The 120,622-nt window shown below is 42.1% G+C and overlaps 4 protein-coding genes across 4 annotated transcripts; 2 read left to right on the top strand and 2 right to left on the bottom strand.

The window, feature by feature from the left end:
• Positions 1–1,838: 1,838 nt before the first annotated feature.
• MFSD2B (MFSD2 lysolipid transporter B, sphingolipid) lies at positions 1,839–31,784 on the top strand. Its single transcript, XM_088520136.1, has 14 exons — positions 1,839–1,899; positions 5,795–5,920; positions 9,312–9,436; positions 10,933–11,056; positions 13,269–13,347; positions 16,555–16,730; positions 19,250–19,340; positions 19,435–19,556; positions 21,745–21,828; positions 23,310–23,390; positions 27,484–27,593; positions 28,841–28,984; positions 30,703–30,879; positions 31,491–31,784. The coding sequence occupies exons 1-14, from the start codon at positions 1,873–1,875 to the stop codon at positions 31,546–31,548; spliced, it is 1,524 nt and encodes a 507-aa protein (XP_088376262.1). The 5' UTR covers positions 1,839–1,872; the 3' UTR covers positions 31,549–31,784.
• A 6,998-nt stretch (positions 31,785–38,782) lies between these two features.
• Positions 38,783–44,399, bottom strand: LOC104572502 (WD repeat and coiled-coil-containing protein). Its single transcript, XM_010219659.2, has 3 exons — positions 42,493–44,399; positions 40,544–40,661; positions 38,783–39,135 (listed from the first exon to the last, which is right to left on the bottom strand). Exons 1-3 carry the CDS (start codon positions 44,356–44,358, stop codon positions 38,861–38,863), a joined length of 2,259 nt encoding a protein of 752 aa, XP_010217961.2. The 5' UTR covers positions 44,359–44,399; the 3' UTR covers positions 38,783–38,860.
• An 11,091-nt stretch (positions 44,400–55,490) lies between these two features.
• LOC104574591 (WD repeat and coiled-coil-containing protein) lies at positions 55,491–68,642 on the bottom strand. The gene is made up of 3 exons (XM_010221848.2): positions 66,723–68,642; positions 58,461–58,581; positions 55,491–55,657 (listed from the first exon to the last, which is right to left on the bottom strand). The coding sequence occupies exons 1-3, from the start codon at positions 68,640–68,642 to the stop codon at positions 55,491–55,493; spliced, it is 2,208 nt and encodes a 735-aa protein (XP_010220150.2).
• An 11,553-nt stretch (positions 68,643–80,195) lies between these two features.
• On the top strand, positions 80,196–120,361 carry FKBP1B (FKBP prolyl isomerase 1B). The gene is made up of 4 exons (XM_010221849.2): positions 80,196–80,355; positions 82,980–83,027; positions 117,937–118,049; positions 120,233–120,361. The coding sequence occupies exons 1-4, from the start codon at positions 80,319–80,321 to the stop codon at positions 120,359–120,361; spliced, it is 327 nt and encodes a 108-aa protein (XP_010220151.1). The 5' UTR covers positions 80,196–80,318.
• The last annotated feature ends 261 nt before the right edge of the window (positions 120,362–120,622 follow it).

The raw sequence follows: 120,622 nt of genomic DNA, 5'->3' as shown, positions 1-120,622 counted from the left end.
ACTTGATAAGTTCAATGTTCTTATCCAGAAGGTGCATGAAACTTCAAAGTAACAGTAGCATACTACTCCTGCATGTGCAACATAGAAATGTAGTGAAATAGTGTAAAATTAATTGAAACTGGGGGGAGGGAATCAGGTTTTAAAGTAGGTGAAGCAATCTTGCTCTTTATCACAAGATCATCTTTTGGAAAGTAGTAGTTAAGTATTAGCAACACTCATTTGTGTCTGCTATCAGTATTTGAGAGACTGGATAGCTTGATTCTACTTAGCTATATATTATGCTCTACTCAACTGTTCATGGCTGCAACTTTTGTAGACTTGAGTGTGTTTGTGGTCTGAAAGCATCATGTGAGTGGAGTCATCTTAACTGCAATACAAAATGGGATCAATTCTTTAAAAAGTCTAAGTAATATTGACTCCCTAATCCCATGCTAGACTAGAAGGTGCTTTAAAAAAAAAAAGGCGGAGGCAACAAGCCATGCTTAGATAAATTATTTGCTGATTTGGAGAACATGTGGAAGAGCCCTGTACTCTTTTTCAAACAGCTAGCTGGTTTTTGGTCAGTTTGTAGAGGCTGATTAAATACCTGTAGAGTCTGAACAGTCTAATCTCCTGCTCAGTGCTATAGACAGCTGTTGTGCATTGGTCAAACACCATTAAAACCAGCCCGATGAATGCTCAAGTCTGTGGAGCACACAGGTGCTTGGAGTTAATCATCGTTTTCTCACAAGCCATCGCTGTTCTTGCATGTAAGTAAATTCAGTGCCTTAATATAATTTACAGCAAAACTGAAATAGCCTTTTAACAAAAAAAGAAAATATTTTCCCTAGGGTGGAAATATTAAATCTGTTCCTTATTTACATATGTGTATATTGTGTGAAGAAAAGAGAGAAACTTGATCTTGAATTTGGATGTTTCATGTCCTGAAATTAAATGTGTTCAACTTGTTTAGCTTAGTATTTTAGAAGAAGTTATGTTTTGGAACTGCCTGAGCTTCACCTCTCCTTCTAGGATGACCTATCCTTGGCCTTCAGGACCCCATGTAGCCTAAAACCTTCAGCAGGTTTTAAATGAGTCTTGCTAAAGCCGCAAGTTGAGCTTTGCATTGAAAGCACTTAAAAGCTCGCAAAAAACACAGCTACGATGTCGTGCTAGAATGAGAACTGTTTTTCATGCCCCACTGCAAGCTCGTTAGTGTTTTCTGCCCAAAAAAGTCTGCAAAGGGAATGCACACTAATAACAGACCAGCTCAGGGCACTGTGGCCGCGCTAGATAAGGAACCGCAGCACTGGAGCTCTCCCCACCGGCCTCGCCGGGATGCGCTGTGCCAACAGATTAGCCCTCGTGGTCCCGAGGACAAGGAGGGTTTGTCTGAACCCTCTTTGTCCATCTCAATAGTGAAAATTCGTAGTTCAAAAGGCAGGTTTTGGTGGTGTGGGTGGCGGAGAGCGAGTCAGGGTGTTTGAGGGGAGCCGCAGCTCTTTCCACAGTGGGTTCCCCTGATCAACATGGTCTGCAGCAATCTGACGGTCAACTGGCCCTAAACTCCATTTATTATTATCATTATGATGATGTTTGTAGGAGCCTGTCCCCTCGGAAGGTCGCGGCGCGCTGCCCTCCCATCAGGGCGAGGCGGGAAGAGCGGCGGCGCCGGGCGCTGTGGCGCGGCCGCCGCCGCGGGCTTCGACGCTCAGCCCCGAGCGCGGGAGAAGCGCCTGTCCCCGCGGGGCCCGGCACGGGCTGGGCTGCCCCGGCCCGGCCCGGCCCGGCCCGCCCCGCCGAGCCTGGCGGGCAGCGATAGCGCAGGGGGCCGGCGGGGGCGGCCGGCCGCCCTTCCCGCCCCGCGCGCAGGTGGCGGCCGCGGGCGCTGCCATGGCGGGCGCCGAGAGGGACGCGCAGGTAAGGGCTGCCTGGCGGGGAGGGCCGCGGGGAGACACTCGTGCTGTCGCCTGTCGCGACAGCGGCGCGCGCGGACGCGTCCCCTGAGGCGAAGGGGCCGCGGCAGGACGGGGGGAGCTTTCCAAGGTTTTATTAAAAAAATGATGTTGTGGACCTTGTATTCACTTTCTGTTATGTTAGGGGAGACTTCTGAGCAATGAGATGTGTGCTTTTAATTTTTAATTAAAGATAATTTAAAGGATCTACGGCGTGTTAGATGCATGTTTTTTTTTCCTGTAACAGTGTTTAAACTTACTCTTCTATTACATATTTCATAGTATGCTTTATTAGTTTACCCTGGAACAAAATGAACTGTGATATTGAACTGTGTAGCATGTGTAAGTTAAATTCGATTTTATCTGCAAACAGAAAAGAATATGGCTTAACTTCATGTGACTCTTCTTCCTCTCACCTCCTACCCCCATCCTCTTATATTTCTTATACTGTGATGTCGACTTAAATTGCTTCTACAACTTTTAGACAACAGCAACGCTGAGGTCTCAAAACAAAATTTTCATCATAAAGACTTTGAATTTTGTTCTTCATTCAACTACTGTCCACACATTCTGGTCTCCCCTGAGTTTTTAGAGTGCTTTAAGCTTCCTGGCAAGCTTACGCAGGTGAAAGCGACATTGCTGCTGCTGCAGCTGGGCAATTCAGTTTTCAGAGTCACAGCAAAAGTCTTCAGCAGTTGCTTATAGCCTTCCACATCTGCTACTGGTCATGTCACTGTGCATGATAGCAGTTTTATCCCTCTCAGGACAGTTTTTGGTGTTGTGCATGGCAATATTGTGCAGTCTCTGCAGAGTCTGGGGCATCTCATGCTCTAAAGCCTGCAAGGGGTGGCTGTGCCACGCGTCTTATCTAGTTCAGGAGTGAAGCTGGGAAGTTAGAAAGCTTTACGGGTATAGATATCCACTCTCCATACCAATAAAGTGTTTCCTGTCCCCCCTCCTCCAAAAAGGGAAAGGCACATGAGGAAGGAAATGCTGACAGTAGCAATTAGAATGTGACTCCTCTATGGCGAGGCAGAACAGACTGCAAGCGGCTGCTTTCGGAAAGAAGGCACCTGAAAGGATGTAAAGCAGAGTCTGAAAAGTTACCCCTCACAAGCTGTTCTTGGCCTCCCAAATGAAATTACCAGACAGCAGCTTCAAAACACAGTGGAGTTTCCCATCACAGCCCAACCAGGTCTTTCAGGTGTAGAATTTGGATCAGTGCTCTAATACATGATGGCTAAGCGTAAAAACGAGCTCGGAACAGAATTGGGCCGAATAAATGGAGAGTAAATACTCAATACATCAATTAAGATGTAATCCCTGGTTGTGGAAGTTCACGAGCTGCTGATGGTTTGTGCATCTGAGGTTAACTGGAGAGGATGCCTCTGCACTGAGTTCTTGTGCTGGCTCCCTCTGACAGAGTCAGGTGAGTGCTATGGGATGGATATGGATTTTTTTCCAATTGCTTTGCATTTATTTCCTTCCCCCATGTCTGGGTTATGGCTTCACAACTCATCTGTGGGAAAGCCAAGTGAAGATTACTTCACACAGGGGTTTAAACATGCCCACCTCCCTGTAAGTAATATCTATTCCAGTGGACATAAACAGAATCTGATAGCTTATTTTATTCAGGGAATAGTGTTCATAAAAAGCATCAATCTCAGGTAAAACTTATATTAACTACTGCTGTGGCCAAAATATTACCTCTGTTTCAAGGTGATCCAGGAGTGTGATTCAAAAAGTAGCTGAGCAACATCCTAGAAGTGTGGGGGATCTCAATGAGCATTTTTGAGAAAACCTACGGTGCTAAGATTGTAAATTAGCTAATTGTGAAACTGAATTTAAAGACAGGCAAACTGTCTACAGCCTGTAAGTTTAGATTATGGTTTGTGGCCCTACTATAGATGGCCACGAAGGGAAACAAGCAGGAAAGCAGCCTTGCGGAGCTGTAAGTTTTCCTCAGCTTTGAGGGGAAGGAATGGGAGGTGATGTGGGATTTATATGGCAGTGGTTTATGTCACTGTCTTGATTTCAGCCAGAAGTTGTGCCGTTGTCCTCCAAATGCCTGGAGCAGAGAAGGTCTCAAAGGAGAGAAACCTAGATCACATCCTAGACTTCGCTGTTCTTGTGGGGTCTATAGGAAGCTCTCATCTAAGAGAACCACGTGTGAATGATAGTTATTTTGTACAGCAAATATGTATATGGTCTGTTTTGTTTCAAGTCTCTTAACAAGTTTGCTCTGATGAAGTTTCTTGTGACTGTTTCCCGCTGTCCTTTTACCTGGGAGGAAGAGAATTGCCAGGAAGCAAGAAGTACAAGCGAGGTCTGCCTTGATGGTAACATTGAGCAGCCAGTGCCCTGACACTGCTCACTTTGCAAATAGTGGGAGCCACCACTAACGAGCAGGGGGCTGTATTTGTAGGTAGGTCAGTAATAAGAGGGGTAATTAGGCTGAGGCTTTTTGATCCTTCTCTGTTGAAACAGACCCTCCCCATCCTCCTGCTTGCTCACACCCTCTCAGATAAAGCAGTTCAAAGGAGAGTGATCAGATGATGAAAGGTTCTCTCCCAAAATTTATCAAAACTCTGTTATGTAGTAAAGATGATGGTAGTTAATACCTAACTTCTGAAAAAATTAAGAGTATCAGAAAGTTATATTTGCATTGGATCTCGTTACCATATCTCTAATTTAGCCCGATCCAATGTAAGAATTATGGACTTGTGTATTCAGTTCCGAGAGAGGGCAGACCGAGGAATATTGCTGCTCCTTTCCATGTTCTCTGCTTCCTCCTGATAGCAATCTTTAAAAGATTGACTATAAGCATTACACTTCCTGGAAGTCTTAATCTCAGCTGAGTATATTGTCCTTTTGAGAGGAATACAAGATTAATGCAGCGTCATTTTCTTCCTTTTTTATATACTTTATGAAATGAGCTTTGAGCTTTTCAGGTCTTTCTACTGTTCTGGAACTTTTACTATTAGAAAACAGTGTTCCTTACTGGATTGTTTATTAGACTCCACAAGTTTTTGTCTAAGCTATGCTTATCAAGCCCTCTTTCAGGTTTAAGCTTACTCTTATTTAGTAATTCTGCTAAAGAATATTATTGGATGCTTATGGCTCTTTTCTACCACATATCAAAAGGGAATTGAGAAAGGATAAGTTTACCAAATTTTCAAAACACGCCTTTGGTGAGTCCTTCCTACATAGGACTTAGGCTTTAGAATCACTTCCAAAAATTATCTATTAATTTCACTGTCAATTTTCACTGTTTGAAAACTGAAGACATAGAAATTCAAATGACTTTGTCAAAACCACATCATCATTTTGTGGAAAAGTGAGGAAGAATTGGGTCACAAATCTTTGGAGTCTATTTGAACACTTCACTGCAGAAGTTTCTCGCTCTCTGAACGTTGCCTAATTGCAGTGGTATGAGAGGATATGTTGTTATGATCCAAAAGACAAATATAATAAAGTTTTCCAGCATTTTTTCAAATCTGAATTAAACATTCAAAAACAGTGTAAGAGAATGTGCACTTTTTTGCTTCTTCTTAACTCTTTGTAGAGTTGATCACAAAACTGTTCCTTTGTAATAGCAAGTTGATAAAGCTGGAGTCCACTGTAGGAACACTGTGATCTTGTTTTCTAGGAATCAGGTAAGGAACAAAAATTGTGAGACCAAAGCAATGGACACCCAAATTGGCCACTGGTATTGAGGGCATATGAATGCATTAGTGGAAAACTTGATTTTTAACTGAATGTGTTAACTTCATACTTTAACCATAAGACTTTTGTAGCTTTTGGTCTTTTTACCTCAGCTTTCTTTTACCTTGTTTTTCTCTTTACTTGCTCTGTTTCAGCTCGAGGAGGAATACAGGCTCTCCGTTTGCAGCAAGCTCTGCTATGCAATAGGAGGTGCCCCGAATCAAATGGCAGGGAGTGCTGCTTCTTTCTTCTTGCAGATCTACTTGCTAGATATAGCCCATGTAAGTAGCACGAGAAAACTTTATGTCAATTGTGATAGAATCAATAATTCAACTTTCTATAACTGTTAAGGATAAATTAGCTTCTAAAGCTTTTAAACTGTCTTGTTATTATCACCTTTAGCATCCTGAAAGTTGCATAAACATGGCTAGAAAGATTTTTTTTTTCCACTGCTTTTGTTTCTGACTTGAAGTGGCCATCATTTGCTTTTAATTTGGGTTCATCAGCAGAGCTTTTGGAACTCCAGAGCTTACATGCTTGCCAACACAAGAAAATATGGTTCTTGCTTTAAAGAATTGAAAATCTAAGATGTGAGACACATGAAACTGAGCACTAGAAGTTTCAGTAGTAGACGTAGTAGAAACCTGGTCAAAAATCACTTAATTGGGTCCAGTAGGCAACACAATTTCACATCATTTTTATTTGTTTTGGCTTGGATAATTCTTTGCAAAGAAACCTGAGTCATCGTTCCTGAAAGTTCTTCACTTCCAGTCTGTGCCTTTCTGGTACAGAAGCAGACCTGGTAAAACAAAGCAGCAGGAATCATCCCATTCATATGAATTTCAGCTGCTCCAGCTACATTCCAGGGTAGCAGAGAAAGAAAACAAATCCATAAGCAATTTTGGTTGTTTTGGATCATGTTCTGTATCTCTGTGGTAACTAGGTGGGATAGGCAAAGTATTATAGGAGAGAAAAAAGGCAGGGAACAAAAGGGCTTTAGGGAGATGAGGCCAAATTGCAGGGGCTGAGAGAACAGCTGCTGCTGAAGCTCCATGAGTGGATTTCATCACTGACTCCTTTCGTTTGCTCGAAGGAAAAGGAGGTCCAGGAGCAGATACAAATACTTATTTACTGTTTGAAATGTAGAAAGGCAGAATATCATAATTTGTGGGGAGGAAGGAAGGGTCAGGGGAGTGGAGATGTCCACAAATTTGGGTTTACGTGTTTCTTATGGAAAGCCAATATCAGAAGCTGAGGTTTATAACATCAAACCTTGTGAGTCTCTTGATAGATTGTCAAGCTTTGCCACCACAGTATGCTTGGTGTTGAAAGCTGACAAGTTCTTAATGTCTTGCTGAGACCAAAGTCACAGGATTTAGAAAAGGGACCGATTTTAGAGATCAGCTTCAACGATGGCAAAGGGGTGATGTGGAGTGTGCGAGCAGAGGATGGCAGAGGGAGTTCTGGGACGTGCAGCTCTGACCACAGCTGTTTCACACTTACTTCCACGATGGCTGTACAACCCAATGAAGATAATGCAGGATGAACGGGATGAAAAATACATTAATTCCCAATGGTCTTATGAATAGAGGAGTTTCCCAATCTTCTCCCTCTTCACAAACACTGAACATTCTTGAAGCAAAGGACAGTTTATTTCTTTCTGTGGGTTTGTGAAATGTCCAGCAAGGTGGGGTCACATTCTTGCTTCTCTCGGGGTACTGCCTATAGAAATGACAGAGTATTTTGTTTTTTTACCTACTGAAACACCGTAATTTTGCTGGACATTTCTAGTAATATGCTTACTGTTTCATAAGAGGACTTAAGTATTTGTTCATTGATGGTTTAGTTAGTCCCCGACATAATCCTGCATGACAAGATAATTTCAAGGCCTCACCACCAGATCTGAATTCCCAAGGGGTTTTTAACATATTTTTATGAGAGAATATGTTATTTTATAGTCATTACCTGGAATTAATTCTTGTCCTCTGAGAGGGCAAAACTGATTCAGCTGCTCCTTAGAGATTGTGAAACTCAGATGTGAAATCCTTCATACATAATCTATACCCTTTCCAAGAAAAGTATATTGGTATTCATCTTCTGTAGCTTATAATATAATGTTTGGATTCCATTTTTCAAGTAAATTATGAGTATAAACTGAGGACTAGTATAAATTAATGATATAATGCCAAACCTCGCAGAATCCTTGAGTCAAATTACTAGAAAACACAAAAATGTTTCCAATAATAGGCTGCTGTGCTCCGCTCCTTTCAGGAATGACACGTGCAGCGATGGGGTGCCTGGAGAGGCACTGTCACTGAGGCACCATTCCCAACACTTCCCTGTTGGCTTTCTAGGGTAGGGGACGTGTCTCGGAGCTGGCAGTGTCACAGAGATTGGCTGCCCCTGCGATCTCACCTAATTTGAGCTGGAACTTAACAAAGGGGATTACAGAACTGATCGGTATCTGCCTCGAAAAAAGGTCATTCAGGCCATTTTAGAGATTGTCGCTTCTTTCTTTCTCGCTCTGAGGGAGACAAAGTTCTGCAGATAGGGGACTTGCACCACCTGGAAGCAGCGCGATGCTTCCCAGGGGATAATAAACTCCTCAGGAAAGAGGGAATACGAGCTCGAGCTGGGTGTTTTATCAGCTGCATTTACCGGGCTCTCAGCTAGGTTCGAGCCCTGACAGCATGAAACAACATACAGAAAAAGCAGGTTTTGGCTTCTGCCAATGTTTTAAGTCCAATACGCTGCTTCAGCAATCTGCATTTTCTTTATTTTTCTTTTTTCTTCTTTATTTTAAAGAGAATTAATTTGAGGAACATTCATGATTATATAGATTTCAATGGCTCTTCTCAAGCCTTTTCTTTAGTGGCATGGACTTGTCACTGAGAAGAGAACCAACTTTTCTTTTTAGCCACCGTTATGATTTAAATTCCTAAGCCCTCTACAGAGATACATAGAAGTAAATGTATTGCCTAGGATAAATTATATTTCTATTTATGCCCTTACCTTTGGACTTTCCAAGTTAATTTCAAAGTTTTTTTTCTACTTGGCTATTATATTTGTATGTAAATTGGGTGCATTTTGCAAGTGTGATTTGTTGGACTTATGCTGGCAACTTTGATTTGAAGAGCTGTGCGTTATGCAGTTCACTTGCCACAGTTCAGCCCTGGATGGATACAAGTAATCTCTAGACATGGAAAAGATGAAATTCATGGAATTCCATGATGGAATTCATTGAAACATCTACCTCGCTTTTAACTAGTTCTGGGCAAGGTAAAGCTCTGGAAATGGGGCTGTGTGGGGAGTAAAGTGAGGGGAAAGTTTGAGAGGACTGTCTGCTTCTATGACTAAAAAAAACCTATGGTTACCTGGCCTCTATTCGTCTCCTTTTCCCAGTTTTAAATATATCCATAATCTCTTCTTCCTTGCACCTTTCCCCTCCGATCCTTTCTTGCACAATGCCTGTCTTGGTCTCTCATTAATTTGCCATGGGAAGCCAATTGTGTAACCTAAAATAATTTCTCTGACAGCAGCAGATGTGTGTTGCAAATGACCCACTATTACTCTTTAAAACACTGCGATTCTTTCTGGAAAGTTGTTTTTTTGCTGTTTCATGGCGTTGTGAAACAATGGCCCTTGTTTTCAGTGTTGTGTCTGTACTTTCAGATCACTCCGTTTCATGCCTCTCTGGTGCTGTTCATTGGCAAAGCCTCAGGTGCAGTTACTGATCTTGTCGCTGGCTTTTTTATTAGCAAAAGTAGGTGGACAAAAATTGGCCGTCTCATGCCTTGGTAAGCAGAAATATGTGGCTATATTTACATATATGTGTTTGAATCCTTTTTGTGTGAGTGCTGTATTCGTACATTCATTTCATTGAATTAAACTGTACTTTTTTTTTCCCAGACAAGAGTGATCATATTAATTCTACCTATATTAAACTGAAAAGAGAAAATCCTCTGCCAACTCTTTAACTTGTCCTTCTATGAAAACATGTAGGAGATTTTCTGTCACTAGAGAAATAAGTAAATGAAGACACTGGGTTGTTTTGTTAAGCAAACTGGAATCTCAGACCTGGAACCTTCCGGATTTTGTGGATGAGTTTTCATCTCTGTCCAGATTCTTTTTAGTCTGAGATGTATTGGAATTATCCCTTTATTTTTGTCTTCCATTGCTGACCAGCTGTAAATGGAAAATGTAGAGGCAGAGAATTACAGAACCTGGTACTTTCCTACACGTTCAGCTCCCAGGGCTGCTGTCCACCCCCATAGAGCCGTACAGGAAAACCTTTGTTTTACTGAACTACCTACCCACATTTCTCTTTTGTTTTCCACCTTTTTCGTTCACGATTGCAAAATAATCAGCTGAGCCCTGACGTCAGTAGATCTGTTGTGAAGGGATTAATGATTTCTCTTCGACATGATCTTTTTTGTTGGGTCTTGGTCATCCAGTGACATTGTTTTATATATGATTTGCAAGAATACAGCAGAGCTTTGGTGCTGCTGTAGGTCAGGCTGCTGAGGAATGAGTGCCCCTGATCACCTCTTTCATATAATGGGGTTTAAAAAGTGGTGCTTACCTTTAACCATTTTTAGACTAATGTAGATAGAATTGTTGATTCATGGGAAGATGGTGAATTTAAGCTTTTGTGATCCTCTTTTAAGCCACCTTCTTTTTTAGGGGTTCATGGTTTTATGTTTGAAGCAATTAGGAGTTTGGCTGTTGAGTTAAACGGAACAAATATGACCATAGGGTATTATATTCTAGAATAAATGCAGGCTACAGGGATTTTTGAATTGAGTTGTCCCTAACCTTTTATGCTGTTTTCAGCATTTTTGAGTGTATCAACATACTTGCATTTGTTTAAAGTAGCAGCAAAAAGGCTAAGTTGAGAGGAAAATAAAAGGCATTAAAACTGAAAGAGGAAATCCTTGGTAATAAGTAAGGTCATGTGAAAATTAGTAAAGCATCTTGTGGTGTGTTATATACAATATGTGTGCAGGGCAATCTGGTCTGTTCTATCTAGGATACTAATTTAATTAAATATAGCTCTTTTCCTTCAAGAAAAGAGCTATTTTACTGGCTTTTTTTTCCCATTTTAAAGAAGTACTGGTTTATATTTTGTCTTAATTTGTGCATTCAATGGATGCTAAAATTTAATATTTAAACCATGCCATGTGTTTACCAAAACTGCACATAAATGGCGCTGTAGTGGTTATCAGCAGGAAAATGGAATATGCGTTGCTGCCACTGCACTGAGATTGCTCATATGTACTGCTCTCCTTTGCAGGATGCTGGCGTGTACACCCTTCACAGTAGCCTCCTATTTCTTCCTGTGGTACCTGCCTCCTTTTGTAGCAGGAAGGGTTGCCTGGTACCTCACTTTCTATTGCCTTTTCCAAGCACTCACCACAGTAAGTAAATTACAGCTCACAATGCTCTCAGCAGCAACACACTCCTCCTTTCTGTCTATATTACTGTATTCTCCCTTAGTAAATAGAGGTTTACCAGTGCTCACTTTATATTTTAACTTACGGTGAGTTTTAAAGGAAAGGCAAATGTCCCATCAAACTGTCTGCTAGTTGAAGCTGTGGTTTCTGCCCAATGGCTTGCTAATTCCTTGCATTACCTCCACTCACTTTATTTGGCAATTGAGGCTAACACTGATGACTTAGAAGTGTCTGAAAATCCTGCACAAGAAAGGTATTTCAGCTGAAGACCAATGGCACAGATTTGGGGATAGATAGTATAAGAAACCATTTCAGCCTTTTGGAAAATTAACGTGCTGCCCTAGGTATTCAGCTCATTCTTGACTAGATCATCAGAAACATTCACTTAGACATCTAGCTTCTCGCAGCCTCTGTTTTCAGTGGCAGGTTAGAAGGCCAGAGAAGCCTGTGGCTCTTGTTCCAGTATTTTGACTCAGGATGGAAGGCAATGACAGTCAGAGTCCCACATCTGAAGCAGACAGAGTAGACAAGTCCCCCATCAGTGGACAGAGAAGTTGTGTTGCCCCTTTTTGTAACTAAAATCAAGCTGAACCTATCAACGTGTTCAGCTTTTCTCCTGTTTGCATGTGTTTTGAACTTGGAAATTCTGTATTCCAGTGTCTAGCTAGAAGGTTTCCCTAGATCCTTTCATTGCTCTAGACAAAGGTGGCCCAGAACACATTCAAAATGCCTTAAAATTATTTCTCCCCTTTCTCTTCTCAAGGCAAAATGTAGGATTTCCATGACAGAGTTTGGAAAAAGTACACATTTTTCATTCCTAACAGAGGTGAATAGAAATAGATTTTGTATATAAATTAGGATGATAGGTAGAATAGAGTAGGATGTTTTGCTTATTATTTTGCTTGGGCACTGACCTCTCTGGTGGTGGAAACAATCAGTGTGTGTCACTTGTTCAGCTGGGCTCATGTACCATTTCTCAGTGGTCTGTGAACCACAGTTTGGCCTGACTCTGACTGTTTTCCCAAATTACTGTATAAGCTGATCCTCCTTGCTGGAGAACAGGATTTGGAGTAGAAGGATTGTGTTACTTCTTATGGCAATTTAGACAATTGATTTTGAACCTGGGCAGTTAATTAACTTGATTTATTTGTACATCTTTTTGGCATCTTTTATAAAATAAGCCCTTTGTTTACCTACTTTACAAAGAGGATGATGATTTGTAAGTATTTATATGATGATGAAAATCTTACAATTATTTTTGAGAGGATAAATTACTTCGATATGGGATTGTCACTGAAAGAGGTGGAGGTACAGGATGAGAAAGGACAAAAGCACATGATAATTGTGAAAGTTTGACCTGCCTGTTGCTCCAAGACTCTCAAAGTTGTCTTTAGTTTAGCTTAGCACTATGAGGAGGGGGTCCTGCTCATGTCATTATTATCCAAAAGATGAGGCTTTTGAATTTAATAGTTATTTTTCAGTTAAGTACTTCTGGTAAGGTGGGGCTCATCTATAAGCAGTACATGTTACCAGCGCCAAGTGTCCTTAAAAAAAATCACAATAAGGTAAAAATGACATAATAGATATAGTGCTGTAAAAAAAAACACTCTTCCCTGCTACCTTTTTGTCAGTGGCTGGTCATGTGGATATGGGTTTCTACCTATCCTGACTCAGTTGAGGGACTGCATGGCAAAATAGTGCTGAAGACCAAGCGGTTTGTAGTTTTCATAATTATCTCTCTGAATTACATAGTAAGATGTACACTGAGAGCATCTAGGGGTTTTATGCAGTTTTCTGCTTTGAATAAAGTGGTAAATTCTACTGTCTCGGGCTTTGCTTCCTAGTTAGCTCAAGCTGGGACCATGACAGTCTCCCAGTGCAAAGAACACTAGATGGTTTATAGCCTGTTTTTCCCAAGGAAGCTGGAGGAGCACAGCATTAAGGAAAATGCTGTTGCTAAGTGGTTATTTATTATTCGTATTATGAAGGAGACGCCTTTCCTCTTACACTACAAGCTTTACAAGCCAAAATGGAAAGGCAGGACATTGTGCTTAAAGCATCTGCTAAATGAATGGATTCTAATATTGAATCTCACCTTTTTTTTTTCCCCAAGTGCCAAAGGAACCCAACATCTTCCCTGAGATGTTTCCCTAAGTCATGTTCTTTCTTTGTGTAGTTATTCCAAGTCCTGTATTCTGCTCTCACCATGTTTCTCAGCACAGACCAGAAGGAGAGAGATTCTGCAACCGCATACAGTGAGTGTGAGCGGGGCTTTGTCGTGTAGATCGGGGCTGAACTCTGCTTAAGACCACTCTGTTTTTGTTAGAAATGTTAAAAACATTCCTACAACCGGACTCCCACACCAAAATTTTTAATATCTAAGGAAGTGTATTTGATTTGTCTTGTAAATATTTTACTTTTTCTAGTTAAGTAACTGACATTAATATTTTATTATCTCAAGTTTTATTATTCATTTATAGGTGATTTGTAGAGGGGAAAAAATACTGCATAGTGATGATCTCCTTTTACATTAAATGTTTAAAGTATTTTCCTTCTATTTAGCTTAATTTTGGGAGGGGTTATGTGTTCACATCATCAGTTCAGATCCCTAACCTGTGGTCCCTGGCATGTGTGTTAGATCTCACAGAACCAGGCTAGTTAACGTCATCAAAACGGGAGAGCAGTTTTGTGTGCACGTTCACACCACTTAAAATCCCTCTTTATTTCATCTGTGCCTGTTTAATTCTAACTTATGCCAGATATTTCAAGGAAAAACCTTGTTGTAAAATGACCACCACTCTGACTGTATACACTAAAAGAGTGAGGGCTTCCAGACCATGTGTTAGGCTCTTCATCAAGCAAAACTAGACAGAGTTTTACTTCGAAGCAAATCAATCAGACAAAAAGAAGAGCAATGAAAATCTTTTCAGGCTCTCCTGTGTAGATCATAAATAGCATATATGTAAGAACAGTTTCTTCCCTTCCTACTCTCTTCTGCTTTGTCCTCATGCCTTCCTTGCTATGTAACTGCTGTCTCTCATGGCGACCAGCATTAACCAGGTAAAGGAAAAAGACTTCTTAAATGCCACGTAAAAGACTTTTCTGTGTCTTAACTTGGTCTTTGATGTTGCTTTAGGCTAACTTGTTATTTTTTTCTTATATCTGTTTTCTCCTCCTGGTAAGAGCTATTTTGTGTTAGTCCTTTCTCAAAATACTCACTTGAGTTAAGTTGAAAACAAAACCTAGATGTATAGTGTTATAGCCAAAAGCTCTAAAAAATCCTTTCAGAAATTCTAGATATAATATCCCCTAAGCATCCCAATCCCTTCCCAGCCTCAAGGAACATATGTACTTTGCATTATTTCTCACATATCTCAAGAGAAAGCCTGGGCTAGCAGTCAGAGGAAAGGGCTAAAGAGCAAGAGATTCCAGTTGTTGCTACACTCTTTGGCACTGACACTGTATTCTGAGTCATCTGGCCTAAATTCTAACTCAGTCCATGTACCTAGTGTCTTTTATTGTTTCATTTTATGTCTTCAGAGGCTACGATCCAAACAAATGTGCTTTCCTATCTGCTAGCCCCATGTAATGCCTCATGGGCATGTGGAATATGTGGTCGTAAAGGCTGCCGAGCTCCATGGCTAAGAGATGCTCTGCATTTATAGTGTTGTTTTATTGCTCAGCAGAGGGCTTAACTTTTTGAGTGGAGTTATCCTGCTCAGCCAAGTCATGGTTGTGGAGTAATTTTGACTTTTTAAATGTTGTTTTTGTCAATTTTGCCATTATATTTGTTGGGAGCCAACTTTTCCTGGGATGGTGATGGCTATGTGACAATTTTTGTGTGGATTTTTTGTTGTTGTTGCTCTTTTGTTTGCTTTTAACAAGGCCTTTCATAAGCTCTCCTGTCTTGCCTCTCCTTGGGTTTCATAGAGAATTCTTGTCGATAGACTTTCTTGGATGCAATCAGTTGTTCAGGCATTGCTTCAACCGTTTAAAGAAAAACATCTGTGTAATATGAAGTGCTATTTTTTACAAGGGTTGGGATTAGTGGTTTCACTACCCTCTACTGGAGGTAAGTAGAACTGTCGTAATTTTTTGCCCTGCTCCTTACTCTAAATGCATTATAGATATACTGCATTCCAAAGTTGTTTTCATTGCACTTACTTTCTGGGTGAAACAGAACCTGCTTCAAGGTAGGAACTGCTCTCTGAAGGATCCATTTTCTAAATTCAGGTGGAAAGTAACACCTTATAAATACTGAGCACACAGGAACTTTGAAACCTGCCTGATTCTTAGTGAAGAAAATTTTAGAAAATAAAATTTGGTAATAGGTGGGATTCCATTGCCTGCAATGGTGTTCCTGAGCTTTTTGCTCTGTAAGCACTTGGTAAGCTGCAGATGAGGTGTCCCAGATAAGGCTTAGGGAAGAATAATGTTTGCTTGGGTTTGGTTTCTTCTATCTTCCCCTCTTTATGTAACATAAATCTTCCATGTGGAAGCATTACCTATTTGGGAACATGTTAGCAGTTATTAAAATCATCCAAGACTCCTAGGAAGCTGGTCCTTCCTCTTCCTTGTTTCTCTTCCGTGGTGCTTGTGGCCCTTGTTATGCACTGTCTGAACATCTCATCATTTCTGTGTTTTGTCCTCTTGACACAGACAAGGAACAGATCCAAGGTCACCTAGGAAGGTGGCATCAGAGGAGGTGAACCTGAATTTAGGGGCTTTTGAAACATGTCTCACTTCCCAGGAGTGTGTGACAACCACCAGGGCACAGCCTGTCCTGGAAGCACCAGTGAGTTGATGGGTGTCATGGGGCCAGCGAAGGAGAATAAGTAAAAGGAGGTCTGACATTAGGTCAACGGGAAAAGTATTCCCTAAAAAGGCTCCTCTCCCAGATCAAGGTGCCTTGGAGAACTGACTATGGCTCCAAGCGGTTAAGAGCAGCATCTGCTGTTCCAAGAACTTTAGAGCTGTAGTATTTCCAGCCTAAGCCTGAGGTAGGTATCATTTCATTTGACAGCTGGAGAAACAAGAGGTCTGAGCAGATAAGTGGCTTGCAAACTGTTTCACAGAGCTCCTGTCAAATCCAAGAAAAAAGGCCTGATGTGATGGCTCCTCTTTCTGCTTTGGAAAAATGACATTCATCAAAAAAATGTAGCTCAGCTGGGGTCCTCTAGGTGAAATCCCATCTCTCAATCCCAGCCACGTCTACCAGGCAGACTCTCTGCAAGAGGCTCTTCTGAAAGCTGAACAGAGAATAAGTGACTAAATTGTCTTTCTTTGATACTATTCTGTTACTGACCATTCAGTTCTCCTGCTTTCTGTGTTGCTTTTTCTCCTTCTTCTCTATCAAACAAACATTGTTTTAAGCAGTTGTTCTTTAGTGAGATAAATGAGCTTGTGAACAGTGGAGAAATCGAGTTCTCTTCCTCAGCACACATCGGTGCTTCCTCCTGCAGGAATGACCATGGAGGTGCTCGGGACCTTGTTTGGAGCTGCACTCCAGGGCCAGATCGTGGCCAGCGCCCACGTCTCTCATCACTGCACCACGAACGTCTCTGCAAACACGACCAGCCACGGCATCTCCCTGCATGAGCCCAGCTTTCCTGAGCCCCTGGACCCCTTGTCTCATCCAGTAAGTGTCCCTAGGAGCAAATAACATCACTTGGCAAGAGGGGCTTGGGGGCAGCTGGGCCTGCCATAAGCCGGGCTGCTCTTTTCAGTGTCTGCACCACTTGGTAGCTGGTTAAAGTGTTCGTAAAACTACTTGCTAGGTAACTTTTAGTGTGTATTTTAACAAGAGGCAGAATAACATCTATTCTTTGTTTTTAGCTTCTAGTAGGCCTTAGCTCAATGCAGAGAACTAATGTGCTATTACAGCTGGTGGCCTCTGAAGAGGAGTAGCTGGGAGAGGTGCAGAGTTCTTCAGCTCTCTTGTGTTTCAGACCTGAAGAAATGAGAGTATGTCTGAAAGGTTGCCTGCTTTTTTCCAACTGTACGAGTTGGTTTAATTAAAGGTATTACCTTGTCCTACAAATCTCATTCTGGTTTTATCTTTAGAACGTCATTCCTACAACTTCAACACTTAAAGTGCAACTCTGCAAAGTTACTAAATCAATGGTTAAAAAGTAGAGTTTTCTTTGAATCTATTTTTTTTTTCTTGTTATTTTCCTTCTTTGGTGTAAACTCATTTGCTCTGAGGTTTTCCTGTTTATTTGTTGATTTGTGTTTTGCTTTGTTGTTTTCTCCTTCTCCCACTCCTGTGGCAGCCTCTCCTGCTTTGTAGGTGAGTATTAACCCGTGGAGGAAAATGGCCTGGATTATGGTGTCCAACCATAATGGTTGTCCCATGGGTGAGGTTCTCTTTCCTACTTGTTTTCTGCCTCTTTTCCCAAGAAGCCCTGGAGCAGGGGCAGAGATCACAGTGTCAATGAACTGCTCTGCCAACCCCAGTCCCTACCACACCACCCTGTTTTGTGAGGACCACAATTTTTTTTCACTTTAGTGTGACGTGGCACCAGGTTAGTTGTATTACAGGAGCGTGCATGGCCACAGAGCTGCATGGAGAGCTGCCTGACATGGTTTGTAAAAGGGCCAACAAATTTGGTTTAGGGACAGAGAATCCCACTTGGCCTGTCATCGATAGCCTTAATAATTTGAGTGGACAGAGCTCAAATTATCCTTAACCAAGACAAAAAGCATTTAATTCAGTTGCTTTGAGAAGATATTTTGAGCTAAATTAACTAATAGATACAAAATATGTTAATATATACAAAAATTACAATTCACAATAAATCCTTTAATTATCCTTTTTTTTTTTTTCCAAGCTTCTTCTGTGCTGGCTAGGCTGTCTTTGGGGCTGTCATTACTTTGTTTAAGTGAATTCAGGTATCTTCACTACACTGCATAATGTGGTCAGTGAGAGCTGTAATATGTAGTATAAATCCCTCTGATTTAATTTCTAGCTCAGATATTAAAAAACCTTTATCCCAAATAAAGAATAGCCCTGCCTTCCTTTATTTCAGTATGTTCTGTTCTGAAACATAATTCTCTTGCGAAAGTTGCCATCTTGAATATTGTCTAGCTTAAGTAGTTCATATAGCAAATTTTGCCTCTATGCTGTGCTTAGATTTGACAGTACGTCCTTGTAATTGCATGCCTATTTTCCAACTGGTCCTTAAATTTATAATCCTGTCATTTGCAGCGTATTACTGAAAACTCAGAATTAAATTTTCCTATCAAATAATCAGTGTGTCACAAGCCTCTATCTCCAGCACTTACTTATCTTTTGTAGCAGAGTAGAAAATAAATCATTACAGAATACTAATTCAAACTGTAATTTTAAATCTTACCTCGAGAACCAGCGTAATGAGTCTGAAGTAGTAAATGTAATTTGATGGCACAGGAAGTATCCTGTGGAGGACATGTTCCCCGGGCTAATAGAAAAATTTGAGTAAATTGTTAAGCATCTGGAAAAATAAGCAGGTGATGTACCATTCTCTCCTTCTCCCTCTCCTTCTCCTCCTTCTCCTTCTCCCTCTCCCTGTCCCTCTCCTTCTCCCTCTTCTTCTCCCTCTCTCTCGCGCACTTTCTTTCTTTCTTTCTTTCTTTCTTTCTTTCTTTCTTTCTTTCTTTCTTTCTTTCTTTCTGTCTTTCTTTCTGTCTTTCTTTCTGTCTTTCTTTCTGTCTTTCTTTCTGTCTTTCTGTCTGTCTTTCTGTCTGTCTTTCTGTCTGTCTTTCTGTCTGTCTTTCTGTCTGTCTTTCTGTCTGTCTTTCTGTCTTTCTTTCTGTCTTTCTTTCTGTCTTTCTGTCTGTCTTTCTGTCTGTCTTTCTGTCTGTCTTTCTGTCTTTCTGTCTGTCTTTCTGTCTGTCTGTCTTTCTGTCTGTCTGTCTTTCTGTCTGTCTTTCTGTCTGTCTGTCTTTCTGTCTGTCTTTCTTTCACACTTTCTGTCCCTGGGTTTATACTGAAGTAGCTGTTTGTAAATAAATTGCAGAAGTGATTTTTTTTCAGACAGGTAAAAGACAGGCAGCTGGCTGTATGAAGGTGGGCAGCTCTTCAATTGCAGAAGACTTACCAAAAAGAGACTGAAATTTTCCATAATGACTTCTCATTCTCTTGCCATAATTTCAAATATGTCTTTTTTCTTTTCAAAGGCAAAGGTTTATATGATTGCAGCAGGGGTTATAGGAGGTGTTTATCTCCTTGGAATTGTGATTTTTTTCCTTGGAGTAAAGGAAAAAGATGGTAAGATACATTTACATATGCCTAGATTTTATTAATAATTAATTCATATTTAGCTCTGGAAAAATGTTTGTGTTATTCATTCTGCTCCTCTCAGATCCTTACGCCTTAACTTCAGACAGAGCAATCCCTTTTTGGAAGGGCCTTCGCCTCACCATGAAGCACGGTCCCTACGTGAAACTCACAGCTTCCTTCCTCTTCTTCTCCTCGGCGGTTCAGGTAACTCCAGGCTCTCTCAGTCCCTCGCTGGCCTCGTTCCAGGTGGTTCAGGTAACTCCAGGCTCTCTCAGTCCCTCGCTGGCCTCGTTCCAGGTGGTTCAGGTAACTCCAGGCTCTCTCAGTCCCTCGCTGGCCTCGTTCCAGACCCGGCACGGCAGAGCTCGGATGCAGATAACCTTTGGCTTGTGACTGGGGTGGTGATCTCAGGGGCGGGCCCTTCCCCTGTAGATCAGCAGGGAGCCAGGACCCTTCTTTGGTGCCTGGGGCCCTGTGCAGCTGGAGATGGTTCTTTCAGATGAGGAGGAAAACCAAAGTCCTGCCTGTTTAAAGATGGCTTTTTTTTTTTCATAAAAGGTGAGGAAGTAGTGCCAGTGACCCAGATTGGGTCATTATATGCTATCCATCTGCAATCTCCTGTGGTTTCAGTTGCTCAGAGAATGCTTTTTCTCTTCTCTCTGTTCTTCTCTTCTAGTGTGTGCAGCTTTAAACCATTGCCCCTTTCCTTTGCATAGGTGACTGCTCTCTAATAGTGACTGAGCTGGTTCTTACGGAGTATTTTGTGATGGAAGGCATTAGGTCAAAGTAAAAAGATGTTCAGACTCAAGGGCAGGAAGTCTTAACTGTTTCAGAGCTCATTTTCAATTCAGGACCTTGCCCAAATTATGTTGTATGTCATCCCATAGAGAACTGCTGCAGAAAAACTTAAAGCAGCTCAATAGGAAATCCTTAGTCCAGTGATTAAAGCAGGATTTTTTTGTGTGTGTGTGTGTTTGTTTGTTTGTTTTGCTTTTTTTTAAATTATGTTCAGCTCATTAAAAGGTGTTTTTAATGGGAACTTTTCCCTATGCCCCTATCCGTTCAGGCTGGCCTTGCTTAAGAAAGCACATAATAGCCATGTTTTTGTCACCAGACCATTAGCCACATGAACTATTGATCACAACGAGCACCAGGCCAGAGCACAAGCACTGGGCATGTTAGAGACCAGTGCTGTGCCCACCAGCCAGGCTGCTGAATCAGGAATTTGCAAAGAACTGTCCTTCCCTTCCACAAACACAGCTGTGTTATTGCAGTCGCTGCTTAAAAGTCTGTTTGCCAGAGAAGCAGAAGAGTTTCCTATTGGCTTGGGTTTGTGCACAGTTGAGGAGGGCATCAGGACATCCTTTATTGTATGTGTCTGTCCTTGCTGGTAGGCCCAAGAAAGAAAAAAAGTAGCTTTGATCAACAGTAGAGACAGAAGCTGCAAACAGGTCCCTTGTGGTCCAGGCCATTCCAGCGCTCACGTGGTCAATAATGGTAGGACCCACGTATGGTTGGTGGCAGCCAACTACTTCTGACCACACTTAGAGCGAAAGAAACTCTCTCTTTGTTCAAATCTCCTTAGTCGTCGTCTTGTAAAAGGTGAAGGGAAGGTGTGAGGGGAGGTAGAAGCTGGAAATACTGCTGTGGCATGAGTATTAAATCCTCCTCTCATTCCACTTATTCAGGGTTACAGAATTTGAACCAGAATCTGATGCTGAGAATCCCTCTGAGTTCTGCGGCCTGATCTCTTACTAGAAGAGATAAGGGCAGCTCTTCCCATCGACTGAGTACTCAGACTTGTGGAGATTTCTGACCCAAAGCTGTACTCCGGAGCCAAGGTTTTAAACAAAACCAGCATTTAGCTGCTTTCCTACAAGAAGGTGGCACGAGATGCAATTGTAGCTGAAGAGTAACTTGTTTTGGAGTCAGAGCTTCTAGTAAAAGATTTATGGGATTGTTATGGAAAAAAAGAGCAGTTTCTTACAATAGTTTGCAGCTGTGGCCGTGACAATGACACAAGGCAAACTTGCAACATAGGACAGGGAGTCTTGAGGCAGAATCCCCTTAGAAGCCTGTTCCTTTTTCATCATGGTGCCTCAGAAGCATCGTTTTCCTCTTGCCTCCCCAAATTTTACCCGCACATGAGTCCCGTGAGTGCAGGGCAGTTATTGCATCTTTAAATTGTTGCAGATGAGGGAAGACTGGAACTACCAAATACTGCACTTAGTGCATTTAGCAAATCAGTCACCAGATATGTTCAGGGTATATTTTTCTTCTCCCTTCCTTTCCTGTTCCCCTCACCCTCCTTTTTCATTTTATTTTGTTTTTTTTTTTGTTTGTTTGTTTGTTTGTTTATTTATGTGGTCATCAAATGTCATCAATTCACCAGCTGGAGCAGAGCAACTTTGTCCTGTTCTGCACACACGCAACTGATCTCCGCAATCACTGCCAGTATTTAGTGTTTACCATCTTGGTGAGTTGCCTCTTTTCTCTCCCATATTTTTATTCCATGGGTGAATTTTGCTGTGTTTTTTTAGCACAAACTTAGCAGAAGACAGGAAGAATTTTGTGTCTAGACAGTCGCAAGTTGCTACAGCATCTTTTGCAATGTCTGTTTGAAATAAATGTGATGTTCCCTACTGTAACTTTTAAAGAATTAATGCTCTCAAGCTTTTAATTCATTCCTTCTTGCTTTTACCCGTGAGTCACTTTCCACTCCTCTAAAAGGCAAAAGTTGTTGTCAGAAAGGAGGTGTGGAATTTTAGATCCTCTTTTCCTTTCCCCAGTTTGATACGCAAACAATTAAATAACTTTCCTTTGTCTGTTCATTCACATGAGCCTTCTAGGAATAAATATTTAAAATAACCAGAGACCTGAAGATTCCTGCCTTGAGTGCCTGGCAGAATGAAAAAAGACATTTTTGCAAAATCCTTTTTCTTGACACTCCAAGGTGGGATTCTGCTCTACCTAAGCAGTACTTAAAGCTGCTTCTGTAATGCAAGCTTTACTTCACTAGTAGAAAACTGCAGTTTTCAGGCTTCTGACCAAAATCCTGTTATAGCAAGTGGACAGTTCAGTGCTGTGTAGTTACTGGGATGTGTATCTGCTGCACATTTTAGTGGTCTGTAGACACTTTGGCTAACACACAGAATACTACAGCAGTCATTTTTAGGGAGGCTCCTGCCTGATTCCTGACCTCTTTGGTACAGCAACTTTATGGAATCATCTTAGGGGAGCTTCATTTCCACTTTTTGGCCCCCTCCCTGCACCATCTCTACTCTTACTGATTCTTCTTTTCCCATATTGTAAGACAGATGAGGCTCCACAAGTAATGGGCACTAATGAGAGATAGAAGACAGTATAATTAAGGAGAATGCAGAGTGGAAGATAGCTGTAATAATGAGGTGACATTTGAATTTTGGTCAGTTGTAGGACTGTCATTAGTAGCAATTCTCAGGGCACTGTGATGTGTGTAATTGTTGCTCTTACCAGTGCAGTCTATGATATGGTAAATGTCTCCTTCTCTGGCAGTATTCAAAACCTGCTTGGACGTGGCCCTGGGCAACATGTTCTAGGTGTCCCTGCTTGTGCAGAGGGGTTGGACTAGATGATCTCCAAATGTCTCTTCCAACCTCAACCATTCTGTGATTCATTCTGTAATGTCAATTGTAATTGAATATTTCTCTTAGAGGTTTTCTCTGAGAAATATTCATGTAGCATGAGATATTTATGCTACTTAAGAAGTTTTGTCTTGTGCTGCAGCTTTCCTTCTATATATGGGGCCTAACTCAACTATGAGTCAGCTTTCAGATTAAGAGGCAAAAGGCTTCAGCACAAACTATGACTATTTCGAACAGGCTTGGACTTCAGCGACTATGTCATGTAGCTGTAGAATCTTATACATGTATTTAATTTATGTGTATATATATATGCGTAGCCTTTCATCAATTCTAGGCATCAGCAGCTGTGAGCATTCCTTTCTGGCAGAAGATTCTGCAGCGATTTGGCAAGAAATGTGCAGCATGTGGGATTTCGGTAAGCAAACCCGCAGGGGGGAAAAAGCACTTGTGCTCGTGTAATGTGACAGTTGGAGCCTCTTCAGGAGCTGTTTCAAATGCTTGTGACCTCAAGCTGCAAGAAATTTGTTCAGTTTCAGAGTTTGTTTTAAATCATAACACTACATTTCACGCAGAATCTGAGTTTTCAAGAAAACTTGGAGAAATAGCCTGATGCTGAAGGGAGATCCCAGCTTCTGTAAGAAGCTGACCAAGCTCTGCATTTCAGTGCTGTCACAGAGCTGAACCCCAGCAAAATTTTTTAGATTCAGATCAGTGTTCTATCAGGCAGAAGGATTATCTTTTGTATAAGGCTTGTCTGTGGTTCAGCTGGTCACAGAGAGATGTGTGTTCTTTATTCTTCTCTGAAAACTGAGCAAATGTTCCTATCCCTGTGATCAGAGGTGGATGGTTATTAGTGAAGTATAAGAAACAGGTGACCTACTTGAGCAAAGAAGCTTAGTTTAACTCTGGCACAGGTCTACAAAGGCAGCTCAGCAAACCTGCCCTGGTCTCTAATGGATCATGTTAAGTCCCTCATTGCAGAGAGCAGCAATTTTCCATCATCATCTTCAGTGAGTCACTGTGTAGGGCTTCTCCTCCCCATTTTCCCTGCTTACCTTTAATTGCTCATGAAGGAGGAAAGAAGGAAATCGGTGACTTTGTGCACAAACAGCACAAGGACTTGGAAAACCCAGCCTGCAGTTATATGTCAAAATCTGACCAACTCCAAGAAGCTTAGGTCTGGTGGCAACTGATAATTGTAATGGAATAGTTAGTGGAATAGTTAACTTTTGAAACAAAAATGTCTGTTGGAATGCCTTCCACAGAATCAAGAGTGGTTTTAACATGCAATTCCAAATACACTGAACTGTGAGGTGTTCTGAAGTGAGCATCTGGAGCTCGTGTGTAAGGCCCATCCTCCTTTCTTTGAACCACTTGAGCAAAGAGAATTGCCAAAAGCAAAGCTGGACCATTGAGGGAATGCAAATTCCCTCCTCAGGAAATTTCTTCCTCTGCCTACTCAACTAAGAAAAATGCTTTTCTTCAACCAGCTTGGCTCTATAAATGCAGTTTAACATGACTGGAAAGCCTCTCAGCACCTCTGTAAATGTGGTTTAACTTAATTTTGCAGTTCAGTTGCTTCGCTGTATTGTGATCTAAGTGGGGGCGGGATTGAAAAAGCCACCTCTTTTTCTCACCTTGCGCACTTTTCTCAAGGGATGGTGAATGCTTCCTGTGTGCTCAGTGACAGATTTTGTGTCTGGCAATCACAGGGGCTTCCTGTACTACCACCTTGCGTGATCTGTACAGAAAATCTGTCCTCTCCTACTGTGAAATAAAATCACATCGTTCAAAGCTGCTATGTTTGTGTCACTGGAGAATATCCTTCTGGGAGCAAGGGGGATGGGAGAAAACAGAGTTTTCTCCAAAACCTTATTCAGGTTTCAAGGCAAAGATTGAATTTGAAAATTGGAATTTGGAAATTAGTTTTCTGTAAACTGCTCTAAAATCCTTTTCCTTTGCAAAGCAGTTCTGTGTAAAGAAGACCCCTTACTTGTGTAGAGGTCAGAGCAGAGAGACAGTTATAGTCTCAGATTCCTACCACTGGTACTGCTCCTTTTTCACTCATTCCCCTACAAGAGATGACCAGTGGTCTACATACTTGTAAGTGTTTAAACGTCCTAGAAGTTTAGCCTAGACTCCCTGGAAATTCAGACTCATATCCAAGTAGGAACCTTGCCAACGTCCTTCCCATGACTGGGTTTGTCCACAGGGTAAAAACATTTCTGTTCTGCTTTTTTTGTTTTGTTTTTGCTTCTGCTTCCCTATGCTTCTTTGCATGGAGGTGGTCTCCTCTCACCTCGTAAGGCAAAGTTATTTGGTGACTGGAAGTGGATTGCCAAGAGAAATCTTAAGAAGTGGAACAGCTAAGCCCTTTGCCCATCTCTTTTCTAGATGGTTGGCTTGGTTCATAGTTAGGCAAGATGTTTAAAAATGGAAGATCTCTCTCACCTTGTACTTGAGTATTAAAGATTCTTGGAGATAGCTGGTGTGTATCTGTGTTTGACCCCTACAGACCTAAATGTGCTGTTCAAGAGACCTCACACTCCTAATTTCCACCCTAGCCAGTTCGAGCTTTCACCTATGGCTCTGGGAGGGTTTCACACACACACAGGTACCTGCTTGCCCCTGTCAGTGCTGTTCCTCATCAAGACATGCCCTGGGATGAGCACTTTGCCTCTCTCCCATCCCTATCCCTATTTCTGCTACCCATCTTAGCTGCATCTTCTCCCCTCCTGCCCTTCCTCTACCCAGCAGTGTGTGTCACAGGTCAGTGCCACCCTCTGTATCCCCGAGGGTCCCCTGCCATAGGGTTGCCAGTGGATGAAAGACACATGGTCAGTACAGGGTATCATTTTTTATAACTCACAATGCAGCAACCTTTGTCTAGGGAGCAAAGTGCCAATACCAAAGTGTTTTTTGCTTTACAGATAGGAAAGAATGAGATGCATTAGCTGTTTATTGCCCAGGACCACTGCCCCCATGACTGCCCTGCCATTGCATGAGTGAGACTTTAGGGCACTTAGTCCTTCTGCATCTCTTTCAGTTGAAAATTATAATGATTATTATTATTGATCCAGAATTTGGCTTAAGTACGTGGTTTGTGAATGGGTGCCCCATGTGGAGCCTAAGCTGGTCATAAAGTTTCTTACAAGCAACATAAAATCTCGTATTGCTGGAGTGCTCTCTTGTGGTGAAATAATGATTTTGCCACAACACTGGCCTAATGCAAAGATAATCTGTGTGTGCCGGGAGCTTGCAGGCAGGAAAGGTTATTTTCTGCCTTCTTAGGTTAAAAGCAAGTGCCTTAGATGGGGAATGCATTTAAAACATAAACATAATGGATTAGGCTCCATGACTCCCCAAATCAATTCTCTTACAGACCTGTAAATAGCAGCACTTAGAGGAATCACTGTCTGCTCATACCCACAGCTCCCAGGCTGCGAGGACACAGGATTGAAGCACTTCATGTTAAGCTAATCCCACAGCACTAAAACGCCCCGTGGATGAGCCTGCAGGGCTGCGTTCTGCCTGTGGTTCCCAGGGACAGGAGATGGAGCGTGGGTGCAGGACAGCTGCCGTATGCATTTAATCAGCATTTAAAATAGTGGCGTTTTCAATTATGTAAGCCCTTGGCCTCAAGCCGGAGTTAAGGAAATCTGGTGGATTTAAGTACTGCCAGTAAACAAATCCTGAGCTTCCCAAATTAGTAAAGTTTTGGGGATAGCCTGCACGACCCGTGCTCTGTAGTGAGCACGTCTGGTTGTGCAGAGTGGGAGTAACCACCCTATCTTATTACCCAGCTTATCTAGATTGATCTAAAGCAGCCATTGAAAATGAAGGTGTAGCTAAACTCTTCTTCATTCACAGCTTGATTTAACCTGTGAAATAGGATATTTGCAGTTTAAAATGACCATTAAGCCCCTGTCACTTCTCCTGAAATGTGGCTTGCTGACATTTCAAAGCTTGGTCTCTAATAAGAAATTAAATAATGCTATTGGCCTAGACCTGGTAACTGGAACTTGGTCATGTCTGTTGTTAAGTTGTCAGAAAAATCTTAGCACAAGCTGACCTGAATCTCCCAGAAGTATGTGGACACAGTTGGGAGTAGCCTGCGTCAGGGAGGCTTCACAATAGCCGTTTACCTGCTGTTTCTCTTCTTCTGGAGCTTCTGAGAGTTGAGTTGTGTGAATGTGACGGGGATCTGCCAGCTGGCCTCAGGAGTGAGGAGTACATCCCTAGGACTGTTTAATTCACCAGTGCCCTTGTAGACCTGCTGCTGCTAACAGAGAAGGCAGTAATGCTGCTTGACCTCATTTTCTCTGATTCTCCTGGATAGCCAAATCACGTAGGAAATGCCAAAATACCATGTTTCACCAAAATCCATGAGGGGCTGGGCTTTTCTGCCTGTGTACTGTCATTTCACACTGCAGTGCCTTGAAGGGAACCGTCTATATGTTATTAAATGCTGTGTCTGAGTAATATGTGTTGTTTTTCTTTTTCCTCAGTGGATGATTCCTTTTGCAGTCATGCTAGTGACCATTCCAAACCTGATCCTGGCATATTTTGTTGCCTTTGTCTCAGGCCTCAGCATTGCAGCATCCCTGTTGTCGTCATGGTAGGAGAATTTTGCATCTCATGTGGGGAAGGGGCAACTGTCTCACACCTGCATGGTGATCACCAAGGAAGGAGGCAGAATGGGACAAGAGTCACTTCATCCAAGGACTTGCTTCTGCTTTTAGAATGGAGGCTCTTCGTGATGCACTGTGCTTTTTATTTATAATAATTTAGAGGAAACAATGATCTAGGTAGCCAAAGAATTTGTGTTAGCAGTAAATTAGTTGTTTAGGTTTGGTTTGCAACAGGACACTTGGTTTTCTACAGAAAAGGTGAAGTTGGTTATTTCACCCAAATCAATAAATGCTGAGAAACTAAGAATGTAGCAGAGGAAATGTAAAGGCAGCTCCGTATCGCTACTGAGCAGTCCTGTGGTACGGACCAAATGCAGGGCTGCACACAAGGATATGGGTGAAACAAACTGAGAAGTCAAAGTCTGTGGCACTTAATGACAGAAAATGTGGGGGGAAAATCTACTCAAAAAGGAGCAGGTCGGGAGATTTCCTCTCTGTATGAAATAATTACGATTTGGGTCAAAATGACCAGAAAACAAGCCTGTCTTTGAAAGTGCTCTTTTGCATTCCTCATTCATACAATTCTCTGAAAACTGAAACTCCAAGAGATCAGGGAAATACATTTAAGCCAGGCTGTCAGAATACATGAACTTTTCTGCACAGAGGGTCAAAAAGCCCTTTTTTTTCTGACAGTAAGTTGTGGAATACTTTGAAAATAAAATGTCAATTTACAGTTGACTTCTGAGTTACTTCCATTCTGATTCCATATGACCAAAATCAGTCTCTGAAGTAGGGAAAAGTGGACCCCATTGGTTTCTGAAAATTGTTTTGTTAGCTTGTCAAGAGCTATTTCAAAATGAGACTACTTAGAGATTCAGAGTCCCTTGAAAACCGAGAAACATTTTCTTGATTTTTTTTTTAATATCAGAACTTATGCTTGCAGCAAAAGTCACTAAAGTCACTAAGTCTAAAGTTACTTCCCAGCAAGTGTTGGACATTTTTTTTATTTTTAGTTTGTAATGTGTGGCTGTGCATTTCTTAAAGGGATTTTTGTCCTCTTGTCAAGTAGTAGGACTTTTGAATTGGATTCTCTCATATGCATGATTAATTACTTCAATCAAATCTTAAAAAAAAAAAACAGAAAGAAAGAACTAAAAAAAAAAACCTTCCAGTAAGTTTAGACATTGAGAAGGGATTTTGGCCTAAGGTTTACTTTTATCTTGCTCATTCCCAGGTCAATGCTGCCTGATGTTGTTGATCACTTTCGCCTGCAGAATCCTCATGAAAAAGGACATGAAACCATTTTCTATTCTTCTTATGTTTTCTTTACCAAGATGTCAACGGGAATTGGCCTAGGAATTTCTGCAGCGGGTCTGGAGTAAGTAATATTGTGTTCCTGCTTAGTCTTTCTATGCTGAAAGTGCTCTGAGATTCTTCTGTCTTGATCTCTGTGGGCTGAGTTGCCTTTTTCCCTGTAGCTGAATGTGTTGGCAGCTCCAGTTGGCTGAACACTAGGCCGCAGTGACCAGCATTCACTGGCATCATCTAGGTCATCATCTAGGCCACAGTGACGAGCATTAAATCACTTTCCCTGGCATGTTTCAGTTCAGAAAGACCTGAATTCCTGTTAGATTTTTTTTTCCAAATTAATTATGTAAATTTTAGTGGATTATATCAATAAAGAATTGAATATAAAAGCTTAGCAGGGGCCGATACACCTGGTGATACAACTGATTGCTCAGTCCTTGTGGCATCTGGATTGGATTATATCCATGAGCTTATAAATCTTTATACAGGTCGGAGTGTTTTGTGGGGGCCTAGTGACCTGTTTAGCACTAAAAGGATTGCTGATCCCTGCATGAATTTAGGGGACTGGACCCGAGCAGTGACCTAGAGCCTGTCAATCTGGAGGAAACTTTGTTTTTTTTTTTTTGACAAAAGTTTTGACCAACTTTGTAATAAGGTGTAGAGGTTAGAAATTGCTTTACAAATGGATGAAGACAACGATGCTATTGGGCAGCTCTTTTGGATAGATGCTTGAAAAGCTGATCTTCAGCACTGGGAACCTCTAATCTATCCTCTGTGTTTACAAGTAGTTTATAAACTTCCCTTTGTTGAGATTAGTTTCAGATCCCAGACTCTTGCTGTGATTAAACTGCCTGCTGTTACTGCAGAGCTTTGAAACCTGAATAACCAAAATGACAGAAGGAAGGCTGAGTGAGGCCTGCTCCGTGATCCACTCCTGGCTGTTCTTGCAACAAACTGTGATAAAATTTGGAGAAAATGCTAGAATACATTTTCCTTCCCAAACAGAAACAAAACCAAGTTTCCCCATTTTTGCTAACTATTTAGGAAGAGCTTGAAACAAATTGCTTTTCACCAGTTACCTCCATTCCAGCTGGCTCCCAGTATTTTGCCAAAGCAGATGTTTGTGGGAGAAGGTAGAACGCAGAGTGATGCCAAATGAGCTGTAGCTTTCACAGGTTCATCTTCAGAGGGAAACAAACTGATTCCATAAATTGGGGGTGGGAATTCAGGTGTATCAGCAGTTGCAGGGCTTTGTGGAGTCCTTGAATCAACAAAGTGCAATCGTGTACCTTGCTTGAGTAAATTTGTCTTTGTTGAGCAGAGTGCTTAAGTGTGAGTTTAATTCGTAGTTAAGTATTCTGGTAGAAATGGGTCAGATCATTTGCATACTTATAAAACTGAGTCAGAATGCTTTATTGAAAATTAATAGGAATCACATATGAGGACCATCTCCTTAAATGGGATTCCATGCTGCTCTTAACAGGTAAATGCTATACAGAGGTAAGGCAGTTATGTGAAAAAGAGCACACAGATGAGATTGGGATAAATGGACAAAGCCTCCAAGCCCTATTGAAAGGTGTTGGGTTGACATGTTGACATCATTGTGGTTAGGAGGACACCAACGAGATTTGAAACACAGATGAAAAAAGAGATGTTAGAAGAAAGGGGAGAAAAGTCTTTAAATGTTTTGGAGGAAGGGGAGTGGCTTGGGAAGGAGGGGGTCTTTAGAGGAACAAACATCTCTTAGATTTGGACGTATACACACCACTGTTCTTTCTCTTTGTTTAGGTTTACTGGATACAAACCAGGTATATGTAAACAGTCCGATGACGTGGTCCTCACTCTGAAAATCCTCATTGGAGCAGTCCCTGCTGTCCTCATCATTGTAGGTTTATTTATACTTCTCTTCTACCCAATCACAGAAGAAAGTCGGAAAGAAACAAAGCTGGCACTTGAGGTGTTGAGGTAGGTTTGACCTAGCAGCTGACAGCAGCTCATAGACATGTCTTATGAGGAAAGACTTAGCGAGCTGGGCCTGTTTAGTCTGGAGAAGGGAAGACTGAGAAGGGATCTGATCAATATGTGTAAATACCTGAGAGGAGAATGTAGGGAGGATGGGGCCAAACTCTTCTCGGTGGTGGCCAGTGACAGGACAAGGAGTAATGGGTACAAGTTGAAACACAGGAAGTTCCATCTGCATGTGAGGAAGAACTTCTTTCCTGTGAGGGTGACGGAGCCCTGGAACAGGCTGCCCAGAGAGGTTGTGGAGTTTCCTTCTCTGGAGATCTTCCAAACCCACCTGGATGCCACCCTGTGCCACGTGCTCTGGGTGTCCCTGCTGGAGCATGGGGGTTGGACTAGATGATCTCTAGAGGTCCCTTCCAACCTCAGCCATTCTGGGATTCTGTGACAAGCCAAGTGGTCTAACATGGGACTGTCTCTCTCTGCTTAGGCACTGTAGTCACTATCTTGCTGGTGATTCTCAGTTGTCTTTGTTGTTTGAGAGGCCGCAGCCTGTTCAGTTAGCAAGAGAAACTAGAAGTCTGCTCACATGTGATTTGTTCTGCTTTTTACAGAAGAAATCATAAAAGCACAGAAAACCTTGATGAACACAGAGAGGATACCTCGGTGTGAAAGCTCTGCATGCAGAGACTCTGCAAACCCACTCTCACGTCCCACACACGTTCCGTGAGCATCTTCTGGGTCACTTCCCTGCTCCCGTTTTCTCACAGAGGATAAAGGATGATTCTGATACAGTCACTGATGAATTCAGGCGAGGACAGTCACCACCCACCACCATCCATCACTTCTTGCACTGTTCTAAAATAGACATTACAAATGTTCAGGAATAGAATAGAACTGTTGACTTATTTTTTAAATGATGATGCAAAGCCAAGATCTTGTGGCTACAGGAGGTTCTATGGACTTATGGGCTAAGGGAAAATAATGACAATGTGATGTACTGGGCAAACTTTAACTCAGTGGGAGTTAAAGCTCCCCCTCCTGACCTGCACAGACTGTTGCTAGAAAGGTCACTGTTGATCACCTTTTCTAACTCCTGTGTAATATATTTCACCCTGAGAGGTTGGGCTGGTTTTCAAACACAATCTCAACATACCAATTGCACACCAGTATGTTTGGAAAACACTTTGGAATCATGAAATACATAAAGTTAGGATTTAGATTATTTTGCAATGAAACAAACCACAGATGCAGACATGTTTAGAGAATTTTTCTTAGAAGGAGTTATTCTGAAATAGATTGAAGCAATTTAACTGTATTTTATGTGAATCATAAGCTTACATTTCCAGCTTCTACTCATCTGAAGCTGCTTGTTTCTAACACCTTTAAACTGCTCTTTGGCAGAATATAAGTATTTGGCATTTTCAAAAATGACATCTCCAATCAAAGTACCCGAAATCGGTAGTTTATTCCAAAAAAATAGCCTATGCAGTATGCATTTCTTTAACTTTGACCTTAAATAACCATGGTACTCATCCATTTTTCGTGTGGTGTAGGCTCTCTGCCACACAAAACCCCAAAGCATGGCTGGCAATCCGCTCGCCCGCAGTGTTTTGTAATAACCACCACACCTGGCTTGTAAATGGTGATTTTTTTGAGCAAGGGGTTTCATCATGCAGGAGATCCGTTCACTGAAAGCTCATTTCTACTCAAGTGACTGGGCTCTGAATGCAGATACCTACATTTGCAGGGCAGAATGATGAATCCAAGAGTTGGAGGCTCATTAATATGAGGAAATCAGTGTAGCACTGAGACAAGAAGCTTGTGCAGCACACTGGCTTCCCAGCATCAGTACAAGGGGGTGTTTTTATCCTGGAGCACAAGTACAACTTGCTCCTGTTTGGGAGCACTTGCTGGAGGCGGCTCCGGAGGCAGAGTTGGCTCCAGGCCATCTGGGAAGTAACTGATAGTGCTGGACCTGGAAGCTGGTGATCCTTTCACAGAAAGATGTGAAGTAAAATCAGTGCATCCTCCGGGTGTCTCATTAAGTTTGATAAGGAAACCTTTCCAGGCAAGTGTCAGGCCTTAAGAACTGTCCTAATTGAGCAAAGCACCTAAGCCTGAGGAAGCTTTTGAGGCTCCATTTTGGTGCTCCTGCCTGGAGCGTGTGTAGGTAAAAAAAGGTAACTATATTCAAGACTTGTGCTGAACTGATTCCTAAGGCCTTTTTTTTTCTTTCTTTCTTTCTTTTTTTTTTAAGTTTCAATCTTGAAGAAACAAGATTTGTGTGCCTGGAATATCTGTGTTTGCAATAAATGCTGTAAGTCTGTTTACAGTTTTGAACCTGATCAAATTTGAAATAACAGGTATGCTGCATTTTGAAACAAGTAAGCTATGCAGTAATATACCACATAGCTCAAAACTCCACAGCAAACGGATCTTTGGATTGGATTTATTCTGTAACATTTGTGTTTTTTTGAAGAGTCTTCTTTAGAAAGAAAGCAGATGTCCCTGTAATGGCTATTAATATTTTTTAATGGGTTAGATTTTCAGCTGCTGTAAATCTGTAGCTGCCTGACAGTGGATCTGTGTCAGTTTACATAAGCCCAATATGTAGCCTGGTGATAAAAAAAAAAAAAAAAAAAAAGGCTTCTCACAAAACTATCAGCTGTGGCTGATGGGAGACTCGAGCAGGGCCAACTTTGCAGACCCTGAACTTCATTCTTTAGTTCTCAGTGAGAAAATGGTGATATTTAATTAAGAAATGTGCACACTATCCTCATTCTGCGTAAGGCAGGAGTAATGGGAATTGTCAGAGTGAAATAGAAAGTTTCCATGGATTAAATGCACCAGATTATTTTTATATTTTGAAAATGTCACATTTTTTTTTATTTGTTTATCAGAGCTGTTAATAAAATGAATGTATTTTTTAAGGGGGAAAAAAAGGCACTGGAATGGAAGAAGCAGCTGCAGGGTAAGATTTTTGTAACGTTGATTTAAGGGCTCAGTGCTGGTACTCTAAAAGGAATTAACTTTGTATTTTCTTGTCACTTTTTAAAATGATGTATACTTGGTGTATCTGTTCAGATCACGTGGCTGAAAGAAGCAGATTCTTACATTGACAACGATTCACATTAAATATTGATCGAACGTAAATCTCCTGCTTGCACTAATTGGTAACAACAAGGGCCAAGGTTCCTTCCTAGGGGGTCTCATTCAGGTAATACCCAAGTACAATCCTAAGAATAAGGGAGATTGGATTGAGGTGGCTGGGTGTCCAATGCCCTAGATTTCTCCACTTGAACACAAGCTGTTCCAACAAATGGATTTCCACTAATAGAGGGAGAAAAGAATCATGGCCTAGGCCATGGCCTAGGTGCATTAGGTTGCCCTTGCGACGTTCCGCATGGTAATGGGTGAATATTCCACCTTGGACATCTGTCTTCAGGAGTTCGCACATGGTGGGACCTCAGGCTTCGGGTCACCGCTTACAGGAGGGGCCCTGGTGAGTTGAGAACTAATTCCTGTAGGTCCAGACTTCACCTCAGAAGAGGCGCTGCTAGATCCAGTCCTTGCTGCATCCCGAGGTCTCCATTCACCTTCTGCATTTCAGGTAAAATCCTTGAAGTGGACCATGTTTTACAGCCAAACCCTCTCTTTGAGGGCTCATAGTTTGTTGCCAGGTATCACTTCATCTCCTATTCCCACGTGGAGATAGAAAATGCAAGACCCGTCTTGGGAAGGCCAAGCTGAGGCCTGGGTTGAGATGCATGAGCAGAGTGCTGAGTCCTCTGGTTGCAAATTGAGTGTGTGCTTAATGTATGGATGTGGGCAGCTTTCACATCGCTTAGCTCCAAAATGCTGCAATAAATATATTCAAAAGATGAAGAAAAAGCATTTGTCTCCATCCAGGAGGCAGAGGAGGAGTCTCTTTGCTGTGTTGCACCTGAGAACATGCAGTCTCTGAAGACACAAGCTGCACAACACAACTGTACAGAGCGGGCACGGCGCAGACAAGGTTCAGCATCGTTTCTGAGGCTTTGACAGAGCAGCATCTCTAACCTCGACCTGAGAGCAGCAGGGGACTTCACAGGTTGCCTGAGTATGGTAGAACCAGTCTGCCCTGCATGAAGAAGGCGGGTTGATTGGTACGGAAACACGGAGCTTTGTGTGGGAGCAGAAATAAGATTTATTTCCTCTTCCAAATGATGTTAGACGGGACTATGAATTTCAGCTCCTCCCACTTTCTGTCCTCGGTACTGCTGTATTCTGCTGTATATAGTGACGAAGGAGCCACGTGGAGCTGACTGATAGTCGCTTGCTCAGCTTCAGCAGGTAGGAGAAAACCTCTGAGACCATGAACACCTTCCATACCATGACCACCACCAAGACCATGAACACCTCTGAGACCGTGAACACCCTCAAGACCATGAACACCACCAAGACTATGGCTTTGTGTGGAGACCCGCTTCAGGGACAGTAGTACAGGATGCCTTATTAGTAGATAACTAACCTCAAGGACAGCAGTGCAGGTGTTCTATCAGCAAAGGATGAGCAAAAGCAACTGTACGGCTGCTGCGTGACCAAGAAGATGATTGGATAGTCTTAATGTAAGCCTTTAGAATATTGGTTTATTTAGTAACTGTGCCGCTGTGTGTGCAGCAAATAAGGTATTGTATCTGGGACAGTACAGTATATAAGTTTCACCTGATGCTCAATAAGGGGTCTTTGGTTCATTATACCAGTGTCCGTTCCTCCGCAAGGTGCAACAAATGGTGCCCAATGTGGAGCCCGAAGACCAGCTGTCGATCCGCTTGCACCGCCCAGCTGAACTCTGGGATTCACGCTGAAAGGAAGGATAAAGATCCCGTTGAAAGGAAGTGTCATTTGTGCATGCACTAAAAGCTTGAAAGGAAAGAGGTAAGTGGCTGGGAACTATGGGGTCACACCTAATGAAGGAACAAAAAGATATTTTAGAAGTCTTTCTTAAGATCTTAAAACAACAGGGCAAGAAAATAGATGAGGAAGATCTACAAAAGGTCCTTGCCTGGGCATCTAGAAATGACGCTTCCATAGTTAGTAAAAAAGTATTTGACCCTCAGATGTGGGACAAGATTGGGGTGCACTTGTGGGATAAGGCAACCACTCCAAGTCTATACATGCCCAGATCCAGACCTCACAGGACCTGACCCGTCAATTGAGAGTTGATGGTGATTGGAATCTGTTTGGACAGTGGAAGTGGGGTTGGCCATGGCTACAGAAACTTATTAGGGCTATTACTTCTATTTGCGATATTCGTCTGTATTACAACATGCTGTATCCCTTGTGTAATGATGCTGACACGAGGTATGGCTTCGCTACAATAGATTAACCTCTGTAGATCACAGGGTGGCATGTATTGGAGGGGGAAATTTTTATGATCTGTAGAGTCATAAAACTATTATGTGAAACAGAATCCAGACCTTGAGAAAGATGTCTGCCCACCTGGGCTGAGCGATAGGGAACACGGAGGCAGCTGCTCAGCCAGGTTCACAGCCGACCTCCTCCAAAACCAATGGAAAGCAGCTGCTCGACCGGGCTAGTAGCCAACTTAACCGCAGACGTCCTCTAAACTAGTTTGAAGGTCAAATACCCGAGAAGAAGGAAGAAAATGAGGAGGCAGGACCCGGAGATGGAGGGCTGGGACCCCCTACTGGTATGCGTGCCAGCACCCCAAGGAGGGAAGGTTGTGTGACTGAAGGTGGAGCTCGTTCGCCCCCCGGCCTGCCTGCTGGCACCTACTGGCGGTATGGGGCAGGATGCACGGGGCATAAACAGGCAGTGCGGAGAGGGGGCGAGACCCCTAACACTGAGGATTGATGGATTAATCATTTAACCAAATTATGGCTGCTCAACTAAAAACTGCTATGGCCACACAACAGTTAAATAAAGAAGGGGGAGATTTGGGGGCCTGCTTCAAGGACAGTAGTACAGGATGCCTTGTTAGTAGATAACCAGCCTCAAGGACGGCAGTGCAGGGGTTCTTCAGCAAACAAGGAGCAAAAGCAACTGTACGGCTGCTGTGTGACCAAGAAGCTGATTGGATAGTCTTAATGTAAGCCTTTAGATTATTAGTTTATTTAATAACTGTGCTTTGCACGCTTTTAGGCAAATAAGGTATTGTATTCGGGACAGTACAGTATATAAGTTTTGTCTGATGCTCAGTAAAGGGTCTTTGGTTCATTATACTGGAGTCTGTTCCTTCGCAAGGTGCAAGAGCTTTGCCCATCTTTGCTGAAAGCCCTGGCACATTCACACTGCACACAGGTCTACAGGATTTCCTCTGTGCCTGAGTAGTCGCCGTCAAGGACTTTGACCATTACTGAAGGCTATTGTCATCTGTGCAAGGCAAACTCAGGCCACCCCTTTGCATCACCATGATGGTGGAATAGGTTTAGGACAGCTGTCAACTTACTATCTTACCTGCTGTTCACATAAGAGCAGGTCAACGGGAGAAGCAGGAATGTGGCACGAGAGAGGATCGGTGAGTGCAGGAAACACTGCATTTTCCATGTGGCAGAACGAGAGACTCCCCAGGAGTATATATTAGATAATGATAATAAAGTAGCCTAACAGAACAAATCTTGTATGCAGTCCTGAAGGGAAATAATTGAAGCACATAAATAACAGTTCTAGTCAGCATTGTACTCTAGTTACCTTGTTCTTTTGAGAGATGTTGCCTAAAAAAAAGTGTTCATCATCATCTTCGATGTTTTTTGTGTGTTTTTCTTTCCTACGTAATCTTGTCCAAACATTTTGACGAACTGGTTGGAAGCTGCTTAACCAACTAAACCTATTTACAAATAATACTTTCTACACTTGCTGCAGTCTACAGGCTTCACAAAAGCTATTATTTGAAGGATTATTATTAATCTATATTACAGTAAAACTGAAATAAAAAACCTACCTACCCTACCCGTGCTGCCATGACAAGGTAGTAGCAGTCTTAGCCATGGACTCTACTACTTCCATGTCTCTGCTCCACAACTTGTGTTTGTAGCCTCTGAATTTTCTCTCTCTCAATATGAAAGAGCCTATGAAGCATTTTCTTCAGGCAGACTCTGAACTAGAAGCCCTACAGTTGAAACTTCTCTGTTTATGACTTCCATCCTATCAAAGTTAAGAGAGATGTATGGAAGTCAATGTTACTAATAGTGTGGTACTGTTTCAAAGGTAAGAGGGCAAAAGGTCTACATGAGAACAAAAAATGTTTATTAAATCAAAAATATTAACTAGCAACTGCTTACAAGTGTTCAGCTGTAATAAATTTTAATGACATTTTAAGACTATTGGGACTATTGCGACAGCAAATTCCCAAACTGTACCCAAAAGTTAAGCACACAGGGACCAACTGGGCAGGCAAAGGGCCTTGCTCCTACACAGAATATAGGACCTCAACATGATCACACTTTGGCCCAAATTCCATATATATGGTGCTTATGCCCTTAGCCAACATCAGTGCAAAAATACGTGCACTTCTGCAGACAGAGCAGCTGGAGGCTTCTGAATAAGCACAACAAAACATGTCAAGATTTCACAGAGTGAGGAAATGGGAAAAAATAGTGTGTTCAGTGATTTCTTTATTATACAAGCGTGCTATTGTCTACAAACAGCAACGTATTAAAGACCAAGATGGAAACTTTAAGTCTCAAACCTGTAAGAACTTGCATGTTCTATTCAACTCCTACAAAAAGTGGTTGGAAGATACAAAGCCCTGGTCTGTGATGTGTAGCAAGAGGTAGATTTAAAACACTCCTCAGTTCAAATAGAAAAGGCTAGTGGTTCCAAGGGTAACCAAATAAATAATGACAGGATTTACAAACTATGATGGAAATTCAAGAAAGTTTGAGACAGACCATTGTGGAAAAATTCCAATCTATACAGCGCGTTTAAAGCTCTCCTATCAGAAAAGATAGTCATTACATTACAAAATTGCTGTTCAAAATTACATTTTACTGCTTGGCTGTTCCGAAGAGCTGCTGCTGCTGCTTAAGCTCTTGCCAGAAGAGTCTCTGAGGACCTCGAGGGAGCTGGTGATGTCCAGGCTCTCAGAGGAAGAGGGTCTGCGCCCTTCTGTAGAGCTGATGATGTCCAGCGTTTTGGAGGAGCGGACACTATAGCCTTTCGTGCTGCCATCTCTTATGACTATCTCCTGCAGGGATGCAAACGTCAAGGGAATGAAGCCCTCACTGTCTGCCGTGAGAACAATCCAAGAGGGACCTGTGAAAACAAGCAAACATTCTTATTTTTCTCCTGTAATTGGGTATATTTAAGGCATAAAGTATATTTCTTTAAAATTAAATACACCTGTATGGTCAAAGGGTTTTTGTAGCAAAACGTCTGGGGAGACCCAGGATGCAGGATCTCAAACACAAAGGTGTGTGTGGACAAAAATGCAGAGCAGCTGTCAGGGCAGTCTTCCCACAGGAGATGGGGCTGCAGGAAATGTGCATTTCAAACAAGAACAGAAATGAAAGCCTGAGCAGCAGGATTCAGAAGCATCAGACGTGTGTGTCAGGTATTCATGGGCTATTTTACAGCTCTTAAGCTGTGCAGATACTGCACAAAGCAGGCCTTTATTAAAATAAAGGTCAAAAACATATAATAGAAACAAATTAGAAATCGTTTAGAGACAATTTAGCTTATGAGAACTATTCACACAGCTTCTGTTCTTCTTAAGGAAGAAATACTGTGCCATTCTGTACAAGCCCGATCTCTGTGGTTTATTTTCTACCTGATTTTACCTTAGTATTAGCCTTATTTTTACATTTTAACATTGCTTAGAGAATTAGAAGCATCAACATTTACCAATTCATGTAAACCAGAATATTTTCATACTTGCATATTTTAAAGTGGTGAAGTTAAAACAAGCAAACAAACAAAAAGAGCTTGTGGGGGGGCCAGGGAAACGTTCCCAGCTGTTTCATGGTGCTACGTCATGTAACTTCACGTTCCAAGTAAGGTCATGAGAAGACTGTAGTTTAAAAGCACACGACCTTTAATCTTACAGCTTAATATCGTATTTGGACAAAACTTCTAAACCAATATAATTTAGGAATGTAAAAAAATATATTGATGTGCCTACTTATCTCCTAATATTCACATTCATAATTATATTAGAACGCTTTTTAGTTTAAAATGTCACTAGCAAGGCTCTTGCAAAAAACTCCTGCAAGACAGTGCTAAGGACCTTTCCAGGATGAACTTGTGAGTGGTTATACTGCAGTTTCATCTCGGTATTGCAATATTAAACATTTTAATAAACTATTTTCAGAAAAACAACACTTTTATAATTATAAGAAGAACATGCTGAAGTCTGCAACAGTTGCTCAGGAATCTGCCTGTGGGCAGATGGCAAAGCTGCAGTTGCTGGACTGCAGCACAGAGAATATTTGTAGCAGTGGGAGATCATATCCCATACAATCTTGGGATGTGATTTCTATACCTCTTTGTATAGCAGAAACTGTATCACCATAGAGAAGCATGATAAAACAAACGAGCAAATTTTACCAGATACCCTTTAATTATTTGTTCCTTGTTTTGTTCCACATTATGCACATTGCTATTGCAGCCTGAGAATACCATATGCATTTTAAAATGTGTGTATTTTTGGATAGTTACAACCTACCATGCTGCATTTCTATAAGGGAGAGGTTGAATATTTGCTGGACTATGTTCAGACAGAGTTTTCCATCACACAGAATAACAGCTCGCCTTTCATCCGAACCGCTTCTGGAAAGCTGCTTCTGGAAATTCAAGGAAGAAGTATTAGATGGAGGGATGCGTGTTTAAGTAAATATATCAAAATGACATTCATGATAACAGGATCACAATTATGCCTTCAGCTATGTCGTTTACAAAAAATCAAATGCTTCATGGGTACTAATTTTCAAGATTCATACTTGGAAGTCCCAGCTCTCAAAAAGAGATGATTTGTCAACATCTATGAGAAGCACAGAAGAAATCACACAGGGCTGCTGATGGAAATGAGCCACATCCACAGTGTAATCCAGCCTCATCCTCTCCCCTGGCAGGAACATCTCACTGGGGAGCCTGTGGAGCAGGAAATTTCTGTCTTCCCTCCTCTCTGATCCACATATTATGAAGAAGTGAGAACTTTTATCCAAGCTTTTATCCTTGTTCCAAGTTACACGCATGGAACAAGAAGCAGATTAACATATGAGAAGCACTGATCTATCACACCTTTGATCATCACTGCATAAAACTTTCATCTCTAAAGATGCTGTTTCCATTTTCTCTCCCATGTGCCAGAGCAAAGCACTTGAGAAATATGCAGAAAATTAATGGTTATAAAAACTACAAGCTCTTTTTCTGGTGCAGGATAAAATTCACACAATCACGTCTCTTCCCAGAAGAGCCTTAATATATATAAATACATATCATATATAAATATAGCATGGCCGTATATTCAGTGCTGTTTCTGCTTCCGTGCTGTGGATGGACCCGTCCTTGCACAGGAGTCTGGCTGGAGAGGAGCTTGGAGACCCCCACATCAGCCCCCGTCCTCGTGCTGCAGCCCGAGCAGAGAGGCTGCTCATTCAGGGCTTCCTCATTCATTTGTAAAGTACGGCTAATAATTTGGGCACGTTCAGGGTCCAGTTTATTTGAAGTGCACAAGATGAGGATCTTTTTTGCCCATTAATGATTTCCATGTCAAATATACCCAGGCAACGATTAAAAGACGGCATTTCCTGCCGGAATTCCCAACCTCACTCATAATTTGAAAGTATTTTTTTAAAAAAAAAAAAAAAAACACAGATCATTAGTGATCAAAACCCATTTTCAAGGGATGAACGATGGATGAAAATCCAAAGTACATTAAATGGTAGTCTCACTTTCATTTGTGAAACATCCTCATACAATGGGGAACAGCTAAGGCACTGAGGACATATAGCCTAGAACATGAGAGGTCAATGTTATGAACACAGCTATTATTTTTAGCAACAATAAAGCCACAAAATAATTGTTTGTTGAAAAGATAAGGTAAGTCTTTGAATACTGACTAGTGATAAATTAATGTCACCTCTAAAAGAGGCCTGGCACAGTATGTGCCATGCTCGGACAATCAGAAAATTTGCACCTTCTAGCATGAGATTTTGTGGTACCTTCTTTTAGGCAAGGAAAAAAGCTAATTCAAAATTAATGCATTTCATATCAAATATGATTTTTTAGTTATTTTAAAGCTGTGTTAATTGAATTATTTGTTGTGTCCTAAAGGGTCTTTTTCCTGCTCAGATGGTCCTTTCAATATTGATCAGCGAGATTTCTGTTTCTGTTCTGATAACTTTTATGATAACTCTTTTTTTCCTTAAAAATACTCTGATTTCATCACTGCTATAGATAGGTCTGTACAAAGGAAAGCACTGCTACAGCAACCATATGAAGCAACAATAATTTAAAGATTACAAGCATTATCCAAATTATCCTCTCAAAAAAAACCTAATAACACCCAGTTCTAAAAGAACTGTAAATAGGGACTGAGATACAATTATAGGGAGGATATGGAAAATGTCCATCAACAGGTCTTATCATTAAAGCTTCCCATATTAAAATTACCTGATAAGTGATGTAAATAAAAGAGGGTTCCTGAGAAGACGGGTAGACTGGAAGACTTTTCTTCCCAGATTTTAGCAGCTCAGTTAGTTCAGAGAGATGGTGCTGTAACTCTGTGAAGTTACTAGACAGTTTTTCTACGTTTTTCGAAAAATAACTTGCTTCCTTTTCATTTAACAGCAAGTTATTCTTAAAAGAGTTGGGTATTTTGGGAGCTGCATCCGTCTGCCTTTTTGGAGATGTTGGCTTGTTGCAAAATGCCAGGGGGGTGGCAGACAGAGCCACGGAGCGGTTCCCTGGTTCAGCATCCAGAGCCTCAACAGCTGGTGGAAAATCCACTGCAATCTTTTTTTCTTTGAGGTCACTCACATTCAACAGGCTCTGCTCGTACGTGGGGCTCTTAATTTCCTCAATGAGCTTTTTTCTGCTCGGAGGGGACTGCCCAGCAGCACGGCCTGGGATGAGGAGCCCGCAGTTTAGAGGGTGAGGGTCTGCAGAAAGGTCTTGAGATATGTTTGAAAGAAGACTGAAAGCAGAGCTTGCATTAGCTGCTGCAGGCGTTGAAGGACACGCTTCAAACATGAGTTCCTTAACTATCAGGCGGATCATGTACTTGTCTGATCTTGAAGATGGAAGAAATGCAGGGTCGGAGAATTTTTGTCTTCCCACCATTATCAGCAATAACTTATTGGTCAAGAAGCACAAGCCCTTTGGTTTTTCATTTTTCTCCAGCTGAATATGTTGAATATTGGGTAAATTGGATGAAGTCAGCGAATAGACCAAAACAGTGTTACAAGTATTGGACGCAACAGATATAGTTTGAGTTTTGGGGTCAAAAGCCATGATATCAGGAACGAGAATGCCTGGGATGCTAACTTTTTTGGTAGAGGTCACCTTCCTTTCAAAGGCCACCAGGATGAGATGTGAGGAGTCCTGGCCGCTTCCCGTCAGGTAGTCCTTGGGCCTCAGGTGAAGGAGTGGGCTAGAGTCAGCGCCCTGCTTGCTGGAAAGGATGTGAGTGAGATCCACAGGAGAGGAGACAACAGGCGAAGGCTTCTCCGAGTCCTGGGATTTCTTCCCCCCATCCACGGAACACTCTTCCTCGCCGCACAGGGTGGACTGCGAGGGAGAGGAGTCCGTCTCGACGCTGGCCGGGACCTCAAAGGCGACGCCGGCGTTCAAGCCGCAGATCTTGTCCAGGGGAAGCTCCGTGGCGACAGCGACTTGGAAATTCAGAGTCGCTTCCACGGCGCAGATGTAGCCCCCCACGTCGAAGATGGGGCAGAAGGAGCAGGCGGTCAGGGTCTGCTGAGCGCTGTCCCAGATGTACGAGTGGAGGGCGCTGCCCACGCCGACCACGAGGCGGCTGCCCTCCTTCGTCCAGCACGCGCAGTGGATGAGGCCGCTGCCCTTGATGTCGGCTTTGACCCTGGCGCTGTTCTGATGCACGGAGGGCAGGACGGAGGCGTCGCGCGTGGTCAGCACGGCCAGCACCTCCTGCTTCGGGTGCCACACGCAGCCTTGGGGGAGCACCGGGAAGGGCTCCCCGATGTCACACACCTGGGAAACCAGCAGCTTGTTCCTTTCGGCGGCATTCAAAGAGAGCTGCCAAACTGTGATGTGCTTTTTATGTTGAACGGCGAGCAGGGCCGGGGCATCGGCAGGACACGGGCCCCAGTAGAGCCCGTGGACGTGCTCGAACTGCCCGACGACGCTCGAGTCCCCAAACCTGGGCTCTCCGTCCTGCAGGAGCAGGGAGGTCAGGATCACCTGCTTCCCATCGGTCCAGGCAATGCCGTGCACGGGGTGGATGGCTTGGTACAGGGCATTGAGGCCAGTCCTCAGAAGCTTGGCCTTCCCCAGTTCCATGGTTTCTAGCGTTCCTCATCTAAACAAATTGGAAAGGAAAGAAAAAATTGTAACATATTGCTCTAGAGAAAAAATATACTTGGTTATTTAGCTCAATGTACATACTGGTTATTTAGGTCGATGTACATATAATGTTTAGCTACGCTTAAATGAAAAACTCCAGGGTTGGAGTTTATAAGTTTTCTACTGTCAAGTGCCATTTAAAAGTAAGAATTTCTCTGGACTTGGATTAAATCTGCTCATTTTCATCACAATTGACAGGTTACTGGATCTCAGCATATTTTCTTTGTGTTAAGCGTGATTCTTTTAGCATTAAGAATGTTAAAACTATCCCCTCTGTCTCATGAGCTGTTTGTGGTCAGAGAAAGTAATCCCTGACTTGTGTAACAAAGCATTAATGCATCACCTATAAATCTAATCCTATACTAAGTAGGTGTTTGGACAGGTATTTGGACAGTTATACCAGAAAGATCTCTTAAAAGACTAAACACAACTTTGAAAAAGGTTAGAATTTAAGCAGATATACAGGAAAATACAGAGAAAGAGAGGAGAAAGACAGTGAATGGAGGGGGTTCACAACCTTTCCCTAATGTCTCTCCAGAAAGCAAGAGTTTACAGGAACCTAGAACAGAGAAGGGTCATAGAACCATCTACTAAAGGTATCAGCTATGCTGTGATAGCACAGGAACAACTTATCATGCTTTAATGCAGTGATCTGCATTTTATTTTCCTAATTGATTCAGTGCCCTTTTGTCAGGGCCCACAGATCACCCTGCTGCCCACTACTGTTTGAAGGTATGAAAGCAGCTAGCAGCCAACTATGCCTGCAGACCCACACCTACGTAAACACACATGCATTTTCCAACTGTCTGCAGTCATTCTGGAGACAATTTTATTTCTCATGGACCAATATATTGTTCTTACGGACTAATAGATTTCTTATGGACTAATAATGTCTGATATTGCTTCAGAGTACTCATTTTTATAACATCATGTAGAATAGAATTTGCCATTTACAGGCAAGAAGTAAAAACGCAGAAAATGCAAATTTCTGAATTTTTAAAAAGCAAGTTATGGCTTGCCTGATGTCTCAAAAGAAGCTTTGTCAGATATCCCTAATTACTATAATAGTTTCCAAAGGCGGAATGCAAAAACAGCTGGGAAACCTCCTTTTCCATAGTCTTCCTGTGGTGCCTAGGACATTCTAAAGCTCCACAGAATACAATGAGACTTCAGCAGGGCTCAGGATTTTAAGCACATTTCCAGGTTTGGAGCTGTGTGTAAACCTTCTCTGCGCACAGAATCCAATTCAAATCCAATTCAATCTAATTCAAAGGAATTCAAAGTGCCCTCACTTCGATTCTCCGTAGGATCTGACTCAACTGCAGGGTCACAGCACAGAAAGAGCTGCAGCTTTAGTAAGGGAGTTGAAAAATAACAAGAAAGGGGTTCAGAGAGTTAAACTGCAAGGGTTCGATCACAGTACAACTGGCACTGCTTGCTGTTTTAATTAACTCTTCATGGATGATCCCAAATTTGGAGGAGGCTGAGTGGAAGAATAACTGGATAGAGTTATGAGATGATGATGATCATCAAGATAAAGAGTTTCTTCTCAAACCAACAAGTGCAAAATATCTTACGCAGTAAATAAACAAATAAAATGCCTGAATACACCACTTTAGGAATAATTGCCTGGGCCACAAAAGCAATCTGTCTTTCAGCAGATCAAAAGTTGATGGTGTCGGTGTTGCAAGCGACATGGAACGTGGCAGTGAGGCCAAACGAGGCAGTGTCACTCTGGAAGGTTGTGAGAGGGACACCACACACGGGAGATGGTTACCCCAACCTCCTGGGCGAGGAGGTCTCCACTGGGGCTCGTTCCGAGTTTAACACCTCGAGGACGAGGGGACACGACCAAAAGAGTCCAAGGAGCAGAGAAACATGAGAAGTGGCCTCGCTCACGTTTGGGAGGGCCACGAACGGACGCACGGGGACGTCTTCTCGGGCGTTATCAAGAGAAGAACCCGCCACTGCGCTTGTCCACCCTGCACAGCGCAAGATAATAATCAGCTTAGTTTCCACGGGAGAGATTTAGGTCAGCTATTAAGGAAAAATTCCAACTATAAGCAATAGCTAAGCACTGAAAGGCGTAACCTTGGCGGGAGAGAGGGCACGCTGCCATTTTGTGGTCCTGAAGAGGTGGTTGAGGAAGCGTTTCCCCTAAGGGGACAAGGCCAAGCATGGCAGGTCCCACTGGCTCTTCAGGGGAGCCCTCGAGATGCCTCCAAACCTACTTCACCTTTGTGGTGCTTCTCCAAAGGCATAACTGACCTCAGCCTTGCTAAGGGACCAAGTAAAACAAGACTTGGGGTAAAATTAGACATTACTGACTGTTCCTAAGGAATCCCCATCGCGTGTACGCGTGCTGGGCAGCACTTACTCATGTGAGAGAGGTGAGAATTTGTCCTGTGAGAAACGCGTAGACACTGGGTCACCTGCGGAGCATTCCGGGGAGCAGGAGAAGCTCGACAGCAGACCTGGAGGGGCACAACCAGACAGATCCCACCGCGGCCATGGCGCTCAAACGCCCCAAGCCCCCGACGCCGCCCCGGGGACGACCAGGCTCGGCCTCCGCGGCGGCAGCACACGCCAAAAGCTGCCCGCCCGCGCCGCTTTGCTTGCCCTCACCTGTCCTCGCCCCGCGCCGCTGCCGTGCCGCGCCCGCCCGCACCGCAATCGCGCCGCTCCTGTTCCCGTGCCGGGCCCGCCCGCCGCCGCCTCACCGGCTCGGCTCGGCTCGGCTCGGCTCGGCCCGGCCCGGCCCGGTCCGGCCCGGCCCGGCGGGCGCTGCCCGCACCTCTCGCTGTCCCCGCTCCGGGTCCCGCCCCTCCGCGTCTCGGTGCTCCCGAGCGCCGCTCCAGCCGCCCGCGCGCCAACGCCGTGACGTCGCTGCCGGCGCCTACCGGGGCGGCCGCTGGGGACTACAACTCCCAGCGTGCAACGGGAGCGGCGCCGCGCGTTGGGGTGCGTGCGCATGCGCCTGCCGCTCTGCCCCCCTCCCGCCGCCTCCGGCTGCCTCCGGCTGCCAACGGTCGCGCCGGGAAGGAGGAGGCGTCTCAGGCAGGAGCGGAGCTTCGCTGTGCGGGGCCAGTGCGCCTTGTGTCTGCGGATGTGGCACAGTTTGGGCCACGAGTTTAAAAGTTAGTTACGTGCTTTGTGTGAGTTTAAGAAGCTGACCGAGACCCACAGCTTAGGTTTTGTTTCCTGCCTTGGGGGGAGCTCACGTTCAAACCCAGAGAAGAAAGTGTGTAAATGTGAGGTGAGATGGCTCCAAGGCAATTTCTTTGGTCTCGAAATACTGCATTGGACAGAGCTTTCGTTTTACAAACTCCCTAGACTTAATAACATGGTGCTTCAAGGTGTGTGCTGGGAGACTTGGTTGCTGCTTGGTATTTCAGAGCAAACTGATCACTGTGAAGTCGTTGAAATCAGCACTTTCTGGTAGTCTGTTGGAACACCGCAAAAGTCTATCAAAGAGCTAGGAAAGTGCTTCAAGGCTTGGAAAAATTGCTTGATGTGGGTGCAAGGTCAAATACATAAGCAGCCCAAACTGTCCATTTCACCAGAAAGAACTAGGTGGTGACTTGCCTACATTGACTAAATGCCTTTATGAAGAAAAAAAAAATGGTGGAAGAGTTTTTAACTTAGTGAACAAAGCCATAAGCAGAGCCAGTGGATGGTTTCAAGTAAAATACAGCTGTGTTTTTGATTAACCACTGCAACAAATTACCAATAGAAAGAGCAGATCTTCCACCTACCTCTTCTAGTGAAAATGTGGTAATTTTTAGGGACACACTTTTTATCTAAATGCAGATTTAGTCATGGGCAAATTTCTGAACTCAGTGCATGGATTTTACGTGAAATTTAACTGCCTGTGATGCACAAAAGGTGGACATATCTATATATCCATGATGGAGTACTGCTTACAAGGTAAAATTTTACATATTGTCTCAATCCAGAAATGTTTGAAATAATTAGACTATTTGCCTGACATGTCAATCAAAAGCCATTCAAAGTGTTCAAGGAGTCTGCAATGAATAAGAACTCTGTTATGATTATATATAGATTATATATTATATGCATTATTCCAGCTGCCCTCTTCTTTAAATGAGCTTCTTGCTTCTTGCTAGCTTCAGCTCCTTGACTCTGTGAATTGCAGTAAATCAGAAAGCCATGTTTGAAAACAATAATCTGTTTGGAAGGTGAGAAAGAAAAGACAATGCTGCAAATGCCAGCTCTTCTCCATTGACAGATACACAGGGCCTCAGTATCATCTGCCTCGCTCAGAGGTGAGCCCTGCCTGAGAGCTGATAATGCTGATCATTTTATCTGCTGTTATATTTTTGCTCTAGAAAGCACGCAGGACGTGGACTTGAGCAGCGTGTACCTGTTTGTTACGCTAAGCAAGGTGAGACCGGGAGGGTTGCGCCTGTGCTGTTCTGCTTTGCCTTTCAGGTGGGTTTAGCCACTAGAGGGCTTCATTGGACCATAGTAGTTTGCTGAGGAGGCGGTTAATTCCCGGGTATTGCCTTATTCCTGTAACCTCGCGAAGAATCTCCTTTAAAAAGCAGTAACGGTTTCACAGTTGCCTTTTGTCCCAAGTAGCACTGTCTTAGAAATTTAAATTGTCAATTCAGACTCAGATCCAGAAATAAACATTTCCAAATGGCCTATTAAGAAATGATAGTGCCTCAAAAAGAACATGAAAATTTCTGTAGCCCCTTGGCCAGCAACCACTACCCATGGCCAGTGACACAGCTGTGATGTGCATAGCCCTAATGCAAATAAACATCTATTTTCTTTCTCCGCTGCTCCAAATTTTCAAGCTATTCCCTGGTGCCTCTGCTCCTTCAGGGATTTAAGTGATGTGAAAACTCACAGGGAGCCATGTAAAGTAGAAAGTAGGGCAGTGCATACATGGAAAAAGCGGTGTTGAAAAGCTCACTTTATTGAAATGATTTCCAGTGGTCATTCTCATTCAAGGCATGCATTTTGTCTTTTAAAAACAAAGTGTTTGCACTGAGTCACTCTTATAGTTGAGATTTAAATACTGAACAGTTACACAAACCTGCAGTCTGTGCAATGAGAACAGATTTATGGTCTCATAATTTAATTTGCCTGTATCATTTGGGCTCTACTTTCTAATTAGTCTGAAACACAACATTAATATAAATACAGGGCAGCCTGAGGAAGAAGGGGTTTGAGTACCCTTTAGAGGGGAAAAGGGCGGAGAGATGGCTGTGAGGGGGATGTGCTTATAGATAATTAACAACACTAACAACACTAACAACAGCCCTATATATTCTTGCAAATTATTAAGTATTTGTGATTTGAAGGAAATCACTGTAGCCTGTAAAGTGAATTATTTGTTTACATTCATCCAGTTTGGTCCTTTTTGGGGAGCAGCGTTACACTGTTGCTTAGATGTGCTTCTTTTTTGCCCATTCGCTCTCTTGTCTGTTAAGATACCCTGGTACCTGCTGACAAGCTGGATGGATCCTTGCTGAAGGACAGAGGTTGTCAGGCACTAATGGTTTTAACTGGCAAGTCTGTGCAACATTGCAAATGTCAGCCCCTGTGCAGGAAGCCTTTCTGTGCCAGTATGGGGCCTTGGCACCACAGGCCTCCAGACATTTGATCCCACCTGGCTATTGACACACATGTCAAATCAGACTTGAAGAAAGGCAGACATAAAGTTCAGGGACAGCTTTGGCTGCCTGAATTTCTGGGAGCAGTTGGGAACCTCGCAGGAGAGGTACCCAGAGGTTGTTAGCAGGGAGGTACTGGCAATGCTCTGCTTGTCCGTTAGATGATGGTGCTGCAGGGAAGTTCTGAGTCTCAGCAAAGGGAATTTGCGCCTACCATGACATTGTGAAACTGTCTCATCCTCAGAGAATGCAAAGCCATAATACTGAGTAATGAGCAGGTACCTGAGTTAATGCCTGTTGTGTGGGACAAGAAACTCATACCTGCATATGAGGAATTACATAACCCCAGGGATTTACCTCACCTGACTTCACAGGCTTACAGCTAGGTCGGATAAATCCATGTCTGAAGGACTGAGCTGTTTCGTAATTGCAGAACTAATACTGCATTTATTCATTTTAAGAACAGGCTAGGCACCGTCTAAAAGGAGTTGTAGGGTTAGAGAAAAGGACTGTCTGTCTCATGTATGCTAGTAATGGAAACAGTAGCAGGGAACATTCATGGGCACTAGACCATCTGTGCTGTTTAACTGCTAAAATGGCCATTTCCAATGCACAGTTCAAATATTTGGGAAGATCAAAAAATGATGGACATGCCCCATGCCAAGGCAGCCTCGATATAAGAGGACACAGAGTCATGGAATAAGTGAGGTTTGAGGGAGCTCCAGAGGTTTCCTGCAGGGGCAATGGCAGAGTTAGATCAGATTGCTCAGGGCACTGTCCAGTTGAGTTTTAAAAATCTCAAAAGGTGGCAATGCCACAGGCTCTGTGGGTGTCTCTTCCTGTGGTTAATCACTTTTGTTCCGCAAATATCCACGGCAACTTTCCCTTAGTGTGAGGTTTGCCCACAGCCTCCTGTCCTTTCACTGTGCGCCTCCTAGAAGAGTCTGGCTTTTGTCTCTATAACCCACCCTTTCCAGCTCTGTTTAATATGATTCTATAATTGAGTTAAATGCATTCTAGTTAAAAACATACTGGAAGGGGGAAACAGTCCAGTGCTTGCAGTTTTGAGACTGTTAAAAAACCTGAGAGTAAAACTTGCTAAAAATATGTTAATTCTCCAAGCTGTGAAAAGATAAATAAGAAATCAGAAGCAGGGAAAAGGAAATAAGGCTTTATGATACTATTTATGCATTTTTAATAAAGTATATTGAAGGAAATTTTTATAAAAGATTTTTAATGTGAGTGTAGATACTATTCTAAAGTTTTATTCAAGAGTACATACAGCTTCAGTAACAACAGAGGGAAAAAAAAGAACTAGTTGGAGATCGTGTTTGGTCAAGTCTATACACGTCCTTCAGTGCTCTGGGACTTTTTAGCTTTTATGAAGTATATCAAGGTAGAATTTTGTTATACAAAGTCAGCATTGTAGACTGGCCAATAGAATTTCAGTTGATTTGGGTTTTGTTGCATTTAGTTTTCACATTACTACTTTCACAATCAAAATGTAGGAGATTCTGCCCCAAAAATCCATCCCTGCCAAAACTATCTGGTATATAGCACTTGTGTGAGCAATTTGGTCAAGAACTGGGGCAAAACAAGAAACATTGAAGGCTAAAGCTGACCGCTGCGTTTTTAGCAGCAAAGTTACAGAAAATGGAAGGTAAGATTTAATTTGAAGCAGATTTGCTTTTAAGTAAAGCTCTACTAAATCCTAAAAACATACTGGGAATGTGCCAGATGAAGACGCAGAGTAATTAAAATGGAAATTTAGGCGTTCTGGCTTGCTCCCCACAGACGAAATGTTCTGGAGGGGCTGGTACCCTCTTTGCTGTTCTGAGCAGCCCTCATGCAGCATCCCAAGCAATGACATCTAATTGAAGCTCCTTGTTTCCATAGCCTCCCTCTGTTGTAATTGGGAAAGAGAAGCTGCCCTGCAGGTGGCTCTGGCAGGAACCTACTCTAGATGTGCTGAGCTTCCTTATGGCTAGCGAGGAGCCTAAAAGAGGGGTTTAGCAGCTTCATGACAGCTGGGTCGTCTGCACAACTTCCCTTCTTGTAAACTCTTCCGTGTTGACCGCTGTCTACAAAATAGTCCTTCTGGAGGCAGGTGTCTGCTTCCCAAGCTCTGCTTTTCTCCTTGTCACAGCTTGCTGTCTCCTCAACTCATTTAGTGCTAACTCTTTTTTTTTTTTATCTTTCCACGTGCTTTTATCATTGTTTGTGCAAAAATCTTCTGTACAGCTTGTGCTTAATAGAACTGTCTTCTTATATCTCTCCACTTCACTGATTCTCCATCTGTTCTCCATCCAAATCAAAGCTGATAATTTACCCTCTGCTTTGTATAAATCTCTTCAACACTTCTTCCAGTGCTTTTATTACTTTCAATTTTAACTTTCCGTCTCTGTGTTAGATACTATGTAAAATACTTATGCACTGCATAGAACCCCTAAATCATTACCTGAAAACAAGTATTTTTTCTTTCAAGATATGCCCATTTTTAACACATATTGTCACAAGGAGTGTATATGCACATGATAGTGTGTTCAAAAAGGGAGAAGTCTTCTTAACAATAAAACTGTAGTTGTTTTTTTTTCTAGGCCTTCTTACACCATTGTATGTGTCCAGCAAGATGATCTGGGGTCCTCAGTAATTACTAGAATAATTGCTGTGAGTTAAATCAGATGAATTCCTTCCTAGAATTAATAACCTTTGCATTGTACAGCAGAGGCAAGCCATTTTGCCAAAATATAACAAACCCAAAAGTCCTCTGGGTATCATGGAACTCAGTACTTTATTTTACAGCCCCTTATTTCCTGAAACTAGTCATTTTGTCACCTGATAATTTATTTTCTTCTCTTTATCTCCAGAAAATCAAACCAAACTTTGATAGCCATTCAGGCATAAAAATTTCTTTCACTTCTGAACTTCTCAAAATTCAGAGTATTTTCTAGAAAATTAATACAGGACCATTTTAAATGATAGTGTGACAGTCTGCCAATAAAATGTATAGCGATAATTATAATTTTTGAGTAGGCATCTTTGATGTACATACTAGTGGCTATCTGCTAGCCAAGATGTTCACTTTTACAGAATTACCCTTTCAGTTTTTGCAATGGCACAAAGATACCAAGATGACAAAAGATGGAATATATGAAATATTCCACTAGCGACAAGGAAGTCTTTAAGAATAATCTCTACCATGACCTGCACCGCACAGAGAAGTGTCCTGGCCTGTTCCTGAGCTCATAGGTTTGAGCCTGTTTCTCTTCAAGTTCATAAGTCCTGCATTCAGCAGGACTGTTCTTTATTAAATACTTTTGTGTGTATTATGTGGACCAAACTGTTGGGCTCCCGCTGTTTCCCTCTGCGGACAGTATTTGTGTAATATTTGTCAGAAAAAAATCTCAGTTCTCCTGTTAGTTCTGCCTAAGAATTCCTTTAATGTATGTCCTCCCATCATTTCTAGCTATTTATAATTAGCTTTTATTTTACTTGACCTAATGCATAAATATTTTAAATATCAGATACTGCCGTAAGACACAAGGATGTTGTTCAAACATATGGGTTAGATTAGACAAATCTTCTGCTTCAAAATGGCTTAGGTCATGTTATATGTCTGGTGACGTCCTCCCTTACCTTCTACTCGGTCTGTGAACCTCTATATTACCCCTTCAGTTTTAATTATTTGGACAGATTTCAGTGAAGGAATGCAACACTTAACCCACGGTTTTAAAGCAGTAATAATATAAATACATTTTGAACAGAATTTTAATATAAAGTAGCAGGTAATTCAGTTAACTGAGTGGTTAAAAGTAAGATGTGTTAATATGGAAAAGCTCACGTGTTGGGCTTCGATTGGTTAGTTGGATTTTTTTTTCAGACTGGAAGCCTCCTCTTGTCCCCTTAAAATGATCTTTGCAAAAAGACAAGTATACAATATAACCAGTACCTGAGGTTGTAGGCAATACAGAATCATGATTTCTTTGTCTCTGGCAAAATGTTTGCAGGATAAGGACATTACTTACCTATATCAGGAATTGAAACTTTTCCTCCAGAGGTTTCTGGATGGATCCCAGGGCTGATGTTAGCGAAGAACATCCAAAACCCATGAAGTGCTTTTGATCATAGATACATCATCTCTGTCATGGTTTGGTAAAAGAGAAGTGTTTTCAGTATAGATTTTAATATATCTGAGCTCTATAAACAGTTTTGCCATTGTCCTCAGGGAAGAAAACAACTCTGCAGCAGTATTCACAGGAACCAAAATGCAAACCATGAAAAATAATAATTTTAATAGTAGATTAAATAAGTCCCATCACTTTATCTTTACATGGCTGTACAGGATGAAGCAAACCTGCCTTACCATGTTTTCTTTTCAGGCCTATCCATCAGTCTGGACTGTCAGGCCTCAAACATGTGGCTGCTCATTACACTTGCCCCAACTCTTTGCACTTACAGAAGAAAAGTCTGGAGTTCATTCAGTTCTTTTCTTATGTGCCTGCTTTCGTCACCACAGTAACGATGGTTTTATCTCCATGAATGTGTCTGTCTGCTTCTCACATGGGTTTGTACTACCCCTTGTCTCTGAAGATGAGTTTTATCTAAGAGCAAATGTCTGTATTTAAACTAATTTTGCAGCTAGTGGAAAGGAATAGGCACTTAGGGGATGGTTCACTGTGATCAGTTTTAGAAATGTGTTAGAAGTGCTGTTTTTCTGACTGGTCTTACTAGTTCAGTTAGTTAGATGACCTGTAGTTCAGTGTAGACACTTGCATTTAGCTAAAAGAAATGTGTATTGAATGTCTTTGATCTGTAGTTTACTTGCAAGTTATTCTATTTCTTTTCTGCATGCACATATAAATCTACATGGTAGGTAAGATGCTGACCTGAGACAATGCTGCAGCCTTCTTAATAGCCGATCATTTTCACGTATAAACTATGCATTTCTGAAAGCACTGTATGTTTCCATGGGATCCACTGGAATAGCAGAGAAAGCCCGAAAGGGGTTTTTCTTTTTTTTCCCTCCTAGTTTTTTCTTAATAAATGCACTTCAGTCCCATTTTCTTTGACCTTTGTGTAGCCCCTACACCTGCACTTGCTAGATGTGCTGTCACTGCATAATTTTTAGCATAATCTTGTGCCTTCAAGAACATCCTGCCCGCAGTTAAAGCACAGCCTAGTCTCAGCGCTCCCACCCCCTGATAACCATTAATAGCAACAGATAAACATCAGTCTGGGTCAGATCCTTCCAAAGAAACTGTGCGGGCTCAGCCGAGCCTAGAATCTAGCTACTGTGTAACTGTGCCACGGATTTGACAGTTAAAATACATGGAAAGTACTGAAATCAGCTGCCTGGTCATTCAGCTGCTGACACTGCAGAAGGTCTCTTTGTTGTGAAGGTTGCTGGCATCCCTCGTTCCGAAATTATGTCACTCGACTGGGTGGCCGCATGGAGCTGCTCTTTTGGTAGGAGTGACCTCCGCAGACTTGTGCACTGTCACTTCCATCCCGTATGAGGATCTCCTGTGTCGCTTTGAAAATTAAGGGCACAAAGCCGTCGCTGTCTGCCGTGAGCACAATCCACGAGGAGCCTGTGCCAAGTAAGCATAAAAACAGGAAAAAAAAAAAAAAAAGAGGAATGAGTGCCCTGCACTGGTTATATAAAATGTACAAGCTCGTTTTAAGAAGTCATCCAGCCCAGGTGCAGAGCTGGCTTTCTTGTTGTGCACTAAAGCCTTATTACCTTAATGGCATTAAGGGCAGGCAATCCACGCTAAACACACCTTGGTGTAAATGCAAAGGGAAACGAAAGGAAAGGGCTTGAAAGGACTTGAGGTGTTTAGGCCATTGCTTAAGTTATGTTGAGTATCAAGGTGTAGTTCTGGAGTTAGTAAAATGGCTGTGCCAAGTTCGTTCTTGGGAGAAACAGGGTTATCATCCCCTTCACTGGCAATCCAGGATTGTTCAGGAGCTTTTCAAGCTCACCTGACAAATGGAAAAAAAAAAAGTTGTACTTCCAAGTTGATTTACAGAAGAAGAGAGATTGGGATATTTTTCTTCTTTTTTATAGATAAGCCACTAAAAGTTTTGAAAAAGAACATGGAAGAAGCAAATGGAGAAGGCCCCTCAAACCCCTCCTTAATTTTTGCCAGTCATAACAAAATATTTTCCTGGACAAAGTAAATCTCCCCTCCTTATACAACTAACAAAGCACTTTTACAAGCTGCTGCATGCTGCCATGTCACCCATTACATCATAAGAAGCTTGACATTCTAAACCATGGATCTTTAATCTCCTACCCTTAATACTTTCTTTCTAAATCTGGACAGATTTCAGATTCTGCAGACAGAAAGCCTGGAAGTGGAAATTCTGCTGCCCAAATCAGTGGAATTACTTTTTTGGTCGCATCAGTAAAACATGTTCTTCTGCCACACTTTTGGTACTTTTATTGCCATCTATTTAAATGGGAGAAATTTTATGCATAGTTGGTGATACCAGCTTTGAAGTTTATCGTATAGAATATTGCAATGGTGGAAAACCCTTGAGCAGACTGTAATGCCCTTCTCAGTGCACAATCATTACAGATGACTGCAGAAAACAGAGACTTCCCACTGTGTAGGAATATTAGGGCTTTATATGACAGGCTATATTTAGTACAGGTAATGGTATTACAGTCCTGGACTTAAAGCACACATGTGATCAGGCCAAGTTCATTGCTCATATAACTGACGGTTTTAATAGCCTTGCCTTAGCTATGAATTTGGCGTATAGTTGTAGACTATTTTTTTCAATATATTCAAGCTGAAGTGTATATTCAAAGGAAAAAAAAATGCTAACCATTGCAATGTAAGCACATTGTTCATTACCTCCCCTTTAATTATATAGCATTAGGGGATGGGAGAGATATTTTTAACCATTGAATTTAATATTCACGCCTTGTGGCAAAGGAAAGATTTAGGAATATAAACCTCTACTGAGCAGAACTGAATGAAGAGCTACATAATTCCCTCTGCCCGGAATCTGATGATTTTGCACAGTTGTAGCAGGACTCCTGAGTCAGTTGTTTCTTTTGCTGTCAACAAAGAGACTCTGTTCTGAACAGGCTGGCAGCACATTCATCAGAAAGGGCACAAGTTAGGGTGATTCCTAGACAATGTGTTTTTAATATCTCTGAAGTCCAGTGCACAAAACCGAAGGGCAATGTTCTGCTAACTAAATAGCCCCTTCATAGGGCTGAAAATAGTCTTTCTCAGGCTCCTTCATCATACTGAATTCTAACCCCCTTTTTCATTGTAGGCATTTATATTTCCTAAATCAAGAACTGGAAGACAGTGGTCTCAGCAAGAGCAAGGCATAAATAGAGTAAGAATGGCAGAAGAAAGAATATGTATAAGAAAATACATATTTTCCCTCTCCCTTTCCCACTGTCCCTGTTGCCAGCATCTGTAATGTCCCAAGCCTGACTTCTTTTTCCACCAAAAATCTTGTTGTATAGCAATTTGCTATGTAACCATCTTTACTTGGTAAATTATAGCTTAGGTTATCACAGTCTTTTCATTTTGATTTCACCAAAAGTTGAATTCATTCCTCATAAGACAGAGGGTACCGATTAAGCCAATGTGTCCCTCTCTGCCTGTCAGGGCTAAGACAAGGGGAAGGCAGTGAGGGATTTGTGGACCTTTTGGGCTGGAAAATATGCAAGAAGATCATAATTAGAATGAAGGAATGCATACCATAAAATCGTAATATCCTTAGACTGTGATGAGAAGAACTATCCGAAGCACGATAGAGAAATATGATTGAGAAGCAACAGTCTCTGTGTTTGCTGAGGGGTGAGTACATGTGGGCAGACAGGGACAAGGCAGTTCAGAGACCAGTCTGGGGCTAGAATTTCCCTGGCTGCTTTCATTTTTGCAAGTACAGCAGTGGTGGGTGGCAGATATGTGAGACTGGCAAATTAGAACATTGCGCGTCGTTGTTTATCTTAATCTAATCCGAAATGCTATGATGTGACACATGGATACCATATTCTGAGGATGAGTTTTTCTCCAGCCTACTCCTTGTTGTCACGTGTGGGACGTGCTTGTAAAGATGGGTAAGGCAAAATGCCAAAAGGTCTCATAAGAAACGATTTCTATTTCCAGATACCACAGGGTACTCAGTAGAGACAGCTAACAGATTACTCTGGTAATAGGGAGTTCTGCAATTTCTTAACATTTAAGTGATTTCAAAAGACACTTGGCCATATTTCGGACAAAGAAAACCAAGTAGTTATCAAGAAAAGTTAGATTTCTCCATTTGCTACACCAAAGAGTAATTACTCCACTGCAAATTACTCCAATGTCATTCTAAAAATCTTGCATGAAAGCCATACCAGAAATAAAAAGACCATACCGTGTTTCATTTCGATAATGGGCAGATCAAAAAGCTTCTGGACTAAACTCAGGTGGATCTTGCCATCACAGAGGAGAACAGCTTTTGTTTCTTCAGCAACTGCTCCATTTGAAAAACATTTCTGCAAAAGCATATATGTAAAAGAAAAGATCTTGTTAAAGACTTGCATGTTTACTTCAGTTCCTTTAACCCTCCTTCGGCTTTTATGCCTTTCAGGTCTTTACTCACTTTGGGTTTTTTTTCTTTCTTTTTTTACTAGAATTTATAAACAGCACCGTGACTCAGTGCAACTCCAGGCACAGTATCCTAGTCCCACATGAAGAGGAATGGGGCTTTTTATTCCCGTTTGGAGCTCAGCACTGCATGAGCCCCATGAGACTGGGGTAAGCCCCACGCGACTGGGGGACTGTACAGCAAGGCTCTAAAGCTGCTCTAACAAGGTAGCTGGGGAATCCTATGGATTTCTTTGAGGGAGAGGGAGTTGCACAGACTTACTGCCCTGGAGGTCGCCCTGACATTAACAACCTCCCCCATACAACCTTTTGAATATAAAGCTGACAGACTCATCCTTCATGACATATAGCTGGCCTTGAGAATTAGCACCTCAAAGATCCATCACCCTGATGACCGCAAAGTGCAAAGACCACAAAATAATTTTTATTAGGAATCGAGTTCATGTGGTTGTGGAATGGCTACAGATGTGCATCTGCAGTTTGTTATCCACTGGCCTTTGAAGGTGAGTTTTGACATTAGGACTTTCCCAGTGACTCAGTGCCACCTTTAAATATATGTGAAATGAGCATTTTCTTCTAAATCATGTTGCTGTATTTTTGTCCTGGAAAGCTCATGTTGTTCTTTCCCTTCCATACTTTCCGCCTGTTTAGTTCCTATGTTTTTTTTTGCTTTTGACATCACTTCTTTTTGTAGTATCTCCAGATAAAACATATTTGCTAATTTAATTAACAGACTATGTATCCAATTCCATAGACAATGCAATTTTGTACATTCAGAATGGACCCAGTTAACATTTTAGACCGAGTGGAATAGAAGTCATCCCAGCTCCCATTTTGGTCCTTCCTTTTCTCTGTTTACTGGGTACCCCTGGATATCTCTTTCTAACATATACGTTGTTATTGAGTCGATTCACACTGCATCTTCTATTTCTGTGCTCAATAAACTATTCTACAAGTTCATTAACCTTTGGCTAACTACATGTCTCTTAATCTCTTTTAATACTCCTCTTTATTTCTAATAATGCTACCTTTATGGCTCTTGTCAGCCCCTCAGTGAACATGCAGCACCCTTTCTAAACCAAATAATCACTTTTATTTTTTCCATACATTGAATGTAAGCTCATTGAATGTAACCACATGGGATTCTCTGAGTCAGAATGTCTACCAACTGTTGTGAAAGTAATTTTCTGTATTCTAAACTCGCTATGCAGATAAAAGTCCATAGCTGATAATTATTCAATTACGTATTATGATAGTTTTAAGATATAAGGCCATAAAAAGAGCTCACAATTAAAAACTTCACCCAACTTCAGAGGTTTTCTCATTATTTCCTTGTTCAAAACAGCCAGAAAATTGTCACTGTGTAATAAAGAGAAATATCTAAGGAATGCATCAGAGAAATATCATATTCTTAATCATAAATCTATAGTAACTTTTATAAGTTGTAGCTTACCAGAGTTTTGGGTTTCTTTTAGGTCTTTTCAAATTATATAGTGCTACTCTGCTGAACATAAGTACACTTAAAACTCAATGGGCTGAATTTTCAGCAATGGGCATGTGCTTTGCATTTACATTCCAAAGATGCAATTTGCCTGTACAAATATCAGTGCATATATTTTTTGTTGCTGCTTATTAATAAATCTCACAACTGCTTCATTTTTCTTGAATGCAGGTTGAAATAACAGGGTTTACTCAAAAAATCCACCTCTGTTAATGAGTTATAAACCATGGTCGACTGTAACCGAGACAGGCACATTGATTGCCTTGACTGGAAAGGTTCGTTGTTTTTTTTCGTATAGATTTGCTTCAGTCCCCCAAAATCTGGGGAAAAAAAAGCAATCAAACTGTGCCTCTATTGATTTCAAATCAGTCAAATGGGAATATATTTTAAGAATGCATGTTCTAGTATGTTTTCTACTTAGCCATGCAATTTATTATCATAACTGCCATTAGAAGGAAAACAATTTTTGTGTTATTATACAAAATTATGTGGTATCTCTTTTTTATCCTAACATATGATTTTACAGGTTTTCAAGTACAAACCCCAGAGCTCCAATCTCAGAATTGTTCATCTTTCAGCATATCTGAGCATTCATATCAAATCATTCTCCCAGTTTATAATGATAAAATTGATCATCTTTGCCTTTTATTTTTGTATGCTGGCAAATTCTGTCAAGTCAAGAATATTTCTCTGTTTTAATCTTATGTTTTGCCTGGTTTTGTTGAATGATTAGATGATGTTAACATGCCTTCTCTTTGAAGAATATATTTGCATCGTATCATAATATTAACTGATTTAAACCCTTACCTTCTTCAGAGATAGGTAATTGTTATTATTCCCTTTTTACAAATGATAAAACCCCGACACAGGAGAATTACGATATTTACTCAAGCTCATGTAGATAATTTGTGGCAGAGTTTGAAATGCAACCAAAATCTCACCTTCCCATTTTCATATCTTGACCCAAAGACCATTTTTTTTCCAGTAAAGTCTAACTTTAGCTTTTCCTAAAATATGTATCACTGCTTTTACTATTTGTCTCAAATGGCATCCAGAGGGCTTGCAATTCTGTTTAAAAGCCGTTAATATTAGTTGTTTTACTCTAAAACAAAGTTTATCAGTGGACTAAGAGCGTGTAGAAGAAACAAATGCATTTTGACGTTCTTGAATGGATGTTTTCAGAGCAAGTTTCCTTAGCCAACTTCCTGCAATGTGTCAGGTCCAGTTCTCCCTCAGCAAAAAACCAACAGCAACAAGCCATCAATTCAAGAGCTGTTTTCCTTCAGCAGTGTCAGCCTGCCCCTTGGTCAGGGTTTATAGCCTGCAAAGGGTCTGCTGGGCTGTCTCCAGCCAATCTCAGTGTTGCCAAACTGTCTTTCAAACCTCGTGTTTTGGAAAACAGAAATATGTGGGAAGAAAATAATTTACTAAAGCAGAAGAGGTTCCTGGAGTAGCTGCCACACGCCATATGTGCGTGCAATAAATCAACGTGTGTTTTCTCTCTGCTTTGAACCCCACCGAGCAGTCAGCCAGTTCTGCCTCTTGACCCGTTCTCCCTGCTAATCTTGCATTTCCTCATGCACTGCCCACACTTGCCTGGATGCTAAGATCGTCTTCATCAACTTAAATTTCATGATTGATGAAACAGAGAGGTAAAACAGAATATGTTACAACTCAAAAATATTCTTTCTAACCCTGGGTTAGGGATTCACTGCAGTCTGAATATATCTTCTTTGCACATGGATGACTACAATTGCAAAACATGTTCCAGAGGAGGCCTCACTGCTGTACACACCTCACTGTGTACTTCGTACTGTACACACCTCACTGACATATCCAAAGACTGCCCTTCTTGTAATAACTATCACATTTCTGATTCATAGGCTTGTAGTCACTTAGCACATGCAGGTCTTTGTCTTCCTCAGTTATTTTCAGCTAATCAATATCCAGTATATAACAGAAATTCGTGCTAATAATCCTGAAATATATGACTATGCACTTCATATTAGTTCATTTTTAAATCCATTTTTATTATTCTAGATGTTAAGATCATCAAATTACATGTGTGATATCCTCCATTGAAAATACTACTGACTTGGTGTCATAAGCAGATTTTATCTCATCAAATCTTTAATGAAATTTTTGCGTTACCCTGAAGGTCTTTCATGGGAAAATCCACTAATAAATTTCCTCCATCTCCTTTTATTTTAGCATAACCATTTACTATCCTTCCTTTAGCTAACAACCATCTTTATATTTCTTCTATTAATCCCTATTCTCAGCAGTTAAATAAATAATCTCCCCTGTGGCACCATTTCAAGTGATGTGCTGAATTATAGTTATTTGAAATATTCTTCACATCTTTTGTGTGAATAATCTATTCTTTGATGAAGGAAAGATGCTGCTTAGTCTGTCACATCTGTGGAATGTAAGACAAATAGGTCTGTATTGCCTACATCTTTATTTTCATTTTTTTAGTTCTTGATTTCAGCTGTTGGAGTTGTGCTGCAGTGGTAGTTTCAGCTTTGATACCTCTTCATCAGTCTACTTTTGCCTCACAACCATATTCATTAATGCGAGGAGAGAAAACTGGGAAATTATGCAGACATAGGGATGTGGCCTAGAAGACAGTGAGAAAAGAGGTATCTACCCCTGGCCATCCCTCTGGAGTTGTACAACTAAAGTTTCAGACGCCCTGTAATGGGAGATTTTCTTTCCTCCACGGTTGTGCTTCCGTTATCTCTATGACTGGGATGTATTTTTAACTCCCATCTTTGCATCCTTTGCAAGGTATGAAATCCTGGATTCATCTTTAACATTTCATGTTCCATTACTCTTGTGCTGGTCTAACAACCAAGTCATCTGGTCCAGGAGAAGATCCCACAGTCCCCTGCAAGCTCTGCTTATCCGATCAATTTTAGAACATGGTCAGAATTTATCCAGAGAGGATCCCGCAACCTTTGCTCAAAGTGCCAAGCACGAATCAGTCACATCTTGTCTCGACTACATCTTTCTTTTATGGTCATCCTAAATCTCTTCCTTCTAAACTTCAGGATGCCTGACTAGTTTCTCACTCCAGGGAGCAGTGGCATCACCTTCCTCTTCTGTCATTTTCATGACTTCTGTTCCCTTGCTCAAACCAAGTCAAAATTGACTTGACATTTGGATTTCAAGAAGGTTCATGGACTTATTACAGCTGATCATTACAGCCTGGTTTATCCTCATCTCCTTGCCCATTTTAGGCTGCCATTTAGGCTTTAGTGCACCCCCAGCCTCCTTTATTCTATGTACTTTTATTCCAAAAATATATGTTTTGATCCTTTCTATTCTTCTCCCACCTCTCTGTAAAAGATTGTTTATTGTATAGCTGACCTTGGCAATAAACTTCCCTATGATAAATTGTATGAAGATGCGATAAAAATACAGACTGTATACAGTTATTGGTGAGTGTTAAGAAAAAGAAATCATGGCTAATTGCTGAAAATGTATTTATTTCCTGTTGAATTATACAATGTATGCTGTCAGGGACACAGACTGCTGACATCACCCTGCTTGTGAGCAGGACAAGGAGGGATTTGAAGATGCTCTTCGAATTAAGATGAATCTCGTTCTTCCTAAAGAGGTCTGCCTAAATGCCATTAATTTCCAGTCTCGATTGGCTTTATTTCCACTGCAATTAGCTTTTGAATGGGACTTGTTTGAATATTCTGCAGCTGTTTCTTTTCTGGGGGAAAACAATGATAAAAATATCTTTTTTTTTTTTCAAAATAAAACAGAAACAAACCTGTGACAGATTTTCACCTCCTTCTTTTCTCTCGTTAAATAATACCTGCTTATTGTGTCTGTCTGTCTGCCCTCCCACACTACCCTGAATCGCCAGCCTGTATGTGAGGAAAGAGCAATAATATTTGCTTTTCAGGGTTGAATGATCAAGTCACCTCTGGTGTCTGAATGCTATTACACAAGTGATAGTGCAGTGACATTTTCAGAGCGTGAGTGATCGTGTTTTTCTTTTATGACTACGGGATGCAAAGAATATAAATTCTGATAGGACTGCATGGACGTGACTTGGTGGGTTAGAACTAACATAATAAAGGTTTTGAAGATTATTTAGTAAATAGGTGTTATGAATTCTTAAGTAATTTACATTCTGCTTTATATTATGGCTTTCTAAACACAACTGGAAATTTTATGTATGTAAATAATATTTCTGCACAGCAGAGTTCATAATCGACCATTAATTATTGCTGCATCTTTAGCTCTAATGGCTTAAACTTTCCTTTTATGCTTTTAATGTGTGGATATGGTTATGCAGCATTGCTCGTTTTTATTTTTTATAGTAGAGGAGATTTCTCAGTCAAGACTGAGCCTCTGTTGTGCTGGGGGCTATACAAATATTAAGAAGACACACACTTGGCACGAAAAGCTGCCAGATCTAAAGGCCAGATTATTGACTGGACTGCAGTGTTCCTGAAGTTTGGAAACATGCTTTTTTTCATCCTGGCCGAAATTTAAATCAGAAGGCAATAAACCTATTTCCTGCCTTTTTGCACTGTGGACACAGGCTGCCTGGAACACAGAGCCCAGCTGGTTCCCGAGCTCACACAGCGCTAATCACCTCCTGAAGCAGGACCAAGGTTCAGATGCCTGAATCGAGACTAATCAAAGCAAATATTTTCTGAGCAAATTATTAGCTGCCCAAGAAATAAATATTTCCCTGTCTGTCTGGAGGCCTTTTGGTCATCAGTCTATTTTTCATTATTTTTTGGCATCCAGCTGTGATGCTGTTAGATTTCAGAGGCAGGGCTGGCCTATGCAAGGCATTAGATGGGAGACTTTCACAAGAGAGCTACATGTGCTTGAAAGACATAAAATGTCACCATTAAAATGTGGTACTAGAGTTGCTCTCTGCTTGCTCTGTGTGAAACCAACCTGCTTGTATAAATAAGAGACTTCCTTATTTATTCCTCCCAAATGCAGTTGGTCTGGCAACATTTTATAAGCACTAAATTTTGTTTGTTTCCAAAGAGAAAAAAAAAAGCAGGAAAATTAATTCTTACTGCTTGTGCAAGCAAACATGTGCAGAGTGACTTTCAGATCTGCGATTAATGTTAGGTATCACGCTCAGAACTACTCTTTGGAAAGGTTAATCCAATAGAATTCCACAGACAGGGCTCCTTGATAAATAAATGAGTTGATTTATGTTAAGAAATCAGAATTACTTTGGACTAGCTGTAGAACACAAGAATTTATTTTTTGGCAAATAAAATCCTAAGTTATTTAAAATGGACACATATGTTTGTGGGTTTTTTTTCCAGCAGAATTTGTATAATATATTCAAGTTAAATTATTGGCTACTGCAGATCAAAAGCTTTGCTTATATCCAGAGTGCCTAACATACTAAAATCTGCTAAAATGCCAAGTAAACAATTGCTAAAAAGTGATGAGTACATTTGAATTCAGTCACGATTCTCTTAATGAATGTTTTGAGAGGGGTGCTTAAATGTGCATATGTGGATCCCTTTAAAATAAAAGAAAGTCACTGTTGTATGTGAGTCAAATGGGATTGAGACATACATACATCAGCATCATAGAATCATAGAATCGTAGAATGCTTAAGGTTGGAAGGGACCTCTAGAGGTCATCTAGTCCAACCCCATCATCACTGTAATAAAGTGCATCGATTTGACAAAATGGTACTTAAAGAGCAGTAGATAAGAATACATTTATTATTGGCACCTATGTCCTCAAAGGGACCTCAGCTTCATCAGCAGCACCACCATGACCAAAAATATTATCGTTAAAATATTTAGGATTACTGCTCGTAGCAGAATAAGAGTAATAAATAGTTGCCCGGCCTGTATTATTTAGTCAGTTGAAATTCTTACTGCTGTCAATGGTACTTTTGCCAAAATAAGGATGATGATTTGACATTTACCTATTTAATGAAATAATTACATTTTGGCTTTTTTTTTCAGAAAATTTGAAATAGTAATACTTGTTTTTTCAAAATGATAACATCCAGTTGTGTGAAGAGTGGCAATAGAAATGAGCCAACTTCATATCACCCCCATTTGAGATTTCTGGAGGTCGAGATTCAGTACTTTGATTCAGTCTTCATGAGCTCCTCCGCCTTTAGGATCTCCAAACTTAGGATTGGAGCTTGGATTGGAAGTTATCAGGTTGCTGATGAGGATGGCTGCTCTACCACCCAACTCTTCTTTACTACATACACACAGCATTGGCAAGTACCCAAGACAGCTGGGCACAATCAAAGAAAGAAGAACAGACCCAGATCTCCCATGTGAAGAATCCCATAAATTACCCACATAGTCCTTAGATATTGTTGCAATAATAAATTCTAATACTTTTTAAAATTAAACTGATGTAAATTCTGATTACATTTCTAATTGGTTAATAAGAATTAAGCTGCATCCTCATGATTTAAAAATAAATAAGTTTTTTTAATAAGTTTTTTTTTTAATTTCAGTGCCTGATAATAACATTTCTGAGTTGATGAAAAGTTACCTGGTGAGTGATGTGAACAACAGGCGGTTCCTCTGAGCATGGATAGGCTGGAGACATCTTCCTCCCGTTTTTAGTGAAATCTGTTAGTTCAGAAAGACTCAGCTGTAATTCACTGAAGCTCCCACAAAGTCTCTCTAGATTCTTAGATATGTGACTCATTCCTCTTTCACTTGGCAAATTGTTATTTTTAGAAGAACTCGGTGCTTCTTGGATCACGCTGAACTGCACTTTAGGAGAAGTTGGTCTGTTGGAAAGCCGGGTAGGTGTCCTGAAGCCAAGAAGAGCCACGGAGCGATTCATAGGTTCAGCATCCAAGGGTTCCAAGGCGAGCGAGGGGTCACCTGGGAGCCTTTTTTCATCCTGGTCACTCACGCTTGATGAGGAGCTCTGCTCATAACTAGGGCTCTTTACTTCTATGAGTCTTCTCCTGCCACTGGGAGACTGAATAACTGTGCTTCGTGGCATGAGCAGCTCCCTGCTTTGAGCTGGGTCTTCTGTGGCTAGATTTTCAAAGAACTTTCTTTTTCCAGGGATATTCACAGAGGATTCGTAGTTATAAAACATATTCTGGTTAGTTGCGGGCAATGCTGAAGAATCTTCTTCAAACATCAGTTCTTTGATCACTAAGCGCATTACGTACCGGTCTGAACTCGAGGATGGAATGAGACAAGGCTCGGGGAATTTTTGTTTTCCAATCAGAACCAGGAGGAGTTTATCAGTCAAAAAGCATAAGCCCTTTGGCCTTTCATTTTTGTCCAGCTGGATTTGTTGAATATGAGGCATGCAAGAAGAGGTTACTGAGTACACCAGAACAATATTGGAAGTGTTAGAGGCTACAGCAACAATCTGAGCTCGAAGATCAAAAGCCATTATATCAGGAACCACAATGCCTGGGATAGTGACTTTCCTGGTGGTGGTGACCTTCCTCTCAAAAGTCACCAAGATCAGGTAGGAGGAATCCTGACCATTTGTCGCTGTGTAGTCCTTGCGTTTCAGAGTAATCAGAGGCCCGGGGTCAGACTTCCGATGGTTTGCAAGCATATTGGTCAAATCCACAGGACCCGACGAAGAAGATGCTACCGAATCCACGGTGAGTGATCTGTCTGAATCCGTAGACTTCCTTCGCAGGTCCATGGAGAATTCCTCGTCACCAAGCACCAGAGCAGACTGTGAGAGTAAAGAACCGGTTTCAGCACCCGATGGCACGTCAAAGGCAATGCCTGCATTCAAACCACAGAGCTTATCTAAAGGCAGCTCAGTAGCTACAGCAATTTGGAAATCCAGCGTGGCTTCTATAGCACAGATATAACCTCCCACATCAAATACTGGGCAGAAGGAGCAGGCATTTAGAGCTTTCTGTGCATCATCCCATATATAGGAATGGAGGGCACTGCCTATAGCAACTACTAAACGGTTGCCATCCTTAGTCCAGCAGGCACAGTGGATAAGCCCACTGCTCTTGATATCTGCTTTAACCCTGGTGTTGTCAGAACGAACAGTGTGCAGGACTGAAGCATCTCTTTTCGTGAGCACCGCCAGCACCTCCTTCTTTGGATGCCACACGCAGCCCTGGGAAAGCAGTGGGAATGGCTCCCCGACCTCGCAGGTCTGGGAAATCAGGGGTTTGCTCTTCTCCGCAGTGCTGTAGCCCAGCTGCCAAATGCTAACGTGCTTCTTGTGCTGGACAGCCAGCAACGCTGGGATCTCTGGAGAGCAGGACGGGCCCCAGTAAAGCCCATGCACATGTTCAAATTGCCCGACGACACTCGAGTCTCCAAACTTTAGTTCTCCGTGGTGGTAGTAGAGAGCAGTCAGCACCACTTGCTTCCCATCCGTCCAGGCAATTCCGTGCACGGGGTGGATGGCCTGATACAAAGCGTTAAGGCCAGTTCTCAGCAGTTTCGCCTTTCCCAGCTCCATCTTTTTAAGCTTTCTGTCTATTGGTGATTATTCCAAAGGAGAGAAGCCATGCAATTCACTTGCAGATCATGCTGAGGAAAAAATGTTTTTGGGTTCCTTCCCTTCCTTCCCAGAATCAAACTGTTTTTTTCTGCTGTTACTCCAAGAGCCTGAACTGTGAGCTCCCTCTTAGTCAACCTGCAGCTGCTCTTTTAGGTCTAAATCCATTTGAAAGCTGCTTTTGCAGTGTCTTCCCTGGGAGGAGTTACCATCCTCATGTGATAGCTAACAAGGTTTAACTAATTACTGTGCATTTTCGTAGAAGGCTATTTTTAACTCTTTGCTGCTGGGAGTATATTTAAAAATAACACGCTAATACCTTGACCTTCGGTGAATGAAGGTCTTCTTTGGTGAACGTAGCAGAGAGATCATTTGCTGTCAAGCCTGGGTATTAAGCTACAGCCTGAAATAATGACCTGACACTTCTCTCAGCCCAGCCTTTGAAGGGTAAAAGAAGATTTAAACATATCCGAGAACTGTACAAGGCAGATTGCAATCTTTGATGGACAGCACCTTTCAAAGATACAAGAACCTAAGTGAATACTGAAAGGAAAGTCGGAAAGGGAAATCATACTCTATTCTGTCACTACTTAAGGGAGAATGAAAGAAGATAAGATTTAAAAAAAGCAAAATATTCTGGAAGCACACGCAGCTGACTAGAGTTCGTTTTACTGGGTCAGATTTCCCAGCTGCAAGTATATATTGAATTCTTTCTTTGGCTTCCCAGCCACCTCTGGCAGAGGGCTGTTTCCTCATCATAGAGCCTATAGTCCAAATTGCAAAGAGGAAGCCAAAGTTTTCCCAAACTCTGATGATGATAAAATTATGCAAAGATCCCTGAAATAGTAAACCCCACAAATAACAGAGGTAACAGTGTGGCAGTGTGCGGACACACCAAGTTGCTTCAGCTCTTGTTGTTTCAGGACCGGAGCTGGTTCAATGGAAAACCTTGGGTGTCTTCATTCTGCCCTCCTCAGCACATCCTTTTCTGGGGTTTGTTTGGGCACAGTCTGGATATCACTGAAAATGAATATTCAGGGTGCTTAGCTATAAACAAACATTATTACAATAAACACACTAGGATATCTGAGATATCCATACAGGTCTGGCAGACACAGCATAAAACTTACAGAAACATAGTGGCATGTTCCTATAGCAGCCAGAAAGAGCAGCGGGTAACAAGGAAGGCAGCCCTAGGTAACCCCTAGGCTACCTAAAATGGCATTAGATGCCAATAACTAGGCAACTTAATCCCATCCTCAGCATCGTTTTATAATTTTTGTTTGCTGGGATCTCCTTTCTACCCTTGTGCATCTTTATGAACCTTGTGTCTTTTGCTGTTTACACACTAATGTGGATAAATTTCATCTGGGCAGAAAAGGCCTTCAAAGGATAAGTATAAGCATGTTTAAAGATGTAAGACTTAACTGTAGGCATCCTGCATCTTTACTGATTTATACCCCATATGTATATTATAGCAGTACCTGGGAATAGCAGGCCTTTTCCTCAAGGCTGTTCAACCACTGTTGTAAGAAATTTTTTAGTATCCTCTTTTGAGGTATATTTATTGAGGATGGTAAGCACTACCAAGTAACTCCCAGATTTGTGTAATGTACTCATATCATATCCTCCTTCACAACTACTTGTTTCTTGTAGATTATTTCATGAAGATTATTTCATGTAGATTATTTCATTATTTCATTTAAAATCAAAACTATTTTACCTTCATCAAAGACAGTGCCTTCATCAAAACAGTGATGATTGGAACAGATGAAAATTAAAATGCTAAATATACAGGCTAGAAGATCACTTCCTATACAAGATTTGTGATTTTTTTTGGTCTTTTTCTATGCTCGGAGGCAAACTACTAATTACTAACTACTTTTTACTAATTTTACTTTGCAGATTACAGACACAGGTGCTCAGGTCACACTGAAGATGCTGCACTGCCATAGCTGTTAGACTAGGAACTTGGACAATTCTGTTCTTCCACAAAGGGGCAACAGGATTATTCTGTCATATGTGGAGACGTCTTTTCTTATGCATAGTAATGAATAAATACTGAAATTATTTTCAAATACAATCCCAGCAGCTCCACGAATTTGTAAAGTCAGTATAAGATATTTTTGGTTTGCTTTCAATTAACGCTGGTTAACTGCTTGGCTGTCTTCTGAATCTATTTTCCTAACACTGATGAAGTTATTCTTTAGCACAGTCATCTCATCTACATTCTCAATGGCACTTTAAATATGAAAAAAAAAAACCCTATGATGCAGTTTAACAACTTAAAATGGTTTTGGATGCATAAACTTCTGCCTCAGTATGACTGAAACATTCAAATGATGTTTTGCTAAAGATGATGCTTGTTCTGCCAGACGTCTTGGTCTGCTCGTGGAATATTGGACTCTCTTTGCTGTTTTTTAATTTCATCATCTCTCATAGCATGTATCTGCTCCTCAGCAGTGTCTGTGACATTAAGAGGGGAAGATACAGGACAGAATCTGTGATATTTGCCTCAGAAGATCATCCTCAGTTCTGGAAGCAAGAATGTCTCACAGACTCTGAAATATTGAAAAATGCTTGCAAGAGAGTCATAATGACCTTTTCTTCTAGCTATGAAAGCGTTAGGAAAAAGGGCTTAGTCTGATGTGCTTATGTTTATTTCTGGCTAACTCTCCAAGATGCTCAGAAATGAAAATGATAATATCCATGAAGTTTCACGGAGATGGTGGTGAGGTTACTCTGAAGCCACATGATCCCCTGGTTCCATAAAGAGGTGGCTCTTCATTGCCCAGTGCCAAGATCCCTTTTTTACTCAAATCTAGCACTTTGCTTTCACTAAGCCAGTTCACCTTCTGTTTACTATCATGGTGCATCTTTACATCTTGTGGTGGATTTTTTAGAGAAAATTGGAAGAGAATCAGTAAAGATACTTAGTAGATGCAGAGTTACACAGTTCATTTAAGTCAAAGGGTAGATTCAGAGGTCCCTGATTGCAGAGGATCTTTGTATACAGCTTCAAGTGTGAGCTGAGGCCTGCAGAGAAGCCAGACTCGTGGAGAGACACAGAATAGTTGGACATGGCCTTTTTTTAGCTCTATATAGCTCTGCTTTCCTTGGAATCTGCAGAGTTTGGACAAGCCACAAGACCTATTTTGTAGCAGTTGAGTTTGAACCCTAGGCAATATTGGAATAGCATTTGAGGATATAAGGGAATAGTTATTCCCATGTTTCATTTTTCCGATGGGAAGGAGCAATGTGGGCAAGAGATTTCCATGCCAAGTAGATAATCTGGTACCTTCATAAACACCATTGATGGAGGACCTAATTTAAGATAAGATCAACTCTTAGGCTTTATCTTAAAAAATATGTTAACAATGCAAGACTTCCAAAATGTATAAAAAAAAAAGAGAGAAAAAACATAACTTATGTTTTGATGCAGAACTTTGATTGCAAGTTACACTGTGAATCACATCAAGTTGCATATGGAGGCACAAGGCAAATGAAAGAATGACCTTTTGTTTGGCTCAGCTTCCTTTTTTTAAAACAGGATAAAGGCAGAGGGGGAAAAGCAGGTTCGCCTCACTCAGCTAGCATATCATTCTGTAAACTGGTAAAACATTTAAGTAATAATTTTATGTGACCTTGTCCTAGTTCTATATAGCACGTACATGCAAAATAATGACTTGTAATTGAGAACTGTCAAGGCAACGCTACTGTTTTCCTTTAAGACCTGACTAAGACGGCAATGAGAAGAAGAATCTGTGAGTAATCGGAGATGCTCCAGTGAGAGACCATAGTCTTTACACCACTAATGAGCTAGATCCTGATCCCGTTAACATCCCTGTGGCCTCTGGTTCATTTCGGCACAGCCGGGTCCAGAATTTACCAGTTTAAACAGTGGTTTAAACAGTAGTTCAGCTGATGGCACCTTGGCTGGATCTGTCCTGTAGAATGATTGGAGGGTTTTATTTGCTTTTGTACTTGCATACTGTTCACCTGTCTTGGGAAATGGAGAATTGCTTTTGTATCTAATATGAATCAGAGCTAATGAGAGTCTTAGATGTATTTACCTTCCTATTTCCCACTGAACACAGTAGGACTTAGGTAACTAAGTTTTTGTGTGGATCTGAATTCAGTGCCTTGCTTTAAAAACAGAGATTCAGACTTAGTTTTCTTTTTTTCTGTGAGTATGTGCTAAAATAATTCTTTCTGAGCTAAATCTCACTTCAAATTAATTACATTGATGATAATATTCCTGGGACTTAAACAGAAAACAGATCCAGCTCAACAGGTAATAAAAACCTCAGAGTAATAATTTTCCTAAGAGTAACTCAGATTTCTAAAACAACAAATGTTTTGTGATATATTTACTTCAATATTTCCATATTATTTCTATTTGAAGCTACCTACCAAGACTTCAACAGTTTTAGTTGATATACCATTTAGTTCAATCCCTTCAAGAAGCCTGAGTAACATATTTATTTTTCCACACTGACATTTCTTTGCCTTGAGATCTGATGGAAAAAAATAGTTATCTGTCACAAGCTAACTGGAACAGAATGTGAAAATGATGCACAGCTAATAAAGCTACAAAATATGCAATCTGTCAGAGCAGATCCACTGATCACACCGTCCGTGTAAACCAGCTTTCTCCTGACGGTGATGTGTCTGCGTGCTGCTACTGCTCGCAGAGCAAGACTGAACCCACGGCTCAACAAGTAGGGTGGGAAAGATCTAACAGCAGATTGGAATTTTTAACATAAATGTATGCAAGCAATCTGTTAAGTAGTTTAGCTATTAAAAAATATATAGAGAAGTAAAGCCTCATCTTTTTGATGCTATATGCAACCTAAGGAGAGTCTAGACTGAAAGCCACAGCTTCCCTCTTAAGATTATTTCTTCTGCACTTGGTGGCCCACAGTCTTACCCGTCTGCAGGCCCAGGTGTCACTGGCCACCTGGATCTGTCGCTTGCTAAATAAAGGTATCTGGTTGGAGGGCTCATGTGATGCAGGGGTGACCATCTCTGTACAGGCAAAAGTTCTTCTTCTTGTAGCTCCACACTCAGTGATGCCCTCCAAGAAGGAACCCTCCAAAGGTAGGAAGTAATAAGTAGGGCTGTGGACATAAGGAGTCCTCTGAAAAGTCCTCTGACATTATTCTGAAATCTGTCTGGATCTCAGGCCTGCTTCTTTCTGTCGTTTTATTCCAAGTTGTCCAGGAATTCTACAGAAGGGGGTTGTCAGCAGGTTTCTTGGTATCTGTGGTACCTAGAAGTGCCTCTTTTTGTAAGAGAAAGGCAAATATGCAATTCTAACATAGCAGTACAGCAAGCTTGAGGAAGCAGAATTGGATTCGTTAGTCTCCCAAGCTTCACTGTTTGTGGTTTAGAGTAGGACCCTCATGGCTCACTTGTGTAGGGAAAAGAGAACCAAACCTTTTCAGAAGGCCACTTTTCTCCTGCTCCCAGCAAATTTTTCAACTTTTATATCTGTTTTTCACAATGCGAAAGCAAAATAGGTGAGGAATCGAGAAGGAGAGCACCTAAGAAGAGATTATTTAAATACGGTCCATCCTTCCTACCTACATCCCTCCCACTGCTCAGTGCCCTCTCTGTCTCAAACCACTATTTTGTGACTAATATGTCCTGCTTGTATGTGCCAGTCTCTTGTGCTCATTTTGTAAAGCAATCAAGGAGTTTTCCATGGTGTTCCCAGAAAGGATTGTTTCCTTAGGCTGAGCTCTGTTTGTGTGAAATGGAATCTTAAGGAAGTGATAGAAACCCCAGTACTTGCATTTTTTAAATTAGACTAGGCAGAAGAGTATGAAATGTCCTTTAGAAACATCTCTGTCTTGGCAAGGACAGGGAGTGCATGATCTAATAGGTCTTTCCATCTGTAAGTCAGCATTCAGCTCCAAAATCATGCCAGTCTTCTTCTTTTCTAGTCATTAAATATAAATATATAATCTCCCAGAATATTTTGTTTTCCTCAATAATGTAAATTTATATTTTTGAAGTGATATTTATATTACTTACCCCAAACACACCTTATTGTCAGATAACTTAGCAGCTTATTGTATAGCTAAGTGCTCTTTGCTATGCTTAGTTAGGTCGCTCCCATTTGAAAGCCCATTGTGACTTGACAAAAAGAACAAAGCATAATAGCGTTTTAGCAGAATTATCCCAGCTTGATACTTTGTAAAGGTCATTTAGACTCTGTCTGGACTAGAAAAATAATTTATTATTGTAGAGGGACTCAGGATCATATGAGCTTGACATAACCCTGTATTGAAGTCAGTTTGGCTGGCAGTGGAGACAAACTTAAACTTTTGATCCAGACCTGCTTTAGAAAGTGGAAATTTGCACTGAAAAGCAAATTTCAGGCATATCACAAGTGGTTGATTCTGCATCTAGTGGATTGTAAAATCTATGTCATGCAGTGAAACCGTGGTTGAGAATACTGATTGAGAAGGATCTAGGAATCTCTCTCTAAATCTAATGTGCTTCAAATCCGGGGTGTGTATGGTGGTAACACTTCCCAAATCTGTGTTACAGGAATCCTTTTGTTGTTGTTGTCAATTCCACTTTAAGGAAGAATGTGCAACAGTTGCAAAACTATCTGAAGAGAGATCCTTCCCAGCTGTATTTGGAAACCCTCCTAACAAACCACCTTTGCCTTGCTCCTCCCTAGACACATTTTTGCTACCTAGATTTAACAGGACCTCCCTACCCATCTCTCCCAACAGAGACTAATATTTTGGTGAGAATTTTCTACCACAAACTTGAAAATTAAAAGAAAACACTGATAACATCTTGCTGCTACCCCCTGTTTTTTTTAATTGTTCACCTTTAAAGCTTCTTGTGGGGGATGAAACAGAACTATAGGGCATGATGATTTTAAACTATAAACCTTGAACTAGTTTGCGTGTTAGGTAGAATTGTATCAAAAAAAAACCCCAAAAGCTCATGTGGTGTCCAAATGGGATTTTTTTTTTTGTTCTTGTTGTTCATTAGGAGGAAGGATTGTAAAAATTTCCACTTCAGAATGAGCTTAAGTCTAAATACCCGCGCTGCAGAATTCAGCCAGCTCGACTGCACTGGTGCAAAACCCAGCGAGGCTGCTCAGCCTTTCCCTTTGGTACGAGAGCTAAAGGCCACACGCTGGGGCAACCTTGATGAGGAGCTGAATACCAGGAAGATTAGTGTTCAGGTTTGTTCCGCAGGTGAAACTCAAAAGCCTGAGGTTTTTAGTGGCTATTGTAAATCTCTTGACACTTATCTAGCGTTAAAGCTGCCCATGGAGTGTCATATAAAACTTTTATCATCTTTTTTGTAGTTGTCCGGGTAGGTCTATAACCTCTCTGCCTGCTGGTCTGTAACGTCAAATTATTTTGGTATGGAGGTGCTAGAAATTCACTACATAATGTTGAATTTGCACATGCAGAATGAAGAAAAACAAATACGACCTTAATTTTCTGAATGCATTATCCAGCTCCCTTGATTCATTTCTCTGGAGGACTGAGAATGCCAGTTAATTTCTTTACCACAGTTACATTTTCCAAAATCTTCGAAAGACTAATCAGGAGCTTGTAGCTAATATTTGCGGTTTGTTTGGTTTTCTGCTGTTGTTTGAACTGCTTCCAGTATGTCTAGCCAGTGACATTTCCTCATCAAGCAGAATAAATACCAAAACTATAGAGGAAAGAGTTTCGCTGTAGCAAGTGGGAAATTTATTGCATTCTAAATACAAAGTTTTTGAGAGCGATCCCTTCTGTCACTTCCATGGACTAATGCTGAATTAATTATTTTACTATTCATAAACATGTTTCCAGGCCCATTTAGCTCAGTTTGGAAGACAGACTTACAGATCTCTTTATGCATTTTATACTTTTTTTTTTGTATTGAAAGATTGCATGGAAGAGAAATTTTAATCCTATTGGGTTGTTATTATTATTAATTCTTATTTGTGGGACCTCATGACCCTGCATTTAGTCTCGAGGCTCCAAGGTGTTCTATTTATTTTTAGTAAATGATCCTGAGTTGTTTGTAATCTAAACAGGCAAATCAGAATTATGATTCTCATTACATAGATGGAGCATTGAGGCATAGAGTGATTCAGAGTCTATCTATATGAGGCCATTTGGTCCAACTGCTTGCTCAGAACAGGGCTAGCTGCAAAGTTAGATCAGGTTAGATCATTCCTGTAGGCTTTATCCTGTCAAGTTTTAATACCTCCAAGGATGGAGATACTGCAGCCTCTCTGGGCAACTTGTTTCAGTGTTTGGTAACTCCTGTTGTGCAGACTTTTTCCCTCTATTTAGTTAGAATTTCCCTTCCAGTGACTTGTGTCTATTGCCTGTTTTCCTTTTGCTAGGCACCTCTGAGAACTCAGAGTCCAGCATCATCATCTCTGCAAACACTCTCTAGGTAGCTGCAGACAGCACCTGAGGTTGCTCCTTACCTGGGAGGACCTGGGAGTCCTGGTGGCCATGAGCCAGCCCTGGGGAGGCGACATCTGCAGTGCCGGGTCCAGTGCTGGGCTCTCAGTGTATGAGGGATGTGGAGCTACGGGAGTGAGGCCTGCGAAGGGCCTCAGAGATGAGCAGGGACTGCGGTGTCTTCCATGTGAGGAAAGTCTGAGAGCTGGGGCCGTTCAGCCTGGAGAACAGCAGACTGAGGGGAGACCTTATCAAGGAAGAGGAGGAGGATGTGAAGAGGATGGCCACACTCTTCTCAGCAGTGCCCAGTCACAGGACAGGAGGCAACAGGTACATATGGAAACACAGAAGTTCTGTGTGAACATAAGGAAAAGCTTATTCGATGTGAGGGCAGAAGAGCACTGGAACAGGTTGCCAAGAGGCCTCCATCCTTGAAGATACTCGGAAGGCACCTGGATATGGTCCTGAGCAACATACCCCAGGAGACCCTCCTTGAGCAGGGGGTGAGACCACATGATCTCCAATGGAGCCTTCCAACCTCAACCTCAGCAATTCTGTGCTTCTCCTTAGCCTGCAGGCTGATCAAAGCCCTCTCTCATCCTCTCCTGGTTGGACACAGCCCTTCAGTCCCTAACCTTCCTGGTCATCCTTCATTTGGGTAGGAAGACAGTTTTGCAGTGGTAGCTACAGCTGCAAGAGGAGACTTAAGAACAGACATTGGATGATGAGCTAGTTCCAGGATTCAGGAGAGACTCCAGAAGAAATTGCTTTGGGAGGAAGGCTCCCTATATTCAGGGGCGTTTGGGACAAGTGCCAATTGGGAGGAGACCACCGCGCTGCAAATCTGAGGTAATCAGCAGTGGCAAGAAGAGACAGCCCTCCTAGGGCCAGGGCTTTCAGAGATTTTCTGTATTTCAGATGGTTCATCAGGAAAGTCCACATAAGCCGCGGTCACAGGGCACCTGCTTTGAGGGACATAGCTGGTTCCAGCCTGACACTCTGGTTTCCTCTCACGGTTTCTGACATGTAAGAGCATTTGCAGTGACATGACCTGCTGAGCTGCGTGGGCTGCTGTTTATTTTGGTTGCTTTTTTCAGTGTGGTGTTGGTTTTGCGTTTTCTGCTCACTTTTGGATTAAAAATCCAAATGATGCTGGTTGATGCTGGATGGTGCTGGTTGGTTCAGTAAGGGGAAAGGTCAGTATTTGTAAAACGCTTTCTGTTTGGTTCCTTACTTGTTCATAGGACAGCCGTTGGGTTTCAGAGGTAACACCAAGTCCTGCATGGATGCAGGTGAAGGAACTGCACAGTGTCTGTCCTTACGGCCTCTGTGAATTTGTACCCTTGCAAAATTTGTGCTTTCTGTTTATGGGCAGTTTAGCGCTTTGGTCTGCTAGTTCAAGGGGTGTTACTTGAGGGCATATGGAATCTATTACATGTGATTTGTAGATCCTTTGTAGATTTTAAAAACAGTAAGGAATGGGATTTCACAATGTAGGAACATTTTGGCCTAGGAATTAAACTAAAAAACCCTAAATATTTGAAAAATGCTCGTCTTTCTAAAAGTGGAAATGCACAAATAGTTTGTAAACAGTGCAGGCTGTAGGGGTTATATCTAAAGAAAAAGAGCTATTCAGCTGCAAAGCTTTGAGGTCTGGGGTTTCTGCAAAACCTCACAATGACAGGGACCAATTTTTCCTTCTTGGGAACACTGGGGAATCACGTGGATCCATCATAAGGATGAGGGAGGGTTCAGAGACCCACCCCCCCCACACACACACACATTCTTCCAGGCTGCTGGTTTTGTTGCCTGGATAGAAAGACACGTTGTGGGAAGGTCTTGTGGTAAACCACTGCTTCAGGAGGGTGAGCTGCAGAGAGCCTTGAAAGCTGACACTAATGGACTTTATCCTTGATAGGGGTACACGGGATCCCAAGGGGGAGGAGGTGGAAGTAATGCAATATCTTTGAAAGAGCACACTGGAAAGCAGAAATCTCCGGGTCTGCTTCTATAAATTGGTCACAGCCACGTTTGGAAAGACTGGTCATGGAAAGACTTTCCCAGTTGGGCCCTTTGTGCTCTTTGCTTCTCCTCCAGTTCTCTGCCACTCCTAAACCACTTCCCCTTGTATTTCAGAGGCTCCCCTGAAGATGTGGGATGTTTCTTGTTCTATTCTTCACTTGCAAGGTCATCGTATGCTGTGCAGTTGTTAACACCGGCGTCTCTGAGCACCTGGGTGCTGCAGGTATAGATACAGAAAGGAGAAGGAAAAAATGTTATTTACTGTTCAATATCTATAGTAGGAAAGATTTCACGTCATGATGTCAGTCTCTGCCACTTCCTCCCTGTGGCCCACATTGCTATTTGTGGCTTTTGCTCTTCTGTGGTTTTAAATCAGCCTGAGGATGCTGAGACCCTCCTGGAATTAGCAGTGTTTCAAATATTTAAATCTAAACACTCCTGTGCCACTCATTCCTGTCTGGTATTTCTCAAATGCGTTTTTTTTTTCATGCTTTTTGTGCTTACCAATAAAATGACATTCTGAGATTTGCTCTGATTAAAAAAAAAAAACTTATAAAACTTCTCAGACTGCTCAGGGTGAAAAGCAGAGCGGGGAGATGAGCGGGGCACCGTGCGTGCGGGTGCAAGGATCACATTATCCCCCACATTATACACAACGGCCCAGTCACTCGCCCATTAAATCATCCCGACAGCAGCCCCATGCGCATGAAGAGCATTTTCCCTGAAACACAACCAAGTCCCCACATAAAACTCGGGCAGAAGCCCGACAAGGCCGAATGCCGGGGGAGTGCAGGCTTGGATGGCGATGGGAAAACCGATGGTTCTTTCAGTGGAAAAAAAAAAAAATGACTTGGGGGCTTAGGGGGTTGATTTGAGGGGTTCAGTCGCTTTTTCAAACAAAACCCAGAACACGGGACCGCCGTTTTCCGGCCGTTGAGAGGCCAGGAGCCCCCGCGCGGCGGCGCAGCCCGAGGGCCGCCCCCCGGCCCGGCCCGGCCCGGCCCGGCCCGGCCCCGGCGCCGCCTCCCGCCCGGCGCCGCATTGGCTGCCGGCGCTCACTGGGGTCCGGCCGCCGCGAGCCGAGCCGAGCCGCGCCGAGTCGAACGGAGCCGAGTAGACCCGAACGGAGCCGAACCGAGGAGACCCGAGCCGAACCGAACCGAGCCGAGCCGTCATGGGGGTGGAGATCGAGACCATCTCGCCGGGAGACGGTACGGGAGCCGCCGGAGCAGGGAGCGGGGAGGGAGCGCGGGATGCGGGCGGCCGGGCGGGATGCGGCCGCATCCCTGGCCAAGGGGCTACCCCAAATCACTCGCCGAAGTCCACGTGTCCTGGCCCGGAGTCTTTCTTTTCTTCGTGGAGGGGTTTAAATTGGCTTCTCCCCCCGCGCCGTTTGGCTCCGTGGATCTGATGCTTCTCCCAGGCGTAAACGCCGAGCTCTTCTGCGGGGTACCACGTACTGCGGCGCAGGAAGCAGGGCTCCATCCTCACACTGCTATTGAGTGTCTGCAGGGACTCTGTGCGCTAACCAGCGGCGGTTCTGCGGGCTGGTTCTTTCGCTTGCAAGCCTTAATCAAAATCAGCTGGTTTTAGACATTGCCGTAAAGCCACAGCCAGTCAGCGGTCTTGAGAATCCCCGTTTCTAGTTCAGCAGCGATGGGAATTTGTGCAGCCTCTGTGACTTTGCTGCTGTTATACTCACGTGGTGGATTAGGTGTCACTAAGGGCTGATATTTCTTTTCTGTGCTCTCTATATAAGAGTTTATCGTTTGAATAAAACCCATTTTACCAAGGGTGGGATCCATCTTACATAACTTTTTTCAGGTTAGGTGCCTACTTGAAAGCAGACATCTGTGTTGTTGTCATGTCCCGAGGATAGTCCTGCCTCTTGGCGTAGGCTGGATTCCTCTCAGATGGTTTCGTAGAACCAGCGAATAGTTAGGGCTGGAAGGGACTTCCTGGAGACAATATGATCCAACCACCCTACTCAAGGAGGGTCACATAGAGTACACTGCAGAGGACCGTGTCCTGTGGCTTTTTAATACTTTCAAGGGTGGAGACCTCTCTGGGCAACCTCTTCCAGTGCCCTGTCACCCTCACAGCAAAGAAGTGTTTTCTGTGTCTGAGTGGATTTTATTGTATTTCAGTTTGTGCCCCTTTGCCTCTTGTCCTGTCACCAGGTACCACTGAGAAGAGTCAGGCCCCATCCTCTTTACACCCTCTCTCCATATATTTAAATGCATTGAAAACATTTCCCCCCAGTCTTCTCCAGGCTGAACATATGAGAGATGCTGCAGTCCCTTAGTCATCTCTGTGGGACTTTCCTGGACTGGCTCCAGTAAATCCAGTGGAGAGCCCAGCACCAGACCCAGCCCTCCCGATATGGCCTCACCGGGGCTGAGCAGAGAGGAGAAATCACCTCTGTCAACCTGCGGGCAACGCTCTTCCTAACACAGGATGCGGTTGGCCTTGCCCATGAAGGCAAAGTCCACCAGCTCATGACCACTAGGACCCCCGGGTCCTTCTCTGCAGAGCTGCTCTCCAGTTTTTAAGCCACTTCCATCTTCCCATTTTCGACAGAAGAAGCCCAGAAGATAGGTGTAGAATAGTTGCCCGTGTTTGATATGGCTGAAGTCGAGTGGTGTCCTGGCCTGCATTTCATGCTTTGTGCTCCCCATAGTTAGAGATATTCCAGCTGTCCACAGGTGATGGAAAGGGCTGTTTACATGACGCACGGAAGCGTCATCTTCTCGATTTCCTGCACTTGCTCCATGCACCGTATTGCCTTCATCTTGCGTCGTGTTTTGTCCGTATAAGCTTATGTGTTATGTGATGTCTTACACTCTATAATGCATAACATGCTACTGTGTTAATTCAGCCAGGGAGCTGAGTAGGAGATAAACTAGCTGAATCCCCAGTTTCAAGCTTTTTTTGGCAAGGTGGTTTGTTAATAATTAGTCTCACCCATTCTGGGAAGTCGTGTTGAGCTTGGGTCTTCAACTAGCCAGCGTTGTTTCAGAAATCCCAGTTAGCTGCTTTGATAGGCCATTCCTTGGCACCTCAATTCATCTGGAAAATCTCCTCCTTTAGTGCTTTTGGCAGTATCTAGAGCAGGGAAAAAGGAAATGGTAATTCCATTTCTCAGTGGCAAAAAAAAAAAAGCTTTTTCACAGAATCACAGAATCATAGAATCGTTAAGGTTGGAACGGACCTCTAGAAATCATCTAGTCTGTTTTCCCTTCAGTATCACAATTTTAAGGGGAGCTACCAGATTTTACAAAAAGTCACTGCATCATTGCTTTATCATTGCCCGAATACGGTAAAATTAAACTACTTTTGTATATTATAACTTTGAAAGCCATTCTTTCTAACTAGATATGTCCTTTTTATAGTTGTCTTGAGTGAAAGGATTAGAAGTGTGAGTAGAAATGGAACATTTTATAATGTCAAACCTCAACTTTATTTGAAAAATTTTAGCAAAAATATTCTGAGAATTTTAAGGTTATAAACCAAGAAGCTTTAAGAGTCCTTTTTACAAATGCAAATGCATACTTGATACACGTATATATATATATATATATATATGTAATGTGTGTGTATGTATTTTTATATATATATATGTATATATAACTCTTAGAGAAGTGTTATTTTGTCTTGCAGCTAAATAGGAGACAAACTGAAACCTTCTACCCTAAACCATCCCCATTACAGTCCTGCATGTTGATGATATGGATAAAATATGTCAACACAAAATCTAACGTTTTCCTCTTAACGATGCCTAGCCATACTGGTTAATCAGAGAAGATAAAAGAGTAACCTCTTATAATTTTAACAGGACGGACATTTCCGAAGAAGGGTCAGACGTGTGTGGTGCACTACACAGGTAAAGCATGTTCCAAATATTCTCTTAAAACCAACTACTTTGCACTCAAGAGCGATTTGTCATTTCAAACCTGTATTTTTGTGTTGTTCATAATCCATTTAATTGCACTCCATTGGGTTTCCTGAATATTTGACTTCTCTTGGAGCAGTTCAGACTATAGAATATAGATATACCTGCTAGTAGCTTTGCCAAATATAATGTTTAATGGTGACAGGTTCACAGATGAAATCGTGGGCCTGATTCTTGAAGCCTTTAAAACCAGCTAATGAAATCAAACATGAAACAGCAAAAAATGCCAGGTTTATAATTTTCCAGCCTCTCATATTGATGCAGAGAATTAATGATTGTATATGTGTGTCCTTGTGCTGGCAGTAAAATTCCCTCCATTTTGAAGTGATCAATATAAGGTCTATTTAACACCTGCTTTATGGACATGTGTGAATCTTAAGTGTTAAGGTAGATAATAGAGCTATTTACAGTGCAGTTTTACTCCTAGGGAAAATATCCTTTAAATCAATCTGTAAAGTAATGTTTTGTATACTTATGTAAACTGTCAAATGAATGCAAAGACCTCTGTGGTCTGAGTACCCAGCTGTGAGCTTCACACCACAAGCTGCCATTTTATTTAGTGTTTTCCTTAAAATGGCACAATCTCGGGGAGCTGGGAGTTGACAGTGACTGATTTGGACCAAGTCATTTTGGACCTCCAGCATTCTGCATTATAGCCAAATAATCAATGGTAACTCTCACTTTTTTTTTTTTCATAAAGAATGTTAACCAAATCAACCTATTTGTATTTTCAAGAAGCTTTTTGACATAGTTTTAATAATTTATATATATATATTTATATATTTTAATAATATCTCTCCTAAGAAGGTTACAGGAGAGAATTAGTGCCCTGGCTTGGGGTATAGGAAAGAAGAATTAGGTTCAAGTTCCTATTAATTTATCAGGATTTTTGTTTTGAGAATTTCTAATTTGATTAAGAGTAATAGGGAGGTGAAGGCAGGTCCTCTATGCCAGGCAGCTCTCACAGACATTTGTTTTCATCTCTTAGATCTGAACAGAGATGTTTTGAAGCCATTTTTTTTCTTGTGAAGATGCAGAAAGATGTGTTTCTGTTCCAGCATGAACTTGAAAAGTTTTCATAAAACAAAATTGACCTCCAAAACTTCCTACTCTGGTAACTAACCAGACATAAATATAACTATCAGAACAGAAATAGGCAAAAAACCTGATAGATGGCAATAAAACTGATAGCTCAGGTCTGTGGCTCCCACAAACTACAATTCTGATGGATAACTTCAGAGAGAATGTGAATGATGAATATGGAGAGATAACAAGATGCTGTGTACTTTTACTGATATTAGATAGCTTTGATAAGGCTATCCTAAGCTGGCTTTTGATATAAGAGACTTCATGAAATCAAATTAAATGAATCTGTAGCCCAAACTGTGCTGCTTCTGTATATCTCGCTGTTGGTGCCATGCAGCCTGTCTAACTCTCAGATTAGAACAGACAGAAAAAAGTTTATAATCACAATTTCAGTGCTGTTCCAATGCTTATGTGGTCTTCAGTGGTAATATTTTTAAAGGAAGCCCACAGATAGTGGGTAAAGTGATTTCTGCCTATGGTCTATAAAACATTCGGGAAAAAGGAAATATAAATGTCAAGTCTTAAAACTATTTTATCTGACTACTGTATAACTTCTTTTTATGCCAATGCGACTCCAGTTATGCTCAAGATTAATCTTGAAATGATTTCTGTCATATTTATGTGATCTTATTATGATCTCCCAGTGCTTAATGTTTATCCTCTGTGTCTGCTTTGACATTCTCCTCTGAGTCTGCCTTAACAAGCTGAGTTTCAGAGACATCCTGAGGGATATCTAGAATATCTATTTTGTGAGCTAAAATGGGATTTAGGAAAAATTAAGGCACTTGGGTGCAAAGAAACAATCCAGAAATCCTGCTTTCCAAGAGCTGCTCAGTTCTTGGGAGCGTGGAAAACCCAATTTGCTCCGTGTACAGTGAACATGGCACCCTGAAACGAGGCACAAATACCCGTGCTGAAGCATCCCAGCCTGGGAAGGGAACCGAGTGTTGAGCTGACCCTGTTAAGATGAAGACAGGAGGCACTTGGATCCCCAGAGGAGCCTGGCCTCACTGGAGTGCTCTGCATCCAGCACAAAACAAAGTATTTACAGATACTTTCAGTCAGAAACGCGGCCCAAAGGAGCCCATTCTAAGTGTAATAACTAAACAGTTACTTCAGATATGGCCAACCTGCATTCAGGTCCCTTTGCCAGTGCAGAGGCTCGCAGCTGTATTTCCCACATCCTTAAAACCATAAGCGTTATATTCTCAGAAAAAAAAAGGAAAAAAAAAAGCTGTAAATTAATGCAGTTTACATTGGACATAGAGCAGTTACAAGAGCCAGGGTGAAGAGAGGGAGCAAGGAAAAGAGAGTAATTGGTTTAGGCAGTCATGCAAGCCTTGAAAGAGTTGTATTCCAGTCCCTGTCTTCAGGATTCATTTTATCCTTTGTTTACCAGTGACTTTCCCAAACAGTGGGACGTAGTCTTGATGGCTTCATAAGCCAGGTAGCTTCCTGCAATGGTCCTACCAAGTGATCCACTGTGTGTGTGCAGTGCAGCCCCTCAGCACAAACACAGTTTCATGTTTCCCGTATGGGCTAGATTTGTTGAGCATGAAGAGAAATGCTGAGCATTTTGAGCATTGCCTGCCTACTCTGTATTCAGATCTTGAGAGTTTCCAGCAAAGAGGGGCCTAGGAAGGGCTTATCTAGGCCAAGGTTTGGAGAGAACCAAAGTGGACACCTTCCGTACACCCTAGGCAAATAGTCTTGTCCATTCATCCTCAAGATGTTACGATTTATGCATCCTCAAGGTTGGTGTGCTCGCAAAGTAGCTTCTACTCTGATGACACCACGTGCTCCTGAGAAGTGGGAAATGGCAACTAGAATCTCAACATGGAGAAGAGTAATAGAGTTTTATAACTTTGCGTCTGTGCTCTATCAGGCTGTTACATGGTAACTTTGCAGTCTTTGTGGTCATGGTCTGATTCCCAAATGTATCATGATGCCTTCATGGACAAACCTAAGTTCAGTGGCAGCAGAAGTAAAGGGACAGCCTCATGGGGGATCAGTTTAGAAAGAACCTCTAGTTTAAGTATATCTTTTCCTCCTTAAGGAAGTTCTTGGCTGCACTCCACGTGGAGTAGGATTTTTGGATTACCCTTCAGAAGTACCTAATTGTCCTTTCTGACTACATAAGGCGCCTTAGTGTCTAACTTTGGTACTGTAAATCACCTGCTAATTTTTCAGCTTTGCACAGCCTTAGTTAAATACACAAATAGGTCCTTTGGATCACGGTGTAAGATTAGATAGGAAGTCTGTGGTAGAATATGAAACCGAGTCCAGATCTTAGTATCTGACTGAAGAATGTGGTCGGATTCATGTATGTTTTCCCTTTGTTAGGAAATGCAACATATATAATAATTTCCTCTTACCATCCAGCATCTATGTTGTGTCTGAAGAGTTACCTGATACAACATGAATGTAATGGGATTAATACAGTGGTGTGCTGGCACCAAAATGCATTTCCAGCAGCAATGGTTTATGTCATGTTTTTGTCATAGATTTCCTTGAGCAGGTTTCTGATTGCCCTTGGCAATCTGCTTCCTCCTTCTGCTTTCCATCTGCAAAATGATAGTTGCACTTTGTGTGCGTCGTGTAGATAGATGATGAGCAGTTTGGCATATTAACTGCCTCCTTCTATGTGTTTGACATTACGGGATCCTAGTCTTCGTTGAGTCTTTAGTTTGCATTGCATTTGTGATAGTAATACGAGTAAAAATTTGAGTATCATTAATTCTGGAGTGTATTAGCGGCATCAAAGCGTTTTCTGCAGTTTTGTTTTCTGTGATTTTAAATTTCTTGACTTTGAGGATGTACTTTAATCATGTGCAATTGTCAAAGAAGGTTTATGAACGTGATGCCAAAAGTAACTTGCAGTTAGAAAGACCCCTAAATGTGAAAAAAAAAGTATGTTGTGGGAATGCTTTGTCATAAAACAGAGTGGTTGAGGTTGGAAGGGACCTCTAGAGATCATCTAGTCCAACCCCCCTGCTCCAGCAGAGACACCCAGAGCACGTGGCACAGGGTGGCATCCAGGCGGGTTTGGAAGATCTCCAGAGAAGGAGACTCCACAACCTCTCTGGGCAGCCTGTTCCAGGGCTCTGTCACCCTCACAGGAAAGAAGTTCTTCCTCACATGGAGATGGACCTGCCTGTGTTTCAATTTGTACCCACGACCCCTTGTCCTGTCACTGGCCACCATGGAGAAGAGTTGGCCCCATCCTCCCTACATTCTCCCCTCAGGTACTTGTACATATTGATCAGATCCCGTCTTGGTCTTCTCTTCTCCCAGCTAAACAGGCCCAGCTTGCTTTATCTTTCCTCATATGATAGATGCTCCAGTCCCTTAATTGGTTTTGGGGCCCTATGCTGGACCCTCTCTAGAAGCTCCACGTCCCTCTTGCACTGGGGAGCCCAGAACTGCACCCAATACTCCAGGTGCGGCCTCACCAGAGCTGAGCAGAGGGGCAGGATCCCCTTCCTTGCCCTGCTAGCAACGCTCCTCCTGATGCAGCCAGGATCCCATTGGCCTTCTTGGCCAGGAGGACACATTGCTGCCTCATGGTTAACCTGTTGTCAACCAGGACTCCCAAATTCCTCTCTGCGGAGCTGCTTTCCAGCAGGTCAACCTGTACTGGTCTCAGTCTGGAGACACGAGCACTGTTTCTGGCCTTTCTCCTACGCTCTCCAACAGACATTATTTCCAACATCCCGAATCTGCTTGTAACAGCAAGAGGATGGCTCTTTTCCATGGCATTCAGAGCCGCCCTTCTCTTGCGTCGCCCCAGGTGCTTGTGGCAGAAGTGAGTCCTGAGCCCTTTGCTTTGCCCTCCTGTGCCAACACAGCAGTTGGTTGCCCTTTTTAAGTAGAAACTAGATGTGTAGTATTTGTGGAGTTCTGGAACAGACTTTTTTGGAATGATACTATAAAGGCACATTAAATTATTAGTTACTGATTAAACTAAACTTCTATGAGGTAAAAATTTCTATGGACTTTTTTGGTCTAGGCAATGAGAATCATTTTCCGTATTTTTTTTCTTCTTTTGAGTTTTTTTTAAGTGTATAAAATTGAATCTCCTGCTGAAATAAATAAATACTGCTGCATAAATGAATACTGCTCCATTTACTTCAGATGAGCTGTACAGATTGATTCTCTTTTAAGAAGTCAGCCTTTATATAAAGCTTCATTTAAGTTAATGATTAGTTGTTCTTTTCCTAGTGATCTGGGGACAAACGTGTATCATCTTCTTCTTTCAATACTTACCAATACTTACTTTTTAATAACAAATTCAGGCTGCACAGATGCAGTTTAATAGTAATTTATAGAACATGCTTGACTTACCATGATTTAAAAAAATATATATTTTTTTCATTTAGTGTAATAAAAATCTAATAAAATTCCCTTGAAGTAATTCTTGCCAAAAAAACAGAACAGTTTTCTGCCTGTTTTTCTTGGATCAAAATCAACCCAGTAGGTAATAATAGCCAGGAATTAGTCTATGCAGACATATACTCAAATAGACTTATATAAATCCAGGACAGCTTCACAGAGTTGCATATACTTGTCCATGAATCTGAATATCTGTATGACTAGTGTGTTTTGTCCCAGGGAAATTACAAAAATGCTATTTCTCTCATTCCACGTTCAGACACATGCATGCAGCTTCAGGGAGAGTTGTGCATGTGTATCCGAGAGGAAAATTGAACTAACTAAGGAATTTAATCAAAATTCTTTCTCTCCAGGAAGTTGTCTAGGTGGTTTTGGAAGAGGATTGTGAACACTGCAATTAGAGCTATCATTAATAAGGATTGCATTGTAACAGCCATTATAATTGAACCTTGAATTATAGCCAGCTAAATCTTGCTTACCTAGAAAGAACTTAATTGTTTTATTGAGCATATTCCCAAGATATATTATACCAGAAGAGTATGATGTCTGACCATCTTTTGGAGCCTGCCAATTTTCCGTATTTTTTACTCAAAGTAATCTCTTCAAATTGCCCTGGCTTGTAAAGATGAAAGCCTTTTACTACTTTAAAGTTCTTTATGGCAGCTAAATCCTTATGAGCGTGTATCCGCTTTCATCAGAGAATCGTAACTGCAAAAGGTAGTTTTGACTCTCGAACAAGCAGCATGTTCTTTTGATGCCCCACAGACGTGATTTGCAAGTATTAAAATCTTCTCGATAAAATCAGAAAAAATTGAATCTTTGCTCATTATAGACCTTTGAAATATTTTAATGGAGAGTTCAGCATGATAGTGATTGGAGTGTGGAAGCAAAAATTAGAGATTTCTCTAACTAACTGTCAGCCAACTGACAGATTTCAGGCATATTACTTACACCTTCACTTTTGACAGAAAAGGAGACTGTGCTTCACAATTTTTTATGAAATTAATGATTGCAAGTACTGTGAGACTCTCTGTTAAAGAAGGTTGTTGATGTGAAAAATGATTTGATGGATAAAAAAAGATTCAGAGCTTTGTAAGAAAAAATGTCAAGGCTTCAGCAGTTAAATTAGTGAGTTTTTATTGAATATATCAGATTGCTGCCTAATGGAAGAGGATCAGGATAATAAACTGTAGCTCAAGTTGCCCGGTTGTTGCTCTTGTGCAATGTACACTGTGCTGCTATGGCCAATTTCCTTTGGTTCCAGTGAAATTCCTTGTGATGTTATGTGTGGTTCATTGTGGACAGATGAAAGAGAGCTGGAAATGATACAACTTAGTTCTTCCTACTGGCAATCTCAGCTGAAACTATGGTCTGACTAAGTCTTGATAGTGCCTTGAGTGTGGTCTGCAGGGTAATGTTATTTGGGGATCTGCTCCTATCTGTCTTTTGTGCAAAAAAGGGGAAGACTCCAGGGTTGTCTGTAATCTCTGTGTCCCATATTCACCTAAGGGAAAAAAAAAAAGAATGAGTTTCTTTGTTGCAGAGATTTAAAAGAGATTTCTTCAAGATGACATAAATGGGCACTTTGCCCCCAGCAGGGATTTCTCCATCCATATGGATACACTCAACAACTTGGTGACAACCAGCTCCTATTTTGGAGCACCTACTAAGCTCTACAGGATTTCCTTTCATGGAGGGACATGGTGCTCCACTTTTATGTGCATAGGAATGAAATTGCTAGCAAATAATTAAACCTCCTACTCCTACCCCACAAAAGCCTGAAACAAGTTGATTTCTAGTTGAAAAAATAAAGAAAATTGCAAAGCAGGTTATATAATTTAACGAAGAGCTAATGGCTTCTGCTTATTAAGCTTTTAAAGCTTAGGACTAATGTAAATCAGTCCTTTCTTTTAGAAGATCAGATTGCTGCTTTCTAATGCAATGGTTGGCTGGGCAGTTATTTCCAGTCATCCCAACCCTGGAGCACTCTGCCTGCTGGCAGCTCCCGCCTCATGCCCGGGACCTGAAAGGTTCACATCACTCTGTGATAATCAGAATTTCAGATCTTCACAAGAATGAAATAGATTTCTAATGGGTTTATGGAAAGAAAAAAAAAATTACTCCAATAGCTGTTGGAACTGGGGCTGCCTAGTGCAGTAAATGGTGTTTATTAATGTAAAAGTACCAATGGTTACTCCATGAACCAAGTGAGGAACTCTATCCACTGGCAACAGGGATAGGTCCTAGTGCTGCAGTGATCCACATGGGAGATCCCTAAGGAAAACCACAGCCAGGGAGCTCCTAAACTGCCCACCTTTTGGCTCAGGAGCATCCGAGCGGGAGATGTCTGAGGAAAGCCCGGGAAACCGGGATCGGTGCTGGCAGCCGTCCTGCTGAACCAGCGCCGGGGGCTGCCAAGGGGCTTTACAGCCAGGGCGACGTCGTTCGATTGAGTTATTTTATTTGGCTTTAGTCACTCCAGGGCATTATAAATCTCACTAATTTTTTCGTGATGCTGCTGGCTGCCGAAGTTCACACTCCCTTGCACGTGGCTCAGGTCCTGGACATTGCAACTGGGATGTTGAGAGTCCGGGGCAATGCAGCCCCGTGCAGTCGGATGGGGCAGCCCTTCATCTCCCACCCAAAAGAACCCCTGGCTCTTCCAAAACCCACCGTTTTAACCTGTAATTTGTAGCTTTAATATGTAACTTTCCCTCTGCCCCTGCTCATGATGTTCCAAGCCTGGTCTCTTCTAAAGGAAAGAAAAATGGAAATTACAAATAATACTCTGTAGGGATCACAGGGTGGCTTATGCTTTAATTCTCCTCTGGGTAGCTTTCTTGTTATGCTACAAGCAGAGATTTCCAGGAGGAGAGCAGGGTGCTTTGGGAGATGAAATCTAGTCATATCTAGGGCACCTAAAAGAAAATAGAGGATGAGTCGCTCCATGGGCAAGTTCCTGAGGCATCACCGTGAAGCATTGCCATTTCCAGGCTGGCATGTACAGTTTTCAGTCTAAAAGAGCTGAAGCAAATTTGTAGTTGCAAAAGCTGTAATTTCCGTGGAAAAGCCTTTCCCACGAGTTTTATTTTGAAGGTTGAGAATCTGAGGCTGAATTTCATAGGCTGGCTGCCAACTCTATATTGGTCTGAGCTAAAGTGCTGTATATTAACAGAGGACGTGGCAGTATTCAAAGATGTGGATCTGAATTTTGCAGCTCCTGCTTGTCTTCAGCCATGATCATAAGTCTTCAGGCTCTTCTGATGCAGTATTTAGCCTCAATCTTGCAGCTCTATTGGTAGCATCAGACCATGCTCCTTGCAGTATCGCAGACCTTGAGCAATGTCCACATACACTTTAATTACAGAATAAAGGGAAAGCACGAGATCTTGCATCCTTCTGAAAGGACTTCTCCTGTGTGAAAGCATTTGTGGTGCTCATCTCCCTTTCCACGTTCATTCACATTCCTGGCTGTGAACGTGGGAGCTTTAAACACCTATGAGTCAAATGCAAATTCCCCGTTGATGCAGTGAGGCAGGATTGCCACCATGAGCCCCGCTGTGCACAAATGAAAACGTTAAATCTCATCAAAATGTTACACCCTTCATTCATAAATCCCCTTGGAAAAGGAAGAGCGTTGTTTGCTCCCCTTTGGACAGCAGGGAAATGCAGACAGAAATGATTTGCCCAGAGAACTCTGATAAAACTGGGAACAGAAATTCATGTGCTTTTAAAGTCCTTATCTCTTACTTTTTCCACTTTCAACTCCATGGAAAAGCTGTTTCTTTTTTTCTAGACCTCAGAAGTCTTTAGCTTTTGCGGACAAACTATTTCAACTGGGATGAATGGTGAAGAATCCAAAAGCATTATTGTTTTTATTATATTTGCTGTCTTTCTCTAACCAATTCTGATTTGACTGGTTATATAAGCATTGTAAAAGGATTAAGGACTCAGTCCTTCCTTGCTGTAAGGAGTTATGGGGGGTTCGATAGCAACGACTCAATTATTTCAGTAAAGGAACTAAAGCTCGCAATACATTGATTCACTCAAATTGCAGAGCCATTTCTGAAGACTATATTAGTCTTTTCTTGAGAGCAGCTGTAATAGCATGTTCAATGCTCCTCTTTGGATGCAAGTTTCCAGTATGTTTGGGCACACCGTATCAAACCAAACAGGCTGGACCTGAGAGAGGTAGTAACTGCAAACACGGAGTGAGGGAGAGCTCAGCAGTAGCTTGCAGAGCAGCAAGAGAGCAAAGAAATTAGGCTTGGGATTCTTTTTCCCTTCAAAAATGCAGGTAGAAATGTTATCCGATTGTAAAAACCTTCCTTTTATTCAGTCTGCCACTGTGGGACTGGCCTGTTTGTAGCCTACAAAGCATTTAAGCAACACCAGTTGTAATGGTGAGTATGGACATCGATAGCCCTCTGTCTTTATGGAGGGTAGCGAGATAAGAAGAGCTGCCAGTCGTCAACATTTGCCACATTTATTTTAGATTTCAGACCCCTCTGGGCATTTTGCGGACAAGGAGCTGTGTTGAGAAAGCAGGGCTACCGGGGCAGCAGCTGTCTGAGCTCTGCATTTTCCCTTGAGAAAACGATGCGCAGGACGGGCTAAGAGGGTGACAGCTGATAAAAAACAGGCGAATGTGAAGTGCTCTCTGGGATTTGATGTCGAGGAGTCGGAGAGAAACCGGACATTGTCCGGAAGCCCCGTGATGAATGAGCGAATGAATGAGTATCTACATGTCCCCTCCTCTCTGTTCCTCCAGCCATCTCCCTGCCCGCGAGCACTGTTCTGCCTCCAGTTTTGCGTCAGTGCTCTGAAATTGCTGTGGACTCTTTCAGAAAAGTCTTCTAGGCTGTTAGTTCAGTTGCATGCAAGGTGCAAACCCGTTTTCCGAGCACTTTCCAGTCATATTGTAGCCGTGCACTGAACACAGGACTCCTGCTTGCTCTCTGCCAGCCTCCTCAGAGGGAGAGGGATGGACCATGGAGTGTTTAAATCTGAATCCAAGTTCTGGATCTGATTCCTTAAAGCAGACTGAAGCTAACCCTTAAACCTCAGTTATTTCCTGCATTTCCAGCAAGTTCCTATCCAGCTGTAGTTTATTTGCCTGAAATTAGCTGAAACAGAGGGAAAAAAAGGACTGGGAAATGAGAGGATGTCTCCAGCAGCCTTCCTGGGAGTGAAGAGATGCCCTTGCTACTGGCTCAGATTTCCCCTCGGGTAAATCACCTCGCTGCGTTCTCTCATTTGTGCAAGGTTATGAAAACATCCCGACACCTCCACAAAGGGCGTGTTTGCAAATGGCCTTAATATTTGCAGTGCCTTTTAGTGTCATGGGTGCCTGGCCATTTAGTGTAATAAAGCATTATGTGATAAGGAAAACTGTATTTTCACTTGAGGAAGGACAAACAAACACCTAAGAGAAATGCATGCTTTAACCTTTTTATTTTAATTTCAGCACAGGAAATAAGGACATAAAATGTGTGCTTGCATATACACGCATCTACAGTTTTTTCTATTTTTAGAGAATTCTGAGATAATGAAGCTACTTAGCATCCCTGGACAAGCAAGCAAACAGTTACATCAAAAAAAACCCCAAACATTCGAGTGCAACCCATATGTGAAAATATTTGTTGGTCTGTAGTGTAATTTGCTCCTAATAGCTTCCATAGGTGCTAACGTGAGATTAGTTTCTCATATGGTTGAAGAGGCCAGTGCAGGAGAGCCCCAAGCCATTTCTTCCTACCTTTTCCTGCTCTGTCCTGTATACAAAATTGTTTCAGTGGCTGCACAGTGGCCTGGATTGCAATTCTGACTTGGGGATGGAGAGAAGAGAAGAGATAATGAGCTATGCAAAATATCTCTGTTTAGCAAGGTTCATATTTTTAATGCTGCTGTGGTGGGGGTCATCTAAAGGTGCTGTTATTTAGTTATATAAAGAGACAAATAGTTATATAATAGTTATATAAAGAGACAAATTCATTCAAATTTTTCTTTTTTTTTTCCCCCAAAAAAAGATATTCACCTACATCAGTTTCTAAACCTGAAGACATTTTTGGTGCACAGTTATTTGGTGGGTAGATGGCCAACAGTTTGGGGGCAGAGGTTATGGGTCATCATGAGAGAATTTTACTTGAATAGACAGACCAGTTGTCTATACACCAGGCAAGAATTATTGTTGCTAATATGATTATTAATACAGGGTACCTTCTTTAATAGATTATTTTTGCTCTTCTACTGAGCAATCGCAAATTTCAAGGTTTTATAATTAGCTTCTCGTAAGAAGATAAATCAGTGTCACTTGTCAAGGTGTCTTCAGAACAGGACCTGGGTAAACCTGTCACCGAGCAGCCTTCATCAGGACAGCACAGGCAAGATTTTCTGCATGTTGTTTGCCAAAGAGCTGGGGAGACAAATTAGAAAAAAAAAAAAAAGAGTTAATATGCCAAATACTTTTAAACTGCGATATCGTATACTATCATATACCATACACTGTGGTATCAGATCCTATATGAACCTAAATATAGGATCAGCATTTATATATTTAAGGTGTATTAGTGTTGACTCTTATAATTTGTTCTTCTGCTCTTGAGCTTACTTGAATACGTGGTTTCTAGTATAGGTTTACATGTGTGTGTGTATTCTTGAAGGGTGAAGATCTTCGACCCTTATGTTAAATCAAAGTTTTGTTTTGTTTTTCCTTAGAATTTGTCTTAAAATGTTTTGAATATTGATTCTTTGTTTTGTTTTTCACAGATTAAATTTGTTATGTTAGATCATATTAGGTCAGCTGGTTTCTCTTATCTGTGGTAAAATTCCTGTTCTCAAATGAGCAGAATTTGAGTTTATGCATGGAAAACTGACCCTCCAGTAATAGATATGTGGGTAATGTTTAAAGAGGATTACAAGCTTTTCTGTCATGATCTGCAAGGAATTCATGATGCTCTGAGTAGGAAACTGAAAGGTACAAAATAAACAAGTCAGTGGATATAAAATGTGTGTTGGAGTAGGCAGGTTTTCCAGCGGTCCTTAGAACAGACTTCTCTTAGTCCTACTATAGGTGACATTTTTATCAGTGGAGAAAGATATTAGAAAAAAGACTACACATTACATAAGCGTGAAGGTAGGAGGTCCTCATAAAGGGTTTCTTACAACAGGACATTGATATGGAGTAACGAGGATCCTTAGGTAAAATGGTCATAGCTACATGTTTCAATTTCTATGGAAACCCTATATAAAATCCTATATAGAAGAGCAGATGATGAGAAGAGTAGATGTAGAAGAGCAGATGATGAGAAACCGTCATTCTGCAAAAGACTTGGGGAGAGCTAGTTGAGTATCAGCTAAATGTGAGCCCCAGAGCAGTTCTCTTGCCAAAAAGATGACTTCAGGCCATGAATGTATAAACAGGAACACCAAGGAGAAGCAAAGAAATTGAGAGGCCTCTTCTCTCTATGACTCTTTCAAAATAGTGTGTTCACTTTTGTAGTCCTCAAGTTGGGAGAAAACCGTGGATAGATCAGAAAATGTGGATAAATCAGAAGTATGGTGGTGATAGATGTGTTGGGAAACCTGGACATACATTGAATTTACTCAGTTTATCATAGAACAGGTTAGGGGATTGTTTTGTGCCTATATGGATCACAAAAGATTGTTAGAGCTAAATTGTTCATTTAATTCACCAAGATTTGTCAAGATATCATAGCTGGAAAGTGACATTTTACAGGATCATCTTAAAAATAAAAGCATTTGGACTGGCAATAATAATTTACAGTTGAACACTAATTAATGATTGCAAGCAGCTCATCACCCTGAGAAATCTTTAAATTGACTCTAATTCACATAGAAATTGTTGAGTGAAAATTCTGCAGCATACATTAAAAGTTGGAAGTCAGAAGAAGAGATTGCAAGGACTTATATTATTCTCACATATAAGCCTAGCAATTGGTAGTTTTAGCTCTGCTATATTTTGGAAGCTTTAGTCATATTCTCTTCTCATGGCTTTTTCCTCATGTAGATTAGTCTTTCTTCAGGTCTTTCTTAGATTCATGACTTCTAAGGGCTGGGTGGATGGTTATTCTGATGTGTAATGCCAACATTTGAATTGGAACGCATTTACCTCTCTAGGTTTCATCGTGTCAATTATTTTTAAAAAAATATTTGCTTTTAAAATGGTCAAATAAATGCTCTGTTTCAGGTGAAATTCACTGGCATCAGAGGACGCTCTGCATTTTGCAGGCGATGCTCCATTATCGGGGAAAAACCCTGGGACCATTTATATTCCCTTGTATTCTGTTTACCAGCCCTCATTGTGCACCCTCAGTGTTGGTCACTTGTCCAAAAAGTAATTTGAGCATATTAAAAAGTGATTAGCATAATGACTAATCAATTCTAGAATGTGATATCACAGTTCACTCCAAGTAATTTTCCATACATAGCAAGAGGGCTGATTATGTTTTCAGATTGTTTTGCTTGACATGATTTTTAATAAAGAGTGCTGATTTTATACGGAAAACACAATAGTTGCATTAGAGCAGATGGGTACTCAGCCTCAAGATATTTCTTTGATTACTGGGCAGAAACCTTTTGTCTGTGCTGTGGATCTGACCAGACAGCTATAATAGTTCTTTCTAAATTGGTGAGCAGCAGCAATCCTCCGCAGCAGACGGCAGTGTCTGTGAGCGGGCGGCTCCGCCGTGGTTTCTGGTGCGCGGAAATATTTGCCATTCACACAGATTGACAACCCAGCGTGGCTGCTCAGGGTAGCGGGAGCTGTTTGTGTAAATCCCCTTGCCGTGATCACGTCTCATTTAATTGACATCCCGCTGGCTTGTTTTTCTCCAAAAGTTTATTCGACTGAATTTTCTGGAAACTGTTGCATTATCAATTTAGTACAGGCAAAGCAAGGTCTAATGCTTTCATAGCGTTATTTTCTGGAACTAATTTTAGGCAGTTGTTCTACTTCTAGCTCTGGTTTGCAGCAGTCCTGCCTAACACATGTCCACGTGCTCCCACGCGCAGGATGCTCGTCTGGCTTTGCATGTTGCACGCGTGTTACACCAGAACTTTACATTGGTAAGAGGCATTCAAAAAGTTTGTGCTGTTAAGCCTACCTCGAGGACATCTGTGTGTGGTAATAATAAAAATAGCCCCGCTGGAAGGGACATGGAGAAGTTCTCCAGAGATGGAGGATAAAATAAAATGATCCCATCTAAAAATATGATGGAACCTCACACACACGGTCATCTCGTGGTTACAACACTGCTACCGCAGGAGGCTGTTCGAGGGCGAGTCCTGCGGCTGGAGGACGGCTGTACTGAAAGACGCAGACAGGCGTACTTGGAGTCACACCGTGAACACGGGGGACATGGTCACGTAGCCAGTGGAGAGAGGCGCAGCCCAGCTGTCCCCCACATGAAGGTCCTGAGCTCCGTGACACCTCGACAGCTTCCCCAGCTTAGGCCTATGTGAGTTATTACATAAAGTAAGACATTCAAGGATGGCCTCATAGCCAGTATTTTGGCATCAGTGCCATAAATATTCAATGTATCACTCAATGTTGACAAGTTCTAGTTTCTTGTAAATGTGAATATCTTAGAATCCCAGAATGGCTGAGGTTGGGAGGGACCTCTAGAGATCATCTAGTCCAACCCCCCTGCTCCAGCAGGGACACCCAGAGCACGAGGCACAGGGTGGCATCCAGGCGGGTTTGGAAGATCTCCAGAGAAGGAGACTCCACAGCCTCTCTGGGCAGCCTGTTCCAGGGCTCTGTCACCCTCACAGGAAAGAAGTTCTTCCTCATATGGAGATGGAACTGCCTGTGTTTTAATTTATACCCATTACCCCTTGTCCTGTCACTGGCCACCACGGAGAAGAGTTTAGCCCCATCCTCTTTACATTCTCCCCTCAGATACTTGTACATATTGATCAGCTCCCCTCTCAATCTTTTCTTCTCCAAACTAAACAGGCCCAGCTCGCTTAATCTTTCCTCATATGATAGATGCTCTAGTCCCTTAATCATCTTTGTTGCTCTATGCTGGACCCTCTCTAGAAGCTCAATGTCCCTCTTGTCCTGGGGAGCCCAGAACTGCACCCAATACTCCAGGTGCGGCCTCACCAGAGCTGAGCAGAGGGGCAGGATCCCCTCCCTCGACCTGCTGGCAACGCTCCTCCTGATGCAGCCAGGATCCCATTGGCCTTCTTGGCCACGAGGGCACAGTGCTGCCTCATGGTTAACTTGTCAGCCAGGACTCCCAAATCCCTCTTTGCGGAGCTGCTTTCCAGCAGGTCAACCCTAATCTGTACTGGTGCCTCCATTCTTAAAACATGGCTTTATCCTATAGATGTTTTGGATCTAAGATTTGCCATTGATTTTCTAAAGGGAATACACCAGCAGTCAAACCAAGAGCTCAACAAAACCTCTGTGAAGGATAAATTTAAATTCTCTTGTCTGTTAATGTCACACAGTGATCAGTCACAAATGCAAATCTACATACATCCCCAATGTTACCACACCAGTAATGCTATGAATTTTATCCTTAAAGTATGTGTTCATCATTATTTTCAATACAATGCTACTATTCTTTGCATGTATTCCACTAGCCCTGAGAGGTCCCATTGGAGGTTTCCATCATACTACACACAATTGACACAATGAGGTTATTTTTATTTAGTGTACACAGTTCTCTGTACCCACTGTTCATGATTCATCATTTCCTTTGTCAGTGAATAGTGAGATAATGAGATAGCAGGTTGACAAGGGCAGAAATAAATTCAGGTTTAAAATGTCTAGTTCAGCAAAGAGGACCTGTCTCTTGAATGGGCATTGTTAGGGCAAGCTGACTCACAATGAGTATTTATGGATACTCTATCAAAAATGGAAGCACAAATAATGAAAAATGTATTATTAATACACATCTTAACTGATATTTTCCATCCACTGCTATTTCTTAAAATATTTACATGTTGAAATTGAAAAGATCAACGAGAGTAGTGGTTTTAAAATAAAAATGAATGGGTCAAAATTGTAGCTGCCTCTTGTTATGTAATGTATATTCTTCACAGCAGATAATAAAAATGTCTTTTATCCTGTGTGGACATGGTAAGATTTATGATGTTCTTGACTGTCCATTTCCTCAGTTTTAACGATTAGGTTTTTTTAATGATGGGATAAGACTCACATGTGTTTTTTCACATACTGTTGCAGCTTAGGAAACAGAACTTCTTTAATGAACTGTTTTGGCTTTAGAGAGATAGTGATTACTATAACTTTGTGGTAGTAACACTTTATATCTCCGGGAGGCTTAAGAGAATACTTAGAAAATAAATGTTTTAAAAATAATGTGGTTAAAGTCAAAAGGAGTGAGATGCCCAGATGCATGTGAAATGCCCCCAGATGTGACTACTGAATCATTAGGCACCTAACTAACCCCAAATACCTGCTTTTTGTGCTGTGTTTACATGAAAAAAAAAAACATGATATGTATGATGTGAGCATTGTACAGGTATTAAGAGAAATGTGCATTTCAACCCACATTTTTACATGATAGAAAACGTGTGTGATATCAAGTATCACATTCTTTTATTCCTGTAGACATGTAATTTTAAATATGATCCGTACAAACTGCTTTTCGCATGCATTTGCACTTAAAAGAAGATTGTGAGCAGCTCTGCAGCAGCCACAGAGCATTTCTGTGCTTTTGCTGGGCTTTCAGTGTTGTGAGACACTGAGATAGGGCAGCATTAGACATTTCTAGCTACATTAAATAAGCACTGGTCCCATTTGGCTTGCAATTTTAAGTACTTATTGGTTTATTTAATAAAGTTGTTGAATGTCTTGTATGATGCATGTGTGCGAGCCACAGGCTTCGAGACACAGCACGATCAGCCTCTGGCCTGAGAGGATCTGCTCTATGGGAGCCCGTTCCTGAACAACCCCCCAGGCCATGTCTACTTTATATCCAAAAGGCCTAGAAACCACAAGCGGGGACACGTGGAGTCCCTGGGGCTGTGCCTGGGGCTGCACTTGCAGTTGAGTTGATGGGATATAGAGCGAGGCTGATCCAGCGGGCACCTTTGGATGACCCCAAAGGCAATGTGGAAATACCCATCGTTGCCGAGCACAGGCAGCTCCCTAAGCAGAAAAGCAAGAGCAAAGATGCTCTGCTACCAAGGAGAGAGAGAGAGAAAGCGATTTCAGCTGAGGAAACCCCCTGACCTCAACGTGCCACAGCTATGATTTTGTAGCTCTCCCTTGGTGATAATCCGTGTTGGCTCAGACCCCAGCTGGGATCAGACAGGTCAGCTCCCGCTTAGAGGTTCTGACTGGGGAACAGCAGCACAGCTTTAAAGACAAGGAAAAGAAGGAAAGGTTGTGGAGTTGTAGAGGAAGATTACGCTGGGCTTGGCGCTCATTGTGCCGCACATGCAGCCTCCTGCTCGCACCACATATGTTCATGTAACTGATTCCAGGCTCATAAAGGAGCATTCGGGCGACTTGCAAGTCAGTGTGTGGCTCTTGAGCCAGCTCCGGACCTCCCTGCTGGCCTCACTGATCAGATTAGGTTTGCCTTGACTTACTCTTGTTTTGGGCAGAGCAAGATCCTGATGACAAGGCTCTCCAGTGCATATGATTTAGCTTCTGCAGATGGTCAGGACATGCCAGTCTAATTCCTTGCATGTAGGGGGCAAGCAAAGAGAAAACTATGAATCTAATGGGATAGTCACAGACAACACCCTTTTGGTGCTTTGCAACCTAGAGCTAGAGTCATGCAAGGCAAGCTCTTCTTTACCTACTGGGTTGTACTTGCTTTACGGGTCTCCTTGGGGCTATGTCAGAAGAGAAGTTCTCCACCTCTTGAGAGCTGAGTGATGCTGCAGTGTGGTTGGTGACTGTGAGGTTATGCTGTTGGTTTGGATATTTTTTAGGGGAAAAGATAAATAGAAAAGTAGTCACTTATGCACCCTGACGTGATTTGGACCTTACAGAAATGCTGTAAGATGCTTCATTATTAAACCTCCCAGTGAAGAGACCTGTTCTTTATTACAGAGCTGCATTTTTGTGATTTTTTTTCTATGTATCTAGCTCTGTTTCCAGATACTCTAGCAAACATGGGTATGTAGGAATAAGAGGGAAAATTGCTTTTCAATAGTTCAAAATAGTGCAGTGAAGCCCTCTACTTAGATGCTACAGAATGTATCTGTTCCTCAAGGTCCTTGTTGCTAAAGGTCTGTTCCTCTGCAGGGATCCTCCAGTGGCAGTTCTTGACATAAATAGTCAGGAGGACTATTTGTGGATCTCAGATTGAATTTATGCACCACAGTCTTATGGATGTGCTGGGAAGATCAGCTCTGTGACAGGAAGAGATGAACTAGCTAATCGTCCTGGCTAAACCAACAGGTCTTGATGATCCTTTGCTTGCTTTCAATGAAGGCGCTCTTAAGGCAAACCTCTGCTCTCAAATCCCCACTCTAGATGCTCCCACCATTTTTGGTATCACCATCTTTTCCAAGAACAGAGCAAAGAAAAAAACAAATTTGATTCTATTTGTATCACAGTGTTATTGAAAGACTCCAACTCTGCACAAATAAATTAAGAGAAACTCTTATTCCCAGACAGAGAAGGAGGAGGGTGAATTGTGAAGAACAGAGGAGGAAGGCACACAGTCAGGTATACTTATACCTGACTCAATACTATATTCCCTTTTTGTCTTTCGAAGGTAAACTAACTAGGAGATGTTTCTCAGTCAAATGATCCATTAAAAAGCTAATTTCTCTTCAATGTCTGGACACATTTCGGTGTGGATAGATGCTCACAAGGGGAGGTGGCCTCAGCGAGACACTCGGGGAGAAAGAGAGCACAGATCACTGGAGTCAAGACCTCCTCTACGTCTCCGAGATCGTTTTGTTCATTTTGAAAATATTTGATCCCCTTGGCAGCCTTGCCCGTGCTAACTTGAGAGAGAGATCCTTGTGCTATGCTATGTACAATATGAATACAGTGCTATTAATACACCCCGAGGGAAGAGGAGGGCCGCCCAGTACCGTATGTGTGAACAGACACTTTGTGCCGGCGGTGCCGGCGTCCAGTCATCCCGCCCCGTCTGCGGCGTCCCCCAGTGCCACCAAGCCGCCCTGGGCTAATCATTATAATAAGCACTTACGGCTGCCCCCTTTTTGTCTGCCTCCACTTTAGCTCTGTAAATATTTGGGCTGTCCACATCTATTGTTGGCTCCGAGGCATGAGAAGAGAGCTCGCTTAAGCCTTTCCCTGCATATTTGGCTTTGGGCCAGTAAAAGTTAAACCCAGTAATCTTAGCCTCTTATTGCCCCTGCTGTATTTCTTTCTTTTCCAGTAGTAAATGATGACTGTCTTCGAGATAGGCCGGAATTTCCTGAGGGCAGTTTGGCACTTCCCCAAGGAATACTCACTTAATAGCATGTGCCAGCACAAGTAAACAGCAGGACAGAAGGTTTTTTCTTCCTCTGCACACACTATGCAATTTGTTCCTTGGCACTTTCCCACTGGAGGGGAAGGAAGACTGTCTCTGAGAGCCCACAGCTTTAATTTTTTCTTTCCTCTCTTCTTTCCTATTTGCTCTCTGTATAGCACGGACACCGAATTTCCAAATAGGAACGTGTTAATACAAGTATCACTTACTGGCCTTTTAGCTCAAGCCCTGTTTTGAAGTCAGCAACATGTACACCGCGGTTATTTACAAGTTACCCAAAATGAGGAGGGCGATTCGGATGAGTCAGGAAGACAACTCTGACTCCGACCGTTTAATGTGGGAGAGCCCCAGGGTCATGGATACGTCTATTAATACAGAGTCAAACTTGAGTAGGGAACTCGGGTTTGGTTTGCCTATTTTTAGCAAAGTCACACCAATGCAACAAAACCAGCCAGCCTAAACCTGGCTGCAGTCTGCTTTGAATTTATGTGAACCAAAGAAATGCAAGCATTATTTTGAGGTAATTAAACATTTATTTTATTCTATGCTCTCTCCACACTGTGGCTTTGGTGGGGAATCTGGTATGAAGCCCTCCTTTTATTCCTGCAGCCCATGACTGGTATGACCATCTTGCAGCAGACATCTTGCTTTGGCAGCAACAGATTTTGAAACTTTTTGAAACCTTTTTAGTATCTTATTATTGACGCTTAACTATTATAGTACCTTGTACACAGATCTCTTTTTTTCCCCAGAAAAATCAAACCATAAAAACCTTTACTGAATCCTGGTCCTTTAAAACTGTGTATGCAAGGTCTTTGACAGTGGCTACACCTTTGCTCCTTTCTTGCCTTGCAGAAAGTGCCTGAGACAAGGACAAAGGAAGAAAGAGTTTGGATCCAGGTGTTAGTAATAATGCTTGTTACTATTAATAATGAGGAGTTGTAATTAAACATTCTCTCTTTATCTTTTGTGATCTTACCAAGGTTTGTGACTCCTGGGTTCAGCTGAGTAGCTTGAGGTTCCTTGTTAGGCAAGGTGCCTGCTTAGGGATTGGATGATATTAATTTTCTTGATTCCAGAAACACAAATTGTGCATACAGAAGTTGTGAATACAGCAGGTGAGGAAATAAATAAATAGGAGCAAGGAATAAACAGAATATTCAGGCAGCTAGAGGTAAGTATAAAGAGTAAAAAATGGTGATAGGAAAGTGTGTGGTGGGAAATCCCTCTCTCCAGACTCCTATCTCTGGAATAGCTCAGTGACAATCTCTTCTCGGCTGAGGTAAGTCAGAATTGCTCCGTTGACCTTTCTGAGGCTCAGCTGACTTACCCCTATTGAAAATCTGACCTTTTGTGTCCAGATAGCAAGGTGGCACAGACCTGGGAGAGATCAGAGCAACACTTCCTAATCTTCATGAAGGCTTCAGAGGCAGATAAAAAGGTAACAACCCTGCTTTGCGTTCTCTGACACTCTGGCAGAGCAAAAAGGATGTTGAACTTGCTCTGAATGAGACTGCGACAATGGGTAGAAATTCTTGAAACCTTAAGAATGTAGGTGACACTGATTCGTGTTCTCTTCTGAAAGTTTAGGTGCAAGCAGCCAAATTGGGATGTGATCCAGTGTCCTTTGTCTGGTGCTGCTGTTACCATAAAGACAGAAATAAAGATCATATCTGAGCAACAGGCTAAAAGAGTTTTGCAGACTGTTAAACAAATTATGGATCAGATAACATGTTCTCACAGTCACTGGGACAAAGCCTGTCTGCCTCAGGATAAAAACATATATTGTGCTATGGCTAGAAAAGATGTCACGTGTAAAAATTCATATCATTCTTTTAGCTAATGCATTCTTTTGCATTAGGTCACCTGAAAAAGAAAGACAGAAATCTATACTTCAAATTTGCCTCCTTTCTTTATTAGGCAATATCAAAAGTCAGCACAGATCTTGGAGCTTTCCCAAAGGAGACTTGTATTTGATGTGAACACGTGTAATGCATCTCTCAAATTCAAACTTGGTGTGGAGTCCAAGACAAATATACCCAGACACGCAGCCTGGACCTGCAGTCCATGTTATGTGACAGTGCAATGTCCTGCTCTCAGCCTGTGGGGGCTTTTGTAGCAAAAACTACCATTGCAGCACAGCAAACAAGGTCTTTTTGTTGTGTTTGCATTGCTAGGGTTTCATCTCTAGCCATTATTAGATTATTATATAAAGGCTTTGGCACAGAGGCTATGTGTGAAAATAGAATTGTCTATATATCTGTCCACATACCAGCTCTGAAGGACTGAAACCACTGATGTATTTATGGGAGATGGGTTTGATTCACCTTTAGGCTGCACTACAAGCATCACTATCTTTTCTAAGATCATTGTCCTTGTTGATTTGATTTTATAATTTCCTCTTTCTTCACATTCCTCCAGTAGTGTAGTAAAGACTAAAAAGAAAGAAAAAAAAAAGATAAAAAGCTTGTTAAAATTATCGTCAATAATAGCCTGATAGAAGCAGTTCTGGCTGTTCCACTGCAAAAGTTGCTGTGAGATGATGTGATCTGGCAGTAGGCACCAAAACAAGACATGGTATTGCAGGAGCTAAAAATGACAAGTTGCAATGCACCAATATTTGGGTTTCATGGTCATATAAAGCAGTTCCACTGAAACAGATGCAACTAAGCACTGAGCTCTGGCTCCCTGCAAGATACACTGTGCCTACATAGTGCACATGATTGATAGAAGCAGAAAAACATGTACTAGAAGCTGAAACAGATGTAATAGAAGCAGAGAAAACATTATTATACCTAAACAGAAACTATTTGCACCAAAAATGACCTCTTCACCTAATGAAATACAAATTCATTAGGTTTATCACTTCACACTATTCTCCAAAAAACTCTGGGGAAAGCTGTGTATGAGAGGTGTATTTTTAAAACCGTTCATCAAAATACTAATTTCAGATTTGCTGTCTAAGGCTCTGTGGAATCAGGCAATCTGCAGAATCAGATGTTCAAATGTTTTCAGAAAAGGCTGTTTACATCAAGGAAGCCATCTCAGTACTAAGTACAAAGCACAAAAAGATTCACTGATTCAGTTGCAAGCTGTTCAAAAATTTGTAGGTAGTTTTTGCCTGGAGAATTGGAGGCAAGTTGTTCCTAAGTGCCAACAACACTGGACTTTGAAACATGACCACCTCACTAGAAAGACCATGAGTAGCAAGCAATAGAGGCAAAGTGTGCAAGGACAGAGAGTAGCATGGAACAACTATCTGTGAGGAAAGACTAAGAGAGCTGGGCCTGTTTAGCCTGGAGAAGAGAAGACTGAGAGGAGTCTGATCGACATGTACAAGTACCTGAGGGGAGAATGTAGGGAGGATGGGGCCAAACTTCTCAGTGGTGGCCAGTGACAAGACAATGGGTCATGGGTACCAGGTGAAACACAGGCAGGTCCATCTCCATGTGAGGAAGAACTTCTTTCCTGTGAGGGTGACAGAGCCCTGGCACAGGCTGCCCAGAGAGGTTGTGGAGTCTCCTTCTCTGGAGATCTTCCAAACCCGCTTGGATGCCACCCTGTGCCACGTGCTCTAGGTGACCCTGCGTGTGCAGGGGGGTTGGACTAGATGATCTCTAGAGGTCCCTGCCAACCTCAACCATTCTGGGATTCTGTGATTCTATACATATATATAGCTCGGAGGTAAACACAGGGATGCAGAGCGCACACAGAAGGCACATACATAGCCCTCCGTTAGTGACCAACCACGTCTTCCTAGGAAGCAGAGAAGAGGTTAATATCATGAGCTCTAGGGGTGCTGTCCGTATGAATTGTAGAGCAGAAGGAGCTGCATTTGCCAAGGTCATGGACATGCGGGAGAAATCTTCAGGGTAAGGACCTGCCATCCTGCTGAAGAAGGGATTCCCAAGAACCAAAGTGTCCTTTTTCAGGGCAGGTTATTACCTGGCAGCAGCTAAGTGAGGCCAAAAATAGTGGGTTTGGTGACAGTGGCGATCCTGCTACACAGAGATGTTCATTGTGCTAGGTGGATGCTTTTAATAGACCAAACAGGAATGCGATGTACAGTGTCCTGGTCTCTAGGATACTGCCTGAGCCCACGGACGGCGCAGGGCACACGAGATGCACAACGAGATGCAGCACGTGCCTTCCTGTCGCTTGTTTCCGTTAAAGTAGGGATGGCTTAAGCGTGCTGGGCACTGTCCTTAGTGATCTTTGACCACGTGAGCCGGCAGAAGCTTGCAGGTATTCAATTGCATTAGGGAATGCCGATTAAATTTGCAGAGAAATCGAAATTCTCTGTGTCTCTCTCTCATTTTTTTTTTCCTCTCCTTGAAAAAGCCACAAATAAACTTGTTTCCTCAAGAGAGAGATTTGTATCTGTATTGGTTTGGGGTTGAAACAGTACTATTTTTTTCTTTAATTATTTGAAGCTTAGAGTACTTAAGTTCATTGTTTTAGGTAATTTTCGTTTTATTTCCTTTCTTTCCTGGCAAGTATTCGATAATATGGACAGCCAGAGTACTTCTAATTCTACTGAATGATTTTCAAGGCTCCATGCCCTAGATGTTTGCTGCCCTTGTGAACTGGATTGCTGGGACTCTATGCAGGGAGCCAGAAAATCTGCAGATTCAGGCGTTGAGATGGTCCTCCATACCGAGATATATTAATGGAAATTGATGGAATTTTGCTATGTTCCATGCTGTTAAAGGTTATGGATTAAAACCATGTTACCTGGTCGGGGAATATCTATTCCATGATTTTTAAAAGTGATGTAGAATACATCTGAGAGTATCTAGCCTAAGGATTACTTCAGGCTTGCTAACCGTATCCCTCTTGCACAAGTCACAGCTTCTTTGATCCAAATTCTAAGTTGATCCTGGCTTTCTTTTCTGTGGTCTGGCTGTGTGAATGCCTGAATTTTATCCAACATGCCTGCCTTTCAGCACACTCCTTACATGTTTCAACTTTTTGATTTCTCTTCTGTTTTCTCCTTAATGTCTCTTGTATCTTTTAGATTGGATGTAGCTAAGCAGTACTTGGTATTAACTTGAAAGGTCACGGTGTTCAAGAATTACTAGACCTCACAGAAGCTGTATTTAAATAAATAGTTGGTATTACTAATCTGAGAACAAAGCAGTGTATTTTCAGAGGAATTAAAAGTTTCAGGTGAATATAAAGCTTTTTTTTTTTCATTTTCTCAAGTCAAATGTTTCATTCTTTCGCTTCATTCAACCCCAAATCATGCTTTCTGTAGAGTTTTGGGTGGAATTGAACAGGACAATCCATTGTTTCTGTAGAAGAAAATCTTTTGTGTAAATGGTGTACCTGAGCCCATTTGATTGGTAGGAACAGAGGCATTTTTTTACTTCATTTTGCACGTGATGTTTTTTAAGGCGGCACGAATTTTCAGTGACATTCAGCAGCATGATAAAAGGTAGTGACCTGTTGCTACAGAGCTCTCTCTGCTCCGTAATGAGTTATGCAGTGTAGTTGCCATCTCTCGGTCTTTACTTTTATGGATGGTGATGTTACACGTTTTGTTTTAGAGTCTGAAATCTTCCCACTTTCCATTGCTGTGTAATAGTACTTTTATGTAACACTTCACTGTTTGGACCACTCTTAATTTGTTTTCCACTCTATTGTGATGTTGAGATATTTTTGGCAATGATTATCTTTTTTTTGTGTTGTCTATGCCTGCCTACTATTTCTATATGTAGTATCTAAACTGGCTTAATCTATAGTGACTTTTGTTTACAGCAGTGCTGAGCTTGAAATATGTTTGTTTTTGCAAAGCACTGCAGCCTGTGGAGGCTGTTGGTGTGTATGACTCCTGCTCAAGGCAATGAGAACTTTGTCTGAATGATGCAGGGGTAGACACTACCCAACATCCCTTCCAGCAAGGACTGGGAGGGATCCAGGTTTCTGCCCGTCCTTCTGGTTTCCCTAATTACTAGTTAGTTCCTCAGTCTGCTCCTAGTTTCATGAGTCTCCACTTCAGGTGGCCATGCGGAGCCAAGCTGGGGCAATGAGAGCGATTCCGTTGCGTGTTCTGCGGCCTGGCGATGAGTCTGCGGAGGATGAAGGCTTAGGGCAGGCATGAGGTGGGGTTGAACTAATGCTCCTCTCAGTAGGTGTTTGTGACGGAAAAGGTCCTTTGAAAAGGATGAACTCTTTCTCAGGCTTGTGTATGGCCCTAAAACCAGGTTCAAAGCCCATCCAAAAGGGTGAGGATGATAGAAAAAGCTGAGAACTGAAGTGCCTCCTTGCACTTTCCTTGGCGTGCAGCTGACTGTAGCTGCTCTCCGCTCAGTGCACGTGCTGCTCATATCTTATCTTCTGGAAGTGCCTGTTTGTCTCCATTGCCTCTATGAGAACCTTCTGACTATTTTTCAGTCTGTCGCTTCTATAAAACCCTAAGATGAGCTCACTAATAGGTGAAAATCATTTGATTTTCCTCCCTCCTGCTTTCCTACAAGATGTTTTCCCTAAAACATTTATTGTGCATTCTCCTTGCTTCTTCCCTTCACTAGCCTAAGACCTGAGTGGCTTGTTAAGTAGATGAAAATAGATACAGGCACTTGGAAATTCCTATTGTTCTCTGGAGAGACGACTGTCTAATGTCCAGCAGAGCAGTGCCTGAGACCCATCTGTCAAGATAACAGCTGCCACTTTTTCCATAGTTCATTTATAAGATCACAGAGATCAAAACTTAGAGATGGAAAAGACCTATTTATAATGACACATTGCACTGCTAATAGTTCCTTTCCACTGTGGCTCTGAAGATACATAAGGGGTTACTGAATTAAATCTTTCAAGATTCCTAAGGCAGAGTAACTGTATTAATTAATAATAATATCTCTGAATATGCCAAACTCTCTGACCTTGATCAATTCACAGTCATTATTTCACCTTAAATGAAGGTAAGTTAAACTTACCCAGCTCTATGATGAATCTCTTCTTTCTGACATCCAGCCTTTTCTGTGATCCCTAACCTATAGTATCCCATCTTCTTGCAGAATACTGCTCTGGAAAACAGTCTTGAGTGCATCATTCAATTTAGTTTTAAATTGTGTTCATTGAGGTCTTCAACTGGCATATATTTTTGTACTTACATTGATACCAGCAGAACTGGGCCAATTTATACCAATGAGGATCTACAGCACCAGGAGAGATTAAGAAAATCTGAAAAAAAAATGTGGCAAATAAGAACTCCTCCTAGCTAATGCTATTTCAGAGCATATGCTGAGAGTTTACAGGTAGAGCATTACTTATGACACTGCTTGGATCTGATTTGGAGCAGAAAAAACTGTTTACCTTGAAAACAGCATTACAAAAATACTGGTTTTGGGGGAGGAAAGCAGATATGTCTCCTGTAGCTGGAAAGAATAAATTAGACAGCTACAGAGAGGTTTGTTCTGTTAATCAATACATTACATATATTTAATAGCCTAGAAAAAAATAACTTAGAAAAATAATGGTATGTGAATAACACATTCTTTTACTGGAGCATGGTAGCGGGTTGATAAAGGCTGACTGGCAAAATGGTCTTTCTGTCTAATCTTAATTGGAGGCTGAACTTCTGACGACATAACGAGGGTGACCGGATACACAACTTGTGAATAAAAACCTTGTTAGAGTTCTCTCAAAGCTAGAAGTGACTTTATCTTCTGTTATTTATACAGCATGTTTATATTGCTGTAAGGTTAAGTGTGTAAGCAGCTCCCCAGTCGCTGAGTCTAAAGGACCTTAGGCAGCATAGCCCATAGGAAGGAGGTCGGTGTGCCCATCAAAACCAACTTGCTTTTGAACTGTATTTTTTCAGTGATCTGCTGTGATCAGGTCATTCTGGGTGGAATTCATCTAGGTAACTAGAGAAGGTAGGTGAGAAGTCTACGCTCTGTCTGATGGATAGAGAGAGCGCCTAGATTCCAGTTGTCCTCCTCTCTTGATCCATGTGTTGTTCCTTGGGCGAAGCAATGGTGCGTGTCACCCATGTGCCCTGGACGCCGTGGGTGTTGTGTGGAGGGAGGCACCACGGGGGCCCGTCTGCTTTTATCGCATCACTGCCAGTGAAGTCATGTCTCATTTTGCCATGTGGAATCCCTGGCTGGAGGAGACGATTCCTTAGGAATTCTCAGAACGCTTGTGAAGGGAGGGGATATTACATAATGCCGACGAGGAATATTATACCATGTCTCTAAAATAAAATGCATAACAGAAATGTCTGTCCAGTCTGGATCAAAAAGCTGGATGCCCCGAGGAAAAGCATTTGACTTCTGCATTATGTATTTCTAATATACATATGAGATCATGGTGGAGCTGTACTGTGTCTGACTTATTTAGAGTGTATGTAATCTTGGCATATTGACTGGGTCTTCTCACATGGCTTAGCCAACACCCATTTGTATAAACACTATTTTTCCCTGTTTGTTTCTTAGGTCGCTCTCTCTTTTTCCAAGAATGATTTTCTTTTTTTCTTCCTCTTTTAATGACTCAGTAGCTGCTAAGTCCTTTGCAAGGTGCTAGATGATTACTCCATTGCTCAGGATGAGCCTCAGTGTGAATGAGGTGGAATGTGCCGCAAGGCAGCTGAGGGAAGAACTTGGTAAACAGGGAGCAAGCAGTCATTCACAAGTAGGAGAAATGTTATTTTTCAATTCCAGATGCCTCTGAGGCCAAAATACTACTTACCATGTCTGTAGGAAGTGGCAGCATGTTAAGAATATACTTTCAAAGTTCAAATTTATAGCTCAGTGTCCACACAGCCTCTTAAACCAGTGCCCTGCCACAGATGGGTGGATTTGTGACTAGCTTGTTCCTAGCACTTGCCGAGGGAATCCAAAGTGCTGCCCTGATAAATGAAGCTTTTAGCACAGATTTCGTACAGAAGGCAGTAGGGTCTGGAGTCTACAAGTCTGGAAGTCTGCAGCTGGAAAATCAAAGGATGCCCAGTCTGTGAAGAGCGGGTCATTAGAGCAGAGCTGATGTGGTGGGATATTTTTATTGCTCTGCATTGGGGTGGTTGGGAAGGGGTGATATCCCAGAGGCTGTTTCTCCTGCCAGAAGAAGAAACAGTCCTGCCAGGCCGTTTTCTGGCTGAACCTGTGTTTTGGTCTTGGGACCCTCTTGTTCCTTATGTTGGAAGATTGGTGGCTATCAGGCTCATCCCTCTATTGAAATGTATAAGTTGGCTATGAAAGATCATCTGCACATTCACGTATGCACTCCTGGCTAAAATGTCATATCCAAACCTCCATGGATACGTAATCATCAAAGAAAAATGGGGAAGAGGGAGGAAATCCTTGCGTGCATTGTAGAATAGGATGAGACTGAGAATGAAACCAAGAAGGAAAAAAAAGAAGAGATGAATCTTATTGTCCTGTCATCGTGGCTCACTAGATGGCTAACTTCTGTTACACATGCTCGGGTGGCAAATCCTGCAAAATACCCTCTTTGTATTCCTGCCATGCTCTTGAATTGCTCTTTGTGGTATTTGGCCAAGCATGCAGAATAGAAAGACTTAGTCTAATCAGGAATATTCTGTGACCCTGCAGAACCTGTGTTAGTGGACATGGTATTTATGGGAGAGGTGCAAAAAATGGAAAGTATTTCCACCGTGATATATCCTCTCTGTAAATTCTTGCAGTTAATGTCCCACCCATAGTATATCCAAACTGACCTGATTCTGCCATGCTTATACAAATTCAATTTGCCTTCTGCTTGGAACATGTACATTTTACAGTTCAACTTTGTAAGAACAACAAAATCAGACCCTACAATAAAAAGTCTATACTAAGACAACAAGATATCAGAGGAATTGCTTTGGTCTCCTGACAATTCTTGTAGAATATGCTTATTGAACCTCATAACTATCCTGAGGATAAATCTACTTTCTCTTCTCTTTCTTCAAACATATACAAAGCTGTAAAGCTCCTAGGACAGAATAATAATGCCTTTCAGGAGGGTGAACTAGACAAGTGCATGTAATTTCTTGGCTGTGAAGTGAAGCTAAGTGCAAGGCTCAGTCATACTGTCTTGCAGTTGCACACAACACAGCTATATAGTACATGGTAATGCATTATTGAACAGTTGCCTGTTGCATCTTCATTGCGTCGTGTCAGCCGCATAATAAATAATTGATTGTGTTGCTCTTATTCCACATTAAAGATATATGAGTATATAATGCATGAAGGAAAAAGCAGCAGCAAGGCTGCCCCTGTTGGAAAGTTCAACCCTTCCTGAAGTGCACTGCGGTAGCAGGAACTAAGAAGTGCCACCATTCCCCATTTCTGTAATGGGGAGTGATCGTTTGTCATGGCAACAAATGGCACGTTCTGACATTGCTGCTGCCTTTTTAAATGAAGGATTGTGGTAAAGATCTGAAACATTGCGGAGATGCACCCCAGTTGCTCTAATTATTAACCCTCTAGACTGAAAGTTTGCTTAAAAAAAAATCATTTCTCTTCAGTGATTGTAAACTGCCAGAAAAAATATATGGTCTAAGTCGGAATATCCTTTTTCTTCTTAAGGCTTTTTTTGTATTAAGCAGTGGAAAATATAACAAGGAAAAATGAGGTTTGGGCCTCTGTTGCACCTCTGTTGTTGAAGTCTTCCGTTGCAAACCACCCTTTCCTGCCTCCTTCAGCTGGCAAAGTCCCCATGCAGGACACAGGTGCCCCACTCCTCACACACACCACAGGAAATGAGAGTTTCCTCCAGCTCCCATGCAACTTGGGTACTTCCATTACAAGAACCATCATCTCCGATTCAAATTATTTCCATTAGTAATACTGCTGGACACCAAATGTGTCTGGAAAAGAGCTTGGTTTTGGGAATCAAATACAAGAAGTGGAAGAGGGATACGCTGCTTGCTGTGCAGTCCTTTGGGAGAGGACAAGTTATTCCAGTGTGAGGCATGAGGCTCAGCCATGAGCTAGATGGGAAAGTGGAGGAGTCACCCTGCCTCATAGCAGCGTATCAGAGCTGAATCCTGAAGAGGACCAAGCTATTTTAATGGAAAATAGGAGTAACACTAGAAAAATCAATAGGGTTTTACTGCTGTAAACCAGCCTGGGGTGTCATTTGCGACTTTATGGATATGTTTCTCCTGACACTCCTGGTACATTTATGTTGGCATGGTGGAAATATCTCCTTTATGCACTGTGAAGGTGTCAGTGTTGAGACAAAGCTTTGGTGTGGTTTGCAGAAACTTCCCAATAGCATATTATATTTTTCAGTATTATATTTCTGCAAGAAACACTGTCACTGTGAATTTCAACCATGTGTCAGGGGAACCAAACTCAGTGACAAGTTTATAGTGCCACAGAGTTACCACATGGCATAACCGAAAAAGAGATTGCAAAAAACGGTGTCAAAATATAGGCCCTATCCTGAAGAAACTCTGGTCTACATAAAATGAAACACAATAGTAGATTGACAGCCTGCCCTAGTAACCCCTTCTGAATGCTGTGTCCGTATTTCTGCTGTCAAAACATAAAAAAAAAAGAACACCTCTTTTCAGCTTACTTTACTTTCTCCAGATAACTGCAGTTTAAAAAATAAGGTAAAAAAAATGTTCAAAGTGAATACCACGATTTTTTGACAGTCTGTTATTCAGTTTATCCCTCTTTTGAGATAAATGGATGATATTGTTCCCCTTATACAGAATAAAAAGGAATCAGCTGGTGAAATTGAGGGCTTTGCCCTGGATTAGCATCTCCATTTTCTGAGTCCCAGAAAGTGTCGATGCTGCAAGGACAAGTAATTCAATAAACAGCAGAGCCAATTAAGCCTGGGATGCAATTCAGGCTACTTCACTTAGGTACAGATGGATGAGTTAATGTCTCCTTACGTTCACTATCTAAAAAGCTGGCGGGCTGCTTTTCTAAATTAATGTTGTTGACTTTTTAACTTTGATGAATTCGTCGACTAAGGATCATAAACAATTCTGGGAGGTTCTTCAAGCCTTAAGAGACACATCTAAATGGGTTGAGTCCTTCTTGGAAGCATCTCTCTCTGTTGACTGTAGAAGCAGTCTAGAGGGTAGGTTGAGATTCAGCTTCTACCTTTGAGATGGCTTAAGTTAACGGTAAAATTCATTTCACCCAATTTCTGCACTAATATTTTAGACTCCGGGACCTAAGAGTACCGGGGTATCTATGAGGGGCTTTCAGTTTTATTTCATCCTATCCATTTTATAGATAGTTGAATGTGGGGCATGGCTCTGCAGGTGTCAGTTAGGTGCCTAAATAGCTGGGCTGGCTCTGTGGCTTTGTCTCATGTGTTTAGCTGACTTCCCAACTAAATTATTCTCAGAAAAAAAGGAGCTCACTGGTAGCAAGAAACTTTGCCCATGGACTTGCTACAACATTCATACATTTCTTCCTGCTCCCAACCTCTCCTCCATAATATGGCTTCTCTGATAACAAATAAAGCTTGACTCTTTCTCTTGGATGAAGCACTTGATGAGATCTCATTCCTCTATGCAGCTTTCATTAAATGTGTAAGACCTCATGCTGTCCTGAATTCTATGCATCTACCAGCTTGGCTGAAATTGGGTAAAAGATTCAAAAGCTGCTGGGCCAACTGTCCCCTTGGGAGACAGACCTAAATGACGTGATCTTAGCTGTGGTTGACCGGCCTGAGTTAGGTAATCCTTGCTAAGAGTGCAGACACACCTATGTTTGAATAAGAAATAATAGCTTGAATTAGACCTAGATTAAAGGAGACTCTTCCCTGCTGCTTTAGCCCAAATAGTATTCCATTTCTGGCAATTTTGATATATCCCCCAGTTCTGTCCTGTAACAAAATTGTTTGTCTTGTCCTTGATCTGCTTCAGCTCTAGCGAGTGATTCAGCAGGACCTGTGATGTGAAAGATGCCCTTCTCTCCAGCCGCTTTTTATCACCTAACACCTAAGGACAAGTGGTTGATCGGAACACTTTCAAAACTGCAGTATTCTGACAACTTCCTTTGTATGATTATTTTGATACAACGATTGCTACTTTTCAGAATTGAATATGAGATTATTGCATCAAGGAAGGATACAAGCATCTAAAAGTCCTCACTGGGTCAAAACTCTCGTTGATTGCCAGGAGGGTTTTGACTTTGCAAAGCAGCATCATTGCTCGGCTCCAGACTGGCTTTTCCTTCCTCTGTGTTGTTAGCTGGATAAATAGAGGTGCTAGGAGGCTGGAGATGGGCATCCATCCTCGCTGGAGAACATCAACCCAATCAATTCTTTCACAAAAAGAAAATCAATGTGATGCATTAGCAAGAGAGAAAACAAAACACTATGTTGTTCTAGCTCCCAGGAGATGGAAGAGTCAACTCAAACTTTCAGAAATAGATAACAAAGATCGGCTCCAAAGTTCAGCTCTAAATCCAGATCGGAACTTCTGCAGGACACGCGGACACTCCTACTCGTTGCTAAACTAGATGCACACGGAAAGGGCAGTCATATAAAAATCACATCTCCTGACAGAGCTTCAGCAAATATTAGCACATCTGACTGGTTAAATCTCAGGTTGTCCCTGGAAGCAGAACGATGGGGTGGTGATAGGCGAGGTTACATTTCTGCAGTCCTCCCTTCGTGGTCATTGCTAGAAAATAGGATGTTATTCTAAACATAGGAGAACAAGCCTGTTTATTTTCTCCCAAGGCCTGACGCATCTTTTGTAGATGGTAAAAGGAGAGCTTCGTGTGCTGCGTGTAAGACCAGCAAGTCCACAGGGAGGTAGAAACATGATTTTAAGTGGGAAACACTATTAGCTGTGGTGGATGGATTTAGCAAGCCAGCAAATCTTTAAATGGATAGGGCTACCAAACAAAATGAAAACATACTAAAAATGCCACTAAAGTGTCACTTTTTATTGACTCTGAACTTCCCAAACCAGGCTATTTTATAATAAATATCTCCTTGGCTGCTTAGGAGCATAAGTAATGTTTGCATAATGCCTGGAATATGCAGGGTGTAATGGCAGTACTAAGTTTTAATATTAAAACTATTAAATTTGGTGATTCTAGAATAATCTTCTGCTGTCCCAGAGAAACATGAGATTTTATAATATGTTTAAAAAATAAAATTCCTCCAAGAAAGGAGTGTCATTTATGATCAGATACTTCAGAAAGGATTACATGCTATGCCAGAGAGTTCCCCCGAGCCGCTGCTCCCTTCCTGCCCCCTCCATATGGGTGTTATTTTTTGCTGTCCAAGTGAAACCTCATTTGTTTGTAACTCACAAGCCTTGTGCAGGCAGCTGCTCTGAGTGCCCAGGCTGCAGCGGGGAGCTCGGGGTTACCACTGAGCAGATACGGTGCATAATATTTGTGTGGAGCATAATATTTGTGTAGAGCGTGTGTGCTTGCACGTGAGCCTGCAGGAAACGCTGTTGCTGGAAGCCGCTTCAGGAGCATGAAAACCACCAGTGGTGAAGGGTGTGAAAAAATACACCTAAGAGTCAGATCATTCTGTAATTCCTTTCCCAAGGTTTTCTACAAACACACTTTTCTCTGCAGCTCCTCCTGAGGTGCTTCCCGCTTGCTCTTCACCTGCTTCCATCTCCTTAGCCTGGAAGCTCCGCTGGGTGAGGAACAGCTTTTCCTGGATCTTTGTACAACGTTTGGCAGGATGTGATTTCCAACCTGCTGTGGCGAGATTAACAAGGAGAATAGATTTCTGTTTCTTCTATTTTTCGAGCCTGAATTACAGGAAGGCAAAGGTAGTAATTTAGTGTCACTGTTTTTGACTCCCTGTCTTAGCAGTTTTGGACTATGCTTCAAAGTGAAAATGGAAATGAGCAGCTCATGTGACCAAGGTGTTACTTTTTCCCCTCCTTTCACCCCCTAAGCCCTTAAATTCAGATGTAGCTGGGACTGAAGCTCTGTATGTTGTTTTGGCAGGGATGCTACAGAATGGGAAGAAGTTTGATTCCTCCAGAGACCGAAACAAGCCCTTCCGGTTCAAGATTGGCAGGCAAGAAGTCATTAAAGGATTCGAAGAAGGCATCACACAGGTACAAAGAAACGATGCTGGCTGAACTCCAAGTGGAGACATTGCAGCCCAAGGGTGGGTAAACACAGCAGTGCCCAGGGCAGCGCTGACAAGCTGAGGGCAACTGCTGGAAATCACAGTGTAGAGTCCTAGATGGTGTTTTGAGAGGTGCTCCACTTGAGCACAGCATTTCCTTAGTCCTTCAGTGACTTTCCAGGGACACTTCCTACTCAGGAGCATTCCCACGTCTGTGTGGGTGGGGGGTTAAGTCCCTTTCGCAGGGACAGCTGCCACAAGAGGGCACAGAAGCATCTGAGATGTTCCAAGTGGCAGCATTTTACCTCCATTTAGTGACTCCAAAAAGCCAAGCTGGCTCTTTTGATAGCACCCATGGCCATGCTGCAGTTTGACCCTTTCTGAAGAGGGTACCAAACTGCACCGTTAAACTTTTATGACTTCAGATGTCCAGCTACAAAATTCAGCATTCAATGATCTACACTAAGCCAAGAAGAAGGAAAATGTCATCCATTAATCACAGTTTATCACCACCACAGTAAAATCCTAACAGAGCCATACAGTGCATCACGTTGCCAACTCCAAGCCAATTTAACCACGAGTGCAAGAGGGAATGAGATCAGGGTGCAAAACCCTTGTGACTCCCCATTTCTGAACCCTAGCATGCGGTGTAGGAGGAAATTGCTTCAGTGTTATTATTAGCAGGAACAGCTTAGGTGTAAGTAGAAGGAAAGAGTGCAAGGACAAATGATACAATGAGGCTTTTCCAGGGGAATGGAGAGAACCTGACTTCTAGCCCTATGGCACAAGCAAAGCAAACATTCCCTTCTGTCCAGTCAGAGAAGGAGCAAGTCCTTTAGATGAATCCTAAACTCTCTGAAGTTTCCCTTTTCCTCTCAATCACTTAGGCTTCACTCTTTGTTATCTGCCTTGCAGTAGTGCCCAAGAGGAGTTCAGGACCCATTTGCAAAAGTGCTGTAGAAATACAGAACTTGTAGCCTGACTAGACAGGGACGAAAGTTTGCAAAGAGTGAGCAGCGAGATGGTTTGCAAATGTCCTGCGAGTACCATGTTCATTCTCGTGTTGGTATGAGAGAAGAGCAGCGGGCTCTACAGACAAGGAACCTGAAAGTGTCTTTAAGGGCTTAAGCAGAACCCCGGAGTTTTATCCTAGTCCGTCAGAAACTGGAGCAGATAAAACTGGAGCAAGCACTGGGTGAATCAGTGTATCCCTCACTCCCACTCACTGACTCCTGTCCCTCAGTTAATGAGCGGCCAGTATTAATTCCAGGAAACATTCTAGCAACAAGCTACCCTCCTGCTCCTCCTGGTGGATGATTCTACTTGATATTCAAGCACATGACTGTCTCCAGCTCAGGCTTTTGTATGATTTGGGGAGCATGACTGCCACAAGGCATTTGCAAAAGGTCAATTTGTTACATCCACTGTGTGTTTTTTTTTTTTTTCTAACACTGGTTCCTTGACCCTCAGTATCCCCTGTCCTGTGCTCAACTTCTGACAATTCGGCATTGCCTCACGCCTACAACCTGTGCATGGTTTAGCATCTATCTATCTGGCTTGCAGGCACCAGGCAGCACCAGCCAACCTCACACAAAACCCTGCAGGGTGGGGAGGCCCCTGCTCCTTGTCCCGGCCCCATGATGGCCTGAACGCTCCCCAGATGTGGGAAAGGCACATTCCCATTTTTATTCTGCCTGAGGTGACCTCTTCCCCCACCTTAGCTTTGATATATTATATAGAAACAGGAAAAAAATCAGCACAACAAATAGGGTAATGTGTAGCTCAGTGCTGTGATCTTGGGAGGGACATCAGAGGCAAAAGCCCTGCTCCAAACCAGGGCTCAGTTCTTGATCAATACTTAGTCACCAGCCTGTGGCGTATCGAGACCAGCTTGAGCACCCAAGGGAAGGAGCCTGTGAGTCCAAAACCGGCTCTGGGCGTTGAGATCTCTGCAGCGAGAAGGCAGAGGAGTCCGGGGACCTAAGCAAGGGCTGCTCAGCATCCCGCAGGTTCCTTCAGGAGCTGAAAGATGAATCCTGACAGGATTCCTGAGAGGATGAATCCTCTCCTGGCGAGGGCGCCTGCCCCGTCGCAGCCGCGCGGTGTTCGCTCTCTTCCTAACGCTCTCTCTCCTCTCGCCTTTCCCCTTCTCCGACATCCGGAAACCAGATGAGCTTAGGCCAGAGAGCCAAGCTGACCTGCACGCCCGAGATGGCCTACGGAGCCACAGGCCACCCCGGAGTCATCCCTCCCAACGCCACCCTGCTCTTCGACGTGGAGCTCCTCAGGCTGGAGTGAGCGTCCGAGGGAGCCGCCCGCAGACGCCTGTCCACAACCATCCGCCCATCCCCTCTTCCCGGCGGTAGGAGAGGCCTTCCCTGGAATTTCGATCCTCCCATCCCCTCTTCCCAGCGGTAGGAGAGGCCTTCCCTGGAATTCCGATCCTCCCATCCTCTCTTCCCAGCGGTAGGAGAGGCCTTCCCTGGAATTCCGATCCTCCCATCCCCTCTTCCCGGCGGTAGGAGAGGCCTTCCCTGGAATTCCGATCCTCCCATCCCC

Source organism: Tinamus guttatus, unplaced genomic scaffold (genome assembly GCF_059628265.1).
Source record: "Tinamus guttatus ecotype Peru unplaced genomic scaffold, ASM5962826v1 Tinamus_guttatus_pri_ptg000080l, whole genome shotgun sequence".
Lineage (NCBI taxonomy): Eukaryota > Metazoa > Chordata > Aves > Tinamiformes > Tinamidae > Tinamus > Tinamus guttatus.
This window is presented reverse-complemented; position numbering and strand designations above follow the sequence as displayed.

Coding starts and splice junctions, on each gene's coding strand:
- MFSD2B (XM_088520136.1), top strand. CDS start 1,873: ATGGCGGGCGCCGAGAGGGACGCGCAG. Junction 1,900..5,794: donor GCGCCGAGAGGGACGCGCAG/GTAAGGGCTGCC, acceptor GCTCTGTTTCAG/CTCGAGGAGGAATACAGGCT. Junction 21,829..23,309: donor ATTTAGTGTTTACCATCTTG/GTGAGTTGCCTC, acceptor CATCAATTCTAG/GCATCAGCAGCTGTGAGCAT.
- LOC104572502 (XM_010219659.2), bottom strand. CDS start 44,358: ATGGAACTGGGGAAGGCCAAGCTTCTGAGGACTGGCCTCAATGCCCTG. Junction 40,662..42,492: donor TTATTTACATCACTTATCAG/GTAATTTTAATA, acceptor TTGAATTTCCAG/AAGCAGCTTTCCAGAAGCGG. Junction 39,136..40,543: donor CCTTATAGAAATGCAGCATG/GTAGGTTGTAAC, acceptor TTGTTTTCACAG/GTCCCTCTTGGATTGTTCTC.
- LOC104574591 (XM_010221848.2), bottom strand. CDS start 68,642: ATGGAGCTGGGAAAGGCGAAACTGCTGAGAACTGGCCTTAACGCTTTG. Junction 58,582..66,722: donor TTGTTCACATCACTCACCAG/GTAACTTTTCAT, acceptor ATGCTTTTGCAG/AAATGTTTTTCAAATGGAGC. Junction 55,658..58,460: donor CATTATCGAAATGAAACACG/GTATGGTCTTTT, acceptor TACTTGGCACAG/GCTCCTCGTGGATTGTGCTC.
- FKBP1B (XM_010221849.2), top strand. CDS start 80,319: ATGGGGGTGGAGATCGAGACCATCTCGCCGGGAGACG. Junction 80,356..82,979: donor GACCATCTCGCCGGGAGACG/GTACGGGAGCCG, acceptor TAATTTTAACAG/GACGGACATTTCCGAAGAAG. Junction 83,028..117,936: donor GTGTGTGGTGCACTACACAG/GTAAAGCATGTT, acceptor TTGTTTTGGCAG/GGATGCTACAGAATGGGAAG.